Raw genomic sequence first — 144,179 nt, 5'->3', positions numbered from 1 at the left:
ATAATCAGAAATGGTTGTGTCATGAGGATGACCTGAATGACCTCAAGCTTTCATTAGGCACTTTTCTTTATACATATATATATACACACACACACATATATATACACACAACTTTTTTTAATTAACATACTATGCAATTGGGAGTAAGGAAACAATTCTGTCCTTAAGGTGTTCCAGAAGACTTCTAGACTTGTTAATGACTTCTGGTTCGTTAAAAGGTGATTTCAATATCCCTCAATCTGCTGCACTAACCACCATGTTAAGTGGGTGACCTGAGACAGCAGTCTGTGCAATTGCACTGCTTCAGCCTTGAAAATGGGGGCAGAGGAGATCAAGATGTTTTCAGCAGTGTTCCTTTATCACTTTTCCCACCATATCCCACATTAATCTGATCAAGGATACGTCGGAGCAGCACATAACTCTCAGTTCATCTTCACTACTCAGTCTTTTTAAAGCCCAGAGGTGTCTAAACTAAGTCATGAGTTTTAAAAGCAAATCTAAAATTAAGGTCCTAAAATTCATGGGCTCCTAATTAAAAAATTGAATTTTTGGAAGCAGTGAGCACCCAGCAGAATACTGCAACATTGAAGTCACACTGAGACTAGGCCATAGGAATTGCCAAAATGCATACAGCACACAGTGAGGCTTGTAAAACAAAAGTGTAGCATTAAATGCACCTCACCCTGATCGCACAATAATCTCCCTTCTGATTACCATTGAAGCACGAGTCAGCTACTGTGTAAGGAATAATTTGGAGACCTGACCTCCCTCAGGCCATTGCTGCTGGACTGGGTTTCATGGGTTTGGTGGTTTGGGGGTTTTTTGTGTTGAAGCTGAGGCTATCCAGGAACAACCAGGGTAAGACCTGGGTAAGTGTGAGATACAGTGACCTCATCTTTTGTTCACTTTCATAACCTCCCAGCCAAGGCAATATGGAGCAATCAGCAAAACTTCTCAGGAGAGACAGGATTTGTGTGAAAGCCCAGTGTGTATTGCAGTTTATTTTTCCATGACTGCTCTAGCATATGCCTTCTATACAGTTTGGTCTCTTGCTCATAACAGCCTTGGCTGATATCAATTTTCTCAGAAACTTCCTTTACAGCAAGGTATTACCTCAGGACAGAGTAGTGCAAGGCTAGAGACATACTCGTTAGAGCTTACAATGCCTGAAGCTCTTGGATTCTTGGCAGTTCTAACATCGAGGATTTACTCATGCTGAGAGCCCTAATTGGGATTCATTTTATTTAGACTAAGGTTTAACCATCTGTTCTTCCAAATTATGAAAATATGAAGAAAATATGCTCCACAAGCCGCTACAAACACAGATGAGCTCTGCATTTTGTGTTGGGATACACTGCATACAGGGAAAACAGTCTGCAATGTCTATGAGGCTTCTCCTTCAGGCATAAACTGAGCATTGAAGCTCCAATGCTTTCATTTTGCACCACAATGAAGCAGTGCTCTGAATTTGCCATTACACAGTTCAACAGGATTAATTGGAAGCCCAAACACTCTGAATCTGTAAGATTTTCTAACTACAACTATACTGTCCCAACTTCACTAATCCATCACCTACCTACACACAGACCATACAAAGAGATGTTGTATTACCTAGAAATTAATATATCTGAATGTATTAGCAAGTTAAGCTACAGCCACAATATAAACAGTTTCAAGCTATAGTCACATAAAAAAAAAAATGTCTGAGTATCTGCATGTCTGAAAGTACAGCTCCTAGCACTTACTCTTGACTTTTTTGGGCCATTTTCAACTACCTGACAAATCACACCTCAACAAACTCTGCCCCAGTTTCCTAGACATTGTAGGTACCAGTTGCCCTGCTGAGGATCAGGCATTGGAGGTTTCCTAGAGCAGGCTTCTGGGAGGTCTCTCCAAAGGTTCACCTGCTCCACCTTTTGCCAAGGGTGCAGGAGCCTGGCTATACCCTGCTGACAACTGCATGGACAATGCCATCCCAGGTGGCAAGAAATACACCCTTCCTGCTCTTCCACAGGGAGCTGTATTTCCACATTTTTCTTCAAGGTTTGACAAGATGATACTATCACTGAAGACTGGAGAAACAAACCACTTATTGCTAGCACTTACCCAGTACCCACCATGGTGTTATGCTGATGCTTCCCTGAAGATGGTACACTGTTCTGCTACACTGAGCCACTCTCTCCGGCATCTTCAGAAAGGGCAGATGTACCTCAAAATCTTTGCAAAATGCTGCATGTATATGAAGGTGAAGGTCAGCAAGCACCACCCCTTTGAAGGCAGCCATAAACCCTCTTGCCCTCAGAATGAGTCATATTCTTTTTCCCCCCTCTACATACAACGTACTCTTCCTTGTCTCAACAATGGCATAGCCAGTGCAAGACTTACCAGGACAAAAAAAATCAGAGTCCTCTTATCTGACATTGACAATCCACTTCTTACACCTTTTTACATGCCCTTGGATAGTCTTTACCTTTGCTGTTCCACCACAGTGCCATCCATAAGCTGCAGAATTCAGAGCGACTCAGGCACAGTAAAATTAGCTTTCATAGTCACAGGCGCTTAGTGTAGACCTGGTCAAAAAGACTGCTCAGATGTTTTGCAATAAAGAAAAGCACCTTTACATCAAAATTAAGCATTCCACAATACTGTGCTGATTTAACTTAAAGCTCCATGAAACAGAAGTCAGCATTTACGATTTCGACTGTTATTTGGAGTTCAAGTTTGGCAAGTTTATTTCTTCATTGCATAGAGGGATATTATTTGACACTACTACACTATATTTTAATTCACAACTAAATTTCAAAGGGTGAAAATGTTGAAACAATACTGGTTCAAGCCCTCACCAGAAATTTCAGATTAGCATTCAAATTCAGAAGGGAGAAAAGATTTCAGATACAAGGATTTCCCATCCCACCCCAGGATTAGCCACTTTGAAATCAGGAATATGTCTCCTTGCACCTTGCCTAACAGTGTCCTTTCAGGCCACTTCCAGACCCAGAGTCCAGCTACTACAATAGCCAACCCCACCAAGGGCAGAAGAATGCACAGGGCTTCCCAGGCAAGAAAGGAGAATCATAAAATGGTTTGGGTTAGAAGGGACCTCCAAAGGTCATCCAACCCAAACCTCCCTGAAGTAAGCAGGGACATCTTCAACTAGATCAGGTTGTGCAGAGCCCTGTTGAGCCTCATCTTGAATATCTCCAGTGGTGGGGCTTCAACCACCCCCCTGGGCAGCCTGTCCCAGTGCTCTACCAGCCTCGTGGTAACAAGCTTGTTGCTAATATCTAATCTAAACTTATCCTTCTCTAGTTTGCAGCCATTGCTCCTCGTCCTACCACCACAGGCCTTTGTAAACAGTCTCTCTCCATCCTTCTTGTAGGCTCCCTTCAGGTACTGGAAGGTGGCTATTAGGTCCGCTCAGAGCCTTCTCTTCTCCAAGCTGAACAACCCCTCTGTGCTCTAGTAGTGACAGGGCACTACAGAATGCCATTTATCACATCAACTCCAGTGTTCTCAATCTAGCTCACTTCCTCTCTTCACTGGCTTGCTGATGGCTCCACACAAATAAGCTCCATCCCACAATAGTATTTTTCCATGACAAAACCTCAAAACAAACCCCCAGAGGGGAAGTTAAAAGAACTAGTTAAAGGACAACTGCCTATTAATATTGTTCACAGGCAAAGGCATCTGTTGCACTGGAATTAAGCCTGAAATTAAGATTATGTTAAAAAAAAGAATTTATGAATACAGAGAAATCTCTTGCATAAGTTATTTGGGATGAATTAAACACCCAGCTGCACATAGCTGGCAGATTTCTGTTCAAAAACTAAAATCATAAATCATTCATATAAGCTGTCCATTTGGCAAACATTCATTTTATCCCCTTACAAAAAAAAACAAAAAAAAAAAGAGATGTTTTCAAGTATTGTGCCTCTATGTCAAAAGGAAACCTATGTAGTAGGAATCATATTTGGGAGAACTTAGCAAGTTTCCCAGGTTTGCAGAGCTGGGGATTTGTTACAAAAAAAAAAAGTTTTGGGAAAAGAGTACATAGAATCAAAACCTGGTTTGGGTTGGACAGGACCCTTAAAAGTGATCTAGTTCAGTCCCCCTGCAGTGAGCAGGGACACGTTCAACTAGAGCAGATTGCTCAGTGTGATAGAGGAGATATTTCTTCAGATTAACTTTTGGCTGATTTGTTTTGCTTCCTGTCATCCTCACAATCAGCTGCCAACATATGAGAACTAAACTTATACAGAAAGAAAAAAATAAAAACAAACCAAGAAGTTAAGAGAAAGTATATGAATCCTTTCCCCAGTAAAATGTGAGCTTCTACTTTTAGAAGAAAATGCTTTAAAGCTTTTCTCTTGGACTTTATTTGCTAATATAATTCCAAACTAAAAATTTTCTTTCAAACCAGGGGAATAATTGCCTTTTTCCCCCTAAAATCTAATTCTGTTATTGCTTGAGAGAAAGCTAAGAAGGCAAAAGTAACTCAGCATCAATTTCACATTTTCCTGCATTTTTTTTCCAATTTACAATTAAGTAGAGAAATTCAGAAATTCTCAAACTTGAAACGGCATTCAGTTTTTTGAAGGCAAGAAGGGTTAACACAGCCATTTCTAACACTTTGAGGACAGGAGGCTTTGGAAAGGGCTTGCCACACAGTGACAACTGCCCTGTGAATGCTTCCCTTTTTGTGCTTTTTCCCCTGGGCTTGCATCAGTAGCTTGAATTCAAATACCTAAAGTAGGTTTTACAGCAATCTGAAGAGCTGAACAGAGCATAGGTCTGGGCAGCACAGCCAGGACTATTGGGTTTTTTGACAGAACGGGTTGGACTTGGATGATCCTTGAGGTCTTTTCCAACCTTATTGATTCTGTCAATCTGTGTGATTCTGTAACAGATTCTTCTGACTAGGAAACTGGCTTGCACACACACACCCCCTTATTTTTTTTTTTTTACATTTACTTCTGTTATTGTTGAAGGGGAACACCAGTCTGACAGCCGGTATTTAAAAATGCAGAAGGTACATATCAAATAATTTTGCTGATCATTGAACTTAAAGGGGTATCCCTGAAAACATTCCATCTGCCTTTCACCTTAAAGCACCATCTCTCTTTGCATCTGGGGAGCAAATAAATAAGTAGTACCTTCTCTTCACTTTATTTTGAGGAATATAGCTTAAAAAGTTTACCAGGACAGGCATCTGAGCCACATGTCACTGTGCATGTGTCTGACCTCCTTGCCAGTGCTGCCAAGCAACTCAGCCATGGAGAATACTGTGCTTGCCCTCAGCTGAACCCAGTCATGCTGTGCACAGGGAGACACAGCTGAGAGCATGCCTTTAGAGTCATCTTTTCTGCTGAACTGGAAGATGAACCCTAAGCCAGTAACCCAAAGAGTAGGAGGACAAGTGACTTGAAGGCAATGTTGTTAGACAGCTGAGAAGTTATTAAAAGCAGTTAAAGGAGAACATTTCTGAGACAGGATTTATTCACTGGTATTTTCTTGCCCACTGAGACACCACTACTGAGAAGATGCATTTCAGTGCATTCCTGCTTCATCCCCTGGCCTCCAAGCAAGGAGGAGGCAGAACGAGGAGCAGGTCATTAATAGTCTTGAATTGGCTCTTGAATGAGATAATATCCACTGCTTATGGTTTGGAAGGGGTTAGGGTTTGGTTTTGTGCATTTGTTTTTTCTTTTTTTAATTCCCTCCTATCCTCCCCCACCCTACTCAAAAAATTAATGACCAAACTTCACAGCTTGAATTAATTCAGTCTTATGTTAACAAAGCATCAAATTGTGGTCACCAGAAACAATTATGTGCAAATCAGGAACTATCAGATAACTCAGGGCTCCCATTTGCTCAAAAAAAACCCTGTTGCCTACCCCTGTTGTATGAAAAGCTGCAGATAGGGTGGAGAACCTGCATGCAGACAGATAGCCGTTATGGGGGGTTTACATTAGGAGAAGCAGAGAGATGAGATTAAAAACTGCAAATAAAAGATGACTTAACCTGGTAGGAGAAAATTGTGTCGAGACTATTTCTTACTCCTTTTTGGGGGGGAAAAAAAAAAAAAAAAAACCAGCATGCAAGATTATAGTCACACTTTGGACAAAACAGGCCCTGTACAGCCAGTCCTGGGAGGGGTCAGTCCCTACCCCAGGAACCAAGACTTAAGTAGACTCTACCCCAAGTTTGAAAATATTAAGCACCATAGTTCGAGTCTCCTCTTGTAACTTTCATTTTGGCTACTTCCCTCATCTGTGTAGCCTTGTTTCTGCCACAAGGCAATGCACCTAGTCACCACTCTACAGCTCCAGATCTCCTCTAGATACTTCAGCTTTCCAGTGCCAAAGGGGAATATTCTATCATTAAAAATCAAATTTATTTCAGAACTAGTTAATAGCTTTCCAGATTTCTTAAACTAGATGCCCAGAGTATGCACATAGCTTGGAAAGCACTGCATCACTCGTGCTGGGGAGCATGGCAACAACCCCAGTCTCTGCCACACATGCCAACACTGAGCACAAGGAACATAAATAAAATGACAACCTCAGTCTCACTGAACCTGCAGGACTCAGACCTTCATGCCATCACCAGCTATCTTTCAGTTACTGCCAGGAGCAGTGGTTACATAGCTCAACATTTCAGCTTTTCCACTTATAAAAGCAGCAGTTCCTAGTATGCTCTGCCTGCTTCTCAGTGTGTGCCAAAGGCACATCAGCTCCATTGAAAGACAGGCCTTCATGATACAAAGCCCAGATTTTTCCTTCCTTTAATTTTAGTCTGTTGTTCCCAGCATGTTCCTCATCATTATGAAAATGAAGCCTCAGGGTTTGGCATTTACACCCTTCAGAAATCTGGAGACTTCAGTGCACTCACTGAAAATGCATTTGGGCTTTCTGTTTTGTTTCAGGGGGTGTGGTGGGTTTGAAATTAACCCCTAACTATTTTGAAGAAAACTACCCCCAGAATAAATCTCTCAGACCAGCTCAGTTTGGGATGGAAGCAAATGAAGCTGTATTTACAAGCAAACTGAAGTCTAGAAATATGAAATGCAATCAATATGTACAAAATATACAATATCTGTACTATATATATTTACTACTTATAAACAACACGAATTCCTCAGACCCCCCTGGACAGATCCAGGGGACCCATTCAGCTCCTCCCCCCCATTCTCCCCCTTACCTCACGCAGTAGTCAAAACAGAGATACCCCTGTCAAGGCCACAGAAGAGAGAGAAGAAAGTTGCAAGCAGAGGTGAGGGGAGAAGAGAGAGAACTGTTGATGCCTCTTCTCTATATCCCATTAGCAATCCAATGAATTATATACACCTTATTATTTTTCCTTTTGCATCCAATGGTAATTTATTTTACTTTGGTTTTGCAGTCAGGATCAGGATCTAGGCTAAAGCTCCCCCTTCAAATGGTAACAAAGGGGAGGGGTGAAAGGTTGGGGAGGGTGGTTGTTTGTTTAATTTGGGTTTTTTTGTTCCGTGGTTTGATTTCTTTGGGAGAGGGAGGTGAGGGTGTGTTGTGTTGTTGTTGTTGGCTTCTCTTGTTCTGTTTTTAAATGGCCTGAGCCAAGCTCACTTAAGCTGGGGAAGAAACAGGAGGACAAGCAAAGATTGCCTTTTACTTTCACTTTTAAAAGTGAAAATTTAAGCAGAAAAGTGATACATTTAGCCCTTATTCACAGGTGTGGATAAAACAGCAGACATACACCTCATTTAGAATAACCCACACTTCTGTTGACAAAGAAGTTGATCCATTGCATGAATGCACTTTTTTTTTTTTTTTTTTGAAAGAGGGACAGGCATCTTTTCTGTCACAAGTAACCAAGAATTCATGATTACTGCTAATCTAAGTGGCAGACAGTACCACATCCCCTGGCCTCACAGTGCCACAGGACTGAGAGGGAGAGCAGTGCCACTTACTGAATCCACAGAATTATTTCACACAGTCATTTTGTGGAAGGTTGTTTGTCTGGGGAAGTTTAGTACTGCTTGGCTTCAGCTGTCACTAGAGAACCCAGGAGCTGAAAGCACTATGAACTGTAAATAAAAGACAACAGCACTACCATACCAGCTTTGAACTGCCTTTCCAACTCTTTCCCTTTCTCACCCCAGAAAGGAGATGCACATAACCTGACCAAACATTTTCGTTTGTTTAGTAAGGCTGCTGGCTGTTTTCATCCACCCCACCCTTCCACCAGACAAAGGGCTGATTATTTCCCCTCATGACAATGACTTCTCCTATAGGCAAGTAGGCTGCCATTTATCTCTCTCATCACTGCCTTGCTCTTTCACAGAAAAGAAAGATCCCTCCCTGTGGCACTGCGTGGGACACAGAGCCCTTTGCACCAACTGCAGTACCTGCCTGGCAAAAAACGCCAGGGCTTTTACTGCTCTGAATGTCCCCTCCTGAGACCCACTATATTGTCAATTCATTTCACCAGCCTCGATAACATCTCCTTTGTGAAGGTCTGAAACAGAAATCCATCCTTGGTGTAATACTACTGCCCTAGATGTTGTTGCAGAGTTGAACTTGGATCAAACTCTTCACTTTGATTTGCTTGAAAAGCTGCTTTGCCCATGTGTATACTTATTAGAGGTAGATTCCTTTTCTCCCAACATCAAACCACTTCTCTGCACCTGCTGTTTCATCTTAACACAGCCACCCCAGTTATAGATATGCCTTTGTGAAGCAGATCAATAGATGATCTCCCACCCCTGCCAGTATCAATTCAGCATCAGAGACATTTCAGCCACTCGTCTTTTTAATGCTTCTTTTTTTGTCTGTAGGAGGCAAAAAGGGGGTTGGGCAAGCATGTTTGTTAGTTTGTTGTCTCTGTTTATGATACACAGAAATCTTGCCAACAACACACCAAATGCTCTCAAATTAAGCTCAGTTGAGTGGCTGTGGTCAGACTGGTTTCAACCTCTCACTTAAATCATCCATAAATCCTTCCTCCTCCCCAATCACCTGAAGCAGTGACTAATGCCAGGTTCCCCTAGTTACATTGGAAAGGGAAAAGTGCTTGGAGATTAGACAAGAAAGTCTGGTGCCTCCAGCTTATTTTCAAGCTTTCATCCCCATCGAAAAATTAAATATGATGAGAGGAGCCATATTAACTATATTGCTCCTCTCCTTTTCATCTCTTGCTGTGTAAGTGCTGTACACAGCTCATTTTCCTTTCAGCTGATATTAACTGCCATTTCCTGATAGTTTCCCTGACATGTTCCTCTCCATCCACTTCCTGATTAATTTGTCATTGTCATTCACATACATAGACTTCAATGCAATAGCAAATACCCCTACTTAAAAAAAAAAAATAGATAGAGGTCCAATCTAACCATGCTAGCATATTTTTGGATTTTTTTTTTAACTCTAAATTCACATCAGCAAAAGACAACTAAAAGCTTTCATCCTGTCTAGTGCTAAGGCATCTCAGGCTCTCACTGAGGCATGAAAGTCAATAGCCCTCACACACCAGTTCTTACTAGTGGTACAATTAGATAGGTATGACGAGAAACAGATTAAGCCTTCCCCACATCCTGAAGTGCAGTTAGCAAGATGAAGTAATATTTGTATTGACCATGGGTTACTGTAATACTAATAAGCTTGTCTTTTCTCATAAATATGAAGCTCAGTTCCCTTATGAACTGCAGAAATAATCATGCATATTCATTTTTTACTAGCTGTAGGGGAACTGCCACCTCCTTCTACATTTCCTCTGAAAATAGCTTTATAGCATAAGTAGCCCTCATTAAACACAATCAACTTTCCTAAAACTGGGTGTGTATAAATAGAAAGGTTACAAAAATTTAGAAATTTCTCATGGAAGGTGCACAGCATGTGTTTCATATCGTAATTTTCTCAGGGAACTCCTTTACCTATCAACCATCCTTCTGTTTCACTGCCAGCACCTACAAAGGTAAAGCAATTGCAGTCTTTCAGCAAGCCACAGATAACAGCAAATGGTTTGCCTGTGCAATATATTGAGAGTTCCCAGCCTCAGCAATTCTTGGAAACTAAGAACTCATGTCCTGTGCTTATAATTAACTCCTTGCACCCAGTAAATAGGGCTTGTTAAAAGAAATCCTTTCCTAAGGAGGAGCAAGGAGTATTCTCTTACACAGTGAGGTTCCATAGAAAGGTTTGAGTTCGCTTGCAGAGAGCCCTAAATGCCTGAGCATCACTAATCACAGAAGACTTCATTACATTTCTGTTTTCATTATGAAAATAAGGTTAAAGACACTTCGCTCCTTAGAGTGTTTTCTTGAGGCAAAATTATCTTAGATACTGAACTGCAGGGGTTGAGCTGTCTTTTTGTTCTGATCACAAACTCCTCTTCATAAAGATCAAAGAAACCTGTGCAGCCTACGTTTTACTTCTGTCCCCAGCGCCAAGAGTAACGTTTCTTACAGGACTCTTTAATCAATATGATATATTCTGGACAATACTTCTGACTGATACATGCCACAAAGTATTTCATCCTAGAGAGCACTATAGCTCTGAAAAGCAAGGCTCACACAGGAGCAGCTTTTCAGTGTGCCTGCCACATTTGCAAGACAGCTGTTACCCAGTTGTTCAGGCACACGGGCTGCATTGGAGCAAAGCCATTTTCCTCCCCCAGCCCTCGGAAGGCAGTGTTTTGAGGAGGGAGGAGAGCACCCCTGCAAGCACACCCCACTTGCCAGGCACGGTTGCTAGGGAGCTTTGTCATGGCAAAAGTGTCAAACAGAGCTGTTGGCAAGGCTGCTGCTGCCACTTTTCCAACCCAAAAGCTAAACTGCCAAACGCTGCAACCATTCTGCTTCCTCACACACGCTTTCCATCCCTTTAAGTGCAAACTGTACCAAATGCCAAATCAATTGTCCCATGACCTTGCATTAAGTGAAAAGGCAAAACAAGAATCTCTTAAAATGATAAAGGTAAGCTATCACAGCTTGTGAAAACAGTAATCAATAAACCACTTCCCATCTAACAATCCTCCTTCTAAGGACCAAGAACTTATGACTACCTTTATTCTCACAAAGAACAGCATAAGCTATTCTAATTGTGTGCCCCTTTTTCCTTAGTATCCCAGGTCTTATTTATTTTTAATCTTTATTTGCACTGCAAGGTCAGGAAAGACTCTGTTCTCAGTTCTGCCAGATACTGGGAAATCTGTTTCTCACTGCTTTCTCCCTGTGACTGAGAACTACTGTTCCATGAGTCTAATTTATTTGATTATTGCTATATCATAGTTAATTCTTCACTTCCCACCTGGGTCCTCCTTTTTAAGCCATAACATATTGCTGAGATTCTTACAAATAGCTTCCCTATAGTGATACATAAATACACTTAAGTTGCAGATTAATTCTTTTTAAATGCTACCTGGGCTCTTCCACTGTTTAGACCACTTGGTAATAAGATACAGACTGTGACTGAGGTTTCCGGGCCTTCCCACACACAAAAAACTGGCACATAGACCCAAAGTCAGACTGGAAATGGTTAATGTCCCCTTTCTAGGAAGGGAAGAAACTTATGACATACAGGAAACATCATTATTTTTTTCAATGGCTGTCAGGGTCACTCATAGTAGCAACTCCCACAAGATACATTCAGCCTCCAAATACCTTTGCCCACTGTACTGGAATGTTCCAGTTTGTTTATTTTTCCCCTCTATGTTCCATTCCTTCCTTTACATAAAGTGCATCATAACGGACATTAGCAGCCTTCCTCACTCTCCACCCTACTTCCATTTTCATTGTCTTTTCCTTGTGGATGTCTTCATCCACATCATTAAACAATTCTAGAGTGCCCTCTGACAGCTTCATGTGTAGCATTGCTCTGCAGCCCCACACACCCACGGAGCAGCCTCTTCTCTCTGATACCTACTCAATTTCTCACTTCAGGTATGAGATGTCCTCTCTCACATGAGCACCCAGTGCTGCCACAGCCCTGCCCCTTCAGTGGGATCTCTGACTGAGCCTGGCAACCTCTCCCCAAGCTGCTTTATTTTGCTTCCAGAGTTGCTGACCTCCAATTGTCCCAGTGCTTCGGGTGTCTCCCATGGTGCCTTCAGCATAGCATATTACATGTTGAAATTAGTCAGTCAGGCTCTTTTTTTTAATCAGCTCAGTATTTCTAAAATAACATTTTCTGTTACAGCTGTAGGCTTGACCTTATGCATCACTGTCTCCATGCTTTGCTCCTCCTCCCTGAGCTGCTGCCATTCCCTCTGGAGCCCTGTCAAGCTGCTTTCCTTGGACAGACCATCAACTCCCCTGATTCACTCAGTAAGTGCCTCTCATCATCAGGAATGGGAAGCAGGACTTAATTCCCAGCCATTTTCTCTCAGTTGCTGGTCTCCCAGAGCAAACAGCAGCAGTTTGTGCTCCCTGGGTGCTAGCCAACTAGACAAAAAGCCCAAAGAGACAAGAAAAGCAGCACAAATGATTCCCTGTCTAGTGCATCATCCTGATTTTAGTTCAGTATACTGTTTGTTATCCAGAACATTAAAGTCATGTCCTGCTTCTCTGCAGTAAAAAGAAATTCAGAGTGTAAAGGTGGGCCATTTCTTTGGGAGGAAACCAAGCCAGGAGTGCCAGGCTGCTTGTGCTCCAGCCCAAATTTGTTGACACGGAAATAGATGTTGGGAGGAGATTAAGTTTAGCAATAACAATTTGCAGCTTATAACTCAGATGCAGAACTGCTCTGAATAATAGCTCTGTTTTGCAGCATCAGCCAGACTGCTTCTCCAGCTCTGTTTCTTCCAAACACCACATGCATCTTCATGAAACTCCACAGACCTAATCCACAAGGTCTGCTCTTGTCCAAGGCCTGCACTTGCCTTGTTGCATTAAAAAAAAAAATAACTGAATGGCTGCAGTGTCTCCTCAGGAAAACTGGAGACATGGAGAGCATGATATGCCTCCAGTCAAACAGCAAGAGGATTTGCTCTTCATTCTGTGCCAAACCCAGAGTTCTGAGGAAACAAATGTCCACAAATCCACGTCAAATTCAAATAGGTTTTAAAAAAATTTTAAACTTAATTTTAGCATTTTCCAATGAAGTTATTCTCCTGGGAAATACCAAGATATTTTGGTTTTCCGTTTCCAAAATGAGTCCTCAATTTGTCTGAAATCAAAGAATCTGTTCTTAGGAGGGAAGGAGAATTTATTATTATTTTTAAATATATCTATTTTCCTTCATATCAAAAACAAGACAAAAAAAATCTCAATTGCCAAATGTTTTCTTCTTTCCCATTTTATTGCAAGGTACATGACTAAAGTTTGCTTAATCTAAACAGTGATGGGTTTGCCTTTCAATTTGATTTTTATACCAAAATTGCAGGTTTGAGCAGTTCTAGCATCACTCTGTTCTCTTCGAAGCCTAGAGATTCTTCATAACTGTAGAACTACTAAAGAGGTAAATATTTTTTTGCAAAATCCAAGCCCAAAGCAGCAGTAGGTTAAAACATTTCAAGGCCTGAATCATCTCAAATGTATGGATATATATAAAAAAATAAAAATTCCTTGCTAGAACAGCTTTTTGGAGGTTACACAACAGAAACCTTACCATTTCCTGTGAACAAGTATTACCTCCCCCATCTCTGTTCCATTGACACTGTTCAAAAAAGGTGTGATTGTTCCTGTATTTTCAAATGAGTAGAGCAGCCAGCTGCACTTCTTCTAGACTGTCTGATGAAACCACTAGAGCATTTAAAATGCAGTTCAGTTCCCAAGAAAACATTGTATGGTTGAGTTTGGATAATGCCTCAGCAAGCACAGAAGAGGAAGAAGTCTTACATCTACACAGTTGGATGCCTATTGCACATAATTTATAACACAGCCATGCTGCTCCTAGAGCTGCTTTTTGCATACCCTACAGAGTCAGATATACAGGACTTTGTTTATTTTTTCTACTGTTTTGACAGCAGTTGTTCTGAAGCAGACCATTTTGCAAGTCAGCCAATTTGAAATCAGATCTTAGATCAACAGAGCTGAGTCCTCGAAGGCACGTTTTTCCAGCTGACACCTACAAATACACCTTCTTTTCTCTGTCACTAATTAGAGACAGGGTGAACTTTAAGTCTGACTCTGTAGCGTGCTCAGAGAAGCTTCAAAAAGACAGGAAAAGACATAAGATTTGCTCTGAACATTTGGTAAATTGCTAAACCTCCCCAGCCTGGTGCCTCTGGGAGTGCACAGTTTTTGGTTACAGATTACTGTGTTTTATGTGGCACACTGCATATTACTAGTTTCGTGTACTTGAACACTTCATTGAAAATAAATGGATAATGCAGTTATACCTTCAAAGAGCTAAAGAAGGTCATAATGAAGTAAGTCTTCCTCATTTTTTATACGGTCACTGAGAGTTTGGGCATGCACAATGCTCTGATTTTTACTCATCACCTAAGTAATGAGTACCTGAATCTAGTTCATCCAACAATAATGTGCGGAACACACATACTACACTGGTATCACAGGACACAAAGAAAAGCAAGTCACAGCTTCCTCAACTATTTTGCAGTGCATAAGCACGTACTCATCTTCAAGATGATGTAAGTTGATGTCAAGACTGCAAGATAGCCTACTAAGCAGTTGGGAAATGTTATTGGTTTGAGACAAATAAGGCACATTTCTTCACTGGAAATCAGTTTATTGCCATTGTCAGACTGTACAGGAGGTATAATACTGCATGCTGAGTTTGTGTTTCTCTTTCAGGATGAGTAAACACATGCATACACGTAGCAAGTTGTATATATGCAATGCAGTCAAGAACTGTATCTGCACTACATCAGAAAACACTCAAAGTAGCTTTGAGCTAGACAGCTCTAACCCATAGCAGTAAGATTGCATATTCCTGGTATCCACCAGGGCCTGCACAAGTCCATCCAGGATTCCAAGTGTGCACCTAGTAATACCAGGCCCCCAGAACATGGCTGCTTTCAGAGGGGAGCTGTCATCCTTGAGTCTTCACATGGATCAGTTCTACCTTGAACTGCAGTAAAGATCTACTCCCACTAGCACCTTGAAGTCCGCATCTGGCTTTTGCTCAGAAAAGCAGAATTGTTGACCCTTGACACATTGCCACAACTTCCCACTTCATATTAATGCCACAGCTGATGAGTGGAACTGGAAGAACAGATGACAATGTAATAACTGTGCCTGAAAATTACTAGAAGACTTGCATTCCTGTTCCTTCCAAGCACATAGTCTTGCAAGACGATGTACATACCTGTGAAACTGCTCAAAAACCTCCCACAAATGCTATATTAGTGATAGAGCTACTGAATAATCCCACCTGAAGGTACAGTGTCTTACATGACTGGGTATTCACTGGGGAGAAACCCTTGAACATTCTGCATCGTTGAAAGCCACACTTAGAAATTAAGGAACAGATAGGAGAATTCAATTCTGTTCCCAGTTCTATTTTTCTTATTTGACCCTATGGAATTTCTATCTCCATGTATTCTTCCATGAAATATATTTACTGTCAGGTAGAAGAATCAATATACAGAACTATTTTAAGGCATACATGATCCCCTTGAATACAATGTAATAGGTGCAAAACAACGTTATTTTCTCTGTTTTTCAGGAGGGTGATCACCTGCAGGTTGGACAAGACTTTTAGTGGATGGTCAACAGTCTGTTCATCAGGTCATAATTAAAGGATCCTGCACACTTGCTTTACTGTCAGAGTCTGGGCAGAAGCCACATGCTTTTGGCCCATGTAACCCCACAGACCACCACTGACCCCACTGCTCCAGTTGCCCTCGGTCCTGATACCAGGGCTAAATCTTCAAGTCTAATTGCTTAAAGGTAGCCCTTAAAGAGTTCCAGATCTTCAGACCACATACTAATTCACATTCAGCTTTCTCAGGTGACACACAGCAAGCTTTTGCTTAGAAAAAGCTACCATTTTAAAGAATGCCATCCAAGCAATGTACACCTTATATAGCTCTTTAGAAGCAGCAATCCCTTGTGGCAATATTAGTTTCTATCAGTGACAGAAGTGTCATGCTCTCAGTCACTCTTAATGTTCACCCCTTCTCTTAATTCTATTATTATTTCAGCCTCCTAACTCACTCTGATAATTCACAGCCATATACAACTAAAGTTTGATCCTGTCAAAAATCAAACTTGAAACAGTCAAGCACATTTTGACAACTGACAGTTGAAGAAAGGTTTGCAAAAGCAAACCCAAAACTGCTTTCAGGGAAATATTTTCTGGAGTAGCTACATCATCAATCTTTTGTGGTGCTCAAACAGCCATTTCAGTAAAGCTGTGTTCCATTAGGGGCTCACAAAAACCTTTACTCAGTGCATCAGGCTAAGTTGAAATTGTAGTCAAGTTAAAGCAGCTTTGCATTCATGGAAAAAGAAGATGAGGATAGTGCAATGTGATAAAACTAACAAGAACTATTACTAATTAACCTGCTAATTGAAAGTGCCACAGATTACAACCAGCAACAAAACTGCACTAACTCATACATATTTGGCTTCACCAAATTTGACATAAACCCCTGACAGCTCTTTTATGACTTACAGAATTCATTCTTCTATTTAAGCAAGCACCATATTCCACAAAATAATCAAATACTAGAAGTGCAAAAACTCCAACAGCCAAGAACCACTATGAAAAGTTCTACAGCAAATGTAGGAGTTTCTGCTCAGGCTTACTGCTGTATCCATTTCACTATCATCAGTAATTAACACCATAAGCTGGACTTTTTAATAAAGGAAGCAAAGATGCCTTATCTCCCTCATGCTGACAAAAATCAAGAACAACCTTACTGGATTACTCTAGCATGAGATGGCAGCCAGACTCCCCATGAATAAAAGGATGCAATTTACAACAGAACACAATGCCTAGTGATGAAAAGCTGTATGTGGAGAATGACTTATTAAGGACAACCATATCTTCAGGTGATTTCAAGATAGCCTTCATTTTAATTTGCATCAGAATTATTTTAATACCACTGCATACAAAAAAAATCATCCCCAAAAAGATCAAAGAGCTTTGTTCTGGGTAGTATTAATACACAGTGGATCTCTTCCTTCAAGGAAAAGAAAAAAACTATAGAGTTCTTAATAAATTATTATATTGCCTTCTTCAATTCCTGTGACTTTTTACAGTATACCTTTAGGCTTATGTTGTTTGGGCTTATTGCTCATTCCCCCTCCACTACTTTCTCCTCCTTGTTGTATAATTATTTTATTTCCCCCCAGACTACACTTATAAATTAGGCTTTTAGTTGAGCAATAGGAATTAATCTTACATTGTACAAACACAGCTAACTTGTGTTTTACTATCTTCAGAAGAGATAGACCCCAAAAGAGGTCACTGCTTTGCTCTCAAATGCTCATGTAAAAGGCTCAAACAGCAGAGTTGAGGGGTGATGGGGTGTGGATGGAAAAGAAAGGAAGTGAAACAAAGGAAGAACTTTAACAAAGGGTGGGCATGATAGAGCATGGTCTTGTGAACCATTGGTTTTACAGTAGAGCTATAATAAGTATATCCAGTTCTGACATAACAGTACAGAGCAGAGAGGGGGAAAAAGGCAATTTGAGAAACATAAGCAGTTACATAGTTGTTTTCCATGGTATGTATGGTGCTCAACATGCAAATAATGCCAAGAAAGCCTCCAGAAAACAGCCTGTTCCTCCTCCTGCATCTCTATTTCAAGAAATATTTTGTGGCCTGTTCTCACAGTGCTAAGAATTATGTGTTCATAGAGCAAATTATTCTTTAGGAGAGAAGAAAAGCAAAGCAGGACTTCCTCTGTTATGCACTACTAATTAGCTCCAAGTTGGGGTGGGGGTTACCATAGAGGATTGGCAATGCAAAAACCATTCTGACAAAATATTCACTTAGGCAAGCTGTGCAAACTACTGCTGCCAGCCTGCACACAATGGCTCCATTGTTCTGCAGTGTTGAATTGATTTGGGAGCAATCTCAGAGGGTCCAGCAAGGAATAAAAATGTAACATTTTTTGCAAATTCAGCTGGCTTTCTCTGGTTCAGCAGTGAGCTTTCTTTTTAGGAAAGGATGTTGAGCAGTGCTCAGAGTACCCAAGCTCCATTATTATAAGCAGTACCTGTTTTGCCAGCTTACTGTGTGTCAGTTTTAATGCAAGTACATAATTCAGTAGGATAAAACTAAGAAACATGCCCTTCATCAGGTTTAAAAAGACTTGAATGAAGAACAAAAGTGTGAAAGGCACAGGTGATGCTGGGTTGTGGTAATAAGTACTCATATGTGCCACAGAATCTGCCTTGCAGAAGCCTCTTCCCACTTCCCTTCCATCCATCCCCACCCCTTCAGTCCCAGTGCTTTTAAGAGTGGCCAGGAAGCCAGGTCTTCTTTGAGGTGGAAAAGAATCCCTGTAATGATGCAAGGAGGAACTGATACAGATCCTGTACTGAAACACAGCACCAGGAGCCTGTTAGCAGAATGAAAAGAAAGGATTGTCACTTTTCTCCCTTCATTGCATTCTCCTTCCCATGGTTGCCTTGTGTAAGTGACAAAATGGTGCCAATGGTGCCCATGTGGTCTGCAATGAAACAGATCCAAGACTTAATAGTCTGGGGAACATCACATTCATGTTATTTGTTTTAACAAACTTAGAAGTGCCACTTCATTTCATAAAAGGACAGTATATGCAGCTCTTGCATTTTAAACTCCAAAGGGCAGGAAAAGACCACATGATTCCTTTGGTTGCCTCTCATCAGTAATTTTTTGGCATAGCAAATCACACTGCCCTTATCCAAACATCTTTGTTCTCCTGAAAGGGAACACTGTAGACTTACAGTCTCAAAAATAATACTTCAAGCTTAAAAATTCATCCAGAAAAACGCAAGCACTATATCTGCTTTTATGCAGGACCTTAAAGTGATCCAGAGTGAGCCACAAAGCAAAGAATTAAGTCCTAGCAAGGCCATGAGCAGGGCAGAAAACAGCAGGAAGAGAGAGTATCAGTGCACTGCAAACTACAACAGTGCATGCAGAGTAAAAGTCTGCTGTTCACAAGACTTCATGGTCAGTTTGCAATTGCCCTTCTTTCAACACTGCAGCCCTCAGCCTCTGCACTTTCTTGATGCTGCTGCCACACTACTTCATTCCCCTTATCCATCTTCTTTCCACCTGTCCTTCTAGGCTGCCTTTTGCTTTAGGTATTTCCATACAAGTAAAACGTACAGATGCAAAACAGAAGTTCAAATAGAGATATTCTCCTGAGACACTTCACACAGAGTGAATAACTTCTTGCTAACAGCCTTATGTTTTTTTTTGAGTGACTGGGCCTGCATTCCAGAGCTCAGATGGATTGGATGTCAAGTTTATGTTCCCAGAAGTCTCCAGACACAGGGCTGCTGGAACAGACAGTTCTACTCAAGGGGATCTGCAAAGGATCTGATCCAGCTCCCAAAGGAAATTGTTTCACATGGCTGCTGAAGGGGCTGTGTCAGCCTTCTCAAATACCAGTTTCTCAGAGGCACTTTTCTATTGTGATCCCTTATGAACACAGAGTAGCTTTCAGTCAGCTGAGCACTAATGATTTCCATGATGGAAAAATGTATAAGGGCATAGTTCAAATCAGTTACACCAAAATATCCATAGGGTTAGGTTTGGACTGGAGAACATGCCATTTAAAATTGTCCTACACATTTCATCTAGCACCAAATGATTGTTTGCATTAATAATTATTACTGTAACACTGATGTCAGGCTGACATGTTTTGCTGTGTGTTTTTTTTTTAATCTGCCATTTAATTTTAGATGACATTGGGTTAAATGCCTGAGCATATTTCTTTTCATGCTTTTAAACAGGTTCACACAGTAAGCACAGTCAGGTACTGATCTAACTTCAATATTTGTCTAGCATAAATCAACACACAATGGCTTGGGGTTTTGTAACTTATTTCTAGCTCTGGTGTTAACAGCCTTTGTGTTAAACCGCATTTACTTACAAGAGAAGTTTTCACTTGAATGGTGGGGAATTAACTGCAAAGGCAGAAGCCCCTGATAATGAGCAGGCCCTCTGAAACAAGTGAAATGAATGAATTGTCTTCAAATTTGTGTCTTGTGAGTAGGAAGAACAGATCAGAGCCCAGTCTTAGAGCCATCATACATTCTATAACTAAATGCTTCCCCTTTAGGGACCAGCTCTGTGTTCCAACAACTCCACAGTTTAATTCATTGTAAATAAAACATTGACTAGGCTGACAACTGAATGTGGTATTACAACTTGCAGAGCTTATTCTGTTATTCACAGGCTCAGATTTGGCTGCAAAGCCATTTTCCTGGAAGGTACGAAAACAGAGATCTCTGGAAGAGACCCCTGAGCCATGGCAAATTAAGCATGGACTGTTCAACAGTGAATCCCACTTGTGGCCAACAAGTAATTTTTGCTGAACTCTCCTCGAGCAGTCTTATCCTCAAAGTACCCTATGGTCCTAAAATATCTAGCTGAAAACTCATTTCCCTGGAAGTTTTTTTCCAGCAGTTATGCCTGCCTCCAAAACACATTCACAGCCCTTCAAACGCATGAAGTCACATGAATAGCTTTACAGAAAACACTTTTACACACCTACAGTTGCCCAGAGAATCTTCTGAAATTATTCAGATGATTGATACAGGGAGATTATGCCAAGTGCAACAGCTTGAGTTAGTGCAAACTCCCAGCTAATGACATTAATTCTGTCAAGCCTGTGGTGGGTATCATGCCCAAAAGCTTTCTGATTTTTTTCCAGCTGCATCAGCCACTCCAGTAAAATGCATCATTTCAACCTATAAATTTTGTATCTTCTGAATAACCACAGGACTACAGCCCCACCAGTACTGCTATGCATGTATTAGCCAATCTGTACTTTAAAATATAGAAATCAACAGAGCAAGAATGCCAGATCTTCTAGTCAGAACCATAATGACTGAAAAGAGTAACTGGGGGAAAAAAAAATAATTTCTAAGATTGTCGAAAGAAGGATATGGTAATACATACTCCTAGAAAAGCAAGACCTTTTAAATATTTATCTTTAACCAGTTGTGAGGTACAGTTTGTTAAAAACCTATGCTCCCTCTTAAAGGATGCCAACAGAAAGATATTTTCAACAGTTCAGAGAAATAAGATCTCAGAAACATGCTCATATCTCATCTCAGGTATGCAGTACACTTTTTACCCACCCCCTCATCCCCCACCTCCAATCTTCTGTTTTGTTGCTCCCCAAAATCTCTCACTCTGACACCAGAAATTCCAATGAATGCAAAACATAGATTGTGCATTGTTCCAAGACAGTCAGAAGAAAGCTTTGGTGTGAATAATGCCAAGGGCACCTGGGTTATGACACATACTGTCTGGAAACATGTGTTAAGGACAGGGTAAAACTAATAGCTGAAGACCTCAAAATAGATCTGAATAGCTCACAGTTGAAGAAAGTCCAGTCCTCAGGATGTGCTTGTTGGCATAACTCCCATTACCCTTAGCAGTAATTCACCAGTAAATGGACTTTCAAGACAAAAATTCATCATTAAGCAATATTAGACTGCTTATTTTCTGGTGTCTGCACCACCATGATAAAATTTGGCTACAGGTTTCCTAGGTGAACTGAGCCAGCCTCAAGGCCAAAGCTGCAGTTTTAAATAGAGGTTGCCAGCATGTTATCCCTCCAGCCTTCTGTACTGCAACCTTTCCTCTACTAGATTGAAGAGGACTAATCTTTCACTTGAGACTGTATTTGCTGTAAAACATCAAGATGCAGGCAGCCTGCATCCAACGTGATGTTATTACACTCCACACCGTACTAACAACCCCAGCATCTTCCCACACATTCAGAGCCAAGTGGCCTCCTGATAAAAAGGTAACAAGGTTCAGTCAAATGAGCTAACGCTGATGGAGAAAGCTGGCAACATAGAAAAAAAATATATCATAACCCTTTATAGTTAATAAGTCTCTGCAAAACACTTGCCAGCTTTTGGGGTGAGAGTGAAGAGTGACAAGAACAATAAGCTAATGAAAAACATTTCATTTTCAAGATTAAACAAAGGCCATTAGAACTTTAGACAGTAAACAAGAAGAAGAAAACTGTTTTGCCAGTTAGTCATTTCCATACTGAGATGAGCTGGCCAAATCACAGTCTCAGAGTATCTCAGATGTTGGAAGGGACCTCGAGATCATCAGGTCCAACCCCCCTGCCAGAGCAGGGTCACTGCACAGGAATGCATCCAGGTGGGCTTGGAAAGTCTCCAGGGAAGAAGACTCCACAACACCCCTGGGCAGCCTGTTCCAGGGCTCTGTCACCCTCACTGTAAGAAAGTTTCTCCTCATATTGAGAGGAAATCTTCTATGTTCTAGTTTGAACCCATTGTTCCTTGTCCTATCACTGTGAACCACTGAAAAGAGCCTGGCCCCCTCCACTTGACACCCACCCCTCAGATATTTATAGACATGGATCAGATGAGGCCCAAGAAATCATATACCACTGACACTGAATTGCTGCAGGATGGAACCCACAAATTCCAGAAACATACACCTTTGGTAGGTCTCCAGCAAGCTATGAGCACAATTTTTAACAGGACATCTTATTAGATGAATTACCACAACACTCCTGCATTTACATTCCTCTTTTCCCAACAGCCTGCCAGTTCACAGAAGCTTGTGGACTTCTCAGCCTTGGGCAGGGAGTCTGAACTTCAGTATGTATTGTTAAAAAAAAAGAAACACCACCCACACACTAAACTTTGAAGAGAAATAGCAGGCAAAAGTGTTAAAATATATGCTTGATTCACAGTGATGATCGCACTCCCACAACACAAACTAAGGGAAGGCAGAAGGAGAAGGAAACCCTACACCCAAGCAATTCCAAAAACATTTTGAAAAATTGGGTTCTATAAGTTGGTTTGGACAATGCAGAGTTGCTTAATTTTCACAACCATCAGGGTGCCAAGAACACAGAGGGATGCCACAGTTTCATGTAAATTGAAAGAATAAATCAAATAAATAAATAACAGCCTCCCAAGAACATTCCAAGTAACAGAAAATGGTAATGAGGTTTGGAAGCAAGGAAGGAAATTGCTGTCAGTGAAAAACAGCCAGCAATGTTAACAGACCTCTGCCAGCAGACAACCATCAGTAATAACTCTGTTTTATCACGAAGCAATTTATCAGTAAAGTCTGTAAATTAGAGGGACAGCCATAAGCCAGCAGATACACTGTCACTGTAGACCAAATCAGTCAGGTGTTGTCCTAAATCTGGTAACAGCAGGAAAAAATATATGCAGGTTACCTCTAAGGCAGACACAGGAAAAGAAAAACTAATAATAATAAAAATCTAATTGACCCATGCATGAAAACAGAGTAAGCAGCTAAACATGACTAAAAAAAGTCACTGCTATGTCTTCAATATCAAGGCATGAAGTGGGAATGTGAGGACGACAAGACATGGACAGAGAAATAAATCTTCATTAATAGTCTGTGCTAGATTTCAACAACTGAGATACTCAGATCCTTTTATAGCTAATTTAGGACTCCAGCAGAATGACAGGTTCACAGCCCTGACTACTTAAGTGTCTCAGGAATATGGAGCAGGGAATATTCAAGTGGGACGATTTTTGCAGATGCTGCCAAGTGATTTCCCTAACACTGGAAACAAATACTGCAACAGTAAGGATGGATCCTTGATAGTCAGGACCTGCAGTTGCCAGCACCTTACTTGAAAGGGGCCAGACATAGCTTCAGCCTATAGTTACTTTCAACAAACCCAAACCTGAGATGAACCAAAATCACCATAGTATGACACCTCACACTTGCCAACACACTCAAAAAGCCACTCCACTAACAGCTCTGGCATATACTGTGGCAGCAGAGTCCCATGTCAGCCCTCCAGTTCTGTGCTCTTTGATAGGTTTGACAAGAAAGGAGCAGTGCTGTTCACAACACACCCCACACCAAAACTGTCCTTTCAATACTGTCTTATCCCAAGCACAGGTAGGACAACTGCAGCTGAGCTGTGCTATGGGATCTGCACAAAGCAGGCAAACTGAAAATACAGAAATGGATTAAGTATTTAAACAGGCTTCTATAAAAAGCCAACAGCAACAGACTTATCTTGACAAGGAACATTAATCACTTCCTTAAAATACAAACTCTGAGTAAACAGCAATGCTCTGTACGGGAAGGACAACTGATTTTACAGGCAAGTATCCCTGGTTATAGGCAGCACGACACAAATAAAAATCACAAAGAGTATGGATGAACATTGTATGGATTCTATCAAGCTATCTCACAATAAGAAAATACCTCATCCTTTTTAGAAAAGATTTGGAAGGTTTTCTTCTCTACAAGAACACAGAAGAATTTTTAGAGGAAAATTTTCTACAGGTAAGGCTCAAAGCAGCTATGGTAGGACCTAGATGGATTATGCCAGTATCTCTAGAAAATCATTAAAATAAATATCTTGCAGTCTAACCAGAGCAGCTACACAAAACTAGCATTAAGTATGGCTATTTTAATGGTACAGAAAGGCTGAGTAATCACAAAGTATCCTTTTAAAAAATAATAATAAATCAGCATTAAGACACAATGCATTAGTTAATATATATTCCAACAGCTTAAACAGTCTAGAGAGGCCTCCCAGACCAGCATTGTTGTTACTGACATTACCAACAAATATCCTCTCCAGCCTGTTTGAAAACATGTCAGCTGAAGAAAGTGAAGAAGGTATCACTAATAGGAAGCATAAGGCACTGCAGAAGGGAAAATTAATTTTGAAGAGACTCAAGGAAATGATAGCTAGGCTTGCACTGAAAAATGCAGCCAAACCTCCCCAGTCCTAGAAACAGTATAAACACATCACTGCAGCCTTCTATTCAGGTTAATTAGCTCTGCCAAGAAGGAGGGTTTGCAGAAGCAAAGCACAGTGTTAATGCACTGGTGCTGTGCCCGAGATCTGGCTCATTAAGCACTGCACTGTGTAGACACATGCTAAATGATGCTGGAAAACAGCCATTATTCCTCTTACCTCTGCCTCTTAACAGAGCTGAACTTCTGCATTTTAATTTAACATTGCATGTTTAAAACCTGAACCAAAAAAAAAAGTAGCCAAACTGACTCACAAAAGGTCAAAAGGCAGGAAGACTGAAAGCCCACTGATTTCTGCAGTATTAAAGCACAATGTAAGATATGTCCAAACACAGCATCTGTAAACTGGTTTCTCTGATCAGTTTCCAATAACACCCAAACTACCTTTACACAGTAAATGGATTATCACCACACATTCCTTGCCATTTCATCTTTTCAGTGTGGTTCTTACAGAACTATTTTAGAACTCCTTCACCCTATGACACTCTGCAGAGTTATACATGTCATTAGTGTCAGCTGCATCCATCTTTGTGGTCGTGCCCACAAATCCCTGTGCTCAATGTTCCAAATAAAAGATTGGTACCTTAATTAATTATTCTTGACTTCAGCTTGACCTGAAGCCCTGTTGCAGATGACTTCCAAGTTTCAATCATTAACACAGAAAAGCCCTTTTTTTTTTTTGCCTGCTTTTCCTCTCCATGATCCATTAGCCACTTGAAAGCTGCTAAGCACTGGCAAACTCAGAGCAATGTTAGAGATGCTGGGGCAAGCATACCTTCAGGAAAAACAATGTGGAAAATGTGGCTGCTTCGCCCCAGTGAGAATGATTAATTTTACTGAGTGTCTAACAGTCCTTTAAGCAGGAGCCAATGACCACTTCAACCTGAAAGCTCTAATTAAGCTACAAAGCCAGTCTTTCTTGCTCACCCTGCCACTGGTGTCACAATAAATGCATTCTTTTCTGAGCCTTGTTCCAGACACAAGAACTAGATTTTGGATATATAGAAGGCCAGGACAGTACCTCTCCAAGACTCACTTTGGTGGGTAGGCAACCAAGAAAGGAATCAACCTGCACCTCCATACCACCTCCATCAGTGCTTCAAAAGCTTGGCTATCACACCAAATACAGACTACAAACATTGCTCAGTATCCCTGGGAATAAAAATTGCATCTTCCCAGAATGGTCACCTCACATAGCTCCCAAGAGAGTCAGGGAGGTGAGGCACAGCTCAGCCTTACCATTCCCAGTGGGTTGTGGTGCCACCTCCCTACCCAGACTACTGGAGCATCATTTGTCTTGCACAGTTCTTCCATGACCACTCTGGAGTAGTTAAATACATTCACATATAACCCGGGTGCTGTATAGCCCTAGTTAAGGGCCAGTCACCTTCACCCTGAGTGCTGTGCCACCTACGCTGCCTGCCTGCTGCAGGGCATCTGAATTCAGTACTGTGACAGCCCACACTTGAACTTGTGTGGCACCTTAGCATCTCATTTTACAGTGCAAGGTTCCAGCATCAAGCCTGCTTGACAGGTTGCCACTCCTGCCTCTGCCTCCTGGGCACTCCATCCATTCCTCCTTACACCCACACCCCTGATGTGCATGTCTCTGTCTGCTGGCCCTGCAATTGATGCTCACAAGATTTGTGACATCACCCTCGTTGAAAGTGGGTTATTTTTAACCCAGCACAACAGTCATAGCAACACTAGTAGGGCCAGGAGCTACAGCCAGGCACAAGCAAGGAGGAAGAACAGCAGGAGCTGTGGGACTCACAGGGTTACTGTAGAAACCATGAACCACAGTTCAGTTTCAGAGGTGACCAAGTGCCCCCTCACCTATTCTCCTTCCCACATCTCCATCGTTCCCAGTATGTTTCTGAATGTCCCAAGAAGCCACTGTGAGGTGGGTGTAAAACACTGCACGATTTCAAAAACGTCATTGAGACACCAAGCAGGCTGCTAAAAGCCTCATGTCCCTGAAAAATGACCTTACAGTCTGTTTCTCTCCAAATGCAGGTGCTGAGCTCATTGGAATAACACCAGCCTGATCCAGCAGTTACAACAACCCCATCAGCTTAACATTTCTGGTGAAAAAGGAGAAAGCCTCACCGAGCAAGATTCTGACACCATGCAGTCTTCACTGCAGCATTCAGGTCCTTGCCTCCCACTGAGGCAGGATTTCATATACTATTTTTCTGCTACAAAGAGAAGTGCTGTAATTGCAAAAATTTTATTTCAGAAAACACATGCAAGAAAGTCTGCTGCAATACATTTAACTCACAACAGCTTTGAGTATCTTAGGAACACCGGTGCTGGTCTACACTAAAGTGTCATTTACTTGCATCACCTTATTACTACCCAACATACAGGATAGTTTCTCCTAATAAACCAGCAGCCAGAAATTAAATTCACATCTCTATGCCCATTTCTACCAAGCCCTCTTGCAAGTCAGCAATCCTCCTAATGTAGAGTACTCCACTACTGCTAAGCATCCTCAAGGTCCAGAGACTAATTCTAAGAACTCCAGTGGAAGAAACATAGTAGCAATAAACTTTCTGGTGACAGCTCCATACCTCCACTGAAAAGTGTCTTGGGATCCACAAACAGACAGGGCTTTTAAGTAACCAAATCCAGGATCTGTGATGGTGGTAAGCAGGGTGGCAGATTTACCCCAACAATTGTTGATATCTTATCTGTTGATATCTTGTCTAAGCAGTAAACATCTTAGAATTTAAGCAGACATTTCCTCTTCAACAGTCCACTCTACAACTTCTTAACTTCTCTTGCAGATGCAGTGGTGCAGAGAGAAGTGCCCAGGCAGCTCACAAGCTGTATGGATCATATCAGAGATCCTGGCATCACTTTTAATTTAGCAAAACAAGCTAAAAGTAGTGATTTGGAGAATTTTAACTTTTCCTGCACAACACTGTCACAGAAGGGCAGTTTGTATTCTGGCCAGTCATACCTGTAAGTCAAGCAGGTAATATTAATCTCCATACTAGTTATGGACACTAATGAGGTTACCCAGCAGTCCCACTCTTATAGCTTCTTCCTATACTCCTTGAACACAGTAGCACCACACCAAGGCAGGCAGTGGCTTGAACTCCTACATGCTTTAGATCTTAAATAAGCCACAACAAAAGGCTGATGATACATAGCTAAACCTCTCACATCCCAGATTTGTCCTCTCCCCACATGCAACCCAGTTTCGTGGCTACAGCAATCACTTGTCCAAGTGCACATATTTTCATGAGGAAAAAAGACTGACTACAGCCAACTCATGAGGTCAGAGCAGTGTTTGGTATTACATTGAGGTGAGGCCAAACTCAGAGCAACTCCTTAAATAGCTTATTTCTGACCTATGAAGCAATGCCTCCACAGAGTACACAAGCCAGGAACATTGGTGGCTTTGCTGCTCTGCAGCTCCAGGCAACCCCTTGCCAGGGACAAGAGACCCCAAGAAGGCAACACATCTGGCAGAACTGTCCCATGAAATGAAAAGCTACCAAATAGAAAGACTCATAATTGGTGGAGGAAAACTGGCTAGAGAACGGAGAGTACCTAACCCTAATATGGATCAACTGAAATCAGGTATTGAAAGATGGCACCCAGTACTCAAACTTTCAGCAAAATTTCATCTAGTGATAATGATTTGAAAAAGCACATATGTCCATTGCTCTGTGCCAGCCTGTGGGATGCTGCTTGCACAAGTGAAAGTTTAATCTCAAAAAATAAATATGGGCAAAGGGAACTCTTCTTGCTTACCAATTGAGAGATCATTTGCATAACCACCATCTGGAATTAATGTGCCTTTTTCCCCCTCAGTTAAAATGTTTGAAAAGACTTCCTCTTGGTGCATGGTGGATATGCCTTCAATAGCTGCTGCCTTTATATTGCTTTGAGTCAGACACTGAATGATCTCTACTTACGTGTCTAAATCAGCTCCAAACATACTGCTTGGTAGGACTGTTCTTTACCTGATTGCTTTCAGTACTGTAAGGCATCTGTTTCTCTCACTTTGGATCTTATCTTGTGCCCTTAAACATAAATGGAGTTTTGACATTGCTTTCAGTAACAATAAAATGGGAAAAGGCATTAGTCATAACAGAGCATCATCTGACGGCACAAGTCATAAGGCCCAACACAGATGGTCTTTTCATCCAATTAATTTATTGCAGTGACAGAAACCAAAATTCAAGCCCTTCCCCCTCCCACCTTCCCAGGAGCTTTGCGCAAGGAGAAATTGAATAAGGTCCATCACAAAAGGGCAGAAGGAACATTCTGGGGAATATTGCAGGTAAGGTATTTCCTGTCAGGAAACCAGTGAGCGCTACCCTTCCAGAGCATCCATATCAGACATTTCTGCTCTAGCTCTACTCTGACACTCTCATTTGTCTTTCTCTCCTAATATCCTAATTTCTTCTAACTTTTAAACTTTCCAATGTCTAAAATGAGAAAGCCTGTATTTGCTGACTTGAAACATTTTTGGAATTACAGCCAAAAGACTCAAACTTGGCCAGGTATATGTAGATTAAATACTGCTTAATAAACTACTGCTACATAATGGTTAAGTTCATACATTGCACACTACTGTTATGAGATGAATTACTGTAAAAGACCTTCCCAGAAGCCAAGCCGTATGTGTAGTTATTACTCAATAGCTTCCAGAGCAGAACTCAGTAGTCCAAATCCTTTCCAAACACCTAGCTTCATGTTATTGTTTGCCAATAAAAAGAGAGATGATTAAATTTCTGTAATTAAAAATACTGGGGCCTTCTGGAAACACAAGTTCAGCACAGAAATTGTTTTTCTCCTCCAGATTTAACAGACAGTTTCATCAAAAAAAACTTGATGAGAGACCTGTTCTGAACAGGTATTAAGCATCTCATGGCCCTATTGCAAAGAAGTGAGGCTGTGACAGCAGTTGACAGAGCACCTAGTCCAGCCCAAGTCAAATATCATCAATGAAATCCTTTGCCTGAAGATAAATTTGCATTAGCAGATGTTTATCCAGGTGTTCATGACAATCCTTTTAGTCAAGGAAATTACTGACAATTTCTTAAATGCTGCAGACTGATGTTGCCCCACTGAGAGACCTTGATAGTTTCAGACACTCCTGGAATGAAAAGTATTGCTTCAATAACTATTCACATTGGGTTTTATCCACAAATATATGTGGCATGAGTAATAGCAATTATATTTGCAAAATACATCCAGAGTCGTCAGTTCCAAGAATTCAGAAAGCAGTCTTATGTCATTAGGTTTTACAAAGGAAGAATACAAAGTTACTGAAGTTCAGGTGATTTTGCCCCAGAATTTTGTGGTACAAAAAAAAAAAAAATTAAAAAAATCCAGCAGAATCAAATTCCACAGCATATGAACAGGACAAAGATTAAATCTAGGGACAAAAATTTACCTGAAACACCGCTATGCTTACTACTAGATTTAAATACATAAATAAATTGTATATTGAACTTAATTAACACAGCTTTTAAGGTTTTTCAATATGCAAAAAACTGTGACAGTGTGTGTCAAACTATCTAAATCATAGAATCATCAGGGTTGGAAAGGACCTCAAGGATCATCTAGTTCCAACCCCCCCAGCCATGGGCAGGGACACCTCACACTTAGATCAGGTTGCCTGGAGCCACATCCAGCCTGGCTTTAAAAACCTCCAGGCACAGAGCTTCTACCACCTCCCTGGGCAACCTGTTCCACTGTCTCACCACCATCATGGTGAAAAACTTCCAATTTGATCTGTAGTCTAATTCTAAAACATATGTGCACATCAAGTAGATTACTGACATGATTTAATTCATGTTATTTACAACTGGAAAAGCTTGACAGTAAGAAAACAAATTACACAAGTCTATTACACCCTCTCTCTCACTTACACCAACGAGTGATTATAAAAGAGAGTTAGAATCAGGGACAATTTGAAGAGATGGACAGACAGTTGTGTTGCTGGTTTGGCATCCAGAAACACAACATATGCTGAGGGTACATTATAGACATGTGGTTGGCAGCAAAGCACTGGCATAACACCACCCTGGGCTTCCCTTTCTTGAAGCTCATCTACATAATCTGACTATGTAACTCATTTGCTCTCCGTCAGCAAATGCTTTTGGTGGGGGCGGGGTGTCACACAAACAAAGAGCAGAACTGAGCAGATGGTTGCTGATTCTTAGAAGATGTGTGTTCCTGTAGCTGGCACTCAAGATGCCTTGAGGATCATTTGATTTCACAGCAATTTGGTCTTGCATTGTTCATTAGGCTGCCATACACGTTTAGTAGGGAAACAGCTTTATCCCACAGGTTTGTTCCATAATCTCACTTTTCCTTTCTGTTATTATCTTCCAAAATAATCCAGTGTCTGTACCACTGGACCTGGTATGTGTAGAGGTATTATGTGACTACTTTGAACACTGCAAATTCAAATCAGCTTGAAAGAAGTACCACCCTTTTTTGGAAGGGTGTTCATGCTAGAAAGCTCTAAACCACAGAATCTATAGCCCAGTGCTTCTCCAAGAAGGGAAGTGATTATGCAATATCTGAACTTCATTAGACATAGGAGTGACCAGATTCAAGTTACACCATTGTAAAAGGAGTTTAAACCAATTAAAGTACATTAATATAAACTATTAATCTATCCTCTTAAAGATTCAGCATTCTAAAGTTATAACATCAAGAACCCTCTATTGAAGAGCTTAGCCTTTGGGACAGCATCTGTGAAAAGTCACAATCCCAGAGGGCAGAGCTTTTCCTGTGGAGATTTGCTAATTCTAGGAGCTTTTAAAATTACCTCTTAATTATTTATTTTTTAAATGCACTCCACTCTCACATTGCATCATCATCTGTGTACTAAACTAAGGTACTATACCTGAGGTTCAGAGTCAGCACATCAGAAGCTTTCTAGAAAATCCAGTAATGTTTTTCAGAGAAAAATACCCATCTAGCTAGCCTTGTTAAAGCTGATGAGCTTCATTCAGAAATATTCATCCTCCACTGAACTAAGAAGGCCATTCATTTCTCATCTCCATCATCTAACCAGATGATTTTTTTTATATATATATATATTACCTACTGAACATTTCTGCTTCTGACCAGAATAAAACTTGCCACTGAAATAGATGCACTTGGTAAAAATCAGATGCATTGTCCAATGAGTTAGTTCATGGCCCATTATTGCCTACTATTTCACATACTGAAATGCAAGGCATTGTGTGCTGAATATATTTAATATAATGCACAATCAAATCCCAATCAGTGCATGGAAGTATCCTTTTTATTCATTTCACTCAGTCAATCTGCATATTAAAGGCTTTTTCCAAGTTTTTAACAGTGAAAAAACAGGGTGAAGAGACACAGCCCCCCAGGGTAGCACTTCAGTAAACATATTCTGATATCAAAAATTAACCCCATCCATGTATCAGGCCAAAGGGGTCCATATGAGGTCAAAGGGTTATAGAAGGAATAGGATTGGGCTGCATTTCCCCTGCCTGAAGCTTAACTTTCTGGTTTTCCTTCAGGGACTCAAGCACAAGTATTTTCTCTGTGGTCAGAAGAGATTTTTCTAGCATCAAATACCAGAGTCAGCCTGAGCTAGTACTGAGCTGACTGCTGAGACCATCACTTTACTGCATCACAGACTGTGATACACTGCTGAAATATTGCAAGCAGACTTGATTGATGAACTGTTTAGCTTGATGCATCCACTTCCCAGGCAGTTACAGCTCTTCCCAAATTCACTATATTGACTTTTTGACAACAGATGACACTACAGTGGAATCATGATGAAGCAGCAGATAAGAAAAGCAAGCAAAAGGGCTAGATCAGCCACACCAATTCTGACAATGCCTTAGAAATAATAGAGTGGTGAAGAAACTGCATTTGTAGACAAAAAATAATTAAAATATTGCTGTAAATAGAGGTGAAAATATCTCCTTACTTTCATGTAATGCAGCCTAGTTTCAGTGCACAATAGTATATTGAATTCATGCTAGCAACAGAAGTATTTCTCTGGCATCAAAAGCTGCATTATGGGGAAATTTGTAAACACTCTCCTCACTGCACAGGCACAGATTGCCATGAAACTCTGCATGAGACTGTGAAACAATTGCCCACCAGAGATGCTGCTAGCATATGGCATAGTTCCAGACTGGTGCAAGAGCTGGGACACGTACTGTTCTACACTGGACTGCAGCACAAAGCATGCTACTTACAGGGGTGTCTAGGGCAAGATGACTCTGAAGAAAGGTAAACCCAAGAAGAAAGACAAGACTAAATTAGAATTCAAATACATCCGAAAGCAATTATTAGAGATTTAAATTCCACTTGAGGGAAGGGCAATACATACTTCCAAAGACTGCTCAGTTTAACAGAAGGGAGGAAGGGTTGTTGCTATGTAATATGCTTCATTAAAACATGAAGGAACATTTATTAAAAAAAAAATAACACCACTTATTTGCCACTTCTTTACCCAGCTTAAATGGTAAATCCAAATTCATCCTGCCCATGCCTCAACTCTCAAGTCCTTGCCTTCAGCAATTGATTCTGTTGTCTGATAAGCAACATAAATCAAAGTGATCTTCATTTCCATTCTTCAGACACCAGTGTTTTTTGTGGCTTGCTCATGGACCACTTGTTTCCTAATAACCTTGCATTAGCATAGAAAAGGCTTCCTCCCCTTCCAAATTACATTAAATAGAGTTACTCTTTTTATTTGAGGGAGCTATGTGAGAATTAAAAGTGTCTATGAGTTAACATCATGTTCTTAATGTAATAGTATTTTTTTACTAAGCATAGGTTCTAAATTGGGAGTATGCTAAATCAGTGAGCTAAACTGCCCCCTGTGCCTAACCTTCTCCTGCTCCTACAGCCACTGAAAAAAAAAACTATCGTATTGCAGCACCTGCCCTATATGTGTTTATCCCATGGGCCAGGCCTGGACAGTTGGAATGCACTTAGCAACATTACTGGACTACTTCTATAGACCTTCTGAAAATATATTCCTAAGTGGTTCATTGTAGTATTAGGGCTATTGACTCAAACCCCTTGGCTATTCTACAGGCAGTGGGACAGAAAACAAGAGCTCTGGGCACAATCCCCATACTAAGCACAATGCCCTTCAGGCTGCTCATGGCTGCTCTAGGTCCTACTTGCCACCACTTGTGGTGGTCACAAAACCCCAGAGCTGCCTAGGAGCAATATGATTTCTTCTCCCCTCACCATAACCTCTCTTCAGAAAATTGCATTCAGGTTAGGAAAAGATGTCATACACAAACCCTGAGGTGTCTCTCCCAGGTCACACCACCACTAGAAGAGTTAACAAGATTTTATGGTTAAATACATAGACAATGGAAGCAAGTAGATCTGCATCAGTGATGAATCCAGTAGCCTAAAAAAATATAAAGTGTTCTGCCTATCCATCAGGCTGCCAGTGTGCTGCATTTCTGTCACTAGTACGGTCCAGCAGACACAAAATGCTTTCACAGAAGTACTGCAGACTCAAGTTGGAAATCCCTCTGTATACCGAGATATTTAATATTCACATTAGAATAAACATATATTAAAATAAAATTTTAGACAATGACACAGTTTATTCTGTGAGACATGTTACCATCCTCCCACTGCCCCACTTGTTCATTGCTCCCCAGAGCGTTCAGGACAGCCTTGTGCTGCAGGATGCTGGAGCACTTTCTCATAGCAAGCATGAGTACAGGGAGCTTATTCATAATCTGGATATCACAGGAGATGCCCCATTTCTCTCTGACCCCACCTGCATAACATCAAAACCAGAATGCTCAGGTACTAAGAGCCTTTAACAGCATTAGGGAGCCCTTCACTCTCCTCAGAGCCTTTTACAGATGAGCCATAGAAGAAATAAGAAGAGTGGACATCTTGATTTAGCTTCAGTAACCTAATGCAGAACTGCTGAGAACACTTGAGAGAATTGTCTTTATGACAAAACAGAAGTACTAAATAAATAGTTATGAGGGGAGTTTTTTACCATTCTAAATGCACCATTTACCCATATAGTTGGTTCTTCCTGCTCTAAAATTAAGTTTAGATTGTTCATTTTTTCCATGTCACCTCCCCACAGGGATAAATTCAGCAGCTGCCCAGAAGGCTGTTACATGCTGCCTCTACACTTAAACCAAGAAAATCTGAGGTTAACACGTGAAAACAATTTATGACTAATTTACTGCTTCAGCCAGGAGTTATAGATTATAGAGACACATTCACAGTGCTCAGAGCAGTAAGACTGCTGTGAGCCCACACACTCATGCATTTTCTCAGCACCTCCTATGCAGAGGCTCATAAAACAAAATGAGGAACCATTACCAGACACTGTACAAAGATATTGCCAGTGTGGGGAGGGATTTGGGCTTGTGAGAGCAGGCTGCGTTAACCCAAGACAGGTGTGAAGCCTGCAGTGAGAAAAAAGGTCCATCGGTTTCTTGACAGGATTTAAGGAATATAAGTACAGTTCACAGGCTCTGCCACAGTGAAAGCAACTATCAAGTGTCAAACTTTAAATTAATTCTATATTCAGGCAGAAGTGACAAAGATAAACAGCTTGTTTCCATTCAGAATAAAGCACTTACACAAATTATTCATTATGAAAGGACTCATTTAGCAACAGGGAACCTGATCACCTACAGGTTCTGAATGAGACAGATGAGAGCACACCTGTGCAAGAGATGAGACATCAGGGCTAGTTATGGCTATTTCAGGAAGAAGAAAAAGAGAGAAACAGACATTTTCTGTAAGCCATCTACAACACCAGGCATGGGTCCGCCACTGGATGTTCTAAAGGATTCCACACTGAGCCTCAACAAAACTTAAATCAGACAAAAAAAAAAGCATAGATTTCTCTCAGTCACTACTTATGTGTGTGAAGTAAAGACTCTCCTTACCTGTAGGAGATTTACTTGAGCTGTTACACGTCCTGAACAGATGGATAGAAGCAGGCGTCCTCAGGCATCCAGCGTCCAGCAGTAGAGCATCCCTGTGGTACCAGACAGGACCCAGCGGTGCCATTCAGCCCACAGTGCTGCGCCAGCGTGCCAGGACCCAAATTCCCTCACAACAGGGCCTGAACTCCAACCTCAAGACTGAAAAGTGCTTTTACTCAGTCTCTTGCCTGGAGACTCACAGCAGTCCTGGGGCTACAGCAAAGCAGCCATAAGTAACTGAGATCTGCAGCAGTCCTTCATATCAAAGATGCATCAGACAAACCCAACCCACCCCACAGAGCCACAGCCATCCTGCATTTATTCTCCCTGAAGCCTACCCTCAGGTGACTTCCACCTGCCAACCACCCCTATGAGGCTGACTGTACATGGCAGACCCTGAAACACAGGGTACCAAGAGCCAACTGGACCAGGCTGGTATCCACCAGCAGGGACCAATACTAATCAAAGTAAAAATTAAATAAGGAGGTAGCAGCTCAACCCATGTAACACAGGGGGAGCCAGGACTTACTACTTTTATCCTGTTCTCCCAAGAAACTGTTACTTGTCTGGGAGGCAAAATGGTTTAGGAACACACCCCCTTAACCACATGCAGGTGTCCCTTTTCTACATCAGGTGTCAGCATTCCATCCCCTTAACCACTTTCAGGTGTCTGTTTTGTACATCAGGTGTCAGCATTCCTAATCAGCACTGAGAGGCCACGGTTAGGTCCTTGTGTGGCATCAGACACCACATTTTCTATTTAAAGCAAAATAAAATGGAGGGGACTCATGGGTGCATGAGATGTGCTCTGCAGTGAGGTCTCCTAGATTCAAACAGCACAACAGGTGGCCTCTAGGCAGTAGCCACATTACACTTTTATACTGTAGATTTTTATCTCTGCTCAGCATGAAAGAACGTGCCATTAGAGATCAGGTGTTAAATTCTTATAAAGAGTTACAGTTAGCAGTGGCTGTTTCACGCTCATTACCACAGCAGAACAGAGAAGCACAAATAACTGTTTGCCACCACTTACTCTTTACAGTTGTAACAAAATCTCTTTGAGAGATAAAATTTGCCTCTACCAGCTCTGATGCTTTGAGCTGGAGATACAGCAAGCAAAGCAGGTGAAAAGCACATAACATCATGGAGGTCAGCAAGCTTCAACCCCAAGCTCTGCTCTGGCAGTCAGACCTTTTTCTCTGCTTTATGGGTTGAAAGATCCCAGATGTCTCCAAAAACCCTAGCATGGCTGTCTCTGATGTACCCATCACATCATCGAATCCTTTAGGTTGGAAAATACCACTGAGTCCAATGGTAAATCTAACACAGCAAAAGTCCCACTAAACCATTTCCCTAAGCATTACATTTACACATCTTTTAAATACCTCCAGGGATGGTGGTGAGTCAGCGACTTCCATGAGCAGTCTGTTCTAATGCTTGATAACCCTTTCAGTGAGGAAAGTTTTCCTAACATCCAACCTGAATTTCACCTCGTGAAGCTGAGGCCATTTCCTCTTGTAGTGTGTTGCTTGTTACTTGGGAAAAGAGAGGGAAAGCAAGTCTAAGGGTGTGCTGAGGAATGAAACAGGTCTCCATTCAACCAACAAAGTTAGCATACCTAAAAACACCTGCCCACTGAGTGTGTAAAGTGCCTGGGTTTAGCAAACGGACCAAATAATGTGAGATCGGAATGGCTGATCCCAGACCTGTATAGCAAGCACCCACAGGAACCACCAGTGGCAAATAAGCAAATACTGAAAGCTGCCAGAAGTGATTCTGGAAGTTATATAAACAATAAATATGTTCCTTTTCCATTTTATGTCTCCCATGATAAGCTTTATGAGACAGTCACATGGCTTGAAACAGATAATTACTGATAATCCTGACTGGTGGGAGAAGGAACCATCTGGCAAATGGAAAATAAGAAGGTGCCAAGAATTTAGCAAACTATGGGCTTCTTGATAATTTATGCATAGAGGTCTGGAGAAAGGAATATTTAGACAAAAGGTCAGCTCTTCTGTTTCTATCTATACCCAAACCAAACTGCAACACCAGAAGTACCTAAATAATCATGAAAATTATTCCCATTTGAAATTCATCTTGGCATTATGAGCACAACCAGTGAATCTAAAACTATGTCAGAGGTGACAAATTATTTCTGCATATCATGATTAATCATAAATGGTTACAGCACTTAGCATCAGCACATTTTATCTTATATCCTTCAGGTTTCTATTCTATCTGCTTTTAACATGCAAATGCCTTTACTCATCCTCTTCTGACCTTGCTGTGTGGTATAATTTTTTTCTTTCCATTTTCCTGAACAGTGTTTCTTTCTTCTTACAGCAGAGAAAGAGGAACTTCCAATAGACTCCACTTTGTATCCCATTCCTTTCTTCTAAATTAATTTCTTTTCCTTCTGCTCTTCTCTTTGTCACTCCTGACTAACACAAGGGACATTGCTGGATGCACCATTCCAGTTGCAGATCCCCATTTTTCAACAGATCAGCACTCCTTTGTTGCTGACCCTTCACATCAGCTGAGCTGCAGCCAACATCTATTGCAGGTAAGGGGAAGTGAGAACATGAGCCACATCAGTAGTCATAGGCTAAACACAAAGTTAAGGGGCAAGAAATTTGTGTAACATAATTAGTGATTTGGGGCCAGTTTTTGTCGAAGCATCATGGTTCACCAGAAGGACAAAACCTGGAACATTCTATTTTGACCCTGCTTTGAGCATGAGGTTGGACCAAAAACCTCCTGAGACCCCTTCCAATATGAATTTACAAAGCCATGATTTTCAGAGGCACCCTGAAATACAACTCCCACTGACTCCTGCATATTACCACTCCAATGAAATTGAAGGTACTCTTGAAAATTGTAAGTGAAGTATTATGGATGTCATGACAGCCCAAACCTCTTATTTAAGCACATTAACAGAACTCATTTGATATTGGTGAATCTAAACAAATAAGATAAATCTTTTTTTTTTTTTTTACTTTAAATGTGTGCAACACAATGAATATTGCTGAAGAGTTATGTCATGTATTTTTTTATTTTACAACACGCACATTTTCATAAGATCCTACTCAGGATACAAAACGTAAAACCACATCTAGTGAGTGCCAGGATAACTAGCAGAAAGCACTAGCCATCAAAATTGAATACATCAATAGCAAGCAGTTTCATACTCATAGTCTCCAAACTAAATCTGCTTGCCATATTCATATGTATATATCCAGCAGAGTAACCCTGGCACAACATCCCTAATTGAAATGGCAGTAGAATACAAACATTTTTGGTCGATTTGATTAGGTAGCACAAGCAGCATTTGCCTGATGTTTGGTCTATTCACATAAAGCAGCCCCACACGACTTGACACAACTGGCATTCACCACTCCAAAGAGACCCTGACCACACTTAAAGGGAGGCACAGGAGCAAACCTGAAAAACAGACTCTAAGATCACCCCTTGCAGTACGTAAAAGGTCATGTTAAACACCCTTCATTTTCAATGACACTTAAAACACACCACAGAAATTAGAAACGAAGAGGGAAATAAAGAATAATCCCACCCCTCGTAGTTTACAGGATGAAGAACTTTTAAGAATTTCTTTTAATTGTCAGTAGTTTCTCTCTAGGGAGCTCAGTTAAAATCATAACTAAAAAACAGGGGGGGTTGAGACTTCATTAAGTCAGTTATGTTCCTCTTCCCAGTCAGAGCATGAAGCTTCACACCTGAAAAAATTTGCAAAGTGATCGGAAAAATGAAGAACTTCCTCCTTTTTGTTAGAAAGACCGAAATATATTTTATCTAACCATTCTTTTTCATTATCAGAATTTAGGTCAACTGCAGCAACTTACACATTTTTACATGCTTTGTATTTTAAGTTCATTCAAGGGAGGACAGATGGGGTTCCTGTGTTTTGATGCGCTCAGTGATTATTATTTACAGCACTTGTACAATATTCTCTGTTTGTTCACAGCAGAAACCAACACAGTTGCACACTGGCCTTTCTGTTCCATTGACATGACTTGCTGTCTTCGAAAGCCTCCCTCCCAGTTCAGTCCAACTTGGTGCCTCCTGTATCTTGTGTATGCTATCGATTCTTTGCTAATACAACCATTAGCTTCAGCTGAAGAAGCACACTGTAATTGTTAAATCAGACAGAAAATAAACCTAGGCAGTATACTTACGCATAAGAGTCAAGTTATATTTAAATACTCTGACCTTAGCTGGATGTTCCTTCTCACAACAGGCAGAGGTCTTTTATAACCACGTTCATAATCTTTCTGATACCCTATTTTTCTAATTTTCTACATTTTCAAACTTTTTTTGCTTTTTAGAATCCCTCTAATCCTCTTTTCTGAATATAAAAAAGGACTAAAAATGGCCTCTTTTAACTGCCAGTTGACCATGTACTTAGTTGTTTAATGGAGCAGCATCAAATATAGGGCTTAGCCCACCTGTATTTTACACAAGCAGAATGTCATGCACTTCTGAAACTTCACCTGAATGAAACTGCAGTCCTTTATTTTCTTTGCATTACTTCTTCTCTTCACCAAAACATGCCCAGGTTCAATTGTACAGTTCCTTGCTGCAATGTAGTAGGTGGAGCTCCAATTATGGCCCAGGTTCAGATGCTGTTAACTCTGCTGGCATGCCTTTCCTATCAGTAAAGCGAAGCAGATGCTTGCAAGGCAGCATTATTAGAAGAGTAGCAACGACAGGATGAGCTTTTAAATATAATTAGAATCCAAATGAGATTTTTGGAAGCTAAGTCAATTGGTCTCCTCTGTTCCCAGGCAATTAGTTCTCGTTCACTTTCCTCACCCAGAAAACTTTCCCAGAGGAGACCACGGAATTCTGCACGCATGAATAACTGTGCTTCAGCCCCCACAAACCAAAAGAGATCATGCTCTAACACGCTGTCATGAGAAAGCCCCACTTAGAAACTACAGCAACATTCCATCCATAAGGCAGCAGGAGCCCAAACCGCAGCGCAGTGTCCCAGTGTAGAGGGGCAGAGAGGCAGAGGGGCAGAGAGGCAGAGGGACAGCGGGGCAGGCGCCCCTGCGGGAAGCATACCGCACACCGCTCTGCGGAGAGGCTCTGCGGCTGCCCGGCGGCCCCGCTGAGAGCACAGCTGCCACACTCCCTGGGCGCCTGCTAGCAGGCAGCCAGGCAGGACTGTGGTCTGAGGAGCAGAGGTGCCTGGTGAGGCAGTGGATGGATAAAAAGCAAGTGACATGCTCTGTAAGCACATCAAATTCTCCAGAACTGCCCCAGGACACACTGACTGAAAGTAAAAAAAAAAAAAAAAACAAAAAAAAAAAACCCACCCAAAACCCCACAGCGTACAGCCCAAAACCAGACATCCAAAATCCACTACTCTGCAGCAGTAACAAAAAACACCCCATTTCAGAGGTACCTTAACTTGTGCTTTAAACCCCATTTTTAGCACTGCTATCTCCCATACACAGATGTTATTTGTGCTGGTGGTAAAGACAAACTGAGGCAACGGACGTGTGAATGTACAGGCAACATTATGCGATAATCTTTTATCTAGTTTATTAAATCTGTTTCCTTTTCAAAGTAGGTTCAGTATCTAATACCAAAATTTCATCAAGAACTCAAAGAACTGAGCAGCCAGTTATCATCACTCGTTTAACTTAAAGTACTAACACAAGAAACTGACATATTATACATCACCAAAAAATTCACACATACACACACACACACACTTAGGAGCATCCTGTTTATATCAATTTATTTTCACAAATCGATTTCCTTTTTACCTACTCTGACTCTTCACATTTTCTGAAGGCACAACACCCAAATAGGCAATGTAAAACATACTTCCTGTAGAAAAGTCTATAATCTTCTAAGAGACTGGTTTGGCAAAACCACTTTTGTTTAAAAACTCAGGTTCCAAAATGAGCCTTCAAAAAGCATCACAGAACACCGCCAAGATTAAAAACTACTTGAGGTGTCTGCACTTCTCATGCAACATACCACTTAACCTTCAATAAACCAGGACTTTTTTTCCCCAGGAAATTATAAAAGCAGCAGTAGTAAAATCTCCTATTTTGTTTTAATCAAGTTTTAACAATGGGACAGAGTCTCTAGGCAAAGCTCCCAGAAAGAGCCAGACCACCATCTGGCTCCATTGTAGAGCATGACAATTCAGAAGAAACAAGCATCTAACCAGTGCTCTGAAATCAAATGATAGGTTGACTCTGTAAAAGCTTCATTATAGCTAGGAACACACAGCTGTACATTTCCTCCCTCCTTGTACATAAATATACCCTCCAATACTTAGACAAAGGGGAAAAATAAATCATTTTATGCATTTTTCTATGCTTCCCTGTTATGCTTGTTACCAACCAACATCAAGAAATATTTTACATATCTTATGTATTGTTAGCACTATATATAGAATATATGTAACTTTATTTTTGTTTTCACACATGCTAAAATTTTCAGTATGATAAATGACATTTTAAATCCTTGCACTTCTGGTCACACTGCAGATCCACTTCTATTTGACAGCAACTCCTGGACATACATGTCAAGACAAAAACAAATACTGCTGCAATGTTAAAACATTTTAAAACTCTTAAGACACTAATACAGCAGCACATGAAAGACTTTTTAAATACAACATGAAAGACATTAGTGAAATAGAAATCTGCTTTGCCATAGTCATAAAACCTGCACTACATTTGTGAGACCTGTACTTGTTTCTGCCAGAGAAGCTCATAATCTTTGAGCACATCAAATGTTGCACTCCAGCCCTCCACCCATACCCTCTCAAAAGTCCATGTTGCATTTCAAGCAAGCATTCCCTCCAGCTATACATAAGAAACACTGTAATTCCCAAACAATTGAGGTAATTATAAAAATGAATATCATTTATTGATTTTTTTTTTTTTACTATCTTGTCTGAACGTTTGCTTTCAACTCAAAAGTCCGATTTTCAGCACTACGCTTTCCAAGGGCATCCCCTCCACACCAAGGGAGATAAAGATGTGTTAAGAATTGTGCAAGAGTTTTTGTTACTGTCTTCAAATTCACAAGAAATCCATGAGCAGTATTTTGGTACAGAATCACTGCCTGGCATTTTAGGGGAGAATGAGGCTTTACACTGTATTTATTTTTTTTCTTAATCACATCTAACCCAATGCAAGGTGGTGGGGAAATGAAAAAAAAAAAAAATCACAGTACTGTATGTTACCCTTCAGCTGTCTTTGGAGCAAACTGGAAACCAGGCTGGTTTTCCCACATCCGTCCCTCACTCAAGCCAGCAGGAGTGGCTCCCCTCCCTGGCAAGGCTCAGCCACTCCCGAGGGTGGTCAGTGGGCATCAGTTGCCCCGTCACAGCCGTGGCTTCCTGAGCAACATTCTGCTGAGATCCTTCACCTCTTCAGGGCTGCCGACCTTCTCGTAGCCTAGAAGGGCCATGGGTTGGTGGCAGTACTCCTCAACCTGCTTGATCTGCTGGTAGCTGAGTGCAGTCCTCCAGGCACTCAGTGCCTGAGTGGCATTCCTGGCTGACACCACAAAAGGCTTGGAGGAGTAGCCAGGGCCACTGGTCATGTTGAGGGCAAACTTCTCCATCTCTGGACTGACCGACAGGTTGACAAACCCATACACCTGCCGCAGGGTCTTGATGGGTTCAACCACCAGGTCCTCATAGCGCACGGCCATGTAGTTGCCCTGGAGCCAGTCGGGGGGGTGCAAAGCAGTCTGCAGGGTCTTGGCCATACTGCTGCAGATTACCTCCATGGCACCCAGGGCATGGTAGTCTGAGCCGCCACCTCCCTCCTTCTTTACACCCAGCTTGTGGCCTGCATCAAGGAATGGCATGCGGTGGATGCGGGGGTCCCGGCTCCTCACCACCTGCAGGCTTTCCCGGATGAGTCCATGCCGGGACTTGATGCGGGAGCTGGCGACGGCCCGGGGATCTCGCACCAGGTGGATGACTTTGAGGTCCAGGGTTGGATCGCGCATGAGCGGGGCGAGCACGGCCAGGTCGAAGACGCGAACACCCTTGATGACCAACGTATGATACTTGTGGCATTCCTCCTGGAAGCGGCTGAGGTGCTGCGGGGGACACTTCTTGCACACCCGATCATCCACCATGCCCACCACCTCCTTGCGGTAGGCCGGGCAGAGGGGCGAGGAGCAGATGACCTTGTTGGTGGCCGCCCCAAAGATGCCCATCGTGGTGAGGTTCTTGCCGGCGCCCGCCGTACTGTAGAGCTGGAAGACGGAAAGGTCGCAGCGATACAGGGAGCTCAGCATGTCGCGGGCCGCCCCCTGCAGCGAGACCGCGTCCCCGGGGTACAGCTTCTGCCAGACGTGCCACACTGGCTCGTAGAGGAAAAAGACCTCGGGGTTCTGATTGAAGAGCTCCCCAAAGAAGGATGAACCCGAGCGCCAAGTAGTGAAGACATATACCAGCTGCCGCCGGGCGCCCGGCGGACCACGACTCCCGGCAGGAGGCGGCGGGGGCGGCGGGGGTCGGTGGCGTGGGGCGGTCGGGGGCTCCCCGCAGCGCCGCGGCCCCCGCCGCCACTTATATTCCAGCAGGTTGAGAGCGGCGAGGACCAGCAGGACCGCGTATCCCAGGCACAGCGCCAGAGCCTTTCGCCGGCACACTTTCATGCTGGGCAGCAACGGGGCCAACTGTTGCTCAGCGCCCTAGCGCCCCGGGGCCCGTGGCGGGCAGCAGGGCGCACCGCCCCCGGAGCCGGCCCCCGGCCGGCCCCCGCGCCCAGCCCGCATGGCGCAGTCGCCGCTACGGCCCCACCACCGCCCCCACCCCTCCGCTGCCCTACTTAGCAACCGCGCGTCCGCCCGCGCTTCTTCCGCGCCGCCATCGCCGAGCAGCCGCGGGCGCCGCAGCAGCCCCGCTCACGGCGGCCGCCGAGGCGAGGCGGTGCCGCGCTCTGCTCCGCTCCGCCCCGCAGCGCGGGGGCGGGAGCAAGGGGCGGTGAGCGGGAAGGGCGGGCAGGTCTCTACGCTGCACCGCCCCGCCCCGCCTCGCCAGCACGCATGACGCCCCCGCTTCTTGCCGCAGCGGGGAGAGGTCGGCCGGCCGCCGCCACCGCGCAGGGAACCGCCGCGGAGGTGGGGCCAGAAACGGCGGCGCCCCGCCCCGCGCTCTCCATTGGCGCTCGCCACCGTCGCTCTGTCCGCAGTCCCTTTGCCGGCTCCGTTCCCGGTTGTACCCGGTGCGCCCCGTGGCGGTGGAGGCGGCGGCGTTGCTGATCCCGCTGCTGCCCCGCCATCCGGCGTCGGTCTGTAGCGCTCCCTTCCCCGGACAGACCGTCCCACTCGGGTCAGTTTGCCCTGAGCACAGTTAGAAATTGCTCTTTCGTTGTTAGGGGGCTGAGGGGGTGGGTGGGTTGGTGGGTGTGTGTGTTAGAGGGAGACCCATGAAAGGCCTGGAACGGATAAGGCCGCAGCTCTGGTTCCCGTCATCGTTAACCTGGTATTTACAAAAACTCGAATTTATCAAAGGTCTTTTAATAACTTCTCCAAAAGCAGCAAACCCAAACGCAGCCTGCCGTTCCAGACAGTATAACCGTTACAACTCCGCAGTCACTTTGCAGTCTCCAGGTGTCCCTTAGTCCTCTTGAGCTGACATGGGTTGATGAAGGAGCTTGCCAAGTGTCTGGTGCTGCACTGCACCGCTGCTCCCGCCTGCATGCTGGGTCGCTGCCCCAGCCCTGCTCCCCCAGCCTGTGGCAAGTGCCACTCCTTGCAAGCTACGAGCCCGAGCGGCTGGTTAACTCAACAGGAAGGCGAATTTCTGCTAGGGACAAGCAAGGAGAAGGTCAAGCCGAGCCCCACCGCCACAGTTCATCCTCCCAATCCCTGCATTTGCTCGGTGAGAACCGAGAGCAGGGACTGCCTCTGCCCTAGCTCCTACATCAGACAGCCAACTAAGCAGCTAGCTGGCAACATGCTCAGAAACTCACCACCCCAGAGTGGTTATCCCTTACACAGAATCACTGTGGTTTGGAAAAGGCCTTTAAGATCAAGTCCAACTGTTATCTAACTCTGCCAGGGTGCCTACTACATATAGACAGCTTTTAAATACATTCCAGGGACAGCATTTCAACCATTTTTGTGGGCAGCCTATTCCAGTCTTTGAGAACCCTTTCAGTATACAATTTTTTCCTAGTATCTAACCCAAACATCTTCTGGCATAACTTGATGACATTTCCTCATCCGGTCACTTGTGACTTGAGAAGAAACCAGTGCCAAAATCTCTACAACCTCTTTTCAGGTAGTTGTACACAGCAATAAGATATCCCCTAGCCTGCTTTTTTTCAGACTAAACTACCCCAGCTCCCTCAGCTGCTCCTCATAAGCCTCTCAAAACCAGCTTTGTTGCCCTTCTCTGGGCCAGCTCCAGCAACTCAATGTTTCTCTTATACTGTGACACCCAAAACTGGACAAAGTATGGGAAGGGCTTTTTCATAACTTCTGTGCTCTATAGCCACAGCGTGAAAGGTAACACAAGCAGCAGTGCAGCTCCAGGCAGCACAGATGCTATAAAGATACACATCCCCTCAATACACCCAAGAATAGCACTGAACAAGTCCAGCCAGTGTGGATGGCACACTTAGGGGAGCCCAGACTTCCCAAGCTGCTGGGGTTGGGGCAGTGCCCAGTGATTCTGTGATGTCAAGGAATGTCTCAGAGCTTCCCCACTTTCCCCAAGGGAGATCAGAGCAGATAGAAGGGGGATCATGAGTTACAGGAGCATTTAGTGACGACTCTTTATCTGCTTGCTTTACCCAAGCAGCTCTTACATCCTTGCAGCCTTTCCCACCATTCACAAGCTGTATATGGCCCTCCTCTGTAGGGCAGGTGGTAGGTTTGAGCTGTTGCAGGGCTGCACCCAGCTCAGGCACTGACTGCTCCCTCCACAATGGACAGTACTGACAAAAGGGTGTGTTGGAATCTTTATTTTCTGAATGGCATGGATCCAGCACTATAGCACATGCTTTTACTCTCACAGAGTGGATCAAACACAAATCCATCTGGTGCATGTATTTTAAAAAAGGGAAGAAAATAGTACAATGGGGAGAGAGCACTGAATGTGTAAGCAATCTTTATAGTCCTTATCAAAAGGATTTCTGTACTGCTCATGGATTTTCTACAGAGATAACAGCCAAGCTACCTCTACAGAAAAGCTTATAAGCCCCTTCCAGCCTCAAAGTGAAGGGTAACATTGATAGCAGGAGGGCTTCACTCTTCCCTGCTCACTTCTCCAAGCCATGAAGCTTTGCAGGGCTGGATGGCAGCATGAGGGGAGCAGGGAGTGAACCCCAGTCTGAGACATTGCTGCCACCCACACCCTGCTATCATGTGTGAGATGCAGCAGTCAAACCACATGGGACAAGTCAGAGGAATCATTTCACAAGCTGCCAATGACTCTGCTGGCACCTCTTATTGGGAAAAGATTTTAGCTTATCTATGTGGTTGGATTTTACCGGTTAAGTGATTGATAACAAAGAACATATAAACAGCCACTCTGAGCAATAGTTGTCAGGGGTTAGGGACTTCAGTTAGGGCTTTGGTTAGGGACTTCTGCTTCTATTGGGTAGCTACTTCTTCTGGCAAGGGCTTCGGTGCAGGGATGCTGCAAGGGATATGGCTTGGGACTTCTCTTAGCTGCTTCATCTGTCAAGGGCTTCAGGGACTTATTCTGTAAGTGGGACTCTGAGACTCTGTAATGCTATGGATTCTACAAAACAGCAATAAAGGACTTCTGGGAGGACTTCTGAGATTCTCTGCTCTCTGAATTTCTGGAATCTCACTGCTATACAGCAACAGGGTTTGTGCCTTCATTGGTCACCCAATGGCCCTCAAATTGGGAATAACAACAAGTAACTTCCCCAGTATTGTACTGCAGCACTAATGCAATAAAGGACAGGAACTACAGGGAGCAAACCCAAGTTATACCAGTGAAAAAAATCATTAAAAATCATTAAAATGCCATGAAGTTCAAATTAAATCCCTCTTTCAATTTCACTTTAAGACAGGTATGAAATTTTGTAAAAAACCTAAAAAGCCATCTCCAGTTCTTACACAATTTAATTTTAGCAAGTAACCAATAAAGATAAGCAAACATGAATCACAAGTATAACATCTCAAATGGCAAAACTAATCACTAAAGCCAAACATTAAACGCTGTAATTGGATTCTGCACCCTCCCTGCTGTTACACAGCAGTTACGTTTCTCTGAATCAGTGAATGGATGAGCACTGGCAGAAACACTGTATTCACTACACTGCTCCGCCTCTACCTAGGAAAACATGGGTCTGAGCAGCTCTGTAATTCGACCTACAGGTTGCAAAACGGAATCTTGTTTTTCAAAACTGGAGTGATACATGTATTTATTCTGTGCAGGTGGACTCAAGCAGCCATGCAGAACCCAACTGAAACCAATCCGGTTCAGTACAGCTGCAATATTCTATCCTCTCGGAACAAGTTATAGACCTGTTAGTCAAGTTATCACTTCAAGTAACTTAGTATCAATGAATACCCAATAAGTTTAAACGGAAAATATTTCTGCAGCCAACTTTTTATTCACACAAATTTTGGATTTGCCTGGGGGGGCTTAGTTTGGTTTTGTTTGTTTGGGTTTTTTATTTGGTCGGTTGGTTTGGTTGTTCGTTTGGGGGTTGTTTTTTGTTTGTTGTTTTGTTTGGGTTTTTTAATCATCTATACATCCAATGCAAAGTATTACAAACACAGACAGCAAAACCCCAGCTCACTCACACTGCAGATCTATTGATGAAGCTGAGGAACACTATTTTGAGCTAAGAACTCTACCAAAACTCAGTTTTGCTTTTTTCTTCTACAGTCTGGTATTTAAATTATTTGCTCTCTTGAAGAGCAAGTGAGCAACAGCATCAAAAGCAGTAAGGGCTGTGCTGCAAGCTGGCAGGTATCACCTATTTGATAAGGCAAAGCAGGATATGCAGTCACAGCAATGGACTGTAACAGTCATTTTAATTCACACAAGTAGCTGAAAAGTTCACACACAACCCACAAGTTTAAAAGACAGGTTTGTAAAAAAGTACAGAGGTTGTACCTATCCTCTTTCCAAGTGCTAACCAGCTGGCAGTTAAGGACTTTTCTTGAATTTTGCTCTGAAGTAAAGAAAAGATATCACAGATTTAAAAATATAAAAGTATGTGATGGGGCAGGGTTTTGCAACAACTCCATGGGATGTTTGATTTGAACCACAGGCTTAAATATACTGGAAGCCCACTGAAAAATGAACTAAAATCAGCACCATATGGAAAGAGTTATTTTGCATCCTTTCAAATAATTTCAAGGGCAAACTGCTTTGCTTAGTCTCTTGCCTAAGGTATCTCAGTATAGGGTATCTCAGCGGGTACATGGTACCTCAGCAGATGGTTCAGGATCTTCATGGCCCTGCCGTCTTGTCTTTGTGCAAAACTAACAGTGGTAGGAGCCACGCTAAGCGTGTGAAAGAGGAACATTCCACAGCTGCACAGATACAGCCCTTCACAAATTTATTCAGGGCACATTTTCCACCCTCTGTTTTACTTCATGATGGTCTAATTTAGGCTCAGTTTAAGTATACTATATCACATACATCAAACAATAAATCTTTCCTTTCTTCAAGAAGGAAAATTCACCATTAAAAAAAAATTAACCTCCCCTCAACATTTATTTCTAGGCCAGCTTCATTTTTCAAACATTACATCTTGTTTGCTTTGACAGAGCAGAGAAGATCGCATCTTTTCCTGTGCAGGTAGATACAAACTATAAACCAGTCTTCCCTCAGATATAAATAAGGTGGCTGTACCGACCTCAAACTCTGCAGTGAACAATGTAGAGAGTGAGGTGTAAGATGAAAATTCCCAAATTTACCTATGAGGAAAAGCCCCTCATTTTTTGCATTAGTTGAATATTTTATATTTAGTACTTATGATTTTTATGTGTCTTATTTAGACAACCCAAATCCTGACTAGTTAAATGATTTCTTCCTTCCCTCAGTGACACAGCCAGAATTCTCCAAGATTCTCCCCCTAACATCCTTTCACTCAAGCAAAAGGTTTGATCCTTACTGAAACACTTCCTGACTCATTGTCTTTTGGATGTTCTTTCTGAACTGTGCCCATAGAAGCTGTGCTGCAGAAGCAGCTGGCATGGACCAAAATTAAATCAGCTAGTCATAAACCAGAAATATATAGCAAAGTGGACAACCTATCTGTAGCAAGCTGTTCCCCTACCCCACCTCCCCAATTTCTCCTTTATATTCACCTCCAGCTGCACAGATGACATTTTCAACAAAGCTAATTCCAATAAATATTTATAAATTCCCATTTGCTCAGCTGAAGGAATTCCAGAACTTTATGAATGTCCTGAGGACACTGCAGTGTAGTTCAGTCTCTATTTGACTTTTGTTAAAATTAGAAATCTTTTCTCAGCTGTTGTGTAACTGGTTTATAACCTAAAGGAAATTAAAGAGATTTTGCTTTTATAACCATGTACCTTAAAACAACAGACAGGTCACCCATAAGAGCTACCTCAGCCACACACATTAGGGTATCTCTAAACTGTCTAAAACCAAAACCATGAACCTGGGTTAGCTAATGCCTTAGCACCCTCCACCTCCATGGTTTGCAGCATCCAGAAACCCCTACATCTCTACAGCTGGTCCGTGCACCTCTCCTCATAGTTAGCATCCCATACTGGGATCTCTGTCCAGGCACTGGGTGCCATGCAGGGTGTCACACCGCACCCCTTGCTGTGCTGCAGGGTGCTGTTGAAGGCCTCATTTATCTCTTGTCTCCCAGAGGACAGCAGGCAGCCTAAGCCATATGACCACATTCCCTTGGATCTAAACATTCAGATGATGGAGCAAAATAGCTGGTCCTCATTTGACTCCAGATTGGACAAATTTAGCTCCCAGGGAAGAGAGTCACCGGTCTTGTCTTGGATTCAAATTAGAGCTTAGGACCAAAGAGTGAGAATTCAGCATTTCTTACATAACTAACATGATATAAATGACTGTCTAGGGAAAATCCTAAAATGAATCCATTGCATCTCTTGAAAACTCAGTAACATTAAATCATTCACTATTAACTCTTAAAAACCTTTGGGATTTGAGAAAATGGGACTCTCTTTGTAACATTATCAAATTTCTCCTCCGTATCATAGTGAGGACTTCCTACAGGTTGGCATGAAAGATGAGGACCTCTAGTGAAACTTAACTGCCTAGAAATCAGAGTTTATTGTAATTTGTTTTTTAAACATTACCTAGTACAGTTATGCTCTGTAAAAAGCTAAGATGAAAATCCACAGACCCTCAATTTACACAATGGCCAGAATTGAGTCCTAGTGTCATGCCTTAAATTTTATATCCAGTTTTATTCCAGAGTTTGCCCAAGGTAGTATTCTCCATGGAGTTCTTTCCCCATAGTTCTGGGAATATAAAGTAAAATACCAGAAAAATAAAAGTCACCAGCAACCCAAGAGATGCAGATTTTATAGTGAAAATGACCAGTATCAGTTGTAATAAAACCCCCCATACCATAAAAAGTTCAGAAGGTCTATCTCCAGTCTCTGAACTTCTCTATTTGCAACACTGCAGTGCTAGCTCTCACAGTACCTAGAAGGTGAAAATACCTGGCTAAATCACTCCTGAAACATCAAAGTGTACCTTTTTAGCACAGCTAACAAGATGAAAAATGGTTTCTACCTCCAGTGATGACTTCAGCAATGATCTTGATTCCTGGTAATGATCTTGGAAGTCAAATCATGGGCACAGACAATTCAAAACTGCATGCATGAATTTCACCCTCCTCTTCCTATGTCAGCTAAATTTCATACCCAGAACAGTCTGTCAAACAGATTTAACCTATTCTGCTAGGTTAAATCTTTCCATGAAGGACTTCTGAGCCCTGTTACATAGACCTTATGCTTACTCTTTCTCCATGCTCACCTTTCTACAGGCACTGTTACCATGCACAAGTTCTAATGACTGAGGTCTCTGAGCTAGGTCCAGCCTCAGAAGCCCAAGAAGCAGAACTGCAGATTCCACACCTGCTTACAAGGTGTGTATTTAAGGCAAGCAGCTATAGGGAGATTTCCAGTTCACAAGTGAAAACAAAGCAAGTAGGTCCAAGTATATCATGACATACTGCATTCCCTGACCCTGAGCAATAAGTGGAGACTTTGTAATTAGGATTTGTAACCTCCCCAAATGAATGCTCTGCCTTCTAACAACATCAAGAGTTCATATTCAACCTTTCCCATCTTATGGGGGCATCTGAGGTCTCTTTCCTCTTTTTGTCCTTTCACAGATCTCATGCAAACTAAATTATCTTGGAAGCCTTTGTTCCTCCTGATGGGTTCAAGTATCACTGGAGAAAAAGAGAGATGCATGGAGCAATACAGTTCACTGCTGCTGAGACAGATGGCACCAGTCCTGCATTTCCTTCCTCCAATGCACCTCATCACATAAACCTACCTACCCTGTGCTCGTTCTACCTTTCCACAAGGAAAGTAGTCAGAAAGTGCTAGGGCTGGTGGTGGGAAAGCAACAAGTGTACATGACCCGAGCAGTAGCGAGTGGGATGCAGAGTGCAGCATTAAATCAGCCCATCTTATCAAAACATACACTCCAAATTAAAATGCTGTGCATGGAGCTGCATATTACAAGCAAACTGTTACTGAAAATGAGGACCATACTGCTGTCTGACCTGCTACCTGCCCTGAGCCAATTCAACTCACCAAACCATCAGAAAGTCAACCAACTGAAAAGAAGCACACAAAAAAAGTGTTTTCTATTAATGAATTAAACTGGCTACTCACAGGGCACAAAAAAGACAGCAGAAAAGACAGAAAAACAAGAGAACAGAAGGCACAGGGAAAGCAGGAACAGGACCTGGACACCCACAGCTGCAACAAGTTTGTGACACTGGCCCAGCCTTAATACACAACCTTGCACTATGGCATGACATGGGCTGTGTGTCCTTTGTTTGACACTTCTGCAAACCATTTTAGGTATTGAAAAGCTGCTCAGTGCCAGTATCTGAGCAGCAGCAGTGCCAAGTGGGAGTTTTTGTTGCTCAAGAGAAGACTGTGAAAGCAACTACATGGTAAGCAACCTATACCTCATTAATGAATTTCTGAGAAACACAGAGGTCACTATGGATAGCAGAACAGCAGCAGCAGTTATAGTTCAACAACACAGGCAGAATGGGCATCAACCAGCAGAAGAGCTGCTGAGGCCAAGAAACTGCCCTTAGCACAACATGCACAAACATTGATCTTTTCCAGGTTATAAAGAAAACCATTTCTGGGTATCAGCAAACTGACAATTTTATTGTTGCGATGTCATTTGGAAAAATCTCTGCATAAAATACAAAACCAAAGGCAAGTAAGACTAAAACATTCATGTGAAACTACCATTTCCTCTTTAAATAATGACAAAGAGAAAACTTTCCAGCTTAACGATGATTACAGAGTAAAACATCCCCACACAAGGCTAGCCATCAGAACCGGCAATGGGAACAGGCTTACACATGAAAACTGACTGTGCTGACAGAAGCAGGTGGAGGGAAAAATAGAATGCAATTACTTAAGACTTCTGCATTCTACATGGGAAAAATACATGTGGACAAAATTAAATTAGTTACGATTTTTACAAGAGTGGCATACAAACCGAGGAACAGCAGCCACAGGAGCAGCATAAACCAACGGTACACCGACAGTCCTTCAACAGCTCACACAGCAGTGAGAAAAAGAGAACTTTTCAAATATTATGAGCTGTTTTAATAAAGTTTATGACCTCAACAGCCTTATTCAAAAAGTAAACTCTAAGATAATTTTCAGTGTTTGACTACTAATAATCAAGTTTGTCATCTGATAATTGTCTTGATACTAAACAGTTGACCAAGAGAGAGAACTGTAAAATTGTCATCTAGATTATTCCTCTGCTGCCGTCTTCAGCTGTAGAGAATTCACTTCTCTTGTTGGACCTTGGTAACTGCCCCAAAATCTAGATTTTTCAACAATGAAAATGCATAGAATGTAGACCCATCTTTACTAAAAAGGCAGAAATTCAAATAACCTTCAAAACTACCTTTACCTTAATGCCAATATATGTGTTCTCCTGTAAGTATTCAGTGTAGGTCCACAACAGTTAAGAAACACCCCAAATTCCTCCAGTGGCTGTATGATAGTACAGCAAGCCAGCAATATAAAACTAGATACAAAGTTCAGACTTTAATCCGTCTACAGAGACAGAATAATGCTTCTCATTTTTATTTATTCAAAGTATTAATTCTACCAAAGAACTGTAAATGCTTGTGGAAGGAAAACCCCAATCTGTCTAAAGTGATCAAAGATGCTCTGAACCAATTTGCCATTTTTTGCTCATTTTGCTTTTCTCATGACAAGATTCTAGTTCATGTTACACAAACTCCTTCAAGAAACCCTCCCCTTACGTTCAGGGACAGCACTACTGTTTTTTTTTTTTCCAATATGCCAAGAACACATCTCAAACACTGGTTCATCCCCAAAAGCTCCCTAAAGACAAAACCCATTTTGGTGCTCTGTAACTTATGACATCTCAGGCATTACTCATGTCATAGGGGAGGCCTGATACAACTTTCCACACTTGCACCTATCTGTCCCAGAAATTTATTAAATAAAACCAGTACAAATTTGAAAGCTAGCCCAATGGGGGGCATAATCCTAAATTCCTAACTGAAAAAGCATAGTAGTTTTATGTGCAGAAAAAACACAAGGAATACAATAATCCAGCACTGTTCACGTGTGCTAAGGTAGAGCTGCTCTGTTAGGAGAGAAGGTGGTTTGTAACTGCACAAAGCAGGAGCACATCTGGTGCCACTGGGACAGATGAACTCACGTTAGCAATAGTTGCAATTCTAAATATATGCTTTGGAAAGCATGATTTGTTAAGCTTTGCTCACAAGTGGTGACTTATTTTTACACTTCAAAACCTCAAAGGAGGAGGTGGGGGCAGAACACACACAGCGTGCCTTGCATCCAAATAGCCTGACATTGACTTTCAGAAACAAAGTCTTCCTCAAATGGTATTACAAAAGGTATATACAGCTGGTGTGCAGAGAAGCCAAAGGAAGTCACAGAACTTAAGAAAGGCAGTTCAGATATAAACACTTCTGTAACACTGCTAAGGAAAAGTTTTAACTGCTGGATGGTGACTCTGTGCAACCAAGTAGCTTTTCTGAACTGAGACAGCTTGCATGCTCAGAGTGTGAGTCTAAGTCTTACCAAGATCCTTACACTGGGCCCAGATTGATTCAGAAAAAAACCTTAACAAACAGATGAACTTCCAACTCCATATGTAGAAGGCCTCACATAAATATCTGAACATCCTACAGAGATGATTGGTTGGTTTCACCAAAACTTATCTGCATGACAGTCTCTACAGCATGCCTGGGAACAAACCATGTATGTTCCATTTCTACTGTTATCCCACAGCAAGATGGGCCTCACCATCTCCTACATCAGGCATAAATATTTGTCTCTGATATCATCCCCTGGCAAAGTATCCTTAGTCCCTCTTTACCTAAATGATTTACATTTATCACTCTTCTATTTATGAGCAGCTACAAGACAAAAGTAACAGTTTTAAAGAATTTACTCATATCTTAAGTGATGATCTTTCTATCGTAAAGTTTAGATTTTCCCTGTCCCAAACTCATTATCTACATTTTGCTCTAGAAAACCTATCTGTAGTCTATGCCAGGTGTGAATACACAGCATTAAAAAACAAAAACCAAAACCAAAAACAAAACAAAAAACCCCTTAGTTTCTAATAGTTTAGCTACCAAAATCTGTATGTCTGAGACACCTTATATTACAGGAAAAATAAAGTAAAATGCAAAAAATAAACTCTGTATTTCTAAACCAGGTTCTTTATAATGTAATATAAACAGATGTAAGGTGCATTCTTTTCTCATTATCAATGCATCTATTCAATACTGAGAAAAGCCTTTACAGTACACATGCATTCTCTGTATTTTCAGTATTCCAGCTCACCTCTCAGTTCTCATTAGCAAAGGGAATTCTCCACTTAATTCTCACGTTGGCAATAATTTCTGTAATCTTATGACAAAGTCTCCCATCAGGAAAAAACAAAACATCTGTTTGTTTGTTTTTAATTAAATACCCACTTTTTTTTCAAAAGACCTTTTAGATCCTGCTTCTGAAAATGTCCCCCCTTAGGGTATATACAACAGAAGATTTTCCCCAGCACACTTACAAAATGCTAATATAAAACCTGTAGATACACCAGTGTCATAGGCCACCATCCAGCACTCTGTGCGTGTATTTAAGTACAGCTTCTGTGTTTAGAAACAATTTGCAAGAGGCCCTTTCATGTTTTTATTACAATCTCCCCATACCTCCAAGTATAAACATTGAACCCCTTTTATTTCTCATCCCTCTGCCTGAACAGAAAGACTGCATGAGAAGAGATAAGCATGAAGGGTTTTAAAGCTACATCAATGCCTAACACACAAAAGAGATCAAGAGAAGGGAAAGCCTCACATTAAGTTAAAAAGCCTCTTGATTCCAAAATATTAATAAATAAAATATGTAATAATATTTCTCCCCTCCCCCACTTTGAAAATCCACAAGAGAGGAATAAATTCAATAGAATAATGTAAAGTCTGTCCTTTTGGAGTAAAAATCAATTTTAGAAAACAGTAGTGTACTGTAGGTTGTAATTACTGTGCCTATACTGAACAAAGGAGATACAGGGCTTCAGGCTTGATGTCTTTTTATTGTTCCCCATGCCTGCCATGGCTATGGCTTGTTACTGATACATCATATATATATATATTCACATACACATGATGCATCTGTGCAGAGGCCCCTGTTTTAAAAATTAACAAAATACTGGGTGCCACAAATATTCCTTGCAATTAAAAATGGAGAAATATGAAGCAAAGATTCATTTGCAAAGCTTATCATGGTAGGTACCACACTTCTTCAATTGTTCTTATAGTTATTTTATACATATCATGGTAGGGAAGAAAACCTATCCACTGGATTCAAAAGGTGTCTTTATTCTGGAGAGTCAAATGAGTGAGAACAGGAACAAAGCTATGACTATACTAAAAGATCTAAGCACCATAGGATGTCTGAAATACACAGTACTTCCAAACAGACTATGAATTCCTCTAGAGATCTGTATCATCAATGGGGCAAGAAAACAACACCTTAATTTTCTGTTCAGATTTTATTTGAAATCTAATTCAAATTGTCAAGCTACAAAAAAGGGGGAACATTTGAGTTATTTCTGCTATGTCACAACATTCTAAAACAAAATAGCACTACTGCCAGCAGATCAGTTACACACATTTCTGATGAAACTTCTAAACACAAAAATGTTTCTTTTGGGAAATAGTCACAATGAAGGTATTTTGTACAATATAAAACAATGACAGGTCTACAGATGCTGATACTCATGAGTATACACGTGCATTCACAAAAAAAAAAAAAAAACAAAACAAAACAAACAAAACAATTTAAAAAATCAGGAATGCTTTTTTGTTTTTTAACAGACTGTTCAGGCACAAAAACAAAACCGCATTTCCAGTAGGTGACAGCATCATAAAAAATATTAACATTGTCAGTGTTTGCTTTTCTTTGACTTCTTGTGAGATCTGTGAGGAGAACGGGACTGAGACCTGGACTTTTTCCCTGACTTTTTAGGGGATCTGGATCGTGATCTTCTTGATCTTTTGGGTGTCCTCGAGCCAGATGGTGACCTTCAAAAATAAAATGTCAAATACTAATTGATAATATCCATTTTTTCTGTACTTATTTGACATTCATTTATTTAACTAAACAAGGTAAAAAAAAATTCCCTAGTAAGGGGAAGTAACAGAACAATATCTTGCTTTTTCTTAAGACAATTTTGCAGTGTAAGTTTTTTTAATGTATTTTGGCCTTTAGTGCTCACAATCCACAAGAAAGACAACAGCTCATGTCCTTCTTAAAACTGCACAAGGAAATCACAACATTCCACATATGCCTCAACCACCCCAGCCCTTTTATTAGTAGCAGCCTATATCCACATAGAAAACAACAGAAATGAAAAATCATGTTGAATTCTGTTAGGCTGAAAGTTGTTTTTTTTTTTTTCCTTATCAAACACGTTAAACCCCACAGAAAAAGAACATACACCAAATAAACTGTCATCTAACCTACACCTCATACATTAATCTATATCATTTGAACTACCACATTAACTCTAAAAAAAACCCAAGCAAACAAACCTCAAATATTTTTTTTACTTCTAGTTGAAGTCATAACTTATAGCACAAGAATTTGTCTGAAGCATCTTGTATCACTTAAGATATTCCACACCTCTAAAAAATGGAAGCTGAAAACATTTGAGCTACAACAGAATAGATATGGTAATAACATCTCACCCCAAGTTTGACATTAACTAGAAACAAATATTTGTGTCTGCCTGGAGATTAGGAAACAGAAGCTTCAGAAGCAAAACCCCATAAGCAGTATCTAATCTTTTTTGTTTGATTGTTTTTTCATTACCAAAACAAACCATATGAGAGAGTCTCATGTAAGCACTCTAAGTTCTAGGGGCTACAGAAGATTTGTCCTTTGAAAGGAAAAAGCTAGTAAAGCAGCAAGATGCTTTGATTTAAAGCAGCATTTCTCAAAATTATCAGTAAACAGGTAAACAAGAGGTGAAGAGTCTTGAGCTATCAAGGCAGGAGGCTGTATACATTTCAAACACCACACGTCCAAAGATACTACCCAGGAAGATGCAATACAGTCCATTACGATGTAAAATACTTGTGTATCAAACCTGCTTTGCTAAAAATCACACAAACAAAAAAAATCCCACAAAAACACACCTATGTGCTTAACTTTCCTACAACCTGCAACAGAGGAAATATCAGCCTACCTTTTGGCTTTCTTGCTGGCATCTCTGGGAGAATCTTTATGTGACGACCGAGAACGAGAACTCTCTTTGTGGGAGCGTTCGGAGCGTTCAGAGCGTTCCGATTTCGGTGACGGAGATTTCGCTCGTCTGCTGCCACTGCTTCGAGAGGGGCTGGGGGAAGCACTGTGTCGTCTTTTCCTTTGGCAAAAAAGAAAGTAGAGTTACACACCCAGGGAAGGGAAAATGTATATTAAGAAAATGGATTCCTTTCTGTAGGTGTGGCCTTTTTTTTTTTTTTTTTAAATAAAGTTCAGTATGTACCACCAGATTTTCTCTAGTTGAGAAAAAAAATATTAAGGCCTGTTACTCATCTTTGTTGCAGTGTAAAAATATTCTATCATAGTTTCTTGACAAGCAAGGCATTTTACCACATCTACACTTAATGCCAGGCAAGAGTTTGGCTACACAATATTAGATGATCACAAACCAGCTACCCTAAAACTAGCCATTTTGGAAATTGTCACTATAAGATGAATAATATTTGAGTCACCACAAATAATTTGTGGTATGACTTCAGTATGATTTTCTGACTAATACACTGCAGTGAATTTACCATTGAAATACACCCCATTTTCAACTTACCGTTATTTTACCTTGTTTTCTCAGGGCCTAAATGAGCCAAGAGGGGATTCTATTCAGAAGGGGCAGGATTAAAATGACAATTCTTTTACAATTTTGAAGAATGTTTTAACATCCAAAACACAGGGAGTTTTGTTGTTAGGTGGGGTTTTTCTGTTTGGCTGGTTTTGTGTTTTTCTTTTAAAATAAGATGTGTGATACAACATAATTTCAAGGCTGCCACGCTATATAAAGATACTAACTATGAGGTTTTCCCTCCCATCCACTTGACTCCAAGGAAAGACATACCTCTCTTTTCTTGTTGGTGTACATTCCTCCTTTTCTTTCTTATCTTTGGACCTGGTTTCAGATTTTTCCTTGTCCTTTTTGTCTCTGTCCCGCTCTCTTTCCAACTCTTTTTCTTTCTCCTAAATTATTAGAAGCATTAGAAGTGTGACTAACTATTAAGTAAACCAAATCAAGCTAATCACAAACAGCCTAAAAGCAGTGAGCACTGAAGGAATACAGCATATAAACTGGAAAGGAACCAATGGTCACACCATACTTGCTTTTCAGATCCTTAGTACTGTTCTGTACACAGCAAAAATCTTTATTGTAACACAAACACTGGCAAAACCATGGAAGATGTCACCCTATGTGGAAAAGCCTGAATATGTATTTAGAAATGAACAGTCTTAAATTTTACACATTTCAGGGAAGCATTACAGCTGTAATAGATTTCCTAAACTAAACTAAACCTGAAAAAATACCAGGAACTTCTGCTTAAAACATATGTATTCACTTTCATTGACCCAGAATGAACACTGGAAAAAACCCTCTTAACTATAAAACAAAGGAGTCTACAATAACATCTAGTTTGTGAAAAACAACCCACAAATACAGTCCATTTCTATATGCCAACAGGACCATTTTTAAAGAAAATGGATACCCTGAGTACACCTCATTTTTCTGTGAAGCAGAAAATTTATTATACAAAAATAAGCCTAAACTATCAGCAAAGTCTTAACACAGAGATGTGCTTCTTTCAGTACTGACACAGAACTCCTCCCATGGCAAAAACCAAGAATGCACATGTTTATGCACACTCCATAAAGAAGACAAGGAAGGGGTGATTTAGCTAAATGACAGGAAGGCAGGCAAGAAAAAAAAACGAAAGAAAGAAAAAGGAGGGAGAGGATAGGAAATAGCAGGACAACTACACTAATCTAGACTCTCATTTTATGGAAGACTTAGCAGTAAAGTTTTAATGTCCCTTATTATTATACCTAGTATTGCAAACTACTGTTGAGATTCCACTGAAATCAATGGCCTCTTAAGATGTGCCTAGCTTAGTTGATAACATAACTAATAATTTGATCTTAATAAACAGGAATTAACAGTATTTTAAGTAGTTCTAAATTCCTATTCTCTTAACACTACACCATAGTACTAGGAAAATTACTCTTGGAAAGCTTTATTCTATATAAATTAGACCAAAAAAAACCCCAACAACTATGACCAGCCACCACGTTTGTGGGAAATGCAATCAGAACCAGTATTATGCTATTATTATACAGGCTAATTTTATTATGGTATTAAAGCAAAAGAGAAAATTATTCCCTTAACATCAGGCTTATTATTGTTTTAAAGATCATCTGTTACAATCATCACTAAATATTTCTTTATCATTGATGCTGAAGGTAAGACAATTGCTAAAACTCTGAAGTATTGCTAGCTGGTTGAACTAGTTCAACACACAGCATCTAAAAAAAGCTATGGGGATTAAAATTTCTGAGGGTTTTTTTAAGATACTGTCGAACTAAGCATTCTGTGCTTACTGTACAGATCACTTATTTCTCCAATTACAGAAAACACAGAACAAGTGCTAAATTTTAGCATACAAGTACATTTAAAAGTCTTAATTGCCAACATCAACCTCCAAATACGTAAATCTCCTTCATGGATCAGCTTTCTTAATTTTACAAGTCTCTTTCTCCAAAGTACTGTGCAAAATGACTTCAGTGAATTAGTCAGATACTGAGCACCAAGTAATGCAAAGCACAACTGACAGACCTGGTGAAAACTACCTATTTGTACTTAGCTTCCAAGAAACTGCATGGGTACCTAATTTCATCATTGATCTGTCAGTGTGAAAACACATCACAAAAGCAACTGTTACTTTCTCTAAAGGCCATGTCCAAACAAGTTCCTTATTCTTTTGTTATGTTTCAAAGATTCAAGATCATATGACACCACATATATGATGCTAATTTTCAAAGCCACTCTGACTAGACAGTCCAGAGAGGTCTATTAAAAAAGGGCAATGATACAGAACTATTTGCTTTTGGGTGACAATATGAGCTTGAATTATCCAGGAAATCTAAAGACACTGGAGAATGATAAGCACATATGCTGGAAGCCTTTAGCACAACAGATCAATTACTAAAAGCAAAATGAAAAATGCGATGAACATCTTCAACTGACAGTTTTCCCTTTCCATTCCCACACTTAGCAGTTTGCTTTATGTAAGCAAACACTTCTGTGTGATCCAGAAGTGACCTCTTTAAGGCTTCCATACAGTCTGCTAATACCCATCTGTATAGTGTGAAGTACTACGTTACTTTGATTTAACAGACAGATTTCATTTATTCTGTAGAAAGCACATGAACTTAAGACATGCAGTTGGACATTACAGCAGAATTTTAACAAGAACCATGTGTTGTTACACTTAATGCCACCTAACATTTGATAAACTCAACACAAGCCTATCACAGAATCAGAGCCAAACATAAAGAACATTTCTTACCCTCTGGAGCAGCTTGTCTCTATAGTGTTCAACCTGTTCCTGAAAACTCTGGCCTGGTTTCTTGGGTCTTTTCCCAGACTCTAACTCATCCTGAAACTTCATCACCTTAAGCTGTGAAAATAATACTGACCATTAGGTTATTCAGCTTATTATTATCAAGTTAGGCAGGTGGCTGAAAATGAAATTTCCATAATTTATGAACTGTGTTCTTCATCCTTTCTATAGAAGTTTGTGCACAAAGAGATACTGACTTAATCTAAATTGGATCAAAGCATCAAAACCAGACACTCGTCTGCAGGCACCTGAAGGTTTTTACAAACATGCTAAGAACTAAAACAACGGAATGGTTTTCTTACTCTAATAAATTCATCAGTAGAACACTGACCCTTGTATTTCTTAGACAATTACCTATTTTTTCTTTCAAAATGTAATAGTTTACTAAATGCGCCTTAATATATTGTTCAACTGGTCTACTCCAAGTTTTCCTTCAAAAGCTGCCTTTTTTCCATTTAAGTACTAAAATCAAATGACTGGCATCATTAGGAGAGTGGCTGATTTGAAACAAGTCATTTTTACTAACAATACTCTGTTGTGTGCTGTCAAGCTTAGCAACAAATTTCAGTAATCTACAACTAAGTCAAAAACTCAAGCCAAGGTCAGATTTTTGCCGTGTGGATTTTTGTTCTAGATACACTAAAACCTTCCTGCAGGTTGATTCACATCATAAAACTTGACTCTCACCTCTTATTATTTGTTCATTCTTTATTCTTACTGACATAGCCTTCTACAAACAACCCTTCAAGTTTTTTGGATGAGGAGGTGTCTCTTTTTGGGGGAGTGAGACAGAGCTTGGTAGTAAGTCATTTGTATTTGTCAGCTCCTTTCCAAATGTTTATGCTCTGCCCCTCCAGTATTTCCTGTTTTAGTGCCCTACCCACATAGTCCTATATATGAGCAGATTTTTCCAATGTTTGAGGTTTTTAGTGAACACACAAAAAAATTTTCCTCTTTCGAAACATTTAACTCTTCCACACTGAAAACATACCAAGGAAAAGACTTTGCAACTGTGTCTGTTTTGAATATCTGAAAGGATTCTTATTCTCCAGGTCCTCAAATCCCTAGTATTAAGTAAGTACATTTAAAAATTAAAACTCAAACCCTAAAGGTTTTTTCTCCCCTCTCAAAAGCATGAAAATGCCATATATTCTAAGCCTGCAATTACTGACTGAGCATTACAAGAAAACAAATCAGAAGAACAAATATGCTAAGAAATGTAAAATCCAGGTAAGAAGAGCACTACTTTGAACAGGATCCTCTTCCACAGAAGAGGCAATTTGCCACAGTAAACTTCTGCCAAATGTTCTGCTTACCTCCCTCATTTCCAGACTATGCTCTACCTATGGTTGAGCAGTTTCAATTTTTGGTTACAATTTAGCCAGTTAAACAGTCAGCAGCCAATGAAAACCTAACGCTGGCATTCGTCGCATAACACTCCACCTCCCCTAAAGGCATTTTTGTTTTCAAATGTAGAAATTTCAAAAGCAGTAATACTTCTTGGAATACCTCATATTACCTCATAATACCTCAAAAGCAGTAATACCTCTTGGAATACTTCATAATACCTCATATTCACCCTGTACCATTTGTTCTGGTAAGAACTCAGGACTGCATTCTCTACAATCATGTCAACTCCAAGGCCATTATTTGCTTAGCACATTCAGTACTGAACAGAAGGAATACAGAGGACGCTTAGCTGATCAGAAGGCCTCTTGGGCTGTCATGGCATATGACTTCTACTTTGTCTTCCCAACTACATCACCCAGATAATTAAACAATAAACAAACAAACAAAGATGAGGACGAAAAACACATGCACACAAAAATACACAAAGCCTCCAAGCAACACAAAAGATCAAAAACCAAACACACCAACACAGTCCACAAAACAAAACCCCATCCTTACAAGATTTTATTTCTTTACATTTTTAGCCAAAGCTGTGACACTCTCTCTTTAACTGTATTTTGAAAGCAAGGAAGTAGAAGCCTATAGCTCACAGTAACCTGAAATGAAGGAAAACTAGGAATCTGATCAGGAAGCTTTACTTGCTAAACTAATCCAGACACAAAGAAATGCTGAACTTCAGCAACCTGTCTTACATGCTTCAAAAACCGTTCATGCTTTTCTAATCTTCTACTGATACGGAGTCCATACACAGTTGCCCACGGGGAGGGAAATAGGCTTTTTAACCTGAGGTTATTCCAGAATTTCACAGCCTCAGAATTTAAATGGCCAGATTCAAACACGACTTATTTAAGATACATTAGCTGCATACTACATACTATTATTAACTAGGAAACTAATCACCAGATGCCTGATGAAAGATAGGAATTCTTGCACTCAAATCAAGGCTGATTACAGACAGGACAGCATCAAAGCAGATCAAAGTGGTTTGTTTCTCCTTAAAACAGGCTTGCCCCAGCAAAAGCTGCAACAAGTCCTAGACTTTGCCAGAAGCAGAGCAAAATATTTCTTCCAAAGCATGCTTTTTCCGGCAAATCTATGAGCAGTGGAATTTCTGCAGCTATCATATTATCAACAACAGATGACAGCGATATTGATACACACATGCAAAGTATCTCCTCAGCCATAACATTCTGGCATACTCAATAACCCTCACAGGATGCCATGTGTCTTGAAGCTAAGCAATTACTCACTTTTGGTTTTGTGTAAAACAGAAGTAGATTCAAAGTCTTAAAATAGACCACAATCTGCTAAATTAAGACAGTAATTATCTTCTAAGAAGTAAGTGCTACAAATAGGGAAACTATTAGTCAAGCAAGAACCAATTTGTCTCATCTGTTGTTATTAAGCTACAATGAGTAAACTATTTAATTTGGTATCTTTTTGCTGTTTTGCAATGGCCTCAAATGAACCAGGTACTGAAGCCTCCAGACTGTAAAGACCAAAGAGTTATATTGCTCTAGTTATAGTCAAAAGCCTCAGATAGCTCCTATGACTCGATGAGCAAATACACAAAAGTGAGCATTTTGCACACTGAGCACCATAACCCAGAGAAACGAAGAATAGAAACTCCATGGAACTTCAATTGCTCGGCAAAGGTACACAGCGCCTGAAATCCAGAACAGGATGTACGCTTTGCATACAGCTGCTCAAGCACAAGAAGGACATGGACATGTTGGAGTAGGTCTGGAGGAGGGCCACTGAAACAGTCAGAGGGCTGGAACGTCTATCCTATGAAGAAAGGCTGAAACTATTACAGAATCACAGAATGTTAGGGGCTGGAAAGGTGCTTGAGAGATCATCTAGTCCAACCTCCCTGCCAGAGCAGGATCACCTATACCAGATCACACAGGAACTCACCCAGGCAGGTCTTGAATATCTCCAGAGAAGGAGACTCCACAACACCCCTGGGCAGCCTGGTCCAGTGTTCTGTCACCCTCACAGTGAAATAATTTTTCCTCCTGTTTCCATGGAATTTCCTATACCTCAGCTTCCACCTATTGCCCCTTGGCCTGCCATTGGGCATCACTGAGCAGAGCCTGGCTCCATCCTTTTGGCACTCACCCTTTACGTATTTATAAACGTTAATGAGGTCACCCCTAAGTCTTCTCATCTCCAGGCTGAAGCACCCCAGCTCCTTCAGTCTCTCCTTGTAAGGAAGATGTTCCACTCCCTTAATAATTTTAGTTGCTCTGTGCCAGACTCTTTCAAGCAGTTCCCAGTCCTTTTTGTACTGAGGGGCCCAGAACTGGACACAATACTTCAGATGTAGCTTTAGCAGGGCAGAGTAGAGAGGGAGGAGAACCTCTCTCGACCTACTGACCACAGCCCAGGGTACCATTGACCTCCTTGGCCACAAGAGCACATTGGTGACTCACGGTCAACCTTCCATCCAATAGAACCCCCAGGTCCTTTTCCCCTTCACTGCTCTCCAGCAGGTCAGTCCCCAGCCTATACTGGTATATGGGGTTGGTCTTTCCCAGGTGCAAGACTCTACACTTGCCCTTGTTGAATTTCATTAAATCTATCTCGGCCCAACCCTCCAGCCTGTTCAAGTCCCTCTGAACAGCAGCACAACCCTCTGGTGTGTCAGCCACTCCTCCTAGCTTGGTGTCATCAGCATCCTTGATCACAGTGTCCTCTGTTCCCTCATCCAGGTCATTGATGAATATATGGAATAGTACTGGTCCCAGTACTGACCCCCGAGGGACTCCACTAGTTACAGGACTCCAACTAGACTCTGTCCCATTGACCACAACTCTCTGACTTCTTCCCTTCAACCAGTTCTCAACCCACCTCACTACCTGATCATCCAGACCACACTGCCTCAGCTTAGCTGCAAGGACGCAGTGGGAGACAGTGTCAAATCCCTTACTGAAATCAAGATAAACCACATCCACTGCTCTGCCATCATCTATCCACCTAGTTATGTCCTCATAAAAGGCTATCAGGTTGGTCAAAAGCACAGTTAGAATAATGAGCATATGCTGTTTTATGCTGATTTTTAAAAAATAAATAAAAACTGGGGGGTTTCGAAGTTATATCACAGAATCATTCAGGTTGGAAAAGACCCTTGGGATCACCAAGTCACACCAATAACCCTACTCTACAAGGTTCACCACTAAACCATATCCTCAAGTACCACATCCAAACAACTTTTAAACACATTCGGGGTTGGTGACTCAACCACCTCCCTGGGCACCACATTCCTATGCCTGACCATTCTTTCTGTGGAAAAAAAAAATTCTTAATGTTCAGTCTAAACTTACCCAGTCACAGCTTGAGGCCATTCCCTCTTGTTCTGTCACTAATTACCTGTGTGAAGAGACCAGCAGCAGCCTCTCCAAAACGTCCTTTCGGATAGTTGTAGAGAGCAATGAGGTCTCTTCTCAGCCTCCTCTTTTCCAAACTAAACAGCCCCAGCTCCTTCAGTCACTCTACATAACATTGATTCTCCAGGCCTTGCCCCAGCTTCTTTACACTCCTCTGCACTCTCTCCAGTACCTCCACATCTCTCTTGTATTGAGGTGCCCAAAATTGAACACAATACTTGAGGTGTGGCCTCACCAGAGCTGAGTGCAAGGGGGCAATCACCTCCCTACTCCTGCAGGACACAGCATTTCTAATCCAAGCCAGGATGCCATTGGCTTTCTTGACTGCCTGGGCATACTGCTAGATCATATTCAGCTGCTTGTTTATTAGAACCCCCTCAAGTTCCTTTCTGCCAGGCAGCTTTCCAGCCACACTGCTGGAAGGACTGACAGTGTCAGACTGACAGGTTTGCAGTTTCCCAGATCCTCCTCTCCTGTAGATAGCTGTTACAATTGCTACCATACAGTCCATTGGCACCTCCCCAGTTAGCCAGGACTTCAGGTAAGTAATGGAAAGTGGCCTGGTGAGCACATCTGCCAACTCCTTCAGCACCTTTGGGTGTAGCCCATCCAGCCCCAGGGACTTCTGTAGCAGATCACTGAGCACTTCCTCATTCATTGTGATGACCTCATTCTGATTTCCCTCCCTGACTCCTAGTTCATGAGGCTGGGTGTCCAGGGAACTCCTGGCTCCAGCAGGGGCTAATAGTCTGATGGCCACACCAGACTGGGGAGTCTCTTAGATAGAAATGTTGCTAACTGCAGAGAGCTGCTCCCCTGGATGGAGCCCTTGGACCTGTGTCAGAGTTCCTCACTCCGTTCTTTTCCCCCACTCACCATGAATCAGGCAACAGTGAAGCTGCCATTTGTCTGAAATGTCAGGAGGTGTTCAGCTCCAAAAACTCTTTCAGAGACACACAACACAAAAGTTACAAGTGGAAAGAGGATTTTATTTTTGTTTTCTTTAACCTGTTTCAGATTTGAGGGCTGGGCTCGAGTGGTGCCTTGGAGGTGCAACAGCAGCAGCCAGAACTGAGCCGAAAGGGCCCAGAGAAGCCCTGACAAAGACCTGTGCTCAATGCTGCAGAGGAAAGGAAGCAGCTCCAGGGGAACCCAAGAAGCTTCCCCATCCTAGGAGTGTAGAAAGCTTTCCTCCCCCTGGATGCAGGGCACGAGAGGCCTTCTCCATGGTGCATGAGCACAGCAGCAGCAAAGAACCGAGCCAAAAGGGCCCGAAGGAGCACTGACAAGGGGCTGTGCTCAGTGCTACAGAGGAAAAGAAGTAGCTCCAGGGGAACCCAAGAAGCTTCCCCGTCCTAGGAGTCTAGAAAGTTTCCTCTCCCCGGATGCGGGGCCCGAGAGGTCATCTCCGTGGTGCATGAGCAGCAGCATGAACCTGGCTGAAAAAGACCAGAGGAGGCCTGACAAGGGGATGTGCTCAATGCTACAGAGGAAAAAAAGCAGCTCCAGGGGAACCCAAGAAGCTTCCCCGTCCTGGGAGAATAGAGATTTTCCTCCCCCTGGATGCAGGGCACGAGAGGCCTTCTCCATGGTGCATGAGCACAGCAGCAGCAAAGAACCGAGCCAAAAGAGCTCGAAGGAGCGCTGACAAGGGGCTGTGCTCAGTGCTACAGAGGAAAAGAAGCAGCTCCAGGGGAACCCAAGAAGCTTCCCCGTCCTAGGAGTCTAGAAAGTTTCCTCTCCCCGGATGCGGGGCCCGAGAGGTCATCTCCGTGGTGCATGAGCAGCAGCATGAACCTGGCTGAAAAAGACCAGAGGAGGCCTGACAAGGGGATGTGCTCAATGCTACAGAGGAAAAAAAGCAGCTCCCAGGGAACCCAAGAAGCTTCCCCGTCCTGGGAGAATAGAGATTTTCCTCCCCCTGGATGCAGGGCACGAGAGGCCACCTCCATGGTGCATGAGCACAGCAGCAGCAAAGAACCGAGCCAAAAGGGCCCGAAGGAGCGCTGACAAGGGGCTGTGCTCAGTGCTACAGAGGAAAAGAAGCAGCTCCAGGGGAACCCAAGAAGCTTCCCCATCCTAGGAGTCTAGAAAGTTTCCTCTCCCCGGATGTGGGGCCCGAGAGGTCATCTCTGTGGTGCATGAAGCAGCAAAAGCTGAGCTGAAAGGGCCCAGAGAAGCCCTGACAAAGACCTGGGCTCAATGCTGCAGAGGAAAGGAAGCAGCTCCAGGGGAACCCAAGAAGCTTCCCCATCCTAGGAGTGTAGAAAGCTTTCCTCCCCCTGGATGCAGGGCACGAGAGGCCTTCTCCATGGTGCATGAGCACAGCAGCAGCAAAGAACCGAGCCAAAAGGGCCCGAAGGAGCGCTGACAAGGGGCTGTGCTCAGTGCTACAGAGGAAAAGAAGCAGCTCCAGGGGAACCCAAGAAGCTTCCCCGTCCTAGGAGTCTAGAAAGTTTCCTCTCCCCGGATGCGGGGCCCGAGAGGTCATCTCTGTGGTGCATGAGCAGCAGCATGAACCTAGCCAAAAAAGACCAGGGAGGCCTGACAAGGGGATGTGCTCAATGCTACAGAGGAAAAAAAGCAGCTCCCGGGGAACCCAAGAAGCTTCCCCGTCCTGGGAGAAGAGAGATTTTCCTCCCCCCGGATGCGGGGCACGAGAGGCCACCTTCGTGGAAGCACAATCAGCAGGCCCCTGGCCAGAGTGGCCCAAAGGAAGCCTGGCAAGAGGCCATGCTCAGTGCTGCAGAGGAAGGCAAAAAAAACCCAGAGGCATTTCCTAGCCCACTCGGGGAAAAAAAAGCCTTCCTCCCCCCAGCTGCAGGGCACGAGAGGCCATCCTCGTGGTGCATGAGCAGCAGGCAGTGACCCAGCCAAAAGGGACCAGAGGAGCCTTGACAAGTGGTCATGCTCAATGCTGCAGAGGAAGGCAAAAAAACCCCTGGGGACCAGTGCCAATCCGCCCCGGGGGAAAAAATTCCTTCCTGACCCCAGCACTGGCGATCGGCTACTCCCTGAGCATGTGAGCAAGACCTGCTTCCTCCTCCCACAGGCTGGGCATGCCTCCCAAGAGATGCCCAAGCCCTATTCTCCCTCACCCTGGAGCCATCTCAGGGCATTCTGAGAGTGGTCAAATGCCCCTGGCCTGATCGACCTTGGGGGCAGGAATCCTTTCCTGTGCCTGGCAGGATACCGATGGGTGCTCCAAAGCACTGGATACCCTGGCAACATCCCATTTCTTACAACTGCTGGCTCCAGAAGAGATGCTCTGCAGTGCTCCTCAAAGCAGAAAAATCCTGATTCCCTCAGGCACCTCCAGAAATTGCCAGTTCTTCTCATTTTCAGCAGCCTAGTCTAGCTTCTGGGCTTCCTCCCTCAGCCCTCACCAACTCCTTCCACTGGCTCCTCAAAGGGCCTCCTCTGGGATGTCTCTGGGCTGCTCCCAGGCCAGGGTCTGGCAGCAGGCACAGGAGGATGCTCCCTTTTATACTGTCCTGGGGCACTGGCAGTGCCGTGTTACCGTTGCCAGGTGATGGCATTGTGCCATCAGGGTGATGTGCCTCCCATGCGCAGCCCTGCCCCTTGTCACCTTGCCAACCTCCCCTCTGCCCAGCATCCTTCAGAGGAAGCCTTTGGGCTGCTGTCCCTGAGGCAGTCCCTATGCCTAGGAAGCTCATCCCTGCCCTTTGGTAGCCATGCACTGGGCCCACTGCTGTGCACCCCTGATGTGTCCTCTGCCGCTTGGCTATCAAGTTCAAATCTTGTGCTGTTACTCTTCTCTCATACAGCCCAGAGACCACACCTATTAGCTGGCCCCTGTATGCACCAGAGCTTAATGCCCATGAGGCCACTGTGGGCCTGCCCAGTTCCCTGATCTGGAGAGTCCCAGCTGCAGGAACAGTGATTTTTCCATTTGTAGACATTCAAATGTTCATGGGACCTGATGGGATTCATCCCAGAGTACTGAAGAAGATTGGGCAGATGTTACAGTAAGACCTTTCTCAGTCACCTACCAAAGGTCTTGGGAGGTCCCTGCTGACTGAAAGGTAGTCAGTGTTATTCCAGTTTAGGACTTGGGAGCACAGGTTGTCTTCTCATCACTGTGACTAAGTAGACATCACTCATATACTGAGAGAGAGCATGTGATCAGCTCCACAGAGGTACAAGCCAGCATGTTGTTCCACAAAGTGAGGAGTTTTCAGCCTGGAGAAGGCTTCTAGGGGACCTTCTTGTGGCTTTTTAATACTTAAAGGGGGCCTAACAGAAAGATGAGGGTAGTGTTTTTAGCAGGACCTGTTGTGACAAGACAAGGGATGATGGTTTTAAACTAAGAGGGGAGATTCAGACTAGCTATAAAGAAGGTATTTGTTTACAATGAGGGTAGTGAAACACTAGTACAGGTTGCTCAGAGAGGTGGTAGATGTCCCAAGATCAGACTGGGACAGGGCTCTGAGCAACCTGACCAAGTTGAAGGTGTCCCTGCAATGAGGTCTCTTCCAACTCAAAGCATTCTGTAGTGGGTAAGAAATTTTGAGAGTGAATACTTCAGAAGTAGTACAGGGAGTACTTTCCTGCTGAGGATACATTTTTATATTTAAGTACTTCTATATAATGTCTGTGGTGTTAGGAAAACGATTAAAAAAAAAAACACTACCCTTTCAAGTGATTTTAAGTGTGAAACTCAGATGGTAATTTAATTACCATAAAGAACAAAGATGGCAACATGCACTTGAAAACCTCAAATATTTACCACTAAAATTGTTACAGATGGGATACTCTGATAAAAAAAATTTACAGCACTTGTGCTTGTGTAAAACTGACAATGGTTAAACTAAATCACTTCCTAATCAGCCTCTGCAACTGCCAAGGCAACATCTATAAAACAGATACTCAGTCTGACAGGAGCCCTTTCCATAACTGCTACAATCATTATTACAGCAAAATGAAAACTAGCTTCACTTGTACTTTCAGTAGCCTGACATTATGTATTTCCTACTGAACTACTGCCACTACAAGTCAGCCATAAATCCCATTTAGCTTTTCTCAAATTCAGAATTAACTCACTTACAAATGGTTATGCATCATGAACTTTCAAAATGATATGCAAAGCAAGAGTTTTCCAAGTGCTTGGTTTTAGTCCATTAATTTTAATAACCTGAATTATTAAACAGGAACATATCTGGGAGAAACAACAGTTCTAACATGTTAAAATACTATTGCTTGTACATTTTAGAAGAGTATTATGGGAGTTTGCTAATTTCTGATTTTAGGTAACTACTACATTATAGCATAAACAGGTAGACAGCCACCACTCTACCTTCAAAATGTTACCCAAGTTATAATCTGTCATTTGGAGGTGCTACAACTGCAACAAGTAGTTTTGCAGTGTCTTAATATCGTTTTAGTGCACTGACCAGGAGGTATAAGAATTCCAGTACTCAGTATGGGCTTTAACACTGAATACAAACTGGAAAGTTGCATGTAACTTTAAACCTGTTTTTCTATGGCACTGTATCGCTGAAAGGCTACACTGCTAGACAAAACTCATGCTAAATTCAAGTTACCTTCTCAGTCAATCACAACCTCAGAGGTCAGCAGGAAGATACAAGAAACTGTACTCAACCACCTTGACAGCTATGCTAATATCTATGCTTGGAAAGAATAATAGAAGTAATGCTTCTGAAGTGCATGTAGGCCTTCAATTAAAATGCCCTGTTTCCAGGACCACCTGGTTTAGTTGCATCTATTTTGTTTGATAGCTAACACAGTGAAAAGAGCAACTTTTAAATGCAATAAAATATGGACGCTTCTAGGCAAGAGACATGAGAGACCAAGAAAGGCATAGGATTAAGGCCATACCCAAAAGGCACACCGCATTTGCCAAAAGAAGGAAAGCATGGAGGAATCCAAGCAATGTGAGGTTATCAATGATACTGAAAAAGGACACTGAAAAAGCAAAGTAGTTCTCGATATGCAATATCCCTTGACATAATTTTTCATTTTTTCCTGTGTTGTTTCAAAACCCAAAAGGATAGGCTGTAAACAAATGCACCTTTATAAAAACACACTGGACTACAAAAAACTACTATGTAACAGGGCTGTAAGGATTTCAGTAAAAATAAGCCCCTATTTTACAGAAAGAACTTGTCAGAGGCAGAAGGACTGGAAAGGTACAGAAGGGTGGCACAAAACACCACATACTGACCTCTATCTCTCGAAGTTTGGCACGCTTTTCTTCACTCATTTCTGAATATTTGACTGATGACTTGGATTCAGGCATTTCTTCTTTAATGGGATTGGAATATATGTGCTGTTCTTCCGACTTGGAACTCTGTGTGTCTTCTTCGTCTTCACTTTCTTCTTCTTGACTACAGAAAACAGAGAATTAACATAAATACATAAATGTATTTAAGACAGTTACCTATCTCTCCTGCTTTTTTCTGTAATTACAGAATCACAGAATCAACAAGGTTGGAAAAGACCTCAAGGATCATCAAAGTCCAACCTGTCACCCAAAACCTCATGACTATCTAAACCATGGCACCAAGTGCCACGTCCAATCCCCTCTTGAACACCTCCAGGGATGGTGACTCCACCACCTCCCTGAGCAGCACATTCCAACGTCTAAAAATTCTAGTTTCAAAACCTGTTAAGATTGTTATGTAAAAGTCTGCAGCTACAAAACAGTCTCTATCGGTGACACAAGTATCTTAATATTTTAATTAATCTTTAGTTTTTATTACTCAGATAATTTACAGAAGAGTTCTTGAAACTTACAGTTACTGAGTCCATATCTAGCTCAGCTACAAAACCAGTCCACTACCTCAAAATCTCTCTAAGTGTTCCAATTGTTCTTTTATGAAAGAACAAAAAGAAATTTACTACACTTTTGCTTTTTGGAGACAAAACTGAGACAGGGCAGATACTTAGTGATATTCCCAGACTGGCCACTAGAGTGCTGCAGATCTACGTGCAACCCAGGCAAGGTGCTTAAAACAATGTTAAGAGATGCTCTCAATGGGCTAAGAACCAAGTAAAAGGACCGCTCAAAAGCAACAGATGGCACAGAAGTCTGTTAGCATCCGAAGAAATGTACACATCAGAACATTATACACTGTTTCTGTCATGCAACCAAAATGCAGAGGTGTAGATACATTTCATAGGTATCTGACATGAAGATTTCCAAGATGTAAAATACTACTGTCTTAGTTCGTATTATTTGACAGTAAGTTATTAACCTTAATCTTTAAACTGATGCTGATTTAACAGCTCTACCAGAAGGTGTAATTTATTGTGTTAAGGAAAAAAGAAGAAGAAAGAGAACTGAAGGCGTTCCACACTAAAATTCTGATTTTTCTCCATTTCCTTATTTTCCTCCTTTCGAAATTTAATTTTTATTCTGCTCTTTTAATACATGGATATCTTCTAGGGAGTTCCAAGGACATTCAACCTTAGAGGCAGAAAATTAATATTTTTTCATCAGAACGAAAAAGTATTTACTTTTGAATTTCCTCTTCTTCAGATTCTTCATGTTGATCAAAAAGCTCCCACTTAGAAGTAGTAACAGCTAGAAGAGATAGTGAAGACAATTTTAACGGAAAAAGCTATCACTTAATCTGAAAATCAGTATTTGCAGATATACTAAAAATTACAATGTGATAAAATTTACCACTTAGTATTTAGCACTTAATACAGACTATTTCATACAAATACTGAAATTGGGTATTATCAGAATAGATACTCTTTACAGAGTTATTCACTTACACTGCATATCCTTCAAAAGCAGGCAAGTATATTTAGAAAGACTGACAATCACATACTCAGATTTTTCTTCTACATTTATTCTTAATGATTGGGAAATTATTTTAAAAGTTTGGCACATTATTGAAGCAGAGTAACAAAAAAAGAACACACTATTTTCTGCACTTCTTGTAACCAAAAAAGAAGTTACAATTGAAAATCCTGTGTATTACTACAGAAATCATACTAGCATTTTTCAACAGATCAGCTGAAAATAGCTAAGTGACATTAAGCTTTCTTATTTCACAGGAAGCTGGGAAGAGCCCATGGCCAAACCCAACCTGCTAATGGGACACTGGACACCACAGTGACAAGTCTGGGGAGCTGGGCAGGGTGGGTGGTAGACTGGGTGGTGAGCAGTTCCATTGTAAACCACTAGTTTTATACATTATTTCATTACCATTTCTGTTATTACTGTTGTTTCTTCTCTTTTTATATTGCTTGATTAAACTCCTTATCTGAAGCCTTTTTCTCCCAATTCTCTTCCCATCCTATTGGGGCAGGGGAAGAGGGTGGCAGGGAAGTGAGAAGCTGCATGGTGCTTAGCTGCCAGCTGGGCCTAAACCACAGCTCAATATATACTTTCAAAACTAACCTTGAGCTTCCAGTTCTGATTCATCCACTGCTTCCCACTTCGAAGGAGCAACTTTAAATATAGGCTCATTCTTTTTTGAGTCTTCAGCCGCATCCACTGATGGAAAAAGACAGAGAAAGAGCTCTTCAAAAGGTCAAATGGGAAAATTTAATATTACAATCAGATTTAAATCCTGGAGTATACTTCACTGGTTTATTGTTTGCAAAGAAAAGAAATTAGGATCTGGAAATTCATGTGCACAACCATCAGAAGATACCTACTGTGTGTCTGAAGGAATTACAATCTAAAAGCAGCTTTTAAACTAATTTTTCCTAAAAAAATCAATTCAACATTCTGCAATTCTTCTCTGTACTTGTTAAAACTACTTGGGGGAAATAAAAAAAAAGACCATCAAAAAGTTGAAGATTCAAATTGAAAGTAAAGCTGAAATATTTCATACAAGGAATTCCATCGAGGTCATCATCCAATGATTTAATTGGGACTCCATCAAGATCATCAATGGGAGCAGCATCAATGGGAATTCCATCCACATCTTCTAGTGGTGCACCATCAAGTTCTTCCTCAATGGGAGCTCCATCAAGATCATCTGGTACTTCCTGAAAGCAAATAGTAATTTCAAGAATAAAACCTACACTGCTTTTCTTTACTTCTCCAACTATTGATTCATTTATTTTTAAAGGAGTAGCTTTAAAAATACCTGAAACCCCAACCCCAAAACTTTAACAAATTTTGCTGCCAAGCAGATTAGCTTATGGCAGAGGAAAAATATGGCAACATCCTCCCATAAAAAGTTCTAAGTAAGAACTTGGAATTTACCCACAGCATACTAGAAGGTTTACAATTGCTATGTTTAAAAGAAGTTTTATTAAGATGAGGTTTAGCTTGAAATGAGCCAATTACAGTAAAATAACTCATACTTACTATATAGAGAGAGAAGATTCCCTGAGAACCAGCAGTCTGAACAACTGGCAGAAATTAACTATTTCACAGGAACACAAATTTAAGGAACACACATACATGATAAATACACCTACATATCCCAAGGTGTTAGCCACAGGCACTGTCCTTCATAGCTGCTAAGGGAAATAAGTTAACCTTTACACCATTGGTCTCCTTCCTGCTGTTCTAAAAGCAAGTTAAAAAAATAACTTATCCTAAATAAACATCCATTTATTAGTGTCCACTGACCTGATTCTCTTAAATAATATATCTGTAACCAGATCAGTACACATTCAGCATTAATGGTATTCTTGAAATTTGAAGCACAGAGCTTTAAAATACTGACATTTTTACATGTCTATTGAATGTACTATGGAGTAACTAAAACTCACTACACATCCTGTTTAAAATAACCTCTGTAAAGAAAAAAAAAATCTATTTAAATGCTGTAGCATAACTACTATTCCAATACAACACAGCAAAGACTAAAACATCTCCAGTGTGAATGACCTGTTATAACCTTCCTCTCAAAGTAAGAGCTGATGGCTGTATTACATCCAAGAGTGGCACCCACAAAACTGAAGTGGATGATTCAGGTAACCAGATTCCTAGCTACTTAGAACTCTCAGAAATTAAACCTAACACCCAAGAGTCTAACTCAAAATTCCACAGATGGATACTACAGAGTATTTCCAATACAAAGGAAATTCCTGTCACTGTGCACTGGTCTTTGATCTGAAATGGATTCACAATGTTAACTACACCACAGCACCTAACCTACAACCAACAAATGCATAAACAAATTAAACTGTATTTGTTTCTGAAAATACCCATTACACCTGTATTAAAGACCCAGGAGTCTGAGGGAAAAAAGCCCATCAACAACCAAAAAGCAAGATTCCTCACCTAGAGATATCAAAATAATCCTTGCTAGATCCATTTTATATATACACACTTTTCCACACCTTCTGCTAGCAGCACTACCAAGGTCACTTACCTCTGTTTCTTTATCTTCCATGATATTTACAAGCCCCAAGAATATATTCTGTAGCTTGATCAGAAATGGTTCTGGATAGATTGCCCAGTCTTCCCATGCTCGGAAGCACGTCATTACCCGTTGCTAAAAGGAATAGCAAAAAAAACCCACCACACTAATAAATTTGAATTAAGAAATTTTAAGTGATTGGAAATACACCAAAGAACTACTGCTGGAGACAGACACTCCTAACTAGTTCCATACCAGAATATATTACAATGACACTATACTGAGCAAAACTAGTAATGTTTAAAAATTAAGTATATAGGAACTACTTTAAAAAAAAAAAATCTCACTTGGTTCCATTTTCCTTCCAAATTCCTGTTGCATTATCTATTTCAGCTGTTCAAAGTTCTTATACCAATAGTAAACTGCATTCTGCCCAGATATATGAAGTAGGTTCCTCTACTAAACATAAAAGAAAATTACTTGCCTTTGTAATATAACTAAAATTAACCCTGGGTTATCCACATTGAGATTATGTTCCTACTTTCATTTTTTGCAGAAGTTAAGCATGTTTGAAATGAAAGGATTCATTTCAAGCTGGACACATCGAATGTAGCTGGAGATGTAGACGTAAAAAAAATAAATTGTAATTCTGCTGCCTGTCTTTTACCATACACTAAAACTGACTCTCAGTCTAGAGCAACTGAGAGCAGAGAAGGTAGGACAAGCAGGGTCAAGACCTTAATACAGAAAAACTAACTACACTGTAGGTCTTGTATTTAAAGCTTATGATTTAAATAGATAGAAAAAGCCTGAATAAACCAAAACAGCAGAGGCATCTTTAAAACAGAAGGGAAAGCCAGGCTGAGCATGAGAGCAATGAGAAGTAGAGCACTGTATTTCAAAAATCACTCTCAACCACCCATTGACAAACTGTTATCAGACCTCAACAAATAAAGCCTAACTATCCATAAAAATGATTAAAACTAAGTTTATGCTGTTATGGCCAGCAGCTTCTTGCCACACTGAGCAGCCCAAATTTATTTTTGAAACTCAAATATAGATGGTCCAAAAATAATTAGAAAGCTAGAAGGCCTTGTTTGCAATTAAAGTACTAGATAGGTATTGTCTCAACTCCACAGCTACATATCTACCAGTACACTTTGGCAGCAAGATGATAATTTTCTTCCTTAATTTCCAAGCTACCTTTGCAAGAGAGTAGACTTAATTTTTATTTAAAAAAAAAAAAAGCAAGGCAAATAAGTAAAGCTTAACTAGGAAGCTTGAGATCTAAGCCACATTATCATAGTATGTACTCTCTTGTGGAGGAATATTTACTTATTTGACTTTCATATCACATAAAGAACAATGAAATACATACCTTGAAATTTTCAGACTGTAAATGGCCTTGTATTGTACGGTAAGTAGCATTGAGATCAGAGAATATCTGACATAATTTTGTTTCAAAACTAGAATTAAACATACATTTCTTAAGTTAAACTTTGTAATATATGCTTTCTGGACATACATAATTCATGAAAATACCTGGGACACAGGACTCAAAGGCACAGGGCTCTGATCCCTATAGTAGCCATGAACTGAACTATAAAGCAAATATGATTACTACATATTAAAACACCTTGGACAACAACAGAACTGTGAAGGGAGATCTTCACATCTGCTGCAGTCCCTTGATATAGCCTGGAAAGACTGGAGGAGGATAAAAGGGAGTTTTACCACCTTATGTACAATGAAAGAATTGTCTCAAAATTAAATACCTATTTTTAAAAAATTATTGGTTACAATAAAAGCACAGGGAGTAACAGCTGCCTAGTATCCCTTGAGCTTCTCTCAATGTGCAAGAAGTAAACTGGCACAGCAACGACACTGCAACAATAAAACCTCAACTGCTATTGCTACAGTTTCATAACATGCTGAATATTCCTCCCTCACACTACCATAACATCAGGGAGATTCCAGGAAACAGACACAATCAGGACAAAGGTCCTCTCCCTTGGACATTTTTCCCAAATTCTGCTCAGTGCCTTAAAAACAAATCAATCTCAAAAATTGACTTCTTCACATGGATTATTTGCTGTATTATATCTTGAATACTATCTACAGGCTCTCTTTTTGTAAAAGGCAATTGAATTCTCTCACTTATATGAGGTTCCAGGCAAGTGATCCTCTTGTATAGGGGATATACACTTCCTTTCGCATTAGGAAGCAACCCTACACAGTAACATGCAAAGAGATATACGTATCATGAGTGTTGTAACAGTATCCTAACAGGAAAAGTGTGAATTTCTATACAACCACTTTTATCCAGGGATGTACAAAACTGAATCTTAGGATGTTCTTTTTTTAAATCATCAATCACCTAAAACACTATACTTACAATTTTCTATAGTAGGAAGCGTTGGCAACTTTAGCTGAAGAGTTGTATAACACATCTGACACGAGATATAATCTTGCAATCTACAATAAAGAAGGTCCAAATTAATGTAACTCCAGAGTTTAAATTGCCCTAAAAAGATAGGCATTTTTCCAGAAAGAACACGAGATAGTTTAAACTATCTAGAAGTACCAAATAAGAACACAGTCATACTGTTAATAAACAAGCTGAGACACAATTTGTCGCTGATGCTACAGGGTACTAGCCACTGTAACACTATTACAAAGGACAGCCCATGGTATTTCAATTTTTATTTCCTTATCTGAACACACTATTCTGCTGATTTCAACTTAACAGTAAGTTAGAACATCATTTAAAAGTGGGTTCAGAAAGAATAAAAATATGTAACAAAATCCCACCATACTTCAATTCATGTCCCTGTTTTAATACAAAAGTTCATTGCTATCTGAAACTTACAACACTTGTAAATTTTATGTGTGCTGTTAAGCCATCTCTTCCCCCAGAACACAAGGTTGTATAAAATCACCACACCTTCTTTGGAAGAGGAGTCTTCAGAATGGACAATGATTCTGTAATGCAGTCTACAATTTCTTCAGCAGCTTCCGCATTATTTAGACAGAAAACCATTGCGTCGCCAATGTCATTCTTCCGAGGAGTCAATCCACGCAGAATTTCCTCTAATTTGTCCCTCTGTCTAAAATACCAAGAATTGTAATATTTTCAATATAAAATTCACAGTGCTTTAGGAAATTTTTCCATCTTTAGAACAAAAGCAATTTTAAATGCATCTGCATTCTGTTGCTGTTTGCAGTCATTTATGAACACACGCGTCCGCATTACATAAAAAGTGCAAAAACATTCCCACTCCAGTCTGGACTACATACAGAAACCAGGGAAAATTAACTCAGAAGTGCCTAATGCTGAAGATTGGTATCTCTAATAAAGTAATTCTCTTTTTGGGTTTAGTTTAAGCCCAAATTAAAATGGATAAATCTAAAGCATGCAAGTAACTTCTGATGCAGAATATGAAACATTAGATTCAGAAAGCTAATATGAAGGAATTATTTCATGTTTTCCCTGACCACCATATATAGAGAACACTCTCAAAAGAGTAATTTTGGAGCCTTTCAAAAAGAAGATATAATAAATTATGTATTAAAACCTCCAGAACCATGACACCTATCTTAACTATGATGAAAAGAATAAAAGAAAAAAAAATCCACATGCTAAGGACACAGCTGGAAGAGTAACAGCAAAATTAAGAAAATCCTCTATGTATTTCCACTACCATACCCATCCCCAACACACTCAGAATTCACAGCAAAGAACTCTGACCTGCCTCTTCCTGCTTACTAATAACTGCTCTCAAGATTACTGTTTACTTCTTGAGACCATAACAATGTCGAGAAAGGTGCTATATATGCCCCCAACAGATAGGTACAGAAAATGGGCAAAAACTCTGATCTTCCCAATGCTCTTCAAATAAAGGGTTAACAATTGCACTGAACTGACTCACTGTTTAATGATGACTAATCTTATCAAATCCCAAACTTATTTTTAGCAACAATTAAAAAAAAACAAAAAAAAAAAGACTAACTGGAAAGCACTGACGTTAAGAGAGCTTCTAAGTAATGTTATCACCAACATGGTAACATCTTAGGGATGACATAACTACAAAAGCACAATGGCCAAAAAACCCAAGGAGATTCACAGTTAAAACAGCACAAATTGATGGAAGTCCATACTCTTCCTTAAGTGCACCCTTCTTGTTCGTTTCCTCCACAAATGCTTCTGTTTCTTGCTCTTCTGACATCCCATGCAAGTACGGGTTCAATGGTGGTGGCCTCCAAAATGATCCATTCTTGAACATTCGGAAATCTTCTGTCCTCCACTTGGTTGGAGCATCTCCCTAGGAAAAAAATAACATTTTTATTTCGGTATTCTTTTATTTCATCATGTTTCAAGTTAGGAACTGTCACTAAAATTCTACTTGCCTGAAGAATTGAATAAAGCTTCCATCTGTAATAAACATGGGCTGGAGTCTGGTTTTCAAATAAAAACCTAAACCGAAGAGCAAAAAAAGAAACAAAACATGATACAAATTATTTAGCTCAAGAAAACTCAAAGTAATAAAGAAATTTAATCAAATCCTTTTTAGAATCCCAAGTCAGCTACCGAGTGAGCTCAAGATAGCTAAAAATCACATACACCTACAACACAGCTGTGCAGAACAAGTGCAACCACTCCACACACATATGTATGTGATCTGCAAAGGAGAGAGCAGAACTCCACAAAGGCACAGCATTTCTCAGAGGTTAAAAGCAGAACAGAGTCAGAAAGAATCACTGTGCAGCCTCACAGTAAAGCAGAAGAATCAACAATGCCAAGAGCCAATATGGGGGTAACTGCAGCCTCAGCACAAGCAGTGCAGGAAAATGCAGTTACATGTTTAGGCTGCTCAGATGAAGTGCTAAATGGCTTCAAGTTTTCCAACACTCTTCACAATTTTAAAAAACAGCCCACTTTTAATGGCCAACATATTCTGACCTCTGTATTTTGTCTTTTTGAAAAGTCATTGTTTTCCCAAAATAGTTTTTTAGAAATTGCACTTTACAATAAAATTTGCAACTGATCCCTTTTTATTCCATTAATGACAAGAGTTGGAAATCTTGACAGCTTCACTATATCATCTAAATTTTAACCCTATTTGCACTGACATCAAAGATAAAGGGCCCCCAGGTCTTACTAAGGTTAAAAATCAGGCTCCAGGAAGACTGGACTTTAGATTGAGCCAGTCTGTCTCTTTTGTTTGGTTTTTTTTCTTTTTAAGAAATGTATGTTCCTCCTTCCACTGATGATTTGGAATTCCTCAGGTGCTAAATGTAATTTTGTTTATTATACATATGTATAAATGCATTTTATAGTTCATCTATAGTATTTTATATGTACACAACAGTAACAACTGGAATAAAAAAGCATATTTTTCATAAAAAGATAGCACATGCATTTGTAACATTTAAACCTGCACATAAATACAAGACACAGCGTGCCAACTCTTACTGTTATTTCAGAAATGCAAGATATTAGGAACAGCGAAAATAATTAGTGCAATTTATTTGAAGTAATGTCATAATCACCTGAACATTGGATTGTTGATTTCTCGGTTCATGATCATGGCTTCAAACATAGGCCCTTCCCGTACCACAAACTCTATCATTCGGTGTATCAAAGCGAGCAAATTCCTACAACAACAACACAGTTAAAGAAAAATTGATTCAGACCTAACACTATATAAAACTACACTCCACCTAAGATACTACAACTGTGCAGGAGATTATTTTGCCTGTATTGTTAAGAAAACTGTGTAGAAGACAAGGTAACATGGAACATATTATAGCCTTGCATCAAAGACACGGGCATTCTAAAATAAAAACATGCCTAGGAGCAGTGGAGTAAGAATTTAAGAGGACACCTCTTTCCTGCATTTCCACGCCTTAGCCTACAACCATCTCTTGCTTAACAGAAGCTTAATAGTCCTTTAGCAATAAAAATAGAGAACTGAACACCAAAGTACAATTAGCTATTAAGAACTAAGCCCTCACCTACATTGTCTAGCACTAGGACCGAAGTATCCACTGAAGTTTTACAGAAGAACAAGTGGCTGGATGTTATGCTCAAAATTAAACACACAAAGCTTTGAATATTCAATAGAAACTCCATTCAACTCACAAGCTATTCAATATGAAAGGCAAATAGCCTTCCTGATGCCAAACAGGGCAATGATTTTATTAAATTTATATAATCCCTATTTGGTCAAGGCTCAACTACTGGCATACAACAAAATTATCCATCATTTAATATCATACCATCCAGTAATTCCTCTCTCACAAACTCAAATGAATCAAATCATTTTTTTTTAATTACAACATTCTAAAAATCATCTGTATTTGTTTCATTCAGCACTGCATCCTGAGGCAGGCAAGAAGCAGATGTGAAGTGCCACATCTGAAAATGCAGAGCCACTTAGAAGCACGCTAACAGGAGATAGTCAAATAAGCTTTGTAAAGAATAGTTAAACACCAGTTTCCAATCTTTGGGGGTTTATTGGAAACAGAGTCCCAAATTTTCAATTATAGATTACCGACATAGACACATACATATCCTATGAATGTGATGCAAGCAAAGAAAAAAATTAAACAGATTTTTCCATTTTTAAATTTTCTTGAACAGATAGATATTGGTTCTCATGTTAAAAAAAAATTCCTACTAGTAATTTTTTAATTATTAAAATTTTAAAAATTGGTACACTGAAAAGCTGCAGAATTTTCTACTACTACTTAGTAACGAGGTGATTTTTCTAGCATGAGTATCCAAATTTCTGCCACAGATAAAATGTACTAGATCAAAAAATATTTTCAACTTAAAAAACATAGTAATAAAAAGCTGCCCCTGCCATCTGCAAACTTAGCAAATGTTCTGGTTAATACCAGATAGCATTAAATCTACATTTGCCTCAAATATTATGCAAAAAAAACCCCAGACAGCTACCTACAGCTCAATTTTCCTGTTTGCTTTTTGTAATCCCAGAAACATTGTAAAGAGGACACAGTCCAGTAATTCTGTAATCATTTTATTTAAAGCAGTGTTCTGAAAGTCTAAATAGTAAGACTGTTCTTGTTGTATTAATTGTATTTGAAAAACATCAGTAAGAAAAAATTACAATTAGCTTTCAAGCCTCTCAGTTATTGCACCATGCATTTATTTTAAGGCAAGTTTAATGTGATTATTTCTGGCTTCCTGCAGAACCACATTGTTGGGTTTTATCCAATTCTTTTTTTCAGTGAGTACAATAAAATTGCCCAAGAGCAGATTATGCTTGAACAAGGACATCTGCTTTGGACAGCCTTCAGATCTATGAAGAAAAGATTCCGTATATCCCATATCTGAAAGAGGGTGTGACATGCGTTTTGGCTGACTACTTGGAAGTTAGTTTCTCAGAAAAAGACTTGTTTGCGTATATTGACAGCTTCCCATTTACTAAGTACTAAGAAAAGATGTTAAAATCACTACTGAACATTTTCAAAGGAGAATAATTAAATGTATTATCCCACTGAATTCAGTCCAAATTTTTGCAGGACATAATGCACAGTGTAATAGTCTTCGCAGCTGGCATTAGCACCTTTGAAGATCATCAGAAAAAAGAAAGGTGTTTTCAAATACAATTCAATTAATATGAACTTTTCTTATCATAGAAGCTTTCAGAATGCTACAGTAAATAAAACGGGAACATTTTTCTCTGATAGCTAAGTTCCTCTGTAAACATTGTACAGTTTTACAAGTACTTGTTCTACTCAATGTTTCTCAAATGAAGACTCCTGGTCGCCCTCATTAGTCATGTCTCCACCCAACAAAAACTGTACTGTCCTAAAATTTCATCAAAAACACTATTGACAAATAGGTTAATATAGTACTACAACTAGCTTCACAAATCTTTCTTCCCCCCAGACACACGCAAAAATAAAAAAGAAAAAAGGGACTTTGTGACAATTAAAACAGTGTAGTAAAAAAGGATGATAGTTTTAAGTGCATTATTTTAAAATGTCTTTTAGCTTAAGTTGGCCAACAAAAAGAAAAAAAAAGGAAAAAAAAAAGAAAAAAAAGTTTTTCAGTTATAATAAAACCACATTTATTGGAGCCGATCGTACCAATGTCTGGTCAAAAACTGTATACTTTCCCAATCCATCCCATGATGTTTTCCTGGTCCCCCGCTGCCGCAGACAGTTCAGCTGGTGTTGCTCACCAAGGCCAATGTCAAAGAGAATTTGGTAATCTTTTGTGCTTATTTACTGTTAAAACAGTGTTGTGTTCCTATGTTTGGGAAAAGGTTTTAGCTTAACTGAGCAAGAGTGTACCTAGACTAGTGTGTAGGTAGGAGCACTGACAGCAACCACAATACAGAAATACCCTTGCAATACAGAACTATCTTTTTCAGTACCTAAAATTAACTGTTGCATGTTAAAAAATAAAAAATGTAGCAGAAATCACAAGTGATTTTTAACTCAATTGATTACAAATTCTACAAGTCAAAAAGGCCAAAAAGTAAAAGTAAAATAAAAAGCCCCACAGCACCACCACACTGGAGACAGCTGCATTCTAGCAAGGAAGTACTCAAGAGACTTATGTCATCATCTCTAAGGCAAGCTGTTTCACCCTAGTGTTCACTCACAAAACTACCCAGCAACTATTTCTACTGCTCAAAATTAAACACAAAAGGTAATTAAGTGAAGCTATCCTCACTAAAAGAGATTATTAAGGTAAGGATAATAAGACATTTCTTTCAAGAGTGATGAAAATAAAAACTATTGCTCAGTCAAGCCATTACCTTTTCCTCAACATCACCATTTTTCTTTAAAATTCCGAAGGGGAAATTTTCTATATTTAGATCAGTAATAATAAAGAAAAACATGTACCTTTCTGTTGGGATAACCACTTTGACTATGGCTTGCGACAGAGTCTGTATATGAAGTCACATCAGATAATAAACATAGAATATGTGAGTATTGTTAACAAGTAACAAGCAAAAATATACATATGCAATGAAAATACTACACATCTATCACAAGTTTTGCAGGCAATCACTGCTGTGAAGTTATAACTAAGCAATTACACAAATGTAAATGGTTGTGTCAGTGAACTATAAAGGTTCACTAATTGCAAAGTATCCGAACATTCCTGTCAGAATGTACATTGATGAACTGAATAGGTACTACACTGAATATTATTAAGAAAGGAGTTCTTAAGTTTATGAAAAGATTCGAAACTATTTGACTTGGATCATGTTGGTATTACTTTATTCCCAAGTCTTACAAAAAAAAAAAGAAAAAACTCAGCCCTAACATTTAAGTGTCACTCAAAGAACCAACAAATTCTTATGAATGTAAATCAAGTTGGTTTGTGATTATAAAATACTTACCCTTTTATCAGATATTATTCCAGAAACAAAAATCTGAAAACTGACTCCATAAGTAGCATAAAATACTTACTCAATGTCCAGATTAATTACCTTCTACACAAAGTATCAACTCCTCTAGTGTAAAAATAATGCTACCCAAATTAAAATGTATTATTTTATCTAAAGAAAACAATTTAGATACTGCAATTTGGCAGCCAACAAAAAGGGGGGACGTAGGAGAAAAATATCCAGGGAGCCTGGAGGAGGAAAATGATAGCCAGATTTAAAGCAGCACTAAAACAAATCAAGAGCAAATATACTGTACCCTAACAAAGACATGAAACAGAGCTCAGGAATTAAGTTGGTTCCCTTTGGCTACAGCAGGGAGCCAGTGAATTTGTACGCTAAGGGCTGCCAAAGTCGGCCTGAACAATGCAAATCTATGAAGCCACTGAAAAACTGTCACAGATGTAGTATTTAACAATGAAATATGGCCCAGGGTACTGTAAGTTACCTTCTCAAAATCTTCCTTGTTTTTTGGTGGTGGTAACATTGGAGCATTGGGATTCTTCAATCTCTCCCTAGGCTGGGCATTAAAAGGCAGTCCTGACGGAGGAGGCGGGAGGGTATGCTCCATCATAGAAGGCGGAATGTATATTGGGTGTGGTGGTATAGGTACAGCTTTGCCCCAGCCTAGCTTCATTTCAAATGACATAATCATCTTGCCTGAAAAAGTGAAGGAAAACACACACCCCAAAAAAAATTAAAAAACAAAACAAAACAAACAAACCCACATAAAATGAAAGCAAACCACCATGACATTATAAATTGATTCTGCATTACTCAAGATTTCTCTCTTCAAAGGCAATGTTTAGGTTTGCCTGCCATAGTTTACTCTGATGAACAATGTAAGCAGAAAGTATCACATCTATCAGACTACAGCATGTGCAAATGAAAGCCTATTTTATTAATCTTTCCCCAATATGTATTTTCAGGAGACTAAAGTACACAATTGTTTTGTTGTGGGGGTGTTTTTTTTAATTCATCCTCAACTCAGTAAATCAGAATGAACTGGCCAATTCTTAAATTGTATTTCTGCACTTCAATTCTTCAAAATGTTTTCTTTGTAATAATTGATTTTCAATTGTGCAGTAACCAATTAGAACTGAATAGTTATAAACCCACTTACGAATAGTCCTAGTAAAGGACCATTCTAGAGTAAGCTATGCAAGAGGCAACTTTCTATTTTTTATCTTCTTGCTTAGGATGCTGATTTTTGGATTCTTCTGAACTTCCTCACATAGCTTTCTTCATCAGTCAAGATATTTTTTTGCCTTTTTTGTTTGTTTGTTTTCATATAAAAGATAAACAAGATTGTCCATATGCACAATTACATGTTTGACATACTAAAGTTACCTCTTCAGTAGTAGGAATTTAGCCATTTTTAAAAAGAACATCACGTATAATTTATCATTGATTAGTGATTTTATCCTGTGCATTATCAAATCTTACTTCCCACTCACATCTTGAAAACAGTCAGAAATTTGACATCTTTACCCACGGCAAAAGCCAACAGCCCTTGTATATGGTACAGTTAGATGGCATTCAGCTGTCAGTAAAATAGGGTAAACTAAAACCACTGCCAGTGTAGTATCTGCTGGAGTTACAGCATACCTATCACTAATCTGATAAAACCATTTGCAGATATGCCTACAGTTACTCTTCAATATTCCTACATAGATAATTAATAATTCCAAACTGAGAAATCTGTTTACCATTTAAATTCTTTAATGCTCTTTCAGCATCTCTTCTGTTCATAAAGGCCACAAAGCCACAATTTCTTTCTCTTGCTCTTTCTTCATCAGTTCTTGGCCACATAATTTTAACACTTGCTAATGGTCCAAAGCGTCCAAATTCTTGACATAACATCTCTTCATTCATCTACATGAAATAAAGGTAAAAATTAGCATCTTGCTAATGTATTTCTAAAGATACTCTTTCGTATTACTGTCCAGTTGTCGAGATTTGAGTTTTCTGAGTTTCTTGAAAAACAATTCATTGATACCTTCCCAATGAGATCTAATGCAAAAAAATCATTTACAAAACTAGCATTTAAAAACTGAGCACACTCAAATTTCTGAGATATGATCCACCCTGCATGGAGATATACACAGAAACACAATTTTAACTGAGCATTTTTGCATTTTGTAACTGATAGTCAAAATCTTAACTTTGGAAGCCCCGTGTACAGGGCATTCATTCAAACAGATACTGTCTCTACAATCACCAACTGTACCTAGTATATGGGTTTAAATATATATGTATGGTTTAAAATAAAAAAGGGAGAAAATTGCCTCTGGGAAAAAATTCAGCTGGACTCAAATATGCCAATATTGCACTTTACTCCTTGTCTCCAAACTTACTTGAGGATTAATGTTTCCAAGATACAAATTTGTTGTGCTTGGATCTCCAACATCATGTGACCCTGGTGCATAATCATCCAGTACTACAATGATGAGGGGGAAACAGAAAAAAAGTTATAATCCTTACTATGCATTTAAGTGACAACATTATACTGAATGTGAAAAGAATCTATATTACCACCAGATGATCTGTTTCTTCTTGAAGGAGCATCCACTGAAGAAATAGAAGAAAAATATATATAGTTTAGTCTACAAATTTTGCATCCCAAAGAAACATAAAAAACCCCATCTACTTACTTGAACGACGCTGGCCATCTGAGTCTGACTGGGGTGGCTCAAAACGACTCAATCTACCTTTTGTTTTATGCCTTTCATCACGCTCCTCTTGTATTCTACAAAGGTTTAACAAAAGTCACAACTTACTACCATTTTGAGAGTTTTAATCTAAAGTTTTCAATCCACTGTAGAGTTAGAAGAATTTTTAATACTAAACACCAGGCTTGTAAAAAATTCCAAATTGATGGTATGTCTGAATTTCTGTTTAATCAACTGGAATGTATCTATCAGAATTATTCCACCTGCATGCTTCCTCACTGATACTGTCAGAGTATTTTAACCTCAAACAAAATTGACTTGGTTTCAGAACCAGTTTATAAAACCAGAAATAAGAACTGTTCCCTGAAAAAAAAAAAAAAAAAAAAAAAAAAAAAAAAAAAAAAGAGACCTGAATTCCACATCCAAGAGCCAGAGATCCATTGACTGTCAAGATGACTTTTCATGATGCATACAACTCCTTAATTTCTATTTCTTCTCCTAACGTACCTAAGAAATTTGTTCATATAGGCTGCCACCTTGTAGGGTAGCAGACACCTCCATATGACTGTTTCTAGAACAAACAGGACCTTATCTCAGTTTATATCTCTGAGGACACTATTCACACAAATAACTACTCAGTTCTCTGTAGTTTGGCCTTCAATCTTTCGTCTCTTAAATATGAAGATATTGTATACTAGGAAATCAAGGCTGCCAAATTAATTCACATCACCTAATGAAGTTCAGATGCTACTCACAAAAGCCATTTATGGATTTATAATGCAGTACAAATTTTATATTGCACTCAGTTATACTCAATATACGTACATTGCTTGTTCTGTTGTATTATGCATTCAAAAGACAGACTCTGCTTTCTAACCACTGTTCAGCTTGTGTTTAAAACTACGCAAGCTGAAATACATCTTTATCACAAGTCTTACTTCTGCATTAATACAAAACCCCAACTTCATATTACAATTCATTTGCATATAGTTGTAGAGATGCTGGCAAAACTTATTCTTCCCAAGCCTGATACGCATTTTAGTTTGCTACTAAGCTCTTCGCTGCATCCCCATCAAAAGCCAACACATAAAACCTGGACATCCTCATCCATCACAGTACCTACTTGTCTTGCTGTATCTAACTTTAACAATGGATGAGACCATGTTAAAAAGTATTCTCATTTACAGGCTCACACTTCCTAATTTGTAACAAATTGCAACCTAAATTCCACTTGTAAGCAACATACTTGACAACAATTTCCTAGGTTTCCATTTTTAATCCTGGTAGATGGTTGGTTATTTCAATTATCAAAGCTTCTCTTGACACCTAACTGATCCAAAAAACATCCTGCAAAGTTTTGCAAACAGCTAGTAATTCATTTAGGGGGATCTCTGAAATACTTTACACATTTATATGGAGTTTTTGATTAATTACTCTAATATTCTGCTTAGGTAGGCAGGACCAAGCTGTTTCAAAGGTCACAATCAAACATCTCTGGCATGTAAGGAATTCCATTCATTTCAACAAACATTTAAGCCAGCATACTGGGCTTTCTTGGTTTGTTTTTTGATCACTTTTGATCACTGGTCACAAATCAGTGTGAGAAAGGGCAGGATTATCAAGGAACACCAAAGATCTAGTTAGATGGCAACTGCTTATACAGACAAATCACAGCCACCTATATTGAGCATGTACCACCATGTGTTCCTGGCCTGTTGAATTATCATAGCCACTGAATTAAGTTATGCCACTCCACAAGCATTTGGGGAACAGTTTAGCAAGAATAATAAAAACAAAGTAAAGATATTATGTCTTCTTTATTTACAGTAAAAACTAGTCAAACTTACTGCTTTAATTCTTCTTTAAAAAGTTCCAAATTACTCTTTTTCTTTTCCTTCTCTCCTTTCTTCAAAGGCTGAAATTAAAGATACATCAGCCAACATTTGAGCAGATAAAATTAAACAAAAAATATGAATTTCATGTATATAACAAAATTTTACACAATCTCCATGCATATTTTACCTACAGGTTTCAAAACAAGTAGACTACTAGAGAAATTAAAAAAAACCAAACAAAAAATAAAACAACCAAAACCACAACAAACAAATAAGACTTGAAAACATTAAGACCAAGTACTATCAAACACAAAGCTAGAAAAATTAAGGATAGCTTAAACTAATTTTTGTTACTTCTCATCATTACGCAGCATGTATTTTCTACTCTATCTATAACAAATTTAAATTATCTGTCAGGTTGCTCCACTCAGAAATTTTGAAGCTGGCTACGTCCCTAGCAAACCATCATGCTCTGATTAAACTGATGTGTTTACATATATATGTAAATTACTTTACATATATATATTCAATTATTTTATCCATGAATATTCTGAGAAAGGAATTTTCTTCTCTTGCTTCCTTCAGATATAAATATAGATCTGAAGAAACAGTTACTCTAAACAGTTCAAGATCCTCAGAAAAAACACTCCTGAATGACAAAGAATATGGATATTGTAATTTTTTTTTATACTCTTGTGAATTCTTATCTTCAACAACATTGTTTTATATAACGAAATTTAAATGAAAAACGTTTCCAATAGGCAGACATACAAAATATTTATTGTGTTACACACTACAGCTTTGGAAAAACTGGACTTCCTACTCACCCCAGGCAAAGTTGTTTGTTTGTTTTTGTTTTTGGGGAGGGTCTGCCAAATAAATAAAATCATTTTTACCTCATTATCTTCAATTACCATTGGACAGGGCAAGTGAGTAAACTGCATTACTTGGTAAGTATTTATGACAAATTTGAGAAGTGCTAATATTCTCACAGTACAAACACTTGCATATGACAGAACAGAGCTCAGCATAATAAAAAATGCTACAATTTCTGTAACTGTAGAGCTTTACACATGATGAAAATCAAACCTGCCATCCAGTATTACCCCACTAATCTAAATCTTGAGTTTTGTTTAAAGCTGGAAGGAGGCTAGGATGGGATTACCCACAATTATCACATCACATTTCACTCCCCACCCTAACAGGCCATACCATGTATCTATCGCTTCAGCTTAAAAATTATAGTAAGCTCTATTATAAGACATTTTAAAGACATCTAAGACATTAATTACACATTACACATATACAGTAGTAACAGTAATTATATGTAAGTATCATCTGACTTCAAGGTTAAATTCTTGGTAATATTTCCATTAGATTGAGATTTCATCATAAAAAGTAACAAAATGTGTCAAACCATGCAGAAGTCAAATTAAATAACAAGGAGGTGTTGTTCTACAACTTATTTGGAACAACTTAAAAGAGCTATGTGGACTGTCAATCACCACCACAAAAAAATAATTCAAAAAACGTCACCAAGAAAAACTTGGATCAATGCAAAGGTCTCTCTCTTTTTCCCTTTTTTTTTTTTTCCCCAATTTTACATTACAAAAACCTAAAAACAGATGGCAGCAGGAATTGCTTCTAGAACTTCACAAATTCTCAGAATTGGAGAGACTGTTACACTGCAACAGTCAGTAAATCTGTATTCATGAGAAGTCTGTCTCAATTAGCAGAAAAAGAGTAAAAGTATACAGCAGCCAAATCAAAGCACAGTACTAGGTATACCATGCTGGATACAGGGCTACTGGACCTCTGCATTTCATCATGTTATCTGCCATGAGACTGAACAAATCAAAATTTCTCTTCTCTTAGTATGTGATAAATGCAGATTGAACTACTCTGCAAGATCACACACCTTTCTCTAAGCACTTCTAAATACTTTCCAAGAATAGGGTTAACATTCAAGTAAGAAACTTACAGGCTTTTTCGTTTCTATCATTAAGAGGGATGGAGGCTTCTCATTAGATGGCTGGCTTGGTTGATTTTTTTGATCTGAAAACCGTGATGAAGGCTTATAGATTTTACCCCGTTTTTCATCTGTTTCATGCTCCTCTGAAATTAAAGGTAAATTAAAAACAAATTTATTAACCAGTGCTGCACAATATTGATCATTATAAGCATGTTGGTCTTCTTTAGTCTTGTTTATTCAATTCAATGTATTATTTCATTAAAAAAAAAAAGAAGCAATAATAGAAACTTTCCATAATTTAACATCTTTTAGTATTAAGAAAAAGAACAAATATTTATTTCAAAACAAAGCATTTTTTCCTCTGAAGTTTAAAAGACAACTTGATGGGCCCATGACCAACGTTATCTAGTTGGATATGACTCTGCTCCCTGCAGGGGGTTGGCCAAGATGACCTTTGAGGGCCGCTTCCAACCTGATGCATTTTGTGATTCTTAGCATCAAGTTTCCTTTGTTGCTTCTAATGAAATATTAATTTTGACATGCAATTTAAAGCCAATGTTCATCTTTACTCAAAGCCAAGTGAACACCACCCCCAAAATAAGATTAGTTATACCTTTAGATGCATTAACGATTCCTCCTCTTACAAATGTTTTCACTTTATTACCATCGCTTCCTTCAAAGGCAGCAAGGAATTCTTCATAAATTTCTGCAGCAGCCTTCTCATCCTCCTACACAGCAAATGTTAATCTATTTACTATCATCACAGAACAACCTTCACTACAGTTATTCTTCAATGAGCTATGTGAGATTACTTTTTATTTTCTAGAGTTCATGCTACAAGCTGCATCAAATGAGTTTTAATTTTGGACAGAATTCATATTTCTGAGAAATTATGTGTTGTGTTCTTCCCATTTATGTCAAGCAAATATGCTCAAATATGACTGTTCATTTACAAGAGTTTACATGGCAATTTAAGATTCAAAAGACACCAAACAACAAAGATCACATGAAAGACCAGCATGAGACTGAAGTTTTGTTGACCTAAGCATCAGAAAACAGCAGCTGTTCCATCTTACCCATCACAATCAGGCCATGTGCCTGAATGATATTAATGACAGGATCACTTTTATGTATTTCCCAGAGAAGTTAATGCAACCACTTAATAAAACTGAGGGAGAGACTAAATTTATCACTACTGTGTTTCTTTAGGATAGCATTTCCAACAACTTCGGAAGAGTTATCCCACTGAAATACAGTAAAAGTTTTATGCAGAGTTCAAAGCCCAACATATTTAAAACTTCCACTTTACAAACTACAAGCTACATACTTGCTAAAATTTTACATCTCTGAGTACCTCAAAAACCAGTATCAAATGTTAATGTTTTCATAAAATTTTAAAAAGTCATTAGACAAAGATATGTTTTACAGGATAACAAGGATGTGTATTGAAACAATTTCAGAGATGACAGGTATTCTGATTACTGAACTACCAGAGAGCAAAGGAAGAAGAGAAACTACTTTAATGTTAGGTTTGGAGAGCTGAAAGATGACTGCCTTCATTTCCAGCAACAGAACATCAATGGACTGCTGTAATCCAGTATTTCAAGAAGCCAGAGAACTTGATTTCTCACAGAAGGAACAGAGAAGCAAGCCTCTCTATCTTAATGCCATGGATACCAAGAACAAATCAAATATTCAAAACATAATTCACTTCCACTCACAGAAAGCTACATTACCAAAACAAAAAAATTTGGCAATAAACCTGGTTGCAATCTGAAAGCATATTTGTTTCAGCTCTGCATACAATTTTCACCGTATGCCATTACCTTCTTTTTTAATTCTTCTTGCTCCTTCTTGCTCAGAGTCCGTTTGGCAGCACTCATTTTGCCAATACTGAATGCTTTAAGTTTGCTTTCCATTACAGGCTGTAAAAAGACCAAAAAACATTAAACTGTTCATTAAAATGTTTCTTTTTTACCTTGATCTAGACCAAAAACTTTCTGCCTGTAATTATTTAACCTAAACAAAAACAATAGGCTTCTGGCACTTCTCTCTAAACTTGCCATTATCTAACACAACAACAAAATTAAATGTATGGTTTCTTAAATCATCCTTGGTTTAATGAGGTTTTAAATGCACCATTCAAATACAGCTGAAATCTGAAGTGTACCTGCTGAAAGAATCTGGAGATCTTATCACTATAGAACACAGAGTTTCTCAACCTTTGGAAATACATGCTTTGCACTACAGTTCCTTCTTGATCACTGTAATTTCCAGAGGAGAAAAAAAAAAAAACAACCAAAGAAAGGTTCTAAAAGCTTTTCTGACTATTTTTGGTGAGAAGAACCTTTGTGCAAGATTGAGAGGTGTAACTGATGAACAAAGGTGATGTGAAATTTCAGTTGTACTTCAATGTTAAATGTAGTATTTTTGCCTGGGAAAGAAAACACGTTCCCAAGGTTTTCAACTACTAGTTAAGGGAAATACCTCACATTAAGCTTATATTTTAGTTATTTTAACCTCCATTCCTCACTTCTTGAAACCCTGAAGGAAAGACTCCGCATAACAGTTATTTCTGAAGAATACGGAATTAGAATTCATAAGATTCTGTTTAGGTAGTTAACAGACAGTAAAGCACTGAGATAGGAAATACATGGGCAATGGGAAGGAAAGAAGAAGGGCAATGGGAAGGAAACAATTCCTAGTTTAACATAGTAATTCATAGAGAAGTACAAGAAGAACAAGAAAAAAGCCCCAGAAGACTAAAGCAAAAGCTATTAACCTTCATTTTCAAAATATTTTTAATGCTATTACACGCTGATGCCTAAAACTAACGCTTCATTTTTGTGATGACAGCTCTTTATAAAATTACCAAAAAAATCCCAAACAAAACCAAAACCAACAAAAATCCCCCTTCAATTTAATAAAACATCAAGACAAACAAGGTGAACAAATTAATCGTCATATTGTTAAAAAAATTAAATCCACATATCAACTGCAGAAAGAGATTCCTCTAGGAATAATTTTCTTTGTCAAGAGTTTTATTTCTCTTATCAGCTTCAGAATGTTTACCCCAAAAAAGTACTGAGAGAAACAATTGTTTGAAATACCTTCAGTTTATAATCCTTGATTAGTATCACAAACATCTCTTAACATCTGTGCCAGGTATATGACCACAATAACTCATAGGTCTTTGAAAAATGTTCCCTCCAGCATTAAAAGGAAAACTATCAGTTACAAACTAATGCAGTGTTGTCTGTGACTTATCTGGTTTAGGACACTATGTTAACATAAGCTGCTACAATAGGTTTATCAGGAGCTTTTCATTTATTTGTATGCTCAAGTTAATAGAAACCAGTTTTCCTATTCTTTGAAATACATCAGCTTATATTTCATTATGATAGACAATATACAACATAAGCAAAAAGAGCCATATTGCTAAGGCACAGCAATGCAGACAAAACAAATACCACACTATTGCCCAAGGCTTATCCTGTCATCAGAAAACAGTCTTTCACAGTAATGTTACAGGATACCCACAGATCAACCACATGAATATACACGTCCTAATGACATAACTCTAAAACAACAAAATGGAAAATAATACAGTGAAAAGGGCAAAGCAAATGATGAAAGCAAAGAGAAAACTTGTAGCTGAGGTACAGTGTGAAAGCAGACTCCCCGCTAACTGTAATGTTGCACTGACTATAAGAAGGCACAAAATACTGAAATCCTAGTTCCGTCAACAATACAACACATTCAAAAGACTTATGAGTAATTTTCTAAATTGTAACAAGTAATCAAACCAATAAAAGAACCTATTTCTTTATGAAAAGTTTCTGCTATCACAACTTGAATAATGTCAGCTTACAAGCAATTTAACAACTGGTAATTGACTTTTTCATATACAAAAATCAAATGGAAATTTTGAAGAAATTCCAAACCACAGAATGAATTGTCTGGTATTAGCACTCTGGTTCTTGCTGTTTGTTTTCATTTTAGCTCAGAAACAGGTAGGCCTCCAAGTACTGTACCAACCACATGACTAGGCAAAGCATTTTGCAGGGGCTGGGGGGTAAACTAGGTAATTATTCTATTAGAGGAAAAAAGAAAGGGCAGGGGACAAAGGATGAAATTAGGGCCACACTATCTTATTTTTGAGAAGACAAGTGTATATAAAAACATATACTTTATTATACAATGAATCTTGCAATTAATCACATCATATTTTGAGATACTCTGAGGTAGAAAGATAAACATATCCAGAGTCCTTACAGCTTCCTCCTGTTCAAGTATCTATTCTGAAAGCAGTATCACACAGCAGAGCTTCCTACACTAGTTGTTGTTTCAAAGTTTCAAGGAATATTTTTAAACATGAAAATCAATGGTTCATTTACAAACTCCTACAGATTAGATACGCAAATGCATCAGAGTCAACTTGCAGCAAGGAGTTTTACTTAGAGAAGAGGCCTATTTTGAGCTTGTGGGTTTGTCAGATTTTTTGCGATTTGTTTTATTTTTGCTTGAGTTTTGGTTTCTTGCTGTTACTAAAATATTTTGGACTTACGTGTGCATCAGTAGATCCAGTGGTATGTACTGCATCTGGCGCTCTGACCTGAAGAGAGAATGAAAAGGAGGTGAGGCACAGAAAATCTCAGGGTTTTTTTGACCAGTTCTCCAAATGTGATTTTCATTTCAACTCCAATATCCAAACATACAAGAACAAAGATACATGTCATGTATTTTAATAATATATCTGAACAAGGTCACAGCGTGATCAATGTCAGTATGTGGCAAATAAAAGATTAAAGAGAGACTGTTCTTGCTACCATTAGGAACACCTAAATTTCCACAGCTGGATGTTATAAACATTCTGCTAACACCATTGCAAGGAAAAAAAAAATAGGTTCATTACACTTAATCTGCACTAGTTATCAGTAAAGGCTGTTAAAGATTACATGAAGTGCTTGACTATATTTGCCTTACTATAAAATAATTTCCAAAACTGCTTTTAATATGTTATGTGTAGATGGAAGCTGGTCACTTCAACTACACAGAGTCAAAGTTGTATGTGCTGATTACTACTTCATACTGTAACTGAAACATATAAACCAGCATATGTAAGAAGTTTGCACAGGTTTTTTTAAATTCAGGTTTTAAATGCGTTTAAGTGATAGAGAACATCACAACAAGCAGGACTGAATGCGTTTTTAAATTACTTAATGACCAAATTCCACAAAAACTCACTGGCGTATCTGCTACTAAGACATAATTGCCTGAGAAACTATTCATATCTAAATTGAAATTTCAGTCAAAACAGAACACTTATATTAGCTGAAATCTGTTCATTAGTTACAGAACACTACTACTTTTCTACCAGAAATAATAGTAGACAGTGCTCATCACCAGTCTTCTGAAACAGACAAGCACTGAGTGCTACTCAGGAAGATAATTTACTAAACCTTGTTTTCAAGACAGAGTTATTTACCTATGGATAAGTCCACAAATGTAAAGACAGACACAAATACACAACTCTTAAAAGGCAGAAGTGAAAAATTTGTAGGAATATATTTGGCATTTTAAGACAAATGGGGAAAAAAACTCAAACGAAACCACACCAATTATGTCTTACTTTCAACAACTTCCCCTATCTACTTACCTGCAACACTGCACAGTAGTCACAAGGCATACCTTTGCACAGAAGTTGAAACTTTTTTTCATGTGTACCAGTAGAGTTCATTAAATTACACACGGAAGCAAATATCACAATCATTTTTTACTAATACCACTGACTGCATTTTTCCTTTATTTCACATTGAACTCCCTGTGCTTCAGAACTGCCTGTTATTCATCAGTAACAGTAACCTGTCATTCACAATTCTGCATATGCAGAAAGGGAGCTTATCAAAACCTGTGCTCCCTCAGAGCTTATGATGTATCACATAGATAATCTTTTATCACACAGATAAAAGAAAGACACTGTGCAAAAGAATTTCAGAGCATGAAAACTGCAGTCTGCCTCCTGCCAGCTGCCACCCTGTGGCAACTACCGCATCAGTTACTATTCCACCTTCAAAAAATAAATTTCAGACCTGAAGCTAAAAAATAAATCTCAAAGGTGGGCCAATAAAATGCTGTCTTGGTTTGGTGTACTAAAAGCCTTAAGACCTAGCACTACATGGGGGAAGGAGGTTGTCTGGCAACTGCAGAATGAAATTAGTTTCTACACATCTGTTTCATTTACAGAAGTTTGAGAAAGCAACACCCTCCAATAAGGATGGGTGCTGAAGGACAACAAAAAAGGCATTAGACAGAGTAACAATCGGTACCAACACTCAATACCCTGAAGAAGAACTTAAAAGTTTCTCCAGCAATAGAACAGATGATACTGCTCAGAAAGGCTTTCAATACATGTTGGCACACAGAGATTCTGTGGGCTAACAGTCACTGAGCCAGCAGTACAGCAGTGCTCTCCAAACCACCAACAGTGATCCCAGCACTGTAAAGCAAGCAAGCAAGCACTGCAAATGTTAGCTGAGCAACAGAATTTCTACAATTTTTAAGGTCTCCTCCTCTTTTCTGTAAGTTCATGTCATATAATTGGTACTGCTTCTGACCATCCAAGCAACTGTACCCACAAATCACAAGATGAAAAGAATCTTGACAAAATTATACATTGCTATCTGCCAGTTTCTAAGGCAGCTATTAAAAAATCTCTCAGCACTGTGCTTTGCATCCATTGCTATCTGCCTTGAAAAAAAAGAAGCAATTTTGTTTCCTTAAGAGTTATACCAGCTGAGCTAACTTCACGGAATCACAGCGTCTTTCTAACACTCAGGAGCACTTCAGAATATGTTGCCCATCTGTGTTGAAAACTGGAACACGATTATTTTTATCTCTTCTCATCATGTTAAGTAGCACAGCTGAACTAACTGTTCAGAGAAGCATACCCCAAGCTCTGTCCTGTACCTGATGATGTCTGAGATACTATAGCTTCTTCATGTTCAAAAAACACTGGCAGAAAAAATGTGATGAGTTCATATTTCAATCATTGCCAGCATAAACGTCTATGCTCCCAATTCAGTGCCTCTATCACTCTGCATGAAACCTATCTTTCCTGTTGCATTTTTTTTAATCAGACTATTTTCCAGTTGGATTACTTTCACTACACAGGACCCCTCAAAGAATTTTGCCAGCATAACCAAGTAGCAATGCAGGCTGCTGAAATGGCATTGCAGTAAAATACAGTCACTCAAAGCTCCATTACTGAGTCTATCCAAGCTGCAAAAAAAAAAAAAAAAAACAACAAACCAAAACACAACCTAATTTCAAAAATCCTCAAATGACCATACAAGTGAGACTTATGAAAAAATCTTATCAGAAAGCCAAAGCAGACAGCCTTCTTTCAGATTCTGATATTTAAATTTCCTTCCAGTTTCATGGCAACTTTCAAAGAAAACAGAAGAGACAACTGCTCTCCCAAATCTTCCTTCCTGTCAGCAGTGCAAGAGGCAAGCACCCAAAAATCCAACTCTTCAGAAGTTTCTCAAAATTTATCAGTCTCTGAGCAAAACTGGTATGATCATATTATTTAATAAATATTTAAAATATGTTGTATAAGTAAACTTTTTTTTTAATCAATACCAGTGCCATTTAGTGAAACAACAAAAAGCAACAAAAGCTGCCAATAAAACTCAGAAGACAATCCCAAGGCCTTCCAAATGCTGAATGCCGTTTTTACAGCTGTAATGGCTACAACTTAAACATGCCCTTGCAAAACCTAAGAGCCTCAGGGTAAAGTGCTTAGAAGAAAGTCTAATGTAAGACTCTCTTGCCCTGTTTCCACACCTTCCACTGATTCTGCCCCCACACTTGACCACTGGTCACATCAACCTAGATCACTTTTCCCAATCTAACTAACCATCTGGAAAGAAGAGTTGGGGAGGTTCAGCCAAGCCAGTTCCCAGTTCATTGCAGGCTCCTACCCATGAAAAAATCATACCAAATCAACTGAAGAGGATAATATTTGGGCGGAAAAAGTAGATAAGACTAGGACTGGTTTGTGTCAGCACTGATACAAAGAAAGAGACACAGAATCACAGCTTAAATTAAGATACTGGTATCCAGCAAAGGCAGGGAGTTTCCAGCACGGCTTGTCTTTTTAATTCTTCCTTTCTCTATCAAGCTGTCTTATGCTCCTGGTCGTCCACTGAACAATATCATAGGGAAGTTAAAGATGATGAGTTTCATCATCTAACTGGAATTCAACACATACTGAGTTTACATTGCTGCTCTTCATGGGCTTTAGCTTCCCAAGGAAAGCTGTCCATTCACAAGCAAGTAATTCCCGTTCTTCAACATTTAATTAAAACCTAACTTACTTAAAAACCTGAGAAATGCATTTAAGATCAAGGAATGCTGTTAGAACAATTTCTTTTAAGAATGAAATAGGGAAACCCACTTGGTCCAAGCGGATAATCTCTTCTGCCACATTGAACCCAATTTGTATAGTATTATATGGAAGAGCAGTGAGCATGCAATCCAATCACTATTCTCGTAAGATAAAATAAGAAAATGGTAGAGCCGTTGAGCATCTAATATTTCATTAAGTCACAAAGACAACTGAACATAATTAATACCTGCCATTTCAGAATCATATCCCACACTGACCTGCTGTGCAGTCTTGGGGAATCTCTATTTTCTCTTCCTTAATTTCATCCTTCTTTCCTATCTATATTTCTGGACATCTCAAGGACCTCTCTTGCTACCCTAATCTCAAAATGACAAAGGAATAGGTGATGCTTTGGCAACACATTCCACATCAGAGACTATCAAATGTATTCAGAAGTTGACAGTTGACTGTCATAGAATCATAGAATCAGTCAGGGTTGGAAGGGACCACAAGGATCATCAGGTTCCAACCCCCCTGCCATGGGCAGGGACACCTCACACTACATCAGGCTGGCCAGAGCCTCATCCAGCCTGGCCTTAAACACCTCCAGGGATGGGGCCTCCCTGGACAACCCATTCCAGGCTCTCATGGGGAAGAACTTCTTCCTCACATCCAGCCTGAATCTCCCCACTTCCATCTTTATTCCATTCCCCCTAGTCCTGTCATTACCTGATATCCTAAAAAGTCCCTCCCCAGCTTTCTTGTAGGCCCCCTTCAGATACTGGAAGGCCACAGATACTGTCAACCACAGAGACACAGGCAATGGGTGCTCCTGGAACTGTGGTATCTCCAGCAACAATTTTCAAATAGTACATCAAACAGATAATGCCTGACTGAAACAAGCTTGACTTTACACTATAAAACAAAATAATTGGCTAGATGTTCAAAATCAGTACTTGAGCACTAAAGCTGAAGAACAAATACCGTAAGTTCTGAAGAGGAGGAACTGTATCTTACTATAAGCATTAAAGCCTTCAACTGCTAGGCCACAGCTCTCCACAGAATACAGAAAATAGAACATCACTGTGTCTTCCCATGAGGTAGACTAGAAAGCAACGAAGGCACATCTTGGAATTGCCACTGAAACATATCCTAGGTAGTCTACAAGATGTATTTACTTTGCAAGTACAACAACTGTTACAACTTGCATCAACCACTGTTACAACAATGCCCCAGAAAGAAATGTAGCCTAAGACTTCAATATGCAACTACATTAATCTTAATACAATTCTTTAAATGCAAATGTTTGTTAAATAATTGCCTTAAGAATGCAAGCAAAATAGTTATTTGCTTAGATTTTTAAACAATGAACATTTTCATAGAGGCTCAACTAAAAATGCACACTGTTATCTGTGCATAAGTTAATTAAGAAAAATAAAAATATTACAAACTTCAGTAGCATTATGTCGTACTTGGTTTTGCAGACACCTAAAATCTATGGATACATATACTACGAGCATTCATGGCATGACAAAACACACCTCAGTATTCCCAAAAAAAGTTGAAGTTGAAGGAAATAAATCCCAAGATCTAGGAATGTCTTACTTCATTTTTCATCAAAAAACATGCTCATAGATCCAGGTACGTACTATCAGTCATTTCTTTGGTACATAAAATAAAAAATAACAACACAAAACAAGTAACATCTAGAATGGGAAAAGGCTACTGGGAACGCATCATATGAGCATTGGGAAATTAAGGGTTGAGAGGGAACTGCACAAAGATGGTAAGATACAGGACCTCCTCAGCAGGGCTCAACTGATTAATGCACATTTAACCTTACATTCTCTAGTAGTCCCACTGACTTCAATGGGATGGATGACAGTATGAGAAGTTAGACGTCTGCATATACCTCTGCGTAACTGAAATCTAGGACATAAAACAATTCTTACAAATTAATTATTAGTTCATGTTTGAAAAAAATAAAACATCATCAGTACAGAAATAGTAAATAACGAAACAAAAATGTCTATGATGTAATTGAAAATAAATGGCTCACATCTGGGTTGGTTTTCTGTACCAGTCACAATAATCAATAATACATTATTAGTCTACATCTAATATTACTTGAATTGTCAAAATGTCATATTCCCTGGAAGCCACTCTCCATAAATTAAGACCTACTGAAGTTTTCTGTCCAGCTCTCACTGGCAGTTCCAAGCATGATGCAAAAAGAAAAGTTTACTGGCAGTATTTGAAATAGATCATAAAAAAGAAACAAAAATTAACTCTCCCACTCTAGGAACGCCAACTGGGTAAATAAGCAAAGGCTCTCGGCCCCTCTACATTTCAGCTAGTTTCCTAGCAGCAAAAACAAAAACAAAAAACAAACAAACAAACAAAAAAAAAAAGTAAAAATAAGTCCTGTGTTAGCTGAATACGAAAATGCATTAAAAATTAAAAACTTTATACAGATGTGCTATATGCACTGGAAATTCCTGAGCCAAATCGTGGCTTCTCCCTCGACTGATTTAGACAAACACAAATCGCACAACCTGAGGATTTATTTACTTCTGGCCTAAAACCTGCCATAAATCCGAGTGAAAGAAGTGCCACTAATCAAACCATCAAGCTGCCTGTCCATACCCCGAAACACATCTTACCCTCTACTCTCTTGGCAGGAGAGCACACTTAGCAGGCAGCTCTGTGCTGTTATTACCCGCAGCCAACCAGGCACTGGTTTCAGCACACAGTTCTGGACAAGTTTGCCACAACTCCTGCACTACCTGGATTTCTTGTCTACAAACCCAACAGTAACTACAGGAAGTAGACCGGATACAGCGAAAAGAGCGGGGAACGCCACGGCGATATCGTGAAATCTGTTAATTCCGTAGTAAATGAAGAGATCTAATCTCAGATTAGGGTTTCCTTCAACCACGTAAATTGGAAAATGACTCCACGCAGGCTTCAGGCCACTGGGAAAACAGCACTCCCAGCACAAAAGAAATTAAACACGGTTAATACTGGGGCTAACTAACCGCCTGCGTTCGAAACCGGAGATGGACCGACCAAAACTGTACGACCCGAGCCTATAGTTAGAGTGCGCCCCGCCGGGTCCCCGCTCTCCCGCCCTGCCCGCCCATACGTCCCTTCGCCGGGGACACGAAGAGGCTGCTACTGCCAGCCGGGAATAGAGACGTGCCCAAGGCGGTTCCAGGGAGTTGGGATGCCCCGCGAGAGGTCCGGGACCGCGGCCCCGCCGCACCGCCCCCTTCCCACCTCCCCACCCCCTCCTGGGGCCCGCAGTCAACCCAGGCAGAGAGCAGCGACAGGGCAGGCCGCGCCGCCCGCGCCTCGCCACCCCCCTACTTGCGGGCCCCGTCGCCGCGCTGGCAGGCGGCGGCCATGCTCCAGGATGGCGGAGCAGTCCGGCAAACCATTCCGCAGAACGGCCTCACCTTCCCACTGGCCTTCTGCGAGCCGCTGGGCGCCTTGTCCGCCATCTTGCCTTCCCTCTCGCTCAGGCCTGGAGGGGAGAAAGCGAGCACCGATCCCACCGAGCCTGCGAGCGGAAGGCGGGAAGCCGATGGCCGAGCCACCGATGGGGCGGCATCCGCCTGGACGGGGTGGAGCCCGTCACCGTCTGCTCAGCGAAGAGGCGGGACCAGGTCGGGCAGTGTTTCTGTCTCCCCGGGGCGTCTTCCTCTCACGTTAGCAGAAGAAAACCCAAATGAAAGCACTAGGCAACCCAAATCCAACCAACTAGCTGCGTTACGGCAAGCCGGACACCCTCTCGCTCCTTCCGTGGCCCGCCTGAGGCTGACAGCAGGCACGGGCCGTGCTGCTGAGCACGGCGCTGTGAGGCGGCAGCAGCATTACAAAGCCCTGTGAAGGGGCCGCGGTCCCGATAGAGAAACTCGAACGTGAGGAGTCGGCATTCAAACGCAGAGCAGGGACCCGCACTGCTTGAGCCCCTTGGAAGGCAGAGGGCTATTCAGGTCATACAGAGACCTTTTTAATCACCAGATGTTTTCCCACAAGACATTAGCAGGTGACGATTCGGAACAGCTCGGGCTGTCCAGCAATTAACACCATCACATAAGCAGAGGTGAGATGAGCAGTAGCAGGACTCCTATGAGGGTGCTGGGAAGGTCTGTGAGGTGGGTGGTGTACATGTCCTGTAGGGTACGCATGTGGAAATGCCTGGAGTGCTCTTGGTGCATACCAAGGGCCCAAAATGTATTTTAGATGGGAAGGCATCACCCAGGACAGTCTGGGCAAGACAGACACTGTGTTGCTCTGCTGTAGACTCCTCTGCTTCAGACATTCTACTCAGCTCTTCTCATCCACCACTCCCATGTCCACAGACACTGAATACGTGCATTGTCACACAATTTGGAGGCAGGACTTGCCCTTAAACACCTAGCAAAATCAAACACAATACTGTTTTGCACAATGTCAAAATGCTACATGAAATCAAGTAAAGCCCAGGAATAATTAGTCAAAAAGACAGCACAGCAAATTCTCAGCTATTGAATTTCAGCACACATGGCTAAAGCAAATTTATTGAACAGTGCTTAACTAGAAGTTATAACCAGAGGTCATGTTACATTTATGAGTCTTGCATTGCTATGCTTTTACAGATTCTCATCATAATGTTGAAGATGCTGAGATAATCTTTAAGGAAAAGGCACAAGATACACAGAATTTTATTAAAGTTTTAAATCCACCAATTCCCTACACCTACTACCCTGTGAGCAATAGGAGGGTGTAGAGCCTACACTAATAGGGTCACCCACATATCTTAGCATAGGACGAAGTGGGAGCTCCCAGAAAGGCAAAAGAAAGGCAGAAAGAGAGGGTTAGGAGGGCAAGGGCAACTGGTGAGGACCAGAAGTTTACAGAGGAGGGCAAACCCCTCACGAAACCTTGCCTGCTGCAGGTGTGCATCCAGCTGCGTGGGAACATAGTCCAACGAGAGTGTGTTGCTCTGCCAGTAGCTATCTGTTCATGGCTAATGTCATAGTACAGGTCCCGACTCTGGCTGTCGCAATAGGACTAAGTAGGCAGCTAGTGGAAGCAATTCCACAGCTTCACAAAAAGAAACTCGGGAACAAAGTCTCCCGGGAAGCACGGATCAATAGTCCAGACCAATAGCGCTGACAAAAGCACAAAGTAGAACCGCTCCATACACCCCCGCTGCCAAGGACAGTAGGAGGCGGGCGCATACCGCCCACCGCCGTGTGCGCAGGCTCCAGCACAGGGCAGGGCCTTCGAGCCGCCCTCCCCCCGCCCCCTGGCGGTTCCTCTTCCTTCTCGGCAGCGAGGGGGTGGAGGTTATTACGTTACGTGGTTTCTACTTCCTAAGTTATACAAAATAGCAAAATAATGATCGCTCTGTAGATGCAGATTGCTTTACGCGGCAACCATATGAGCGGCTGAGCAGGCGGTGCTGTTGCAGATGTGATAAAGGGGAAGGAGGCATGGCAGAAGCGCTGCGTTGCTCCTCACCTTTCAAGCCTTGTTCCAGCGTCTGCAAAATAACATGGAAAACTCTACCGCTAATGGATTGGCAGCTAAGGATCGAGCCATATCACGTGTTTGTTGAGCTCCCTTCAGCAATAAGCAATTAAAAAGTGTTTCCTATACCCACAGCCGACACCATCGGATCTAATATTTCCCCTCTGGAGTTCTCCCATTCTTCAAACACCTGCACAGCTTTCTGTGAGCACCCCAAGGTATCTCACAGATTTAAAATGGATTTACTGCTGGCCTGGAGAAAAGAAGGGAGAAGTAAAAGTCACCTCTTGACTACAGGATTTGGGGACAATTTCATCAGTCTTTGTTGAATTTTTTGAGCCCCAAATTTGCCCACAGAGGAGCACTTTCACAGGAAGAAATAGTGTTGGTCAAGGAGCTTTAGAGACTGGTTAAGTAGAATCTTACTATTTCAGAATCCAAGTCAAGTCCTTCCCCATCTTTTTCACTGTTTTCATAACCACTTCACTAGTTAACAGAGGCACAATTAGTGTCATCTGTGACTTGCTTCTGTTTTTTTTTTTTTTTTTAACATGATGGTGGACTCAGGTGCAGCAGTGAGTTGGAAGCAAACCAGATGAGGAACCTGTTCTGGACAAAAGAGATGCTTAGGGCCACAGGAGGAGGCACTAGATTCTGCTCAGTCCTGGGACTGTATTAATAAACCTGGTATGAAAGAGAGATGGACATTTCTGTATAAAAAACTAACATCTAGATGGAAAGAGGAACAAGTCCTGGAATGACAGAGTTCTGGGGCCACTAATGTTTAGAAAATTTGTGCTCCATTTGGCCTCAGTCCTTTTATTTAGTCCACTTCATTAATTCTTTTTAATTATCCACCTCATTGTTTAAATCTTCTGCTTACTGCTCAGCCTCTACGCTCTTTTGTAATTAACAAACTACACAAAACTAAAAGCATCAGGATTTGAAGCATGCTGTGAAAGACAGGAAAGATAGAGTTTCACAGGTTGTCTCTTAAAGAAAATTTTTCAGAATTAACCGTATTCCAGAATGTGTGCTACTTATAACACATTGCAAGAGCAGAGTACCACTCATGTACAGTTAGGGAATGACAACACATGTCGGTGTTTTGGGCTTAATGGGAGAGGAATGGGTGGGAGAGGAGAGGGAAGGTGCAGAAGGAGAGGAAGATGCAGAAATCTGTGGACAGTTAATGCTGGAAAGGGTAGGCTAATAATAATTAGATATTTATAATGCAGTAGGCCTCATTGCATGCAGACCTGTTTATTAACTGCTGTTACAATGGCAGATATCATTAGGCAATATGCTAGGAAAAATAATAAATAGTAAATTAATTAATAACACTTAAGTTACATTAATTAAATTATATGATGCAGTGCATTACCCTTGTCTTTCTGTGGCTGTTTTTTCCCCAGTTTCAGAGATCTCTCCGTTGCTGTCACCCCAGACCAGGACACAGCTGAACTACTGCAATCTTTTTTGTAAAGGTGGGCGTGAGGAAATAGGAAAGATTTAAAGTGCTGTGGAAATTCTCTATAGCAAAGGAAGCACGTTTGAGAGCACGAAGCAGGCAGATCAGGAGTTGGACAGAAGTGTAGCTGCTGAGTGTACAGGTTGTAACTCTCAGCCACTTCATGCTCTCGGTAGCAGCTCACAGATCCCTAAAGCCACAGGCTGTGCGTGGTGTTTCCTCATTGCTTAGGCAGCAGTGTTCCAGCCTATTTTCCTGTATTCCACCCTCCATCTTCTCCCATCTATGAGACTGTAAATGGCTAGGCAAGGATTCTGAAAATACGTAGATGAATGCTGCCCCATGCACTTATGTGTTGCTAGGAGGCTATGGGTATGCAATGCATGAGGAGAGTATGCAAGGCAAAGATGAGATGAGAGACCAGTAGCACACACAGCTAAAGCATAGATAGTCTGTGCTGAATTGAGATACTTCAGCAGGGATCCTCAGAATAACAAAAAGGAGCCAGAGAGGGTGGCAAGGAAAGGACTATTTGGCTCCAAGGTTCCCAGCAGCCTAGAGTTGTTGCTGTAGCTCTGCTCTCTGTCTCCTCGCTGGTGCCATCTCAGTGTTGCCTCATCTCTTGGTGCTAGTGCCCTACTTTCCTCAGATGCAGCTCCTACTCTAGTCCTGCCATTCAGCAGCTGCTTTCCCTTGCAGGACCCCACTGTTCTCCTGGGACATGTCTTATCAGGGAACACTAGGGTTTTTCCTCCCTGGGCCTTCTCCATTATGCAATCCAGTCATGGGGCAACATCTGACTTTGACTGAGAAAGATCAGTAATTTGCAGTGGTTTTTCCAGGTGTTTGTGCAATTATCAAATGAAGGTTTAATTCTTGAAGGTCTCCTGCAGCTTCTTGTCAATTACCCTACATGGCTGGAACCCAGATGTGCAAATTAATCAGCTGTTTAGAAGCATGGAAGTTCAAGATGAGTACACAACCACCCAACCTTTCTTTTGTCCATACCAAGAGTCTCTCTTTCAGCGTACTTAAGAGTAGCAATTTGTGCTCTGGAAAGGACTCTCACTCAACGTACACAAACAAAACAATTTGTAAGTGAGGGTTTGGTCCTGCAACGTATAAATGCTAAATTGTATTCTGCTTTTGCTATGAGTCCCTGGTAAATAAGGATTCTGACTACGGAAAACGTGTATGAAACATACACACACCCAATGCACTATTCTTTATCACAGTGAAACTAATTTCACTGCAATACTTACAGATTTCCTGCTGCCTATGAAAACAAGTTCTAAGCCTAATCTTTCAAGAATAAGAACTTTAAAAAGACAAAAAACAAATACGCAGAGCAATTTTCTTAAAATGTGAAAATATTCAACCTGAAGGTAAAAAGGGCAGAAAATGGAAGCTCCTGGTGAAAGGGAGGTTAAAATTAACACTGCATAGCAGTTATTTGCTTTACCATAACTAGCTTTTCTCCCCTTCAGGAAAGGCTTTAAAATAAAAGTATCACTCACTTTCTTTATCTCTTAAGGAGTTATGTTTTCAAGGTATAATTGTCCCTAATTAGTTACTTGAGAAGGAGAAAATGATGCAAGGATTCTTGCTTACCCAGTCTGAAAAAGACAATGGGGTAGAGTCTCTAAAGGGAAATTAATCTCTTCAATAGTAGATCAAAACAGTGTGCCTGCTGAAATTATTAGAAAATACTGTAATTGCTGCATTAGAAAATTATAGATCAAGATGTTATTTTCACAGGATATACAGTTGAGAAAGGATTAAAAAAAAATCACAACAAACAAAAAGACCATGTGTGTATGTCTCTGCATCTCTTAAGATATTCTTCCAGAGAAACTGCAAGTGTGAGCTACCTTAGAGAGATGAGGCTGAAGTTTATCTAACCCCTACTCTTTTTTAGATATTTGTAGCCGAATTCTACCCTCACTTATGGTCAGTGGGGTTCCTGGGAAGATGTCAAAATAGAACCAGATTTATTGAAGAGATTTCATTGACAAAAGAAAAAAAACAGAGCAAACAAAGAGGTTAAATGTTTTCACTCAGATAAAACTTCTTACTAAGAAAGAAATCAGTAAAATCTGTCCTAAGGGTGAAAATATAGAAAGGAAAAAGAAATGAAAGAGAGAGACAGGGTTGTATAGTAAAGGACTGTCAAGCAAGAGCTCTTAAGATTGATGTTTGTCGGTGTGAATGTGTTGAATTCGTTGAGGCTGAAGGTTTGCCTTCAAAAGAACCTTAAATCTTCCACACTTTCTCTCTAGTGGCAGATTTAAGTAACTTTTTTTATTCACTCAGAAAGGCAATGCTAAGTATGACCACTTCCCTGGTGTGCTGTTAGAGTGCAAAAGATAAAATTAGCTTTTTTTTCCTAACCAAATGCACAATTTCAGTGAAGAGTGTTGAAGTAATTCAGAGTATCTTAGAGGGGGTTTGATTCTTAAGAAAAAAAATACATAGCTTGTGAAATGACTTGAACAATGAATAAAACAATGTATGTATTTTAGCACATCTTTTGAGTCTTCAGTCAGCATCAATTATCTTCCATTACTTACCTCATTAGGTAGTGACTTCATCAGTGTTTTAAGAGTCTTCTCAAAGGTTATTTGGAGATGAAACCTGAAGAAAATTTTACACTTGCTAGAAGAAACCCTGGTATATGCTGACCATGCCCTTCTAAATATAAACTCTGGAGAAATGCAGATAAATTCTTCATGAATTATATTACATGGACTCCTCTGTGACCTCCAAATGCCCTGATTTTCCCTGGCCTACCACATAATAGTCATGTAGTACTAACCTGGAAGGACTACATATGAATAAGAGGCTATTCTGAGGTTTTAAGTGCTTTAAATTGTACAGTACTCCACAGGTGGCTTGGGAACAGAGTAATCAATTTGGTGTAAGATGTATGCCTGTATGAAAGCCCAACCTATCCTCCAAGACTGTTCTTCCCTGTGAGAAGACAGTCATTAAAAAAGCAAAAGAACCAGATTGCTAGTAATGAGTTTCATTAATGTGGCTGCTGAAGGTTCATTGCTCACTTGGCAGTGATGTGAAACGTGATCTTTAAAAGCTCTCAGATCTTTCTGGCACTTTCTGGCCAGACCCAGGTTATGTGTGAGTGACATAACCAGAGCACTTGGGACAAGCCAAAGGCAAATCTTCACAAAAAGGCAGGGAAGAGGAAATGTTTATTTATTTTATACTAGGTGTATTTATCGGCAATGCAGTGTTAACAGATCCCCACCAGGGGCAAAGCAAATAAAACTAGATTGATACCTTGAGACTGTGCTTCCTCCAGAGAAACAAGTATGGACAAGCCACTCAGGTGATTCTTAGCTCTGTAAAGCCCCCATCCCTCTAAATACCATTGTAAGGTATCTTTAAATATTACAGGAAGACATCAATAATAGGGAAAATCTCCACAGTTAGCTTCTCTGCAGCATTAGTACAGATCTCCACCAATGCCCAGGCAGTTCAGCAACCACCAGAACTGTGTCAAACAAGTGAACACCACCTGCTCCTCCCAACCTGGGCTGACCCCAAAAAAACCACAGTCCCAGTTAGCCTATCTCCCAGCAAGCCAGGCGATACCTCAATAGTCCCTGAGGCAAAAGGGCTGAATACTTCCCACCCCCCTGAAAGTCTGGAGGTTGTAGGAAAGTCAGAATGTGTCAAACAAGGCCTGCTGCCAGTGCAAGGCCAGCACTTCCCAGTCAGTGGGGGATGCTGTTGTTCTTTAGACACCATCTGTTCCAACAGCTGCTGGTGGCTTTCCAATAGGCTCTTTAAGTGCAGGTCTAAAAACAGTCAACCACTTCTCCTTATCTAACCTTGACAAAGGAGGCCAAAGATCAGAATCACTTTTGTCCTCTTCCGTAGGGCCTGGAGCGACACTGACCACCCTGTTAATTAGGGACTAGGATCACCAGAGCCCTGCTGGGAGTGTGCCTGCTTGTGTGGTGTGAGCAGAGCAGGGAAGGCAGCATCTTCTACCTAACAGCCCCCTCACTACCAGGTATGTCTATGGTGATGCAGGAAACACTTCAACATCTGGCCTGTCTCCAGGGTGGCCTCTCTGTACAAAGGAGTTCCATGAGAAGCCTCACCTCTACCAGAGCCTGAGTAATTTTCACTAATCCCAAAAATCCCTAAGGCACACACTGCACAGCCCATGGCAAGTTGCACCCTGCTCGGTCCTGGTGTAGCTGGAGTGCACTGCAGGCAGGTTCCACAAAGCCTTCTGGCTCACTCCTGAAGTGAACTGACTGAAGACTCACTCCTCATATGTCCCTGCACACCACCTGGCACCCCCTCTAAAATCCAGAGTACATTATCTAAAAATTAAGTATTTTAGCTTAATATTTTACTCCTCCCCTTGGCTTTTCAGCACTGTGCAGCGGTGTTTACTTTCCTAGCAGGATTCCTGTGTAATTGTTGTAAAGATTATAAGCAGTGTCACCAGCCTGCCCCACTTTTGACAGTTCCACAAAATCAATATTTTTACTGTAATGAAAAATCAATTGAAAATTCGTTTTCTGCCACACATTTTTACTACTTTTTTTTGGTACCAATTTTTAAAAACCTATCTGCTTACCTTGTTCAGAAGATTTTTCATGTTGTCATGATTCATTATTGGCATGATTTTTAAATAAAAATCTTTCGGCAGAATGTCCTAATTATACTGGACCTCGGTTTATACATATATATACGAATATCACTATGTGATATGTACATTTGAAAACCCAGAGATGTCAGATGTTTAAGACCATCTGAAAGCAAACAAAAAGGAAACTCGTTGAAACAGCAGAGAGCAATCCCTCACTCTGCCTCCTACCTGTGCCTGCAACAGTTACTTACCTCTGCTCTGCCTTCTATTTACTTCAGATGCGTTAAGGGACAGTAACACCCGCACGGTGCTTTTCTCAGTATTTTTATATCCCAATTATGTAACTGTGCTGCTTGCATAACCGCACCACCGTTAAAAGTAGGATTTATCTAAGCATCAATACGGAGCAGCTCCTGTCAGCCCGTTACCGAGTCTCCCTCCCAGCCACCCTCCGGAGCATGGAGATAAGCCGGGTGCTGTAGTGTCGGTGACGCCCACCCTTCGCAGCGCGGCCGGGAACATTCAGCCTATGGTAATGTTTGCCTTCATTGCGTAGAATAATGTCACCAAAGAAACCAGGTCTCAGACAGCCTCGCTGAAGCACGCACGGCAGAAACCCGCCCGGCTGCCAGACGTTCTGTGTTTGCGGCTCTCAGGTCTGTCCCGCCTGCTGGGGACCCAGCGGCGTCACCCTGCCCTTTCTCGGGTCTTCTGCTAGCGGCGCTGGCGCAGCCGCGGAGCAAGGCTGGGCAGCAGCCCCCGCAGCCCGGCTTACAGCCGGTGCCGACGCCTCCTTTGTGCTTTTGACACCAAACCGCCACCGTGGGGAAGGTCTGCTCGCGCGTCCTCGTGCCGGCTGCGCCTGCCCCCGCGGCCGCTGCCAGGGTGGCTCGGCCGGGCAGCCGCGGGGCTCTCTCCAGCCCGCCCCCGCTGGCCGCACCGCCCTGCGGCCTTATCAATAATTAACGGCAGCTCGGGTGTCTAGCACCTCCCTCCCCGAGACACTCTACCCAGGGTGGCGGGGGCATCTCTCCCCGTTTCCCCTGGATGCGCCGCCGGTTTCCAGTTACGGCGATGTCGGGCGGTAGGGCGGGAGGAGCCGCGGTAGCGCTGCCACTGCCCCTGCTGCAATGAGTGATGCTGCCGGGGGCGGTGGTGGAGGAGGAGAAGCGCAGAGCCACCGCGGCTTCTCCGCCGGTGGCTGCGGGAGAAGCGGCTGTACCTCGACCGGGCAACGGCGGCAGGGCGCGGCGACAGGCGGCAGGCTGGGGGCGGCCAAGGGGCCCGGGGTCGGCAGCATGCCGGCAGGGGAAAGGGACAAGGAAGAAGCGTTGCCACCTCCTCGCTCTGCTGCCCTGCTACGGTGGGACGAGGTGCCTGAGGACTTCGTGGAGTGCTTCATCCTCTCGGGCTACCGGCGGCTGCACTGCTCGGCGCAGGAGTGCCTGGCCTCGGTGCTGCAGCCCACCAACGAGACTCTTAACTTCTGGACCCACTTCATCCCGCTGCTGCTCTTCCTCAACCGCTTCGGGCGGCTGCTGCTGCGGGGCGCCGGGGATGTGCCCTTCCATCACCCGGCCCTGCTGCCCCTCTGGTGCTATGCCTCGGGGGTGCTGCTCACCTTTGCCATGAGCTGCACGGCCCACCTCTTCAGCTGCCTCTCCCCGCGCCTCCGCGCCACTTTCTTCTACCTGGACTACGCCTCCATCAGCTACTATGGCTTTGCCAGCACCGTGGCCTACTCCTACTACCTGCTGCCAGGCCTGAGCCTGCTGGATGCCCACGCCATGAGCCACTATGTGCAGCAGCAGCTGGGCTGGCAGCTGGACTGCAGCCTGCCCATCGCAGCCTTCCGTGCCCTGGTGCTGCCTGTGGCCCTGGTGCTGGCTGTGGGCTGCACAGCCGCCTGCTGCCGCAGCCGTACTGCCTGCTGTGCCTACCCCTTTGCTGTGCGCACCTTCGTCTTCGCCATGCCATTGAGCATGGCCTGCCCCATCATGCTGGAGAGCCTCTTCTTTGACCTTCGCACCCGCAACCCCACTCTCTTCGTCTACTTCTACCGACGCTACTTCTGGCTGCTGGTGGCTGCCTTCTTCAACGTCAGCAAAATCCCTGAGCGCATCCAGCCAGGGCTCTTCGACATTGTGGGGCACAGCCATCAACTTTTCCACATCTTTACCTTTCTCAGCATATATGACCAGATGCACTACGTGGAGGATGGTCTGGCTGAGTTCCTCAAAGCACCCCAGGCTGCCCCCACCTATCTGGGCACCGTGGGATATATGCTGCTCCTGACAATCTGCCTGGCCCTGGTTGTCAGGAGGTACCTCAATGTTGCAGATCTCTGCAAGCAGGACTAGTTAGGCTGGCAACCCTCAGGACAGCAACCGCCATACCATTCACCCTTGGTCCGGAGGGTGATGATGATCCTCAGACTGGCAACCCTCAGACTGGCCCTACCATGTCCTGAAAGATGCTGTGAAACCTCGGGGAAATGCACCTGTGGAAAATCCAGGTCCCGTTTGCAGAATGTTACCAGAGAAAATGACCATGGTGGAACTGCTTGTGCTCTTTAAACTACTTGGTTACCAGGGGAAGTAAACACTTACTGGTACGTTACTGCTTAGAGTAGATGCTGAAATAATTTAGCTCTGCTGCTGGGAAGAATGCATGGACTGTGAATGCCACTTACTAATTTCATAAGAATTAGATTTACAATAGCTCTTGGATATACATATATATATTTATATATCTAGCTATATATTTATTAGCTACATATTTATGTGTGTGTATATATACACACCTGAAGACACTTGTGCAATGATTACTTAGACTTGATTAATCAACTCCTACGTCAAATTTCCTAGCAGATTATGCACTGGCATTTATCTTCCTCTGTGATACTTTAACAAGCCTTTGCAACCACATACTGGATTTTAAATGCAAACAAATCAATAGCTATCTATAGCTTTTAAGGTCTTGCAGCCTTTTCAGCCAGGGAACAATAGATTTAGGAGAGAGAGGATAAACAGCTGTGAATTATTACAGAATTACCAGCTGATGGAGAGACTTTAATTAGACAGTGAGTGGTTGGTGTAGCCACTCAGATACTAAAATAAAATAAAGGGATACGTAGAATAACTGAACCAGAAAGGGGCCAAACTACTTTGGAGCGCGGGCAGGGGGGAGAAGGGCACTGCATAACAGCATAGCTCTTCCCCCAGCACGTCAGGAACATCTGCTGTGTTAAGGAGGTTGCTAAGGGGCCCCTTTATCTTCCCTGGTAAATCAATCCCAAATCAACCCTTTAGCATCAAAGTCAGATGCCAGACTTTCTATAAGCCCTTGCCAAGCTCGGTGGGAGTTTTGTGGATGTAAAGAGAGGAGCTGATGCATGAGGTCTCATTCTGGATCTTTTAAAGAATGATATGGAACTGGTATCTCTGCTCTTTAATTAGAACACTGCCAGATTTACCATTCTAAAATTAGTTGCAGAATAAGGTACTGCTTAATCTGAGTTCTGGACCCGAAATCTCTCTCTACAAGTACCAAATACTGGCACTTTCTCATCATTCCCCACCTATTCTTGTTTTGATTAGTTGTGGCTGCAGCTGAGTTTGAAGACCTCACTCACAAGTTTTGAGGGAGTCAAAGGCAAGAATTACGAGATATTTTCCAAATCTTTTCACACTAACCCAGGTATTGTCCTTCTCACATGACAGTTAACTATAGATTGAATTTAGTCTCTATATAATAGAGACATTTTTGTAAATTACTTGCAAATTTTAAACATGTATTTTGATTTTTGTCTGACAGAACAAGTGACAAATATGCAATAGTATTATGCAAGAGGGTTACAACTTTAAGTTTAGGAGAGAAACTACTTGTATATCCCATTAAAAAAAAAAAAAAGGGTGATACTTCCTTAGGAAACACTGATATACTGCACAACAGTGTGTTGGCTCTTAACCTCAGCCTCTTTGCCCATATAGTTGAAATGGATTTCTGCTTGGGCCTTTCCCATTTTTATGGATATAGCATCCAAACCCCAAGAAAATATTTTGAGCCCAGTCCCCTAGTCTTCTGTAAGACAAAGCCCCCTTTGTTTATAATGTGAATATAGAAAGGGCCGTATCTAGAGATGATGCAGCTAAATCCTTCATCTAGGTAAGAATAATCACGGAAAGCAGTAATTGATATGTCCTGTACCGATATCAGTTTTGAGAAAACTTCCCCATGAAAAAGAGTAAGCTAAAGGGAAACTACATGCACTTTGTTTTATCACAACCCATTTTAACTAGAATGGTTTGAGATTCTCAGTGAATTATGAGAATGGCCTAACAATAATACCCTTTTCCAGGCACAATTCTGCCAGTATATAATTTGTGGTAGGGTCACATGTGGTCTCTTACAGACACTGGCTAGTTCTTTCTGAAACAGCAGTTCCCAAACCATGGCCTCTTGAGTTACCACTCATAGGCCATGAAAACCAGCATGGCCCCTTGGGGCTGTCAGTGTTCTATTTTCATTTGCCAACCTGCATTAAAAGAAAATTAAAACTACAGGAAGTATTTTTAACTTTACATCCTTTTATTAACTTTTGTTGTAAATATGGCATTGCTTGATTCAGCCACCAATAAAGCAGAAAATGATCTGCACTACTGGAAGAGGAGGCTGGCTCACAACACTGTTATGCTTTGAAATGTGCTCCAGATTGTGAAAAAACACTGGAAACTCATAACAGAAAGCAAATGGATCAAGACCTGTAACAGTGCCATCCTATGAATTTTGACAACTGCAAAAAGAGGTCACAGTCTTTGAGATGTGCTGTATTCAAGTTAAAATAATAGAGGCAAAGTAGAGCTCAATGACTCATCCAAGTTTCAAAACTAATTATATAGAAAGTGTTTGCCAGGGAGATGCCACTAGCACATCCAACTAGCAATTAAAAAGTAAGAAAGAAATCAAAAAGGCCAGGGAGAGAAAATCTCGGCAGTAGAAGACAGCTCAGAAACAAGCAACAGCAAAAGCCAAATGCAAAAAAAAAAAGGACTTTTAAAGCATACTGTATAATGAATTATGTTAGTGCTTGTCTTTCACAAAGTAGAGGACATTTCAAGAGGCAGTGTTAAAAAAGGCTGTTGGTAACTTATAAGAATACATTTGATATTTGTAGTTAGGCCACACAGGGTCATCTATATATATCTATCTCTCAACAACAGATAACAGTGTAAAGGTTAGATTGCAAGCAACTGCAGTGTTACTGGACTCTTACTGCTGTTACAAAGGTTGCCTGTAAGCCCCAGTTGCACTGCAGATTTGGTACCTGGCTCTGATATTAAGAATATTTCTTCATTTACAAGTTTCTATTGGCAAAATGTTGAGGCATGTGTATGAGCCTGAGCACTTTGTGGAATTATTTGTAAATGCTATTTGCAAGTACTGCTCTCTGAGTCACTGTAAGCAGGCTATGTGAATCAGGAGCGAATGGGTACAGGGAGATGTGATTAGATTTTAAGAGTTCTCATTTATGTGTTTGTTTGTTTGTTTGCTTAAAATGTGGCTACAAATCCAAAAGTTACAGTAAGTGTGGAGAATATCTAGGGAAATGCCTGAGCGTCTGTGTTTACTCAGTGAAGGACATGTATGCAAATAATTGCTCTGTTTTCCATGTCCAGTAGTCAGTCTCTGTAAACACAGACAGAACAAAACTGAGAGAGTTTAAAACTGGAACAATATATCTATAATTATAGTGCTTGACTTTGTGTGGAAGTGAATGTCAACATTGACATGGCTTGTAAGGGAGCGAGATCTCTTTGTGGTATGAAAGCACATCTGGCTGAACATCTGTAAGCATTGTCCAGAGCTTAGAAACAAGGCCTAACCTGCAGACTAGATGCATAAGGACCCCCTAGAATACAAAACGTTTTGACTAAGTACCTGTCATAACGTTTTTATTGCCTGGGTACCTGTCGTAAGGTCTATACTGGGGACTCCACAGCTCACCTTTAAAACCTGAAAGACTTTTCAGGCCTTCTCTGGTAGAGTCTGTGTGGAAGAAGACAATGTGAGGACTGGAAATGCCTCTGGGTCTTTCCATCTTTGTCCAGCACTGATCTTCAGACTGACATACCTGTGCCAATGTGAACTAACCTGTTGATGGGGCCAGTTCCCAGAGTACTGGTGGTACAGGTGCTCCCCTTTGCAATCAGAACGTGCCTAGAACTGCAGTGTACTCATTGGCATATATTCAATAAGCCCAACTTCTGGGCACTTCCAAGTAACCTGTGAGCTTCAAGCTTACCTTTGTGTCAGATCAGCATGCCTGGTCTGCAGCAGTTATCCTGTATTCTGTGGTGATGCACTGTTTCTTCTTCTGTAGTGTATTCATTTGAATGCCACCATCCAGGATACCTGTGCAGCTCTCAGCTGCTTTGTTATCAAGACTGGAGTCTGCAATCTGGAAACGAAGGGAAAGGTTTCATCTGCATGCACACTTGTAGAAATTTAGCAATTATACGTAGAAGCACATTGGGTTTTGCTAAAAAGATAGTTTTGGTTAGTTGTCTGAGTGTTGTGTTTATTATTTATTTGCTGAATCCAGCTACTCTGTTGGGATTTTGTCAACAGTGCACCTGCAAAAAATGACAGTATGAAAGTTTTACTTCCTGTTTAAGTAAACTCTCTGAGGTAGCACATTCATAAAGTATTATTGCACTTAACTCAGTAGATTACCATCCACATGTTTTACAGAAGCAAAGCATGCCTGGAATAATTGCCCAGATTATACCATTTTTCATTGTCTATGGGAGTAAAAATAACCAAGTGGCTGCTAACAAGCTGAGGAGTCAGGCACTCCTGGGTCCTTGTCCCTGCTTTGCCACTATCTGTTCTGTAAGACTGGGCGTGTTTAAACTGTCCATTTTGAATGAATTTAGCTCATGTAAAACACTGGAATTGTACCAGGGTTGAATTCGACCCTTGGTGTCTCAGTTTCCACATTTGTAAGATGGGGAGAATATACCTTACCTACCTCGCAGGGTTGCTCTAAGACTAGCTAATGTTTGTAAAGCACTTAAAAATGCAAAGACCCTCCTAGGTGCTAAGAAGAAATATTACTGAACTCCGGCAGAGAGAATGTTATATTTTTCCATAGCTCTTCATCTCATAGAAAGAGGAACATGAATGTTTTCAGACCATGAACTCTTGAGACAAACCCTTGGCACTGCCATGCTCCTAGGAGGTTCATGTCTTGTGTCCTTTGGGGCTGATGGCAAAATTTCCAAGACCTAAGTAGTAATAAAAAGGCTGACTAAATGTTTGAGGGTCAGGAGTAGAGAAAAAGTCCATGAGTTAAGTACTCTTCAGAAATTCTCACTGATGACTTGTACTGAGGGGAGTTGTAATGCTGATATGAGGCCTTGTTGTTCTTTTAGCCATGGATTGTCCGTAGGATTATGATTATGTCTCAGTTGCCAATGGGAATTTTAACCTTCAATCTACTTCTTGTCAGAACAAAAAGACCTTAAATAAACGAATCTTTTATGTAAACCTGTGTAATCACTTGGGAACATAAAATTGTATCGATCAGACAAAGTTTCTCGTTTCCCCTCCCATTCCCCAAAACAAACAACATGGAGCCAATCCTATTCTTGAGAGGAAACTGAACTTGGATCTTCTTATCACATATGTTTACTCTTCCTTTGGCATGGGGCCCTGACTAAACGTACTGCTAACCCATTCTTGCCTTTTCTTGGAAGGACTGATACAAACAATACCATTCAGTAGAGGACAATGTTTTTAAGAGCTTCTCTAATGAGTAGCAGTAGTGGAGACAGAGAAAGACAACATAGACATCGAAGGGTTTGAGGGATTCATTAAGTCTAGACATCTACCATATGAGATTCACCCAATCCAAGTGTATTCCTAGTTTCTGTTAGACACCTGCAAGTCAGGCCTACTCTACCAACACCCAAGTTACAGCTGAGACGTTACCACCTTCTCCTCAGATGAGATGTAAGAAGCTGAGGAAGTGTCACATGCACTGAAGGACACAGGCCTCCATTCAAGACATTTAGTGTCTTGGAGCTGGGCGTGGAATAAAGTTAAGTTATTTTCACAACTTGCTTAGATGCTGCTTCATTCCACTGAATTCAGTAATAAATTAACAACCCAGACAAATGAAGCAGGCTTTTGCTCAAAGTACCCTCTGAGGAAAAACCACCAGCAGACTTCTGCTTTCAGGGCAATTGTTTCCTGGTCCACGCTCAGAACACTGAGGACTCTGAAGTAGGGCTTCATTATTTCATGTGAACGCCTTAGGATTTGTGGTTGTAGCTAGGAATTAATAGTATGGAGAAACAGTTTATAGCAAGTCAGTTCTGTCTGCTAGAGATTCAAGCATGCTTAGTAAGAGATAGCACATTTAAGGGTCTGTGCATGCAATGAACAAAAAAAGTGTGAATTTTGTCTGGTTCCGAACAAAAAGTGTGAATTTTCTTTGGTTCTGTTGGGAGGGTTTGAAAATTTGCTCTTTGTACACTTTTGGATGCTGACTACTGTATATGTAACGACTATGCATTTTTAGCAAAAAGGGTGTGAGCTATAAATAAAGTTGATTCTGAGTAAATTTTTGCAGAAATGTATTTATAAAGTGGTTTTTTTTTCATCATATAAATCAGTGTGACATCTGTAGGCTCAGAAATGTGTTGAATGTAGTTATCTTCAAACACAGATGTCAGCATGAGTACAGGAACTTCCACTTCTTGTATGGTGGTGTTGGCATTCCTGAAAACTATACCACAGCAGCAGTGGTGGTGTCATTTTATTGCCTTCTATGTTTTAAAGCAATAAAACAGCATCATTGCCTTTTTAGTTCTCCAGTATATGCTAATTAATGATAGGCATCCCTGTTACATTAAAATTCATTAATGTGTATAGAGAGATCAATGCTCTGCTTACAATGCTCACTGAAAAATCATTAAATTGGTAGCAATAACTATGGCAAGAATCACAGCAAAAATATTGACTGCAAAATGAAGAGGTCTATTTGGCATCAAATAAAACCTCCCGTTTGGCAGACTAGGAATGTTCCAAGTGGGAGAATATTGTTTTCAGTCCAAGTCAGGCACCAGAAATCTCTCAATGTACTGCAATCATATAAAGTATCTGCTTTAAGCCTTCTGTGTCAAAATTCAGCAGGACATGGTGTATTCCAATGTAACTGCAGGCACTATCTCACTATCTGCTACTGCTAAGGCTGAACACAATGGAAAACTGTAGGGTATTGTAGATGAAGTTTCTAGAATTCCTTCAGAAGTTCTAAAATCATTGAGAGCTCTTATTTGCAGAGTTTGTACATCCTGTTTGAAATACAGTAATAAAGTGTCTGATGAGCCCAGCAAAAACATCCACTGCCAGCACAGAAACAGACTGCATCCTGCAAATGCTTCAGAAAACTGCATCCTACTGTTGGCATTTAAGACCTTGAATAAAGTTACCAGTGGGCTCTGGATCTGACTGCTGACTCAAACGTCACCACACTGATGGAAGGTTGAGGATGGCAAAATACTGAGCAGAATGGAAAGCAACAGAAGTCACTGCTAGGACAGGTAATCTACTGAGGTCAGTGCCTTCAATTGAGATGCCACATAGTTATTCTGAAAATGTGAAGGTAATCTGGGTTTTATTACCATGACATCAGTTCTTTGACAAAAGGCTCTAAAACTGTATTTGTGGAGGAACAAAGGGACATTCAATATCCAGCTTTACCCTTTAGATATTATTCTGTTGTTGTAGGGTAATGTATGGTTAGTAGGATCTATGAGTGGAGATGAAACTCATTTGGAAAATAAAAAGATGATGAAAAGCAAATCAGTATTAAGGCTAAATCTTGGGTTTGGTACGGAAAGCCTCTGGGGCAGACACTAGAGATGCACTCTTCTGCCTTGTATTGCAAGGCAGATTTCTTATCAGGAGTGGCAGTACACTTCTGTTAGTGGGGAGCTGGAAATACTTCTCTTGCCAGGGAGCACAGCCCTCTCCACTTTGCAGGAGAATGACAACAACATCACACAATCTTTTTGGGAAGCAAACAATTTTATAGACTTCTCTGCGTCTTGTCTGCCCCTAGGTTCTAATCCTGTTGTGTTCCTCCTAACTCATGAAATATGAAAATACAATTTTCCTTAATTTTTTATATTAAGGATGTTTGTCATCCATTACCCTCTGTTGCTAGAAAGCATCTATTCTCAGTCTCCTCTGTTGTCCTGAGGAACTGGGCAATGCCACTTGTATAAGAAGAAAACCATTAACATTTTCCTCTTTATAGGCTGAGCTCTCTGCATCCACAGTCCTGGGGCTACAGAATTCAATCACTGGCACAAAGTAGTGTCCCAAAATCTCAGCTTTTCAGCAGCACTTGGAAAGACAACTATGAAATGTCAGTAGGGTGGATAACAAGCATCAATATCTGAAGCACTCAGAAATCCTGTAAATAATGAACAGGTCCCTGGGATAGCTTCTCTGATACCTTTGTACACATGGGCATTCTCACTCTTTTGTAATCCTAAATTTAACACAGCTCATAAGCACATGCTTCACTTTAATACGAATATATGTTTGTCTTTGTTCATTCAGAGGGGTGAACTTTTCCTCATGTTTAAGTGTGCTATAGAAGCAGAGCCCTAATGAGCAGACAGTGCCAGGGAAATGCTGCCAGCAAGAGTCTGGCACAGCAAATTGTGTCATTCAGCCAAAAGGCAGGGTCCTACCCCCCAACACCCAGAACTCACATTCCCTCCTTTGCTGTAGTCCTTTGAAGATTCCTCCTTTCAGATCATTGTCTGAAAGATTTAATAGGAAACAAAACTTAAATTACATATGTAAAAGCTAGAAATGCACCATCTTAGTCATGAAATAAAGCTGCAACTTTTCCAACTGCACCAGTTAGAATAACAAAATACAGGGTTTTGTAGTCTGGTAGAAAACCATAGCTTAGAGTAAACCAGTCTGGAACAGCAATCAGACTAGATCAAGCACTATAAAATACATTCACAAGCCACCCTGGTTAAAAAGAATGTTATTATTAAAAAGAATGTATTCTATAGACTCAAAGATTAAACACAGAAGCCAGATACCACTGTCTCCAGCAAGAGACTACTTTCCTTCAGCTTTGAGTATTCCACTCCAACAGAAGCATGTCATATCTTTTTTTTTTTAAGTTCCATTTGGACAATAAAAAAATAATTTAGCTTAACTGATTTCAGTGACACATAGGGAATTGAGGGTATACGAGAGTGGAAAATCTCAAATGCAATATTCAGGTTGGATAATTGAGATCACAAAGTCACGTTTAGCTCAGCACTGTGAGGAGTATGTTCCTGTATTCAGACATAAGGCCCAATTACTTACATGGTAAATGTGTTCAGACAACAATATTTATAAAAAATAGTGCCCTACATACTTTGGTTGAAGTCTCCAGCTGTTACCAACAAGAAATTTTAAGTTTTACTTATTAAAGGAAGAAAATGGAAAAATTAATCTCACAGAATTGAAAAGAATTGCTGATTTTGATTTTGCTGGCAAGCTTGCTACATAGGTTTGCACAACGCACATGAACTGTTGGACTTACAAATATTACCAAGTGAAGCAATCACTACATTGTCTTATGAAAGTCACAGTGACTTTCTCCAATCAGAGTTACTGAAGACCCACAAGGAATCTGGCTGTCTCACCTTTACAGCAGTTGTGGGACTCGGAGTGCTTATCTTCTGTGGAAAGTACTGGATGTCCACCCAGTAGTATAAAACTCTATTTGTTGTTGATGTGTTAGCTAATAAAAACTTAAGATTTTCAGGCTGTGTATGATGATTTCTGGCTTCAGTGTTAGGACAGAACTGCCAGATATGTCTTGGATATGAGTGGCTTCAAGCTTGTTACTCAACATTAAGCTCTCTTTGTTTTGAAAAAGATTTCAGTCACTCAGTATCTCTTGAATGAAACAATCTGCAAAAATCAATCTGGTAAATGAAGCCTCTGAGGTGAAAACTTCCCACTGTAACAGATTAGTGGTAACGACACAGGAGCTAAACTCACAAACAAGCACCAGACTCAATTCTCTTCCCTTTGCATTTTGTGTGGAAGGCACAAACAGGCTGGAGAATAATTCTGGCTGGTAAACAGCCCTCTGACCCTACTTCCTTATCACATCACTCCAGTGCTGGCACAGATGATGCAGTAGGAATGCAGAATGACACAGCACATCTCCTTTAACCTGCACTAGTCCATATGTAGCATAGAGCCCCCAGTGATTCCACCAGGGTTGCCCCTTCACACATGAGTCCAAGCAGCCTGAGAACCAGGCAGTTACAGGCCTGCGTGCCTGCTGTGCCAACTGAACCTCAGAATAAAGAGACTCAGGCCTGCTGTTCTAAAGAACATTTTGCAACTTCAATCTTTGCCCAGGAGACCTGTGGGGGACACTGCGGTCAACCAACATGAATTTCCTACACAAGGTTTGGTCTTAGTCAGTTTTAAGAAAACAAGCCTCAATTTTCAAACTCAGCCATGTGCTCCAAAACCTCAGAATTTCACTGAACCCCTATATTTCACCAGCCTGAAATGAAAACAAGGCAAAGTTAATTATTCTCATATATTGAAAAATGTCAGTTAATTCAGATTTTTTTTTTTTATCTGCCCCAGTCAGTGCACAGACCTGCATAGTAGTGTGTGTGAAGATCAAATGAAGTGTGGCACAGTGTCTATTTTATAACAAACTGGCTGCAGTGAATTTTGGAAGCCAGCTGGCATGGCAGCAGGTCTGGCAGCTGCAGTGAGGCCAGAGGCTAGGCAGCAGAGCCACCAGGAGGAGCACGCAGACCGCTCTGGGGTGCAGGGATGTCCCTGCAGCAAAGCCAGAGGAAAGCTGTATGACTCCAGCAAGGACACATTTTTTCCGTGGTAGCTGGCTGCTGTGTTTCTCATTTGTGGCTCACACAGGGGAACATAGAAATACTCACTAGGTGCCTTTGCCCCCTGCCCTGTTTTCCCTGGATGCTGCACAGCTGATGAAAGCAGTGCCCTTTGTGGGTCCCCCACTACTAGACATCTCCACTGTGCCCAGGCTTATTTGGAAGGGATGCTCCATACATATAATGCTTTCAAGGAGAAGCTGGCACAGACAGCCTGACAGTCTGGCAAAAATAATGTCTTAGAGGCAGCTGCTTGCTGATATAATCCCATATGAAAAGGAAAACTGTTTTGGAAGGGATGACGCTGCCCTCTTAGGCATTCCTGGAACTTAAACCAAGACTGAGTCAGTCAGAGCAAGAGTATGTGTGTTGACTTTTTACTTCAACATATTGACTAAAATAAGTTCATTTGTTCTATTTCCTTTACCACATACATACCACAGCAGATAGAGATTAACAAACCTATGAGAGCTACATACCAGTTTAAAACTAGCAAAGAAACAAAACAGACAGCAGGTCAAAAAATTTTCTAAAAGTAACCCCCAGTGCAGGATTTCATCCTCCAGTACCTGGAAGGCTGCAAGGCTGAGAATTTGAAAGTCATCAGTTCAGAAATATCTCCGTCCTGGCCCAGAACTTTCTGTGACGATTTCTCAGGACAAACTTGTGACAAGTGTGTGTGATCAGCCCCAGTAAAGCCCAAGTTAGTCATAAGGCACACACGTGGTTGGCATGATGCCACGTCTACCCTGCCACAGTTGACCTGTCACCTACTGGATGTGAACAGCTTTTTTATTCTGCTATTCAGTTTTCAGACTGGTCTATGTTAGTACAGCCTACCTACTATAATCCCAGTTAATATCAAACAATGCACATATATTCCATGCTACAATTTTCAACACCTAACCCATAAAAAAAGTTAAAAAACATTTTGGCCATAAAACTCTCTCTGGCCAGCAACACTTCACTCCCAGTCTGCAGCCAAAGTCACACAGCACCTCTGAGACAGCCATGCTTTTCTGTCCACTATTTATCCTTTGAATAATCTTGTTCTGGGCACAGGCACAAGCCAGAGCTGCCCCGGAGCTGTCAGATGATCTCCACAGTCCTTGTCAAAGCTAGGATAGGAGTGAGCTGGGTCAACTCCTTTCTCATTTAACATACAGGAAAGTGGTTTACAGTATGAGCTCCTGTGTGAGCTGCCCAATGACCCTTGCATCTTGTGCTGGCACAAGCTGTGCAAGCAGCCTTGCTGCATGGCTAGCATATCATCAAAGTTTTTCTGAATTTCTTTACTATGCCAGTTTCTTTCTTTCAAAACTCTTTCCCCAGCTATTTATTTCTTCATGCTTTCTAATCCCAGTTCACTAGGCCATTACTGTCTCTTTACAAATTTGAAGATGGATTCAGTATTTCTTCAGCTCTGACTCCTTCCAGGCAACCCTAACAACTGCCTCAAATATAGGCAGAAGTACTCCAAGAAAAACAAGGTGAAACTGATAGCAAGAGTGTCCATGCTGTATAAGTGACCTTTCTCCCTGTGTCAGTGCCATACCAATGTCTTGTCTGAGTCCTGTTAACATTGTGTAGCTATGTGTACTGCTGTCATGCAGATTAAGACATACAACTAACTTCCTAACGTGGCCTTTCAATAGTTTTCTCCTCTTACACAAGTGGTTGTATTAGCACTAAAGAAGAGTAAAGAACTCTACATCCCACCTGAAGGATGGCCAAAATGTGGCATCATGCAATCTTGCCTGTACGCTCACTTGAAGCCAGTAATAATTAGTTCATTGAAAACTGAATGGACTTCCTCACACAATCCATCTATAGGTAAAAGTTTCAAGAATTTCAAGAATTTCAAGAATCAAGAAGGCTGGAAGAGACCTCAAAGATCATCGAGTCCAACCTGTCACCCTACACCTCATGACTATCTAAACCATGGCACCAAGTGCCACGTCCAATCCCCTCTTGAACACCTCCAGGGATGGTGACTCCACCACCTCCCCTGGGCAGCACATTCCAATGGCCAACCACTCTCTCTGTGAAGAACTTTCTCCTCACCTCCAGCCTAAACCTCCCCTGGCACAGCTTGAGACTGTGTCCTCTTGTTCTGCTGCTGGTTGCCTGGGAGAAGAGACCAACCCCCTCCTGGCTACAACCTCCCTTCAGGTAGTTGTAGACAGCAATGAGGTCACCCCTGAGCCTCCTCTTCTCCAGGCTAAACAGTCCCAGCTCCCTCAGCCTCTCCTCATAGGGCTTGTGCTCAAGGCCTCTCCCCAGCCTCGTTGCCCTTCTCTGGACATGCTCCAGAAAGTTCTCTGGGTGTTTCAGACAAATTATACAAACTAAGTCTACATACAAAATGTCCTTGAGGGTGAAATTCTAGACTCCAAAGAATTTGCTTTGATAATAACATCTTTTCTCTTCAGATTCTGTTCTTAGGATATCAGTCATCATTTATCTGTCAACAGATTTTGCATATCTCAACATGACCAATTGACTTGCAAGTCTGATCAATGAGAATCCAGAGGCCTAACCATATTTTCTGATAACAATTGCAGGGTTTGTTCTCAATTAAGAGTGTGAAAAATGTTGTAATCTTTTATGTTCAATGTCAAACATAACAGGTTTCTAATAATAGAACAGCCACAATCTGTCCAAGCTATTCCAGCCCAGGATTTGCCACAGGAAGCTTCTTGTTAGATTACAGCTAATGCAGCAAACAGTGACTTAATGCAGTAAACACTGACTCTTTCTGGTGACAAGGTAAGAACAGAAAGATTGCACATGTTGGGAAGTTTTCTCATCTACAACAGTCTTCTGGAGGATTTAGCAGGATGAATTTCAGTGACATATTTACAATTCCTCTTACACACATTGCCACAGCATGCACTGAACGCTGAGGGTTTCATATGGCCCTTTATAAGCAGGAAGGACAATCATCTACAGGGAATGTTGATGCTAAGTCTCGAGCTTCAGACCTCACTTGTAATTGTGCATTCAAAGATTTTTATTTTATGATGGAAACATAATGGAAGGAATAGGGGGGATAATGGGGAAATACAACTTTTCCCACATTATCCCTTAACTCAAAGAATTTTCTTGAAAATTCCCACATGCCCTTAAATTACTTACATGCAAAGATCACATCTTAGAAGTATTAGCTGCTTTGGGACTAGCTGTTAACAAAATAATAAAATAAACTTTAAAAAATAATAAAAAAATATTTTTAAGCTGTTGCTTAGCTTGGACTACTGCAGGTAGTATTCCAGCCTAATTCTCTGGTCCAGCTGGCATTACAGTACAGTGTTCCCACCAGTGCTCATTTGAGTAGTTGTTTTAAGCCTGAACAGAACATGTGTGACACCAGAGACACACAGGAAGAAAAATAATTGATTTAGAGGTGCTAGGCCCCACAGCTTTCTGAGCTATATAGGCAAACCCTTCACGCTCCTATATCCTAGCTTCATGCTTTCTCCTGTGCAGCCCCATCATCCCCGTTTGCATCCTCTACCACCAGAACGAGCTGGGGCAGGTTAAGCCCAGCAGCCACAGCCCACAGTCAGAAGCAGAGCTGAAGAGTGAGGAGGTTGTGGTTGAAAACTCATATCAGAAACCCAAACCCAATCTGCAGACCTGCAGAGATTTAAATCTGCAGTACCTGCACACCAGGGACCTGGACCAGCAGAGGAGTTTGTTTTCTGTGAGCACTTGGCCAGTGACAGCCAGACTGAACAATGATTTGACAGCTGGCAGTGACACGCTAAACTCATTTCCCCGCTAAACTCATTTCCCAAGTTCAGGTGCTCTCATCCCTTTAGCCCAAAGTCTGTTTCATGGTCTAGGCTGGGCTTTGTGGAAGGTGCTATGATAAACACAGCAGAGCATCAAGAGCAACAGAGAAATGCTTCCCACACAAATATATGCACCCAGTACACTTGCTCACTGCATTTTTGTACATATTGTCATGTCTGCAATTAACTTTTTCCATACTTCAGACTGCAAAAGTAAAATACACTATATTCAGAATATGTGTGTGCCATTGTGCCTCCACTTCTTCTCTGTAGCACTGGGTAAACTGAGTGCCCCTACCTCAAGGAATTTAGCAAGGCAATAGAGAGGCACTGGAGCATTTTCAAAAGACACCAGTTACAGTTGTGTGCCAGTTTCACACAATTTCAACAGGAATGTGCTTCTGGAAAAACGTGTTATGTCTAGTTTCATGACCACTGCAGTTGCTGCAGTCTCTCTTTGACTGAATTTGTGATTCTTTTCGAGAGAAAAAGGCCTTTCAACACAGGAAAGATGCCAGCAGATTCAGTAATTCTGCATCTCCTTGCTATGATTTTAGAGATATTAATACTTACAAATTTGTTGCAATCATCTATGTTTTGCACATCTTTAGCTCAGAATTTGGATAGACATACTGGGATACTCTACAAGCTGGTTCTCATGGTTAATGCCTCCACAATGCATGTCCTTTTGTCTTAATATAGATTCTGCACCAATTTTAACTTGCTCATCTGTTCTATCAGCTACATATACCAGGTTCAGTGCAGATCTTGCTGCTCAGTTATTCTGCTTCCATCTGCCAGAGCCTATGTAAGATTTAACTCCTTAACTTTCATCACAATATCATTTGGTGGATTCTTACATCTTGCTGGCAGCTGCTTGTTCTTTCATAGATTTAACATGAGCTGTATAGATGTTGAAATCTATTCTGTCCCTTCCATCTCCAGGTTTCAAGACAGAAACTTTTCTGCTTTTACAGCAGCTTTCCTTCAAAATTTTCTTGGAAAGTGTTTTACCTGAAAGTATATTTTTTTAAAGGTTTTTAATGGTATTGTTCTGCAGTCCAGAATTTCTTTTCAGGTATCACACAATATTGTGCTTTAACTTTACAGTCCCCTGAAAGACCTTCGACACTCTATGATGTGGGAGGGTTTTGTTTTATGAGTACTTTTATTGGCAAAATATATGACTTACAAAAGGGATATGACTCTATGCTTAATGTAACATGAATTACTACACCATTTACTGCTGAACTGTAAAAACAATTTTCAGACAGCTCTGGTTTTGGTGACTAAAGCTTTAAACCTCTTAGGACTTTTTCACTCCATCCTTAAATCTAGAGGTGATGAATTTCTAATTCCTGATGCCAGTTTTTGTCAGACTGGGCATAGAGGTCTGTAGATCAAACATATAAATTGAAACTCATTGCTTGGAAGCCCTAAGAAAAGCGCCCATTTCAAGTTCCTTGTTTTGATGGCTTAAGAAAGTAGCTTCTATCAGACTTGAATAGCTTACTGCAGTAACAGTGGCTCTTTTTGCCAGGATAAATTTAACACGTGGCCAAATGTCACCCAGCACAGTCCTTCAAATGTTTTTGGCAATGATCCACTTGTGCAACTGGGAGAAGGTGAACAGAAAGGGACCAGATATGGCGTTTGTGCTATACCCTTCATTATTTGCATCTGGTGTCCAGGTGCCCAAAACTAGCACATGGAGCCTGACAGCCCAACTGAAAGGTAGCAGAGATCTGTAGAAGATTAAAGGCAGGGTGATAAACAAGATGCCAGCACCAAGAGCTTTGGGCTGGAGCACTCATAGGTGACCACCTCCCCAGCACTGGATAAAACACCTCTCTTTGCTGTGAGCAAGGAGGAGCTCTCAGCACACTTCCCATCCTGGCTTGCTACTGCTTCTCTAAAATCTTTGAATGGGATATTGCCTGTGGCCTAAGAGAGAAGCGATGTCTGTGTCTCCTTCATCTGCTAGTAGCTGTAACGCTGCTGCTATAACAGCCAGAGTGATGGATCTGATGTCTGACTACAACAGAGACTCACTACTGGAAAACCCATGGCTTCTCAACCATTCAGCACTGGGTTTCACAAATGCGGTGATGGAAGAGGTGTGACAGGGACCTACCTTCTCAGAGTGCAAATCTTATGAGGATAACAACTTCCTGTTACCTGTTGCTTGCCATATTTGCCTTTTGGTTCAGATTGCATTTTTATCTTACTCTTCAGTCCCATCATATAGCTACTTCTGTTGTATGCTTGCCCATCAGGAGAATTTTGGCTTAGGGGACACTTTACACACAAGTCTGGAAGAGAAATACAGAACTATCCAACCAAACAGTAAGACCCCATCTTTGTGTCAGTAACAGTTAAGTGCCTACACGAAAAATGTCTCTCTAAGGTTTAGACATTAGTGAAATCACAGCAATGACCTGGAACTATCTATGCTTTTTTGGTGAGTTCTCTAACACTAACTTGTATGAGCTATGAGGAAATGTTAGAGAAGTGTCACATTGTCTAATTCACAAATTGAGACAGAGAACACTTCTTCTCAGCCTGCATGTAGCTTGCTCCTTCTGTCTTTTTTGCTCTCTGAAACATTGTCTGTCTTTTTAGCTGATCCAATGAAAGCTCATCTGTGCCTAAGATTTTTGGCTTCCTTGATGCCTTTGCTAATCACACTGCAAAAATATTACTGCCAGAGCCCCATAGAGCCATGACTATTCAACTGGCAGGCAGGTCTCAAGAGTTCTTTATTCCTCTCAGACACAAACTATTATAGAGCAGTATTCTCCAAGAGACTGATCTGCTTGTGGAACATATAAATACTGTTTTTCCTTCCATTGATGTCAATAGGAGCAAGGCTAGAGGTATGATGTTATGAGATGCTAAGTTCTTAAAATATGCTCTGAATTTTTTCTATTTTAAGAGCTGTTTTGCTTTGGAGGATGAAAGGTCTGTTCACTTAATATGAAAACAAGGTTCTTCTTTCCACATCTTTCAAAGATGTGGAAGAGCAGCTATTCATCCAAGAGCTTTGCTATTTCAGGAATAATGTGTAAATTATTTTAAGAGTTTGTTTAAACTCTTGTTAACTATATCTGGCAGATTTCTGACGAATGCATTATTGGTTTTTTAGCCTTCTTCATTACTGCAAGGAAATTGTTGGGGGGGACAGGACTTGTCGCTTCTGTTGAGACTGTTCTACTTTGTATAAATAGTTATATGCTCACTAGGAGTGGGACTAACACCCTCACCTTCCCCAGGAGGGTTACTGAACCACCAAACTAGAACATTGTTTTTTCTCTCACCAGCTGGCTCCATGAATATTTAAATATATTTTACAAAGTGGGACTGTTTCAGTCAAAGGGGCTGGTGGTCAGGTCACTGCTGTGAGGCAGAACACTAATATGAATTTGGAGAGGAGAGGACATAAGGTCTGTTTGGTTTGATAGTTCTATATTTCTCTTTTCTGGACTTAAAAGCTGGGTATAAAAAGTAAAAGAAAAAAGAAAAGAGAGAGACTGCTTTTTCTGAGTTTGTTGGTTGTTTTTGTTTGGGTTTGTTGAAGCATTTTACAAAACTTAACACCTAGTTTTTAACAAATAATACAGGTTTTCTATTTTCACTTGTGTTTTGTACACCTGTGCTCCTAATAACTATTGAGCTTCCCTTCACGTTTTGTATTGTGTTTACACTGACTTTATCCCTTTTAGGAATAGTCACGACTTTAATACAGCCTATGAGTTAACAAATAGATTAATAGTTGGGGGGCAATTCAAACACTAAACCAAAAGAGACAAACTGGGGTTAGGGGTGGAATGGATTGCTAAACTACCTACATTTGAATGGCAGATTTATGGATCAGACTTATGATAATTTTTGATAGCTATAACCTTTTGTGTTTAAGTCTTGCATTAGAACTTGTCTGTGAATCTATGTTGGAGTCTTCTTCCACATTACAAAAAATTCAGAAGTGATACTACAGCTGTAAATTCATAAATTAACAATTCAGAGCAGATCAGAAACATAGTAGTACTTCAGAAGATACACTGAGTCTAGAATCCACTTAGTTTAATTAGATATATTTGAATTTCATTTCATTTAAACCAGATAATTGAATAATGGTACTTAAGAAGAGACTGTGGGGTTAGTGATACCAGGAAATTATTAAGGAATCTATAAAAGAACAATTTCACTTGGGTAAAAGCTGCAATGATGAGAGGGTGATACCCAAGAGACAGGCCAACAAACATGCTAGGCATATTTAGGGTGGTGTCAAGGCAGAGAGAAATACCAGCAGAGTTTAAGAGCCTAGGAACCAAGAGCTTTGTAAACTTAGCTGGAAAGCCAAATACAAAATTGTTGCCCTGGATGGACAGTATAATAATCATCATCTGTTGGTTGCATTTATAACTTGGGCTCCATATAAAATTTTTCCTCTCGTTCCCTTTCAAGAATCTAAATATCTAGCATCATATATCTGCATCTGTACCTATTTACAGCAAATAATTTCTGACTATATGACATTGTGCAGAGTCATTATTTTTTGTGCACTGCAGTACATCTGGAAGTAAAAGGGAACACTAGCTCAGCATACTTCAGGCAAAGTATTGCACCTCTTAAAGAACAATAGCATATACAAAACAGGAGCACAAGAGCCAGACTGGTTTTTCATACACAGTGAAAGCCAGGCACACTTTTTTTTGAAGAGGAAGGAGTTACAGTGGTACAGCTCTTAAACTGTAGAACAGGTAACAATAAAAGTTTAAATAAATACTCACTAATCTTTGCAATTTCTGTGATTCCTCATTCAAAGATGCTACACATTCACTAGAAAATATTGTGGTAGCGGTAGGCATTCTTAGTTCCTTTCCTGCAAGGATTAAAAAGAAACTTTAATCATAAAGACCAGACTTATAATCTAGAATGTCTTTTCCCCAAGTATCCTTCCAATAAGAGAGTTGAAGCACTTGACCATAGACATTCTTTCAAAACAGTTGCCTGTGCTCAACTGTCCACCTCCAAATTGAAGTTAAGGATAGTTTAGAGGCACCAGAATTAAATGACAATATCACTGACCCAGTCTGGCCTTTATTTTATTTGGTGGATATGGGAAACTTCCTCAGAGACTGTTAAAACCAAAATAGTCTGAGGCTCTTGAAAAGATTATAACAAGTAGCTCCTGGAAAACAAAAACGATAAACTGTTTTGATTCTGGCCCTGTGCTGTTGATTCCTAAAGTACTAAAGGACTGCTGCTGATTTAGAACTGCATAGAAGTTTCATGCAGTTGTTTCCATAACACTAAAACCACAGAAGGAGTCTTTAGGTTACTTTTGTGATATAGTTTGTAAACAAAACTGCCATTGTTTTTTTTTTTTTAAATCTCTGGACTTGGATCCTCACATTTCCATACAGGTTCCATCCATTTTTTACAACTTTTGGCCTTAATGCTTTAGCATTCTGATGAGCTATAGTATTTTGTTCACAGCAAGAAGCACTGTGTTACTCTGCAATGCCATGTTGAGACTGCTACTGGCAGTGGCATTTCTTTTCATATTAAGTAATGATGATTCTGTGAAAATCATTACCCAGCAACATAACAGATCCCAGATGTGTTTTAAAAACATAATATTAAGGCTAAACTCCATACTCCATCCTGGAATGCACGTGTGCATCTCCCAGGGCAGTAATTCAACATTTAGAAAAAAAGTAAGCATACCATTGTAATGCACATGGCAGATCGCTGAGTTCTAGCCACCAGTGAAATAATCTGGCCTCAGTTTTGCATTCCATGACCCCTGTATTCTGATGGGACAGAGGTCAGAGAGACTGACTGTAATTCTCCTTGTCAGAACTGCCTGGCCGTGGTACAATTTACTGTTGAACAGGAACAGTCTTAATTTAGAGTCATAGATTCATAGAAATGTTTTGGTTGTAAAGACCTTCAAAATCATCAAGTCCAATCATTAACTAACTCTACCAAGTCTAGTGCTAAACCATGTCCCTTAGCACCACATCTCTGCATCTTTTAAATACCTCCAGATATGGGGATCCAACCTACCTGGGGATCCAACCTCCCTGGGGAACCTATTGCAGTGTTTGATAACCCTTTCAGTGAAGAAGTTTCTTCTAATATCCAATCTGAACCTCCCCTGGTGCACCTTTGAGCCATTTCTTCTCATCCTATCACTTGTTACTAAAGTGAAGAGACTGATGCCTCACTACAACCTCCTTTCAAGGAGCCAGAGAGCAAAAAGGTCTCCCCTCACTTCAAGAGCTTCACTGCCCTTCTCTGGACACACTGCAGCACTTCAATGTCTTTCTTGTAGTAAGGGCCCCAAAGCTGAGCCCAGTACTCAAGGTGTTGCCTCACCAGTGCCAAGTACAGGAGGACAGTCACTTCGCTGGACCTGCCTGTCACACTATTCCTGATACAGGACCAGAATGCTGTTGGCCTTCTTGGCCACCTGGCCACACTGCTCGTATTCAGCTGGCTGATCAACACCCTGCAGGTCTTTCTCTACTGGGCAGCTTTCCAGACACTCTTCCCCAAATCTGTAGTGTTGCATGGGGTTATTGTGACCCAGGTCCAGGACCTGGCACTTGGCCTTGCTGAATCTCATACAACTGGCTTCGACCCAGCAATCCAGCCTGTCCAGGTCCCATTCCTACTCTCAAGCAGATCAGCACTCCCTTCCATCTTAATGTCATATGAAAACTTTGAGAGTGCCCTCAATCCCCTCACCCAGATCACTGATAGAGATGTTGAAGAGAACTGGCCCTGGGGAACACTACTTGTGACCAGCTGCCAGCTGGGTTTAACTTCAGTCACCACCACTCTTTGGGCCCAGTCATCCAGCCAGTTTTTATCCAGTGAAGCATCCACCCATCTAAGCCATGAGCAGTTTCTCCAGGAGGATGCTGTGGGAGAGAACATCAAAGGCAACATCCACAAGCTTTCCCTCATCCGCTAAATGGGTCATCTTATTGTAGAATGACATCAGGTTTGTCAAGCAGGACCTGCATCTCATAAATCCACGCTAATCACCTTGTTGTGCTGTACATGTTGCACAATGGCATTCAAGATGATTTGCTCTATAACCTTCTGTGGCACTGAGGTCAGACTGACAAGCCTGTAGCTCCCCAGGTCCTCCTTCCTGTAGGGGGGTGGCACATTTGCCAATCTCTGGTCAACTAGGACCTCCCTGTTTAGCCAGGACTGATGGTAAATTATGGAAAATGGCTTGGTGAGCACTTCTGCTAGTTCTCTCAGTATCCTAGGGTGTATGCCATCTGGCCCCATACACTTGTGCAGGTCTAAGTGGTGCAGAAGGTCACTAACCACCTCCTCTTGGATTACAGGGCTTCATTCTGCTCCCCAGCCCTATTTTCCAGCTCAGAGCCTGGGTATCCAACAATCAACAGGTCCTACTACTGAAAACTGAGGCAAAGAAAGTATTTAGTATCATCTCAGTCTTTTCTTCATCCTTGATCACTACATTCCCTCCTGCATCCAGTAAAAGACAGAGATTCTCCTTAGTCCTCCTTTTGTTGCTAATCTATTTGTAGAAGCATTTCTTGTTGTCTTTAACAGCTGAAGCCAGACTAATTTCTAGTTGGGCTTTAGCATAGCCTCACAACTTTGTAGTCTTCTTGCTCCAACGACCATAAGCTCTCATTTTGTTCCCTGAATTGCAACCAAATCTCTCTTCATCCAGGCTGGCCTTCTTCCTGCCAGCTTGTCTTTTGGCACGTGAGGACATCCTGTTCCTGCACCTTTAGGACTTCTTTCTTAAAGAATGTCCAGTCTTCCTGAACTCCTTGGCCCTTCAGGACTGCCTCCCAAGGGACTCTGTCGACCAGTCTCCAAAACAGGCCAAAGTCTGCCCACTGAAAGTCCAAAGTGGCAGTTCTGATGGCTCCTCTTGTTTATTCCCTCATCACTCCCTGCAATTGGAGGGACAAAGGAGAACATGACTTGTGCTTGTGATCCCTTAACCAGTCATCCCAAGGCCCTGAAGTCTCTCTGCATTGCCCATGGACTTCTTGTTGCTACCTCAAAACTGTCTACATGAAATATCATTCATGGTTAGTAACCTGAGGGCTGTACCCCTACATCATTAAGCCAGGTGTCAGGGAGATAGATTTCCCTAAGAAATGGGTCCGGTCTGCATATTAGGCCTGCTCCCTTCAGAAGTGAGTCACCTATGACAATAACTCATTTACAACTTACATCAGTGCTGCAAAACTCTCATTCTGGCTAAGGACTCTATGCTCCAAAGACTGAATAAGGACAAAGAGAGATACAGCATAAATAACAAGAGTAATCCAGCAAGTCTTCCTGTATCATCAATATGATGTTGTACCTGAGAATGACTGTATCAAGATGTTCTCTCCCCATACTTCCATGGTCTTGATTTATCTAACTGGACTGTGGAAGAAAGGGTATTTCCCCATTCTAGATTTTAATCTTTGAAGAAAGTAATTCAGATGTAAACTTCTCCATTTTATCATTCAGATGTAGCAGCTGAGCTTCTCAGTTAAGTTAGGGCTTCCTAGTCAAGTCACAAGAACAAGGGCAGGAATTATTACATCTGATGGTAATTTCCTTTTATTCTTCCATCTCTTGTTGCACAGGCTATCATAGCATTTGCACAATCTGTAAAAAGTTCAGTCCTCATTGTCCCCTCCCCAACAGTTTCTGGTACTTGGAAGCAGGTAGTGAATTTTCTTATCAGTAGAAGTAGGAAAACGGTATTTTAGTTGGCTAAACTAAAATTGGTCACAACACTTTTCTTCCTAAGAATATTTGCAGTAAAGAAATTAAATCAAACTGTTCTCATTTTTATGCATAGTCTTACAGGAAAAGCCATGAGAGTATTGGCTTTAAATAGTTTGTCACAGGGCTTACTTCTGATTTCCAGTCTCTCTTGCCAGCAACAGTTAACTAATTACAGCATGTGAAACTGCAAGGTGAGTCTCAGGTCCCAGGTACCACCTGTGCCATGGCATTATGGCAGAGGAACACATTTGATGCTCTTTAAAAACATCTCTGTTTTCCAACTACAATAGTCAGAAGACAGAATGAAAAAGAAAAAAAAAAGAGAAACTGAAGCTGGCAGCCTTAATACAAACCTACAAAATTGTCTCTTTCGTAAAGACCAGAAAATTAAAGCATACACACACAAATTAGGCAGCTTCTTTGCTCATGGTTCCAGGGTTATTGGTTTTTGTTAGTTGTTTTTTTTTAAACAGTCTTCTTCCCAAAAGCACACTCTAAGCCTGAAAAAGCCTTGATACTTTTTCCGACTTTTCTTTCTCTGCTTGGGCACTTACAGAGCCTGACAGGCTCCCACTTCAGAGTGGAGGCACATGCACCTCTACGTTACACCTCCAGTGCCACTTGGAGCCAAGCCGAAGGGAAGACGGCTGCCACCATCCCCGGTTTGTTAGCACCACCCAGCGTGTCATGTAACACAGCAATGACTCCACACTGACTCACGTTTTTTCATTCAGGTCAGAGCTTAACTGAAAAGTCTGTGATGGTAGTGGTGTTTTCAGAGCGGGGAGGATACTGTTGTACTGTAGGTTGCTCAAAATACCAACTCTTTTCATTACTCAATCTATAAAGCAGACTTTTCTTTAAGTCTCAAGAAATTTGTTCACATCCACATGTGAGCTAGTCTTGTCTGCATATAAGGACAATGGATCCAAGGATGGTTTGTATTTTTTTTTTTTTAATACAACTCTCATAAAAGTAATTTTATTTTATAACCAGTAACAGAAAGCCTTTTTTTTTTTTCCATTTTAACGACATAATTTTCTAACTTCTCTTGTATTTCCTTCCATGTGTACAAACATAATGAATGGCCTCATGTTTCTTTCCCACATTAGCCGAAGTGAAGAGAATCTGCTTTGTAATTTCCTTTCATAATATTACCTACTTGAATACTTGTTGATTTAGATTACATTCAGCCTGGGATAATGACTGACTGAGTAGCTGATGTGTCTTTGGTTTTACAGCTCTCTAGATAAGAACAGCATTTACTGACACTTGATGATGCCCTGCTCCATGCTGGGGACTGGAAGTTGTCCTTCAGAAACTGAAATGCTTTGTTCCTCTCTGTCTGCTGCTGCAAGATTCAGCTGTGGGACTGCCTGACTCACAGGTACCTGCAGGCAATCCAGGGATTTTGCCTTTTTAATTTTATAGCCTTCTACTCTGTGGTTTATGTTCCTGTTCCTTTTATGTACTGAATATTTTCCTCAGACTGATGTGTTTAAAATGCACTATTAGGGAAATAGTTCTTGCTTTAAAATATCGTTTTAGAATCCATTTGTTTGATCAGTACTTCAGCAATTTCTTCACCTGCTTTGTGATATGATCATTGTAAGTATGTGCTTTTGATTAATGGTCCCTTGGATGCTTCATTGGAAACATTGAAACAATCCTTTATGAGGCTTGTACTGTGATGGAGCAGCTATTCACAGCATTATGAATGTTTCAAGTATCCTGCTTGATAGCAGACACTCTGGTTAACAATTATTACATCTCTTTGGTTACAGGAATACTAGCAATTTAGCAACAGCTGACCAATTTACCATTTTTAAATTATGTTGGAAACCAATTCAGCTAATGATAAATCAGCAGCATTCTCCTTAATATTTTCTTAAAGTGGCAAATAAGCAATTGACTGAACAACAGGAATTAAAACACTTTTTAAAAAAGATTAATTGGATATCAGCTTATATTTCTATGCAGAGAAGAGGCAAGTAGAACCTAATGAAAGAATTGCCCAAACTGACAAATGGAAAGATCAGATGATAATTTAGAAAAGCCATGCTGAAAAAATACCACTTTTATGATTAATGCACCACATCTGGTCCCTCTGCTAAATGATAATATGAATTACACAGTTTTCCAACTCTATTAAATATGTTGTTGCTTTAGCAAAGAGACAAAAAAAAAAAAAAAGAATATAAGCTCGGTTCCTAAGCAGTTCTTATCAATACATTTACACTTGGTATCTCCTTGTCAAAAGAAAATAAGGGAGGAGGAGGTCTATGATTCATCACAGCCACTTTATTTATATAAAGCCAGAAACCACATTGTCTTTTGGTAAATGAGCTCAGGGTGAAGCTTGATTTAAAAAAAAAAAAAAAAAAAAAAAAAAAAAAAGAGAGAGAGAGAAAGTAGAGTGGGAATTCCAGCCCAGAGAAGGGTGGAGGCTCTGGAAGTTTCCAGTGACAATTCTTGTGTGGTATTTTTTAAATTTCTATTAAGTACCAGATTCAGTTATAGACATAACATGGACAAATCCTTGGCTTACAGACCAAAGAAAATTTGGGAATCCTAGGAACTGGGTGGGTACATCAGTTTGTAAGAGTCATTTCAGGTGGGAGGATTATCAAGAAAATAGGGATATGTCTGTCCTCTTTCTTGCATGCTGTCTAGTGGTATTCTGAAAGGGAACAACTTGCAATTCCAGGAAATACCAAAGTTCTTACAGAATTGAAAATATCAAGGTTTTGGCACCTAAGACCACATTGAGAAAATTGGGATTGTTTGACCTGGAGAAAAGAAGTCTCTGGACCAACCATTTCAATACTTAGAGGAATTTATAAGCATTTCAATACTTAGGGGAATTATTAGAATGGTAGGGAGAGACTTTTTAATAGGGCCTGTTGTGATAAGACAAGGGGCAATGGTTTTAAGCTACAGGAGTATAGACTCAGATTAGATATAAAGAAGAAAATATTTTTACAAGGTTGGTGACACACTGGAACATGTTGCCCAGAGAAATGGTAGGTGCCCCATCCCTGGAAACATTCAAGCTTGAGCTGGATGGGGCTTCAAGAAACCTCATTTGTAGAAGATGCCCCTACTCATTGCAGATGACCTTTAAAAGTTCCTTCCAATCCAAACCATTCTATGATTCTATGGTTCAAATGAAATAAAGAGCTGTTGTTGACAGCATTAACATTTAAATTCAAATACTTTTGCAGTGTCAGCAAACAGGACTTGTGCAGAAACACTGAGACCAATAAAGGTCTTGTGTCTTGTCATAGTATAAGGGATTTTTTACAGGTGACTCTCCACAGAGAAAGAGATTTGGTGAGAAGTCTGAAAGATAGAGCATAAATATTAACAAAGCAAGCTTTTAGGTGGGGAGTTCAATTACAGTCAGAGCAGCAGGCTCTACTAGCTGCTGCATAGCAAAATCATTATTAAATTTGCCACAGGAATTATGTCAGGGATGCATGGAGGGACATGTGGAAGAGCAGGACCATCTCTACTCCATTAGCACAATCATTTCCACAGGCTTTTCAAAGAACATCCCAGTGACAAATTGTTACCCAAGGTTGTGTTTCAGGTAGAAGTTACCACTTCAGCAGTTGTCTCATCTTCAGGCAGACAAGGTCATACTTGCCAGACATTCGTTAGGAAAATTGTCTCATTAGATTTGTGTACAAAATATCTTTCTTCAGTGAATGATGGGGAGAAGCACTCACCAAGTATGACCTTGGATCACCAGCATCACTAGCACAGTCCAGGAAAGCATTTCTGCTAGACCACAACAGCAGACAACGTCACCCTAGGAGAGTGGGCAATGTTACTAATTGCTATGGCACAAACTCTGTGGTTTAAATCTTAAACAGTTTATCACTAAAGATTCATTATTCCATGTCTGTAGATGCGTCAGGGACACATTACTAAAGAAGTTTTTGCTCTGCCTTTGAAAAGGTAGACAAGAAAGGGAAGTTACTTGTGTTCAAAGCCAGCTGTCAAAAGTTAGACATTTTGTGTGCACATTAATACGGACTCTGCTTGTGCAGCTCCACACTATTTTTGTCGCATAACCTATGCATCATTTATGCAAAGAATACACACACAAAGCAGCAAAATTAAGAATGCATGAGACTGTAAATCTGTCATCTTTTGGTTTTGAGCTTGAAACTTTTATAGCTTAATTTATATTCATTTCCTACATTCATTTCCTAGCGGTGCATCTCACAGTTCTATCCTGCAAAGAAAAGGACTCTAATAGATACCACTGAGCAGCTCCCTGACTTCAAAATTGAGTTAGCATCAGTTCATGAAAGGGTTTCTTTGATTTAGCTCTCTGTAACAGTTGAGTACTGGGCTTGGTGAAGCAGAAAGGTCACTCCAATTTCTGTGTTCCTGAGATATTAATTTAGCTTAAGGTTAATGTCAATGCTAACACCTTTATTTATGGGTAACTACTTACTGGTCTTTTACTTTTCTGTTCCTTCTTTAGCTATTGATGGAAACCAGCCAGGTGTTGCTGGTTTAGTTCGTGGGTGAATTTTCTGTAGCAATATCATTTACATTTGGTAAACACAGTTTAATTTAGGTTGAGTGCCTTGTTTGTAGCCTGTAATTTAGGGTGTGCTCCCTGATAGCCAGTGTCAGGGAGTGCTGCTGCTGCTGTTCCCGATATGGCAAAGGTGGAAGAGCCAGTCTGCACATGCGTACAGGTGTGGGGGGCTTTCCCAGCAGCCTGTTCTCTGCCTTGATTTGCTCATCTGGCCTGAATTCTTTCTTTGCTGACAGATCTGTAGATATTCTTAGGTGGTCATGCAGAACCTGTTAACTGTTCAGAAGTTTAAAACTGCCTTTGGAAAAGGTTAAAAGTCTGCAGTGATCACATGTAAAATAGTTTTTGAACTTGTAATCCATGGGAACTAACAAGTTTTGTTGGTTTTGCATGGATGCCAGCTCTTCAGTGGATATAAGGCCTGAAATACTTACATGTTTTTAAATAGTGGGTCTTCTCTAGACTTAAAAAATGTTGATAATCAGAGAGGAGGAGCAGGAGCACACCATGTATCTGTGGTGTGAGGATTACACATCTCTCTGCCATATACAATGACTTCCACATCTAGCAGATTTTATTAACGGTACATTACCTTCATGACTAAAACCAGCATACCTAGTTGTAGTGGTTAAACTTTTGGCTGCTAAACAGCTCCCTGCTGGTCATGAAGTGCCTCCTTTTTAGCTTTCCTATTTCTCATTTCTGTCATTTCAATTCAGTTCAAAACACAGATGTAAGTATTATCTCT

General features: G+C 40.8%; 3 protein-coding genes across 4 annotated transcripts; 1 reads left to right on the top strand and 2 right to left on the bottom strand.

Annotated features, from left to right (window-relative positions):
• Positions 1-43,195: 43,195 nt before the first annotated feature.
• CHST2 (carbohydrate sulfotransferase 2) lies at positions 43,196-44,488 on the bottom strand. The gene has a single exon (XM_054386154.1). The coding sequence runs from the start codon at positions 44,486-44,488 to the stop codon at positions 43,196-43,198; it is 1,293 nt and encodes a 430-aa protein (XP_054242129.1).
• A 12,629-nt stretch (positions 44,489-57,117) lies between these two features.
• Positions 57,118-105,234, bottom strand: U2SURP (U2 snRNP associated SURP domain containing). 2 transcript variants are annotated; one of them, XM_054386130.1, is made up of 27 exons: positions 105,153-105,234; positions 97,870-97,917; positions 95,129-95,227; positions 93,916-94,030; positions 93,312-93,445; positions 91,343-91,410; positions 89,478-89,572; positions 89,359-89,394; positions 89,181-89,263; positions 88,533-88,698; positions 87,272-87,483; positions 86,276-86,319; positions 82,943-83,047; positions 81,800-81,866; positions 81,551-81,714; positions 80,337-80,499; positions 79,788-79,867; positions 78,771-78,858; positions 77,405-77,527; positions 75,908-76,064; positions 75,469-75,564; positions 74,574-74,640; positions 73,279-73,441; positions 62,221-62,331; positions 59,724-59,842; positions 58,818-58,994; positions 57,118-57,651 (listed from the first exon to the last, which is right to left on the bottom strand). In XM_054386130.1, exons 1-27 carry the CDS (start codon positions 105,195-105,197, stop codon positions 57,513-57,515), a joined length of 2,964 nt encoding a protein of 987 aa, XP_054242105.1. In that variant the 5' UTR covers positions 105,198-105,234; the 3' UTR covers positions 57,118-57,512. The 2 variants fall into 2 exon arrangements, with proteins under 2 accessions (XP_054242105.1, XP_054242106.1); XM_054386131.1 differs by lacking the exons at positions 86,276-86,319; positions 88,533-88,698; positions 89,181-89,263; ... (6 more) ...; positions 97,870-97,917; positions 105,153-105,234 and having other exon boundaries at positions 87,272-87,355.
• A 9,208-nt stretch (positions 105,235-114,442) lies between these two features.
• Positions 114,443-122,017, top strand: PAQR9 (progestin and adipoQ receptor family member 9). Its single transcript, XM_054385803.1, has one exon. It carries the CDS (start codon positions 114,443-114,445, stop codon positions 115,670-115,672), a length of 1,230 nt encoding a protein of 409 aa, XP_054241778.1. The 3' UTR covers positions 115,673-122,017.
• Positions 122,018-144,179: the final 22,162 nt, after the last annotated feature.

This window comes from Indicator indicator, chromosome 13 (assembly GCF_027791375.1).
Source record: "Indicator indicator isolate 239-I01 chromosome 13, UM_Iind_1.1, whole genome shotgun sequence".
In the NCBI taxonomy this organism is placed as follows: domain Eukaryota; kingdom Metazoa; phylum Chordata; class Aves; order Piciformes; family Indicatoridae; genus Indicator; species Indicator indicator.
Note: the sequence above shows the minus strand (reverse complement) of the source record. Positions and strands in the feature narration are given on the sequence as shown.

Excerpts from the sequence above, each read along its gene's own strand:
- CHST2 (XM_054386154.1), bottom strand. The coding sequence starts at position 44,488 with ATGAAAGTGTGCCGGCGAAAGGCTCTGGCGCTGTGCCTGGGATACGCG.
- U2SURP (XM_054386130.1), bottom strand. The coding sequence starts at position 105,197 with ATGGCGGACAAGGCGCCCAGCGGCTCGCAGAAGGCCAGTGGGAAG. Across the intron at positions 89,264-89,358 it reads AAGAAACAGATCATCTGGTG|TACTGGATGATTATGCACCA; the intron begins GTAATATAGATT and ends TCATCATTGTAG. Across the intron at positions 74,641-75,468 it reads ATCAGAACTGGAAGCTCAAG|CTGTTACTACTTCTAAGTGG; the intron begins GTTAGTTTTGAA and ends TATCTCTTCTAG.
- PAQR9 (XM_054385803.1), top strand. The coding sequence starts at position 114,443 with ATGAGTGATGCTGCCGGGGGCGGTGGTGGAGGAGGAGAAGCGCAGAGC.